The sequence below is a fragment of the Suncus etruscus genome, chromosome 9, assembly GCF_024139225.1.
Source record: "Suncus etruscus isolate mSunEtr1 chromosome 9, mSunEtr1.pri.cur, whole genome shotgun sequence".
In the NCBI taxonomy this organism is placed as follows: domain Eukaryota; kingdom Metazoa; phylum Chordata; class Mammalia; order Eulipotyphla; family Soricidae; genus Suncus; species Suncus etruscus.
Genome location: NC_064856.1, coordinates 26,471,236 through 26,613,830, shown reverse-complemented (window position 1 = coordinate 26,613,830; position 142,595 = coordinate 26,471,236). Strand labels below are relative to the sequence as shown.

General features: G+C 44.7%; 5 protein-coding genes and 2 non-coding genes across 11 annotated transcripts in view; 1 reads left to right on the top strand and 6 right to left on the bottom strand.

Moving 5' to 3' along the window:
• Positions 1 to 2,720, bottom strand: part of WFDC2 (WAP four-disulfide core domain 2) — a 4,956-nt gene extending 2,236 nt beyond the window's left edge. Inside the window, exons 1-2 of the mRNA XM_049779419.1 lie at positions 2,580 to 2,720; positions 1,788 to 1,931 (exon numbers count right to left, since the gene is read on the bottom strand). Coding sequence (XP_049635376.1) covers positions 1,788 to 1,931; positions 2,580 to 2,664 — 229 coding nt within the window. The 5' untranslated portion in view covers positions 2,665 to 2,720. The remainder of the gene's footprint in view (positions 1 to 1,787; positions 1,932 to 2,579) is intronic.
• A 54,871-nt stretch (positions 2,721 to 57,591) lies between these two features.
• LOC126019219 (U7 small nuclear RNA) lies at positions 57,592 to 57,656 on the bottom strand. The gene has a single exon (XR_007498961.1). It is a non-coding gene; the product is annotated as a U7 small nuclear RNA (small nuclear RNA).
• A 5-nt stretch (positions 57,657 to 57,661) lies between these two features.
• Positions 57,662 to 67,820, bottom strand: PIGT (phosphatidylinositol glycan anchor biosynthesis class T). The gene is made up of 12 exons (XM_049779212.1): positions 67,627 to 67,820; positions 66,909 to 67,086; positions 65,954 to 66,081; positions 65,622 to 65,722; positions 65,428 to 65,514; positions 64,950 to 65,037; positions 64,760 to 64,857; positions 64,507 to 64,672; positions 63,232 to 63,432; positions 58,899 to 59,064; positions 58,728 to 58,811; positions 57,662 to 58,137 (listed from the first exon to the last, which is right to left on the bottom strand). Exons 1-12 carry the CDS (start codon positions 67,808 to 67,810, stop codon positions 57,885 to 57,887), a joined length of 1,734 nt encoding a protein of 577 aa, XP_049635169.1. The 5' UTR covers positions 67,811 to 67,820; the 3' UTR covers positions 57,662 to 57,884.
• A 6,923-nt stretch (positions 67,821 to 74,743) lies between these two features.
• LOC126019815 (U6 spliceosomal RNA) lies at positions 74,744 to 74,850 on the bottom strand. Its single transcript, XR_007499436.1, has one exon. It is a non-coding gene; the product is annotated as a U6 spliceosomal RNA (small nuclear RNA).
• Positions 74,851 to 77,371: 2,521 nt separating this feature from the next.
• Positions 77,372 to 118,803, bottom strand: DBNDD2 (dysbindin domain containing 2). 3 transcript variants are annotated; one of them, XM_049779396.1, is made up of 5 exons: positions 118,740 to 118,803; positions 116,821 to 116,888; positions 81,539 to 81,685; positions 81,229 to 81,366; positions 77,372 to 78,267 (listed from the first exon to the last, which is right to left on the bottom strand). In XM_049779396.1, the coding sequence occupies exons 2-5, from the start codon at positions 116,831 to 116,833 to the stop codon at positions 78,071 to 78,073; spliced, it is 495 nt and encodes a 164-aa protein (XP_049635353.1). In that variant the 5' UTR covers positions 116,834 to 116,888; positions 118,740 to 118,803; the 3' UTR covers positions 77,372 to 78,070. The 3 variants fall into 3 exon arrangements, with proteins under 3 accessions (XP_049635353.1, XP_049635352.1, XP_049635351.1); XM_049779395.1 differs by lacking the exons at positions 116,821 to 116,888; positions 118,740 to 118,803 and adding an exon at positions 82,282 to 82,412; XM_049779394.1 differs by lacking the exons at positions 116,821 to 116,888; positions 118,740 to 118,803 and having other exon boundaries at positions 81,539 to 82,172.
• On the bottom strand, positions 81,555 to 118,901 carry SYS1 (SYS1 golgi trafficking protein). Of its 3 annotated transcripts, none has more exons than XM_049779409.1 (3): positions 118,740 to 118,901; positions 116,821 to 116,888; positions 81,555 to 81,685 (listed from the first exon to the last, which is right to left on the bottom strand). In XM_049779409.1, exons 1-3 carry the CDS (start codon positions 118,899 to 118,901, stop codon positions 81,679 to 81,681), a joined length of 237 nt encoding a protein of 78 aa, XP_049635366.1. In that variant the 3' UTR covers positions 81,555 to 81,678. The 3 variants fall into 3 exon arrangements, with proteins under 3 accessions (XP_049635366.1, XP_049635364.1, XP_049635365.1); XM_049779407.1 differs by lacking the exon at positions 81,555 to 81,685 and adding an exon at positions 114,949 to 115,365; XM_049779408.1 differs by lacking the exon at positions 81,555 to 81,685 and adding an exon at positions 114,949 to 115,266.
• On the top strand, positions 105,154 to 109,659 carry TP53TG5 (TP53 target 5). The gene is made up of 5 exons (XM_049779475.1): positions 105,154 to 105,276; positions 105,686 to 105,760; positions 105,934 to 106,064; positions 108,188 to 108,707; positions 109,552 to 109,659. The coding sequence occupies exons 1-5, from the start codon at positions 105,154 to 105,156 to the stop codon at positions 109,657 to 109,659; spliced, it is 957 nt and encodes a 318-aa protein (XP_049635432.1).
• Positions 118,902 to 142,595: the final 23,694 nt, after the last annotated feature.

Genomic DNA, 142,595 nt, shown 5'->3' with positions numbered 1-142,595 from the left:
CAATGGATTTTGATGAAATCTACAACCTCTTTAATCCTTATACCACATTACTTCGCTGTGAGGAAACTTTCTAGATTGTTCCTATGACAAGTGAAGAAAAGACCACAAAGAGATGAAGGGCACCACCCAACAAACACTGTAGGGCAGGGAAGTAAACCTGGGCCCAGCTTTCCAAGATGTGAATCTTGGGTCCAGGTACATACACACACACACACACACACACACAACATGTATGCACACACATATACATCCATGTCCTGGGTAAAAAAGAAAGACATTAAACTCACTTCCTGGAGCCCCTGGGCCATTCCAGTCCAATGTATGATAGGCACAGACAGGAGGCTAAGTTTTAGAGCACAAGGTGGCTGAGCAAGTCAATGCTTTCTTAGCACAGAAGACATATCCCATGAAAACGCCAGGGTCGTTCTCCACACATCCAGAACAGTTAGTGACAAACAAGCTCATGTGAGCTCATTATTTGCTCTCTCCAGAGGCATTATCTCATTTAGCCTCATTCAATCGTACCAAATATAAAACTATCATTCCCATGTTTGAAAAGGAAGCAGAGACTCAAAGGCTATGACATAATCAGGATTCCACAGAGGGGATCCTATCCCTCTCCCTGCCTCAGTTTACCCATCTGAGTTGAGGGAACAGCAATGACTCTACCAATCGGGATGTTCTTCCCCTCCCCTCCCCTTCTCTCCTGTCTACCTTGTGCCTCACCCCTCTGCTAACCCTTCCTGACAGTCTTCTCTCACCCCTATAATCAAGGCCAAAGACCCAGAAGCTGCCTCTGACAGGCAGCCCTCTCTGCTCTCAGCGTCTGATTAATAGCTGTAAACCCTCCCTGCCACATTGGCATCTTGGAGAAATGAAGAGAGAGACCACAGACAGTCTATGAGTGGCCATTAAAAACCCAAGTATCCACATGGCATTCCTGTCTCTGGTCCTCACTTTCGCTCCTGAGAAAGAAACATTTGTTTTCTGTGATCTCCGGCCCCTGACCAGACCCAGAAGCGAAGCCCCGCTCTCTGCAGCTAGTCCCTCCAGGGAGCACTCCTCTTTTGGTCCTGAGGGTCCTCACAACTTCTTTCTCTCTCCGGGTCCTGGGGGTCCTCAGACCTTTCTCTCTCCGGGTCTTGAGAGTGGAGAGGCTTCCCGGAAGAGAGAAGGCAGGTGGGAGGGGGCACAGAAAGGAGCCTGACTTTCTGCCAACTACCCAAGCACACGTGGAAGCCCCTTGCTGGCAGCCACCACGGAGGTGAAGTTTTACCCCTGGATTTGCCCTTCTTTTCAGCAGATCTGGGAATTAAACTGGCAGGCCCTAAATCTCTTTCATCCCTGCAGAGCAGAGTGCTAGGAGAGGTCAGAGGAGGTGCAGCAGATCTTTGTAGGGAGGGGGCACCCCGTGGGAAGGACCCTGCTAGAGATGCACCCCAGTTCTTAAACCCCAGATTTCTCTCTAGCTCCGGGGCTTCTTCCCCGCAGCTCCAGCCTGCAGGGAGGAAACTGCAAGCACCACCTTTGCGGAACAACATCCAAGCGGTGCCTGCGGAAGCTCAGGGGTAGGGTAGAGGGGAGGGAGGAGTAGCTCCGTGCACTTCAGAGGAGTCTTTGTTTTCAGGCACTGAGCAAGGCAGAGCAGCGCCGGATCTCTCCCACCAGGCCTCCATTTGGCCGCAGGTCTCCTGGGTGCGCCTGTCTTCTCCAAGTCGGGTGCTCCTGCCTCCCACCCCCAGCCAGTGCGGCCGCGCCCCGCCCCAGGCGGGCGGCCCCAGGGTTACCATTGGGCAGGTGGCACACGTTGGCACAGCCAGCTGGGCAGCACTTGAGGTTGTCTGCGCAGTCTCCATCCGAGTGGCACTTCTGCGTGCAGTTGGAGTTCTCCTCCAGCGGGGGGCACACACCTTGTTTCTCCATTCCTTCCCCTGAGAAGGGATCAGGGGTGTGTGTGAGGTGTGTGTGTGTGTGTGTGTGTGTGTGTGTGTGTGTGTGTGTGTTTTGGGGGGGGGTGTTGGTTGGTGCGCCCATCCTCAAAGAGGCCCACCTCCCTCCCATGTTTGGGCCCCAATTGCAAACTGGAAGAAATTCATCGTTTTTTCTGGTGATCAGGACCCCCTTCTGAACCCCAACCCGTGTAGCCTTCAAGAAGACCTCACCTCCAGGAGAGGGGTCCCCAAACCTAGGGGTACCGAGGCTCCCTAACCCTGGGCCTCAGCCCTCGGACACACCCCATCTGTGCTTCTTAGAGGTGCTGATGTCCAGGCAATGGTCTCCTAGCAGGCCACCCATCTTCACTTTAGGCACAGATTTTCTCCCCCCTCCACCACCAAAATTCCACTCTTCGGTGGTCTCCCCCGTTCTTGAACTTTGAGTCCCACACCCCAAAAGGCTCCAAGGGTTTCTTCTGCTGGGATCTCCCCCACTTCCGCCCCCCCGAATCTGCTCTCCTGGCCCCAGGGCTGCTACACGCCCCTGCCTGTCCCGCAGGGCTCAGATCTGCACCCCGCTTCTGTACCCCTCCACACACCCAGGCTCCAGACTCTGGCCTGCGGACCCTGGCTCTCGGCACTCACCCGTGGCCTCGGGGACGCCCAGCAGCAAGAGGCCGAGGCCGAGGAGGAGGACGCCAGCGAGCGGGCAAAGGCGGCGGGCGGGCATGGCGCTGCGCGGGCCGGGGCAGGTGTGCGACGAACCCAGAGCCAAGAGGGGATTTAACCCGGCGGCGGACGCGCGCGCGCGCGGGGGGCGTGGGGCAGGGCGGGGCCCGAGCCTGAGCCCGAGAGGGCTCTGCGGGCACCACCGGCAGGCTGCCACCTCATGCCATTTCACAATCCACCGGCATCAGGTGTCACTCTTGACCCGGGTGGGAACCAGGAACCAACCGAAGCAGCTTCCAGGCCGAGCGCTGCTCGGACCAGCTGCAGCCGGACCCTCGTCTACGCCTCCCTCCCTCCCTCCCTCCCTCCCTCCTGGAGACTCAGGGCAGAGCCCGAGGACTAGAGGACACACTGTTCAGTGCTCCGGGGTTCCCTTTCCAAGATTCTGGAGTCTTCTTGTCATGATCAGGGCTTGGGGAAGAAAGGTCAGGAGGGCCCATGGAGTTTAAGTGGCTGGGTTTGGGGGCCTCAGGTCGCTCAATTTGCAGGTCCCCTTTTTAATGCTGGAATAGATGTGGTTATGCAGAGCACAAGGACAAGTTATGGGGACATGCTGTGGGCTTTTATAAATGATCCCTGGCCAGAGCAATCGTACAGCTGTGGTACAATAGTACAGGGTAGGACACTTGCCTTGCATGAGTTCAACCCAGATTCAATCTCTGGCATCCCATATAGTCCTCCAAGGATCTCCAGGAGTGATTCCTGGGTGCAGAGGTAGGAGTAACCCCTGAGCATCCCAGGCTTTGGCCCCAAAACAGCAACAACAAATCCAAATGATCTCATAGAAGTGAAATGCTTAGTGAATATCTGAACAGGGGATGGAGGGGATAGTGGGTTTCTCTTCTGTGCCACACCACAACGCTATCAGGACAGATTCTGCTTACAGTTCTGTGTTCCCTGAATCTTGCCATCTCCTGGATCTTTCCAGCCAACCCTTGCGTAGAGAACCGGGATTAACTTCTGTCTATTGCGCCCCAAATCATGGCAAAACTTAAAACCCTGACCCCAAGTTCCCATGCAAAGCTGTTGAGACATTGTTTTGTGACCTAAATATTCCCTCTGAGTTCTCCAGCATCAATATTTGCTAGGTACTGAGGTGAGACACCCCACCCCATACACAAGCGCGCGCGCGCGCACACACACACACACACACACACACACACACACACACACACATGTTGTTCGGAATAAGTCTCCTAAGATACTTGCTATGTGTTCAAGTGCATTATTCTAGACAAGATGATCAAGCCCCCAGGAAATGTTCCTTCTTCTTTTAAACTGCCCTAGAAAAAGAAAACTTGGGGTTCTCATGGAGAATTCGACTTATTACCAAAAAATCAGAGAGCTGAGTAAACTCTGAAAGACACGTTATTTAGATCTCATTACGGAGCAACCACTCTGTGAGTTCCTCTCCTCTTTCCTTAAAATCCCACTTCTCCCATTTCTTAGCTCTGAAAAGATAGAATTTGCACCCTTGACTTTAGCAAGTCCATATCTATATAGATGGCTTCTACCTATGTATTTATATACTATGTTTTCTTCCTAATAATGTGCAGGGTGTTAATTTGATTATCTTATCTACACCCAGCAGTGTGTGGGGAAATTTACCCCTCTGCCCTACAGTTTGACAATCCCAATGGGACTACATTAGTTGGACATACTTATTAAAAACAGCTAATACAATACAAAAAGAGATTCTGGAATGTCTGATTAAATAGCCAAAGGATAGGAATTTTGAATATATCCACCTCCCAGACCTCCATGTACAGTCCCCTGGGAAGTGAGAGCAGGGAGACATCTGGCTATTCTCTAAAAGTAAAATTAAGTAAGATTAAAGTAAGAAAGGGGATAGAGCAATATAGCACAGTGGGTAGGGCATTTGCCTTGCATGCGGCTGACCTGGGTTCGATCCATGTCATCCCATATGGTCCCCTGAGTCTGCTAGTAATGATTTCTGAGTGCAGAGCCAAGAGTAACTTCTGAGTGTGGTCCAAGCCCTCCCCCCAAAAAAAAGATTAACTGAAGAAAAGAGAAGTGAAATTGGTTCTTTGATTTCTCAGTTGTTGGTTATTGATTTTTTTCCCTCCCAGAGCTGCCTTTACTGTCACTGTCCTTGTCTCTGTCTTTCTATTATGTTTAAAAGGATGAAAAACATGTATCTCTATGTGCTTAGAGACAGCTGTTAGGGACAGGTAAACCGGGAATAAATTCTCTTGGATCTGTTGAGGGCGGTGGCATCTTTTCCTTTCCTTGCAGGTCTTCTTAACGCCATAAAAAAAAAAAAAAAGACTTCTTGGATTGGGGTTGTTAGTGGAATAGGTGTACTAAAGAAAATGCACTGCCAATGGCCAGGCACCAGGGCTTTTGAATTGGAAAGACTTCTCTATATTGTATGAGGAATCACTCTGATTGTGCAGTGCTTGGAGCCACCAAGGTCATGCATGTCAGGGATGGAACTGAGTATTCTACTGCTATACTTATCATTTCACCCTCTATTTGAAAGGCTTTTAATAGCACTTTCATCATAAACATCTATCAACATAGTGCCTGTAGGAAGATCAAATTGAAAACTGAACACAAAGAAGTATCTCATAACCCCAGGGCATCTCTTACTATGAGGAAAGAACAGAATTCAGAATTATCTTGACCATCTGCAGAACCTTGCTGATTCATTTTAAAATGTCTTCAGGTATTACAAAATTCTGGGCTTGGTAAACAACTCACAGCCTTTCTTAAAGATTTGGGATTCTTTCCTCTTCCAGAACACTTTTTTCTTCAGTTGTTGGGGGTGCTAGTGTGGGGGTTGGGAAGAGAATATCTTGACCTTCACACTGGGCCTTGGAATTTACACAAATACAGCAGGACATGTGGGCTTTCTCTCCACTTGAGTCATATCCTATGCCCTCCAGGAACTCTTGCTCCAAGCCATCCAACTGAAATATAAACTTCAGGAAGATAAGAAAAAGGAAATGGAAGGAAAGGAAACTCTTAAATCTGAATAGCCAAATGAAAGCTCTCACCCTAAATCTAAATGAAAGCTCTCACCCTAAATCTAACCCACGAGTTTCTCTGCCTGACTCATGACAAATTTTTCAAATGAAAACTATAAGGTTTCTGCAACTGGATGCTGTGCATGTGTCTGATTTTAACTATATTTAAGTTTTATTGAATATATAAGCACTTATATAAATCCCTTCTTAAAACCCAGAGAGAGAATAAAAACTAACCACAAAACTTTTCAAGTTAACGTAGCATAGGATTAATGAAAGCAAGGTAAAGTATGTGGATTTAATTAAAACCAGCATGCTTTGGAGCTACCAGCTTTAAGCATTCTCTTTTTATTCCATGTGCATTTATTAATTAAATAAGTTGATGTAATAAGAAATAGGTTAAAATTATGTCTGATTTTGTTTACTATTTCATGTTTTACAGATAATTTAAATATAACCAATATAAGTAATTTTTTTCAATAACTTTAAGTGGAATGAGGACTTCTAGTGATTTTTTTAGCAAAGTTTTTTCTAAAATCTCTCAAATAACTTTGATCACATGAAACTACGTTTTACTAAGTTGAATTAAATTATAGAAATACATTCTATATCTAGTTACTTCTAAACAAAATAAAATGCAGAAACATTAATCACAAAAGTTAGATTATTTATTTCCAGTTTCAGGGGCCGAAGTAATATTACAGTAGGGAGTAACCCTGAGAGATGCCAGGTGTGATCAAAAATAAAAAACCCCAAAGAAACAAAACAAAAGAAATCTTGGGGTCAAAGCAATAGTACAGCAGGCAAGGTATACTAATAGGGGAGAATGTGGCTGATCCAGGTTTGGTACCCCATTTAGTCTCCAGAGAGAGCACAAAACCAGAAATAAGCTCTTATCAGGTCTGCCCCAAAAGCTAAAATAAATTGATTTTTAAAAAATTCTTAGGTCTATAATAAACATTTATATCACATAGAAACTTATACTGCAGAAGCCCAAGGTTGCCAGGGGCCCGTAGGGCTAAGAGCCCAACCAGGAACACCAATTTGGGACTGAGTTGAGAGAAGAAACTAAGTAACTAAGTATACTTTTTATTCCTCTTGGTGTCTGAGATCTACCAAGGCTGGCTACCCGGGGTTTTCAGAGAGAAAGTTAGATGGAAATTATTGGGCCAGAGGTAGCCAGGGAAGCTCTAGTACAGGGGGGGGAAATAAAAAGAAAAGGGAGTAGATGCAAAGCAGGCAGCATCTCTCTGATGCTGGCCCCCTGCGAACCAGCAGACCTGCTCTGGTCACTATTCTGTCCCCCCAGTCCAAGTTTTTTCTTTTATACTCAGCATGACATGGGGGCGTATTCAGGGAGCATATCCAGGGGCGTGTCAAGAAAGCAAGCAAGAAAGCAAGAAAGAAAGCAAGCAAGAAAGCAAGCAAGAAAGCAAGAAAGCAAGAAAGCAAGAAAGCAAGAAAGCAAGAAAGCAAGAAAGCAAGAAAGAAAGAAAGAAAGAAAGAAAGAAAGAAAGAAAGAAAGAAAGAAAGAAAGAAAGAAAGAAAGAAAGAAAGAAAGAAAGAAAGAAAGAAAGAAAGAAAGAAAGAAAGAAAGAAAGAAAGAAAGAAAGAAAGAAAGAAAGAAAGAAAGAAAGAAAGAAAGAAAATGAATGGAAATAATAAGAGAAAATATTTATATAAAGAAACTAAAAGTTATAAAGAAATTATTTAGGGGCCGGAGAGATAGCATGGAGGTAAGGCGTTAGCCTTTTATGCAGAAGGACGGTGGTTCGAATCCTGGCATCCCATGGCCCCCATGCCTGCCAGGGGCGATTTTCTGAGCATAGAACCAGGAGTAACCCCTGAGCACTGCTGGGTGTGACCCAAAAACAAAAAAAAAGAAAAAAGAAATTATTTAATAAAAAGAGTAATTGGCATAAAAATAACTAGAAATTATGTTTTCACCTAAGAGATGAAGATGTATTTGTGGAAGAAAAACAGTCGGTTAATCTTCAAGTGAGTTTGTTAGTTCAGACTGGAAAAGAGAAAAATATAAGACATGATCTTAAGGCACAGGAAAATTGTAGCAGGTATGTGGAAAAGAAATGTAGGAAAAGAAATTTTATGTGTATCAAGCTGAATAAGATCAAATTATAATATCTGTACCTTAAAATAGTTTAAAGGTCAACAGCATACCAACAGTACAGCAAACTTTATTGGCATAAAGCTTAACTTTTTCTTTCATCTACTATTAGGACAAGGTTTTCTTGGACTATTGATCTGCTCTTGATAAGGAATTGTGAAATAGAAAACTCTTTCATTTACCTAGGAAGCAAAGATTTCGTGCTGTGTGTTATCTTGATAATCAGGGTTTAGTAAGTGAATGTTGTCTCCACAATATTGAGTTAAACTTTTCTTAGAACTATATAGTTTTTATTATTATGCTTTTGAATGTTTTAGAAGTCACTTTGGTCTAAAAGATAAGTAATCTGTTTCAGAATGAGCCACATTCTTGTTTAGTCAAGTTTTTTAAAAATCCTTTTTATACTTGTGATAAGCTTCCCAAAATCAAATTCTGAATGCAGTCATTGGACCAGGAACATTGCTGGGGCACGTGCTTTGTATGCAGAGGCCTGCCTAGGTCCGATTCTCACCACCACATGATTCCTTAAGCACCATGCTAGAAGTCCCTAAGCACCACCCAGGTGTGGCCTCCAAACTAACAAATTAAATAAATACTCTTTTTAACTGATTTACTATGAGTTTTTTGTCTTCCCCAGATCATCTTTGGTAAAACAGCTAAGGTTTGTTCTCTCTACTTGCAAAAAGAGATGTTAAACTAAATTAAGCTTATTTGGTACCAGATAAAAACTATTAAATCAGAAGTACACTAACCCTACTAAGTGTATATTTATCTGGATATATTATTTTATAAATGCTCTGTGGTTAAACAAAATTCCTAATGTAATGTCCTAGATTCATCCTTGTCAATTGTACTAATAATGAAATCTTTTTTTTTGGTTTTTGGGTCACACCCGGCAGTGCTCAGGGGTTATTCCTGGCTCCAGGCTCAGAAATTGCTCCTGGCAGGCACGGGGGACTATATGGGATGCAGGGATTCAAACCGATAACCTCCTGCATGAAAGGCAAACACCTTGCCTCCATGCTATCTCTCCAGCCCCTAATAATGAAATCTTATCTGACTTTGAATTATCATTTTAAAGTCTTCTATCACAGAAGTTATTTGCTCTGATGCTTTTACCAAAATGTTTCATGTTCAGAGAGAATCACAGAAAAAAGAATAAATATTGTAGACACGGTCTTTCTCAACCTTTCTTTTCTTTTCTTTTCTTTTCTTTCTTTCTTTCTTTCTTTCTTTCTTCTTTCTTTCTTTCTTTCTTCTTTCTTTCTTCTTTCTTTCTTTCTTTTTCTTCTTTCTTTCTTTCTTTCTTTCTTTCTTCTTTCTTTCTTTCTTTCTTCTTTTTTTCTTTCTTTCTTTCTTTCTTTCTTTCTTTCTTTCTTCTTTCTTTCTTTCTTTCTTTCTTTCTTTCTTTCTTTCTTCTTTCTTCTTTCTTTCTTTCTTTCTTTTTTTTTTTTTTTGCTTTTGTTTTTATTTTGGAGCCATACCTGGTGGTGCTCAGGACTTACTCCTGGCTCTTTGGTCAGGAATGACCTTCTGGAAATGTTCAGAGGACTATAATGAATGCAGGAATTGAACCTGGATCAGTCACATACTCAGCAAGCATCCTACCCATTATGCTATCATTCCGGCCTCTCTTCTCCACCTTTCTTGGACTATGATCCCTTCCAACCTTGTCTCTTTCCTGTAGCATTTGTTTACCCTTTGGCTCTCTTGCTATGGTCCCAAATTAACACTATTTTCACCTTTAGATATGACCCCTTTGGAATATCCTGGGGAACTTCATATGACCCAGTTGAAAATTATTGCACTAGAATCCAAACGGTTAGAGATGGGATGAAGGAGCTGGGAGGAGCCAAACCCAGCTGTACTCAGGACTTACTTATAGTTCTGTGCTCAGGAATCACTTCTGATAATTCCAAAGGGACTATATGTGGTGCCTAGAATTCAAAATGGGTTCCCTCACATGGGAACATGTACCTTTCCCCCTGTGCTAGATCGCCAGCCCCCAAAATACAGGTTTTCGATAATTTAGAAATCATAAAACTAAAATGAATAAGAAATTCCAGAAAAACTGAAGTTTAAAACTACAAATAACAAGATTTAAATACATGGAAGCAGATGAACTAATCAGGATAAATATAACTTTTAAAGTTATTTAGTTTTTTAAAGTTATTTAAATTTTAAAAATAAAAATATATACCCAAAACAATTACAATAATTGAGGAATCAGTAGGTTAAATGTTTTTCAATATTTGTTGCTAAAGAAAAACTGTAAACTAGCAACAATAACTTTAAATAACTTTATTTAAATATTTGTTGGAAATATTATTGGTCTGTTGATATTTTACTTTTTACAAATTTGATAAAAATAAAAAACTTTCTTTTAAAGACAATGATGATGACCGGCAGTAATTTGGTACTTTTTTTTTTTTTTTTTTTTTTTGCTTTTTGGGCCACACCCAATGACACTCAGAGATTACTCCTGGCTATTCACTCAGAAATCGCTCCTGGCTTGGGGGACCATATGGGACACCAGGGGATCAAACCACAGTCCATCCTAGGACCAAATGCCCTGCTGCTTGTGTCACCACTCTGGCCCTACTTTGATACATTTTTGTAAAACAAATTGGGATTTGTAAACTTTATAAATATTTTTATTTTAATAAAATATGATGGTTTATGGCTCCATGTTCTCTTCGCTTGTCCAATCACAAACCAAAGTGGTATCTCTGAAACACCCTCCTCCCTCTTGACTATTTCTAAAACATAAAAGGGTCACGTGTATTTCCTTTGTATATCTCAGATGTATTCCCTTAACATCTATAACTCTTGTCGAATATCTTCATATAGTGACAATTTTGCCCACTGGATTTGTTATTTGAGTGTTTGATTTTCCCCCTTTGAGATCTGTTTTATAAGAAATACTGGTAGAAGAGTATCGCTGTATGGATTTCACGTTTGAACAAGTTATGGGAAATTTTGGACTTTATTCTTAGGCTCCCAGATGCACCAACAATATCTTGTGGCATTGCTTCTCTTTTGCATAGGCACATTAAAATGGGAAAATAATACATATGCAAACAAGTTCTTATCTAATAGAGATGAGAACACAAATTTGGTAATTTTACCTTTTACCTTTTACCCTGAACATTAGCATAATGATTTGGCTCAGGCCTCAGAAGAATGGGCATCGCCCACACACACCTGAACAATGGATACCATCTATGGAAACAACCACAATTGTCTTTAACATTACCAGGATCCAAGCCTCTACCAGGGAAGACCTACCACTGCTTTGGCATTGACTTACTCCAAAGAGTGCTCCCAACACCAAGACAACTCAGCAACAGTCTGCATGCAGGGCAAATCGCTCCGCATTTAATGGTATGCTGAAACTAGAGGATGTTCCACATCAGCCAGACATCGATGAAAGAAATGCACAGAATCCAGAGTCTTTAAATATAAGAATCTGATACCAACAATAGCTAAAGTGTGAAAAAGTTTCACCGGGACCTTGAGAATGACTGGAGTTGGACAAACTGGTATGCCTGGAACCCAGAGTCTGTCTTATGCCAATAAACTTAGGGTGAGGCCTTTTTGTAATCAGGTCAAGGAGTTTTTCTCCATTTTCCCATTTTTCTGGACCTATGCAAACAATGGCGATTCCCATTATCACACCTTTACTATATTTTTTTTACTCTTATCCTTTAAGAAAAAATAATACAGGGCCCGGAGAGATAGCACAGCGTTGTTTGCAAGCAGCCGATCCAGGACCTAAGGTGGTTGGTTCGAATCCTGGTGTCCCATATGGTACCCCGTGCCTGCCAGGAGCTATTTCTGAGCAGACAGCCAGGAGTAACCCCTGAGCATCGCTGGGTGTGGCCCAAAAAAAAAAAAAAAAAGAAAAAAATACAACTTACTGAACTTAAAAACAAATAACTGTAGTAGAATGCCTGTCTCAAGTACAGGCAGGGGATGGGAAGGGGGAGGGTGTAATGTTACACTGGTGAAGGGGGGGTGTTCTAGTTATGACTGTAACCCAGCTATGATCATGTTACTTAAATAAAAATATATTTAAAAAATAAAATATAATGGTTTGCATAAATATATGAAGGATCAGTTCTCTTAATAGTGGGACATTTGAAATCTCAGTTGTATGATCAAAGCTTTGATTGAAATATCCTGCTTGACAGTCATGTACATGAACTCAGACATGTTTCAGAAACATGAAATTGTCTTTACCGAGTCAGTTCAAAACATCATCATGACAAATTGTTTGTAGGATTCCAGAATGCTAACAAGGTGGATAAGGAAGGTCACCTCTTGATTGAAAAAAACAGTACATTTGGGGGATCTTGACGAGTGGAATTAACCCAAATGTAGAGGTCTTGAAGATGAACTATGATGACAAGACTGTTAGGCATCTTTTTATAGTTCAGTCTGGGAAGCTGGATAGGACAGTGGGTTGGATGTTTCCCTTGCACATAGCTGACCCAAATTAAAACTATGACACCATTTATGGTTCAATCTAATCCCACCAGGAGTGATACCTGAGCATAGAGCCACAGTCGTAAGCTCTGAGCAGAGGTACCATATATATTCAAGTATAAGCTGACCTGAGTACAAGCCGACCCCCTAATTTTACCCTAAAAACTGGGAAGACTTAGTGACTTGAGCATAAGCTGAGGTGGAAAATGCAACAGCCATTGGTAAATTTCAAAAATAAAAATATAAACCCAAAACAATTACAATAATTTAGAAATCAGTAGGTTAAATGTTTTTCAATATTTATTGCTAAAGAAAAACAAAACTAGCAATAATAACTTTAAAACTTTAAAGTGTAGAAAACCTGTAACTTAACAGGTAATCAAGCTAAATCACAAAGGTTAAAATCCTTCAAACCTGGATTCCTCATTATTATCATCATCTGTATGTCCAGAGCTTCAGCTGTATCTGATGTGAGGGTATCAGCACAGACATTGTCGTTATCACTGAGTTCACAGATATCAGCATCACTGCTGTCGGTCTCATACAAAGAGCAGAATATTGTGGGTTAAATAGTTCAACAGCATCCAATTCAGTTCAGCCGCCTACCACTTCAGCTCAGCCAGGACTTGTGGACTGAGCTGAAGCACCAACCCCTCCAGCAGACTGCAGAAAACTCGGCTTATACTCAAGTATATACTGTAAGTGTGGTCCAAAAAAAAAAACAAGACAAAAACATAAAGTTCAAGAGCCGGAGAGATAGCATGAAGGTAAGGTATTTGCCTTGCATGCAGCAAGTCGGTGGTTCGAATCCCGGCATCCCATATGGTTCCCCCGAGCCTGCCAGGAGCGATTTCTGAGCATAGAGTCAGGAGTAACCCCTGAGCGCTGCCGGGTGTGACTCAAAAACAACAACAACAACAAAAAACAAAAACATAAAGTTCAATTTAAGAGCTAGAGAGATCAACAATCTGATTGCTAGCTTTACATACTGGAGGCAGCTGGGGATTGAACCCTAGAACCACAGAGTCTCCTGAGCACTGCTGAAAAGGACCCCAAACATAGCCAGGGGTAACCCAAAAACAAAAGATTCCGGGAAGGTGGCGCTAGAGATAAGGTGTCTGCCTTGTAAGCGCTACCAAGGAACAGACCGCGCGGTTCGATCCCCCGGCGTCCCATATGGTCCCCCCAAGCCAGGGGCGATTTCTGAGCACATAGCCAGGAGTAACCCCTGAGCGTCAAACGGGTGTGGCCCAAAAAACCAAAAAAAAAAAAAAAAAAAAAAGATTCCTTGTGAAAAATTCCAGCAAGACTTGCATGCTTAACTACTATCCTTACATAAATAATGACCAGATATATCAAAACTAAGCATTGGTAAATAAAATTAATTTAAAATTAATTTCCAAAAATAAATTTTAATGGGATTAAGGTGATCAAGGGAAGATGAAATAGAAATAAAAATTCCATTTCACCTTTGTGGCTGCTTATCCTCCATCAATCAGCTTTCCAGTCATGTTAGCTACCGCAAAAATGGACCAGAACTTTTGTTCTAGCATCCTCAACTTCTGCTTTATGAGTCTTCTAACTAACATTTCTCAATCATTTTTCCATTCTTCCCATCCTCTGAATTGGAGTTCTTGAGATCTGAAACTGTACTTTTTATGAGGCTATGCAAGGTATTTAGGGGTTTTGATGGATATGTTAGTGGAATCACTGCACAGATTCATATCTGTGCACCTTGCTCAATAAGTCTCTCAGATAATCAGAGCTATTCGACCTACACCTCAGGGAAAATTGGTCAGATTGCCACTGCCTGCCTTCCTCTGAAGATGGTTTCAGTGTGACAGCTAGAAACCTCCACTGTTCTCAGAAATTAGCAACTGAATCCTCATCGATATGTTATTAACCACTGTTTTCCTTTTGTTTTTTCCTTTTCCTACACCGGTTGTGGCTTGCACTGTGCATGGAATGCCTCTAGACATGAAATACAACTAACTGGACAGATCTAATCTCAGGGCACACAGATTGGCATGATGGGAGAAACTGGTCTGCCAGCCCAACTTATGAAATATGAGTCGACTAGGAAGTAGCCAAGGAGGAAAGTGAAGGGCAAAGATGCACTGCTCTGATATGTGGATTGCTTTGAGCTGAAGTCAATCTAGACCCTGAAAATCCATAGAAACTTTTCCTTTAAATTAGGGTTACTCTCGTGGTACTTGAAGAGCCTGGGGACTGTACCAGTGATGAGTGGGCAGACAGTGCAGACCTGAAATTCAGATTCTGGGTGCTGAAGTATACAGGAACTACCAAGTGCTCAGAACTAACCCTATTGGTTAGAATGAGGTGCCAGGGGTAAAACTCAACCATGTGCTCTACCACATGAGCAAGTTTCCCAGACCTTCACAAGAAACTTGGATCACTTCCAGAAACGATAAAGGTAGCAAAATGAAAATGGAAGTCTTGTCCCAAATTTAGTTTCTTAACAGAAATACTTTTTTTTGTTTGTTTGTTTTTTGTTTTTGGGCCACATCTGGTGGTGCTCAGGGACTCTCTGCTCAGAAATTGCTCCTGGCAGGCATGGGGGACCATATGGGATGCCAGAATTCAAACCACCATTGGTCCTGGGTCGGCTGCTTGCATGACAAGTGCCCTACCGCTGTGCTATCTCTCCAGCCCCAATATTCTTTTTATTTCTTTTTAATCTTGTGGCAAGGCAGACATTACATGGCAGAGCACCTGCTTTCCATTTTGTGAGTTTGTCTCCTCTCTCCTTGAAACCCAGGCCCCTATCACACAAAAAACATGCCCCTACTTGCAACACAGTCTTTGAAATCCTCAGGTATACATCAAATGTAAGTAATTAGGTATGTAAGTTATTGCATTCAACTCCCCCTTCTGCACTGTGTGATGTTAGTTTGATTATTCAAAAATAATCTAGAGGGGTAGGGGGAATTTCTCTCCACCCCCAACAGCTGCTCAGTGACACATGACAAGTGGGGGAGCTTGATTCAGAGAAAGTTGACAAAGGATCTCCCAGCTCTGCTTGGCTCTTAGCTTAATTCTACCACCACTTTCCACTCTCCTCTGAAAGGGAGCTTTCAGAGAATGACTTCTGAGCCCTTGAAAATGGCTGCCAAGAAATTAAGAGCTGAATTCAAAATATACTAACAAACTTTTGGGCAAGACAGTTGCCCTTACTTTGTCCTTGACCTCCCAAAATCTGAAATAAAGAAGGTTGCATCCTTACTCAGAAACTTTTGTTTAGTGTAGCCCAAGGCCCCTGCCCAGGAAAGAATTTACTCATTATTTCCTGGCCCCTAATCTGCAATAGCAACTTCCTAAAAGTGTGCTTGCCTGTTCTCTTTTTAAATATATTGATGTCAATATTTTTTGTTTTGATTTGTTTTTCGGTCCACACCCGGAAGTTCTCAGGGCTTACTTTTGGCTCTGCACTCAGGGATTATTCCCGGCAGTGCTCAGGTGCCATAGGGATGTTGAGGATCAAACCTGAGTCAGACACGTACAAGGTAAGTGCCTTATCTGCTGAACTATCTTTCCAGACCCTTGGAGCTGCATTTTTGTCATTGTCACAGATGAGCACAATAAGACAATTCAGAGAACAAGAATTTAATACTCTTGCCATGGGAAGGCTACACTATTGACAGAAATCCCCAGTACTGCACATGATGTGCAACAGATAGTGTTTGTACTTACTAAGGAGGAGCCTTGTACATGTACCAAACTTTAGAATGCAGGTTAGTGAAAGCTAAACCAGTCACCTGTGGAGTTAGACAAGAAGTGCTTCCAAATATTGCTCTAGCCTCTCCTGTCTAAGGTTCTGCAATCCTGGGAGTTATTTGGGGCTGCTAAAGCATTGGGGAGGACAGATGGATCCAGCCACTGTCCCCAAAGACAGGTCCTAGACAAAGAGGAGGGGACAGTCTCTCCAGTTTCCCCTGGCCAGCTGAGGACTTGAGACATGCCGTTGCAGGGAGGGGCATAGACTGTTGACTCTGAACTCAGAGAACAGTCAACAGCAGCAAACGCAGGTGGAGACACAGAACTGGGCGGGCTCTGAAACTCAGTGGAGGGCACACAGAGGACACAGATTGCCAGTTTTAGCCTGTAGATACAACTACTGGGCATTCAGCCTTGGACTTGCTGAACACAGCTTTCTTCCAGCACCTACCCCAGTCCAGAAAACTGCCCTTTCTCAACCTTCCCAAGAACTCCGGAGCTCCGTGCTAATTAGTTCTCTCTTACTGGAATGTGAATTAATCTGAGGTCAGGGAATAGGGTGTGGCAGAAAGATGGAGAAGGAAGCTTCATCTGTTCTGACCCAACCAGCAAGATATTGGTTATCCTGAGCCAGAGATCTACTACAGCAGAGAGGCTCTATAGTCTTGCACATGGCTGACCTGGATTTGATCCTTAACAGTCTACCTATAAGGTAACCCAAACCCTGCCAGGAGTCAACTTAAATTTAAAGCCAGGAGTCAGTCCGAATCACTGCCATGTGTGATCCCAGCACTACCTCAAAAGTAACAATTAAAAAGATAGCCTAGGGGCCGGAGAGGTGGCACTAGAGGTAAGGTGTCTGCCTTGCAAGCACTAGCCAAGGAAAGACCGCGGTTCGCTCCCCCTGGTGTCCCATATGGTCCCCCCAAGCCAGGGGCAATTTCTGAGTGCTTAGCCAGGAGTAACCCCTGAGCATCAAACGGGTGTGGCCTGAAAAACAAAACAAAACAAAAAAGAGATAACCTAAGTGATCCTAGGCTCAGTGCTAGGTACATTTAATCATGTTCTCTGCTGCATGGCACATTAAAGGGGCAGAAGCTTCAGAAGCAAATACTCTTAGGTTCAAATAAAATTTGCTGCTCTAATTGTATGACTTGGAACAGCACTTCACTTTTTGTACCTATGTCTCCTCCCATAAAAAAAAGACTTCATTAGGGGCCAAAGAGATAGCACAGTGAGTAGGGTGCTTGCCTTGCTTGAGAACAATCAGTATTCGATCTCCAACACTCCATATGGTCCTCTGAACATTACCAGGAGTGATTTCTGAGTACAAAGGCATTCTATACTACTCCTGAGCCTAGCAGGAAATGGCCCCAAAATAAAGCAAGGGGGAGCATTATGATAATTTGCTATTTCATTTGTCTTGTGGGAATATTAATACTGATGATGATTTGGGGGATGGAACTCAAGGTTTTATACATGGCATTCTACTGCTAAGCAACATTTCTGGTCCCTGTTTAATTGAATTACTATTTTTTTATTTTTTGTAGGGGCCATACCAAGAAGTGACTGGGAAAGAAATGAGGTACAAGAGATAGAATCCAGGTCTCTGTCATTTTGAGTCATATTCTCTGTTCCACCAACCTCTTCCCATTTTAAAGATTAAAATGTCAAATTATAAACTAGATTCACAAATCTGTTTAGAACAGTTCACTCACATGCATCTTTCTTAACTTTAATGATCTGCCAAGATATAAAATTAGGGAAGTTCCTGTATAACTAAGATTTTAGTTTTTCTTGGAAGTCAAAGATCTGTAAACACAGTCCTAAGCAACATAAACTAGAGTAGTGGGTAAGCACCGGAGTATGTATTTGTATCACATAAAGGGTAGTTAAGGCAGATTCTATGATTTTTATGATCAGACTTTTGATTTAGAAGTTTTGGGGGAACCTGAAAATCTGAATTCTAGGAGACTCCCAGGGGAGGCTGACAATGTGAGCCAGAAGACTTCATCCAATCATCATGAACCTGAGCTGAGTGACAGTACAGTAGATGAAGTGTTTGCCTTACACAGGGCCAATTCCATCCTCAATATTATACATCATCCCCTAAACACTGCCAGGAGTGATTCTTGAGTTGTGCTGGCAGTAAAGCCTGACACACATAGCAACACTGCTATGTGGTCCCTCTCCCTCCCCTCCCCAGACACCCCCAAAATAAATTAAAAAAGAAAAATCTTCCAACTTAAAAATCATGAACTAGAGCTAAGTGGTGTTGCTCTGCATGGGCAGAGCTAATCGTTTCCTTTTCAACATTCCACTGCTCTTTGCCTTATCTGTCCTCTTCTCCCCCCTCCCCAATTACTTTCTTTCACATCACTTGCCTTGAGGATATTTAAAGTAATTATCGCTGAAGTTCTGTGGAGGAGAGAATTTACATTTGTTTAACAATCTTTTGGATTGGTTATGACTAGACCCATTTTACAGGTGAAGACATTGAAAATTTTAGTTAGAGAAGGGCATTACTGGAGTGATAACACAGCCATAGTGCTGCCAACCTGGGACAGGCCTGGGTTCAATCCTTGGTATCCCACATGATCCCCCTGAAACTGCCAGGAATAACACAGGAGTAATACCTGAGTGCTGCCAGGTGTGACCCAAAAACAAAAACAAATAAACAAAAAACCAGAAATAATTTGGAACTGGAGTGATAGCACAGTGGTAAGGCGTTTGCCTTGCATGCTACCAACCTGGCAGGAACCCGGGTACGATCTCCAGCATTCCATATGCCCCCCCACCCCCTGAGCAGAGCCAGGAGTAACTCTGGAGTGCTGCAGCTGGTGTGCCCCAAAAACAGAGAGGGGGGGAAGGAATGAAGGAAGGAAGGAAGGAAGGAAGGAAGGAAGGAAGGAAGGAAGGAAGGAAGGAAGGAAGGAAGGAAGGAAGGGAAGGAAGGAAGGAAGGAAGGAAGGAAGGAAGGAAGGAAGGAAGGAAGGAAGGAAGGAAGGAAGGAAGGAAGGAAGGAAGGGAAGGAAGGAAGGAAGGAAGAAGAAAAGAGAAAAGGACATTACCAGAGGAAGCACAGTCAAATCAGTTCTCTCCCTCTCTTCCTCTCTCTCCCTCTCTCCCCACCCCTCTCTCTCTCCCCACCCCTCTCTCTCTCTCTCACACACACACACACACACACACACACACACACACACACACACACACACACACACACACAAATCTATCTGTGGTTATAGTAGATGATGCATCAAAAAATTTGGACCTGACTTCATGAAAATAAAATAATATTTATCAAGGAAGGACTAGAACCAGAAAAGAATGGCAAGGAAGAAAGGTTTATAATGGAGGGGTGTGGTCAGCTGTGGACAGGCCCCTCTAAGACAGCTGTCAACAGATCAACGTGGAAGCTGTACCTTTAATCACACAATGAGACCTTGTCTCTTGGCCTCACACTCTTGGACTCATTTAAACATCTTTCACTGCATGGAAACCACACTTCTGGAAAGTATTGACTAATCTGCTATTGGAAGGGACTCCAAAGCAATGCACGGGAAGTGTGGGGTTCCCCTCCAGCAATTCTCAGCAAACTGGACCAGCAGTAAATTCAGGGTCCTAAGGAGTGATAACACAGCAGGAAGGCATTTTGCCTATGCACACGGCCAACACAGGACAGACCCCTATAAGGTCTCCTGAGTATACGAGGAACAACTTCTGAGCACAGAGCCAGGAGTAACCCCTGAGAACAACTGGGTGTGACTCAAAAACAAAAACAAAAAATTCAGGGCCATGAAAATGCAGTATCACTCCAGCAATGTGGTACTGGATATTATTACCCTGGTAGAGCTCAGGGGCTTACCAGTCAGTGTTTAAGTAGCCTTCAAGGCTGTACTCAGAGATACTTGGGGGACCATTTAGTACCCAGAAATTGAATTGAAATGGTGTCAACCACAAGCAAGACAAGTGCTATACTGACTTTCTGGCCCTGATCTGATTTTTTTTAATCTACTTGTGCCTTTTCTAACAATAGTACCTGATTTAAGTTTGGGGTCCAAGACCTTCTTTCTCTAGGATAAGTAGAACAAGAAGGCCTGTCAATCAAAGTCAAGACCTGATCCCCAAAGAAGATTACCAGATGTTTTACCTGGAATTTTAAATTTGGGAATAAATAACAAAAGGCCTGTGAGCCTGGGGCCAGAACAATAGCATAGCAGTAGGGAGTTTGCCTTGCACGCCAACACAGGACAAACCCCAGTTCGAATCCAGGCATCCTATATGGTCCCTTGAGCCTGCCAGGAGCAACTTCTGAGGACAGAGCTAGGAGTAACCCCTGAATGCCGCTGGGTGTGACCCCCCCCAAAAAAAATAAGATCAACTTTAAAAAAAAAAAAAAAAAAAAAAAGGCCTGTGAGTCTGGAGGTGCCAAGCTGAGTTCTTTGAGCTTTTCCTAGTAACTCTATGAGCAACTGAAGTCAGTTAGTGCTGTTGGCTGTAAGCAGAAAAATCCAGCAAAGACTAACCTAAACAGACTATTAGGAAGAGAGAATAAAAGCCCAGGATATCCCAGCACCATTCTCCCAAATTCTTGACAATAGCCAGAATTTCTTTCTATTGAGAATCACCTGTGAAATAGAACTGCCTGGCTCAGTCTCCAAAACCAGGACCTAGAGAGACACAGGTCTGGAAAAAAAAATTGCTGATACAGTAAATAATTCACAGAGTGAAAGGGAAAGTGGGTAAGAATGGGTTCAGGAATTCCAACTTACAAGCCAGAAATTCCAATACACAAGCCTTCCACTCCTACGAAGGAAGGCAGTTTAGTGGAGGAAGACCAGAAAATGAATGACCTGTTTTTCTGAGACTCAGGCTTTTTATTAGCAAGAATCAGACCATACCCTAGGGTGGAGAATGAATATTAAGTAGTGAGGGGCCCAGTAATCCAACACTAGATCACACCCGGGGTGGAGAACAAATACTGAGAAATCCAACAAGCATCTTCATTTCTAATCACCTGGCCTTTCCTAGTCTAACTTCTAATGCATAGTTAAGGTCCTCATGGCATAAAAGCAAGTGTTTATGCCAAATTCTTACACACACATACATACACAATGTATCCAAGGAGTGTTGAGCATTCCTAGATGAGGTACCATAGTTCTTCCTGTGAATCACTGGGGTCTTTGAAGTCACAAACTCTTTCTATAGACTAGAGACTAGATCCAGCCCAGCTGGATCAACTGATCTTCCTGTTTTGGTGAATTTTGTACTGAGTTAATAAAGGACAGTCTAGTTTTTTCATGCCCAGTGATACCATGAGAGAGAAGCCACTGACTCCATGACTCTCCTGACTGGTGTGATTTATTAATCCTTTATGGTGGGTTTGATCCCTGGCATCCCATATGGTCCCCTGAGCCAGCAGCGATTTCTGAGCACAAAGCCAGGAAGCCAGGAGTAACCCCCTAGTGATTCCAAGTGTGGCCCAAACAAGCAAACAAACAAGTTTAGCTAGAGAGCTGATAGTCCAAAGGGAGATGCAGATAAAGATCTGAGGGCTCTTACTGTAAATTACCTGAATGCAGGAGGCTGCAGGGAACCAGGCAGGAGTCCTGTATAAAGTCTTATCTGTTGCCCTTCCAAGAGGAAGACAATATTCAGAAATTTTACCTTATTTTTCTCTTTCCTCACATCCCCTTATGAAATGTAACCCCTACTCCTTAAGCTTAGTTAGCATTAGTTAGAAATTTGTTATTTGTCCTTCTTCTTATGACTGATTATTCCTGAATAATAAATGTCCTATATGGAGGACAGTCAAGGCTCTGAATCCATGAAGCAGTGAACCCCTAGCCCCATGCTTTTCTCTGTCTTGTTTTTTATTTTAATTAAGTTATTTTTGGTTTTTTGTTTGTTTGTTTGTTTGTTTTTGGTTTTGGTTTTGGTTTTTGGGCCATACCCAGTGACACTCAGGGTTCACTCATGACTATGTGCTCAAAATTGCTCCTGGCTTGGGGAACCCTATGGGACACCAGGGATAGAACCGCAGTCTGTCCTGGTCAGCTGTATGCAAGGCAAATGCCCTACTGCTGTGCCACCTCTCCTACCCCTTAATTTATTTAGTTAGTTCTTTGGGGCCAATGGCAGCTCTGAGAGGTTACTCCTGGCTCAGAAAAATCGTCTCTGGCATGCCTGGCATTCCCTGGCATATGAGATGCTGGGAACTGAACCCACTGTGCTATCTCTCCTACCTATATCTGTCTTGTTTTCTTTATCCTAACAGTGCCCATGCTTCAGGCCCATTCACCCAGGGATCTGGTAGATGTCAGCACCAGTGTTTCCATAACATCAGAATAACACTGAGCTCAGACTGGTCTCAAATCAAACCATCTCAGTAATTTTATTTGGTCTAGAGGTAATGCACAAGATGAGGCTGAACCTAAAAATTATTAAATGTGATAAGCTAGAGTTAAAAATTGGCACCTTCGGGCGGTGGCGCTGGAGGTAAGGTGCCTGCCTTGCCTGCGCTAACCTAGGACGGACCGCGGTTCGATCCCCCGGCGTCCCATATGGTCCCCCAAGAAGCCAGGAGCAACTTCTGAGCGCATAGCCAGGAGTCACCCCTGAGCCTCACAGGGTGTGGCCCAAAAACCAAAAAAAAAAAAAAAAAATTGGCACCTTACAACTCTATATGGCTGCAAAAGCCATTCATTTATGGGTGCAAGATCTGTTACAACAATGGAGAGCATTTTCAAACATCCCAGGCACATCTCAGTCAAAGCCTGCTGAAAAAAATAAGTAACACTTAAGGCAAGATCCTAACTTCTAAAATCTTTAACCTCAGTCAAAACCTGCTGAAGAAAATAAATGACCCATAAGACATAATTTTAAGGCGGGCACTGACTGTTGCTATGTACATATATCCCATACACTTGGTATGGAAATCCACTCTTGCCATCTGGGTGGGACAGTGACCCTTGAATTAAAAAAGATTGAGTGAGATAAAAGATCTTATAAAAGAAGGACCTGAGAGATAGCATAGCAGTAGGGCATTTGCCTTGAACACAGCCAACCTGGGACACACCCAGGTTCAATTCCTGGCATCCCATATGGTCCCCTGAGCCTGACAGGAGCAATTTCTGAGTGCAGAGCCAGGTGTAACCCTGAGTGTTACTGGGTATGGCCAAAACAACAACAACAAAAATTAGGCTAAAGGCTATTTTACAAATAGAGTATAACTTCAGCAACATGGGGACCTTTGTACAAAATCAACATTTAATCCAAGGATTTTGAGTTATTATATAAAGTTTGATAGCTTAAATGTTTGTTTCACTGCTATCTAAAATTTTAGTAAGAACTAAAAAATTCTGTGTTTAAACGTAGGCATTTATTAGCTTATGCATAAAATTATTAGAATATTGGACTCCAAAATATTTAAAACTGTAATTAATATAATAAACTAAGATGTTAAATATCTACAGATATTTGATCTCTAAGGTTTTTGGCAATTTAGATTTTTAATGGTTCTAGGTGGACTGGATTAAATTGTATTCCAGATAGACTAGTCACCTGTTTTGGTGGGGGGAAAAAAGCAACTGCTACTTTGAAGGACTTCCTATCTTATGCTAATGAACTTTCCCCTACACAGAATAAAAAACAGGTAGGGGAAAGGAAAAATGTCAGTTTGATACACAAACTGCTAGGAAACCTTCAAATTACTTGAATTTTAATTTATTTCCAAAATAAAATATTGGGTTTTAGTTGAAAAAAAATACTATTAGTAACTTGTTTTCAAATTTCTTGAAATATCAAGTTATAGTAAATTTAATAGGATAAAGGGTTAATCTATGAAGTGTGATTATATAAAGGCTACAGAACTGAATTTCAAGTAAGGCAGGTAAGGAGTGGAGATGTTTAAATGTAAAGAAATGTATAGAACAGTATGTATAGAGCACTATATTTGAAAAGAATATCATGATCAGACTAAATTCTTATAAGGAGATCTTTAAATTGTATCTGCAGAATTATCTTAGTACTCATGTTTTGAAAAAATTTGTGAAAGTGGGTCTTAGTCTAGAATATAGACTTATGGAACTAAGAACAAAATTGTAGCACTCAGAAAAATGGTCAGTTAATGATAAGAAATCAAGGTTTTCCACAGATAACTAAAAGAATCAAACAGTAATAATATAGTTTAAAGTATATTATGACCTCCATAGATGTTAACATGCTTTCTTTTATTATTAGTTAAATCATAAAGGGCCTACATCCAGGTGGCTATAGCTCAAGAAACAGCCACATTTGTCAATCTTTCGTTGGCCTGGCCTTTGCTCAGATAGATAAGGCACCAGTTCCCTCAGGCTTACCGTATTTTCCGGCCTATAAGACGGCGTTTGAAACAAAAAAAAATCAACCCAAAATTGGGGGTCGTCTTATAAGTCGAGTATATCCCGAAAAATGTTTCAATATGCCGCTAAACGAAAATTGTCTGAATATTGCCACAAAACGAATTTTCCAACTCGATCCTGCACCAACCACTGCAAGGCTGCTCGGACTGCCTCTCTGACTCAGCCAATCCAAGCAGGCTTTTTATGCATGCAAATTAGACAATGTTCTGGACCCGAATCTACAGCAAATATAGGCCTAAACCTATGTTTTAACTGCAAAATTATGGAGTCGTCTTATACTCTCGGTCGTCTTATACGCCGGCAAATACAGTATATGTAGGTGATCTTCAAGACTGATCAGCTTCAAGCTGTTCTTCCAATGTTAAAAGAACAAGTAACTCAAACAGGACATAGCATAACTCCTGATAAAATTCATAAGGAACATTCAATTCAATACCGTACATGCAGCCAATTTAGGACAGATGGTGATTTGAATCCCGGCATCCCATATGGTCCCTGAGCCTGCCAGGAGTGATTTCTGAGCTCAGAGCCAGGAGTAACCCCTGAGCGTTACCAGGTGTGACCCAACCCCCCCAATCTCTCATTTATGATCATTTTAATAGTTTTTCTTTTTATCTTAATCATTCTATCTTCACTATTCTGCATAGTCTGGAGGAGCCACCACAGAGCCTGAGCTGACAGCAAGATAGATGTCAACTTAAAACTACTCACCCAGAAAGAAGATTAAAAAAGGGGGGGGGATATGTTGTATATGAAGACATTCAAGAAATAAACAAGTTTAGCTAGAGGACTAATAGTCTGAGGGAAAGTACAGATAAAAATCTGAGGGCTCTTAATGTAAATTAAGCCTGAGCTTTAGGAAATTCCTGATGGGAGTCCTGCACAGTCTTATCTGTTCACCCCTCCTGGAGGAAGACAATCTTCAGAGATTTTTACCTTAGCTTCCTCTTTCCTCACATTCCCTAACAAAATGGAAAACTCCCCTTAGGCTTAGTTAGCATTAATTAGGAATTTGTTATCCTCCCTTCTCCCTATAATTCATTATTCCTGAACAATAAATGTTCTATGTGGAAGACAGTCAGGGCTCTCAGTCTAAGAGGCCATGAGACCCCTGGCTCCATGCTTTTCTCTCTTGTTTGTCTTGCTCTCTTAATCCTCACAGTGCCCTTGCTTCAGGTCTGTTTACATGGGTCTGGATTCCCACACATATTCATAACCACGTTTTCCAGAGGCTGTTACTATCTGCTCTGAGAAGGCCAAGAAGACAGTTTTAGAGAGACCACATGCCTTATCCCCCAGTCACAGGCCTGCAAGTATGAAGCTAGGACCAAGACATGAAACTGGCTCTGTGTTTCTCCAAATGTACAAAGACATCATTCAGTCTCAAACTAAGTCATTTCCCCAAAATAGCAATCTTTCCATGTGTCTCCTCTGACTATTAACACTACTGGCTTTCCACTGCCTTCAGGGTAAAAGCTGAGCTTCTAGCTTGTCTTTCAGACTAAACCCAACTTTCATTTCCAAGTTAATTCTCATCTGTGCTGCACAAATCTTCCCAGTGGTATATGTTTGTTTGTTGTTTTTTTTTTTTTGGAGGGGGGGACCATACCCAGTAGTGTTCCAGGGTTACTCCTGGATCTGTGCTCAGGGTTAATTCCTGCCAAGACTCAGGGATGTCAAGGTTCAATTCCCAGGTCCACTGCACAGAAGGCAAGCACCTTATCACTATACTTTCTCCAGTCCTTTCTCCAATCTAACACCCTTTGATCAAGTTTACCTTGGTATCTTCTTTCCTGGTAGTCCCCATTAGATGCATACAATCAAGTAGCTCTGAATATATAGGAAATCTCTGTCTGGGTGCAGAATCTCTGCAAGAAATAAGTTCTAGTTTTATTGAATTAAAAGAAGGTAAGACAAAAACACCTCCCCTTACTGGAAATTTTCCTTGCAGAAGATTCCCTCTCATTAAAGTTATTCAGAAAGCAAGCAAGCATTACTGTCTTCAATGCATCTATACTATTGAGGGTTGGTGGTACAGTGCCACAGGCTATACTTTTCTAAAGATAGTGGGGATAGGATGTCCCAGCCCACAAACTCCCCTATAGTGTTCCCTGCTCAATTCTTCAGCAAGACCTGAAGCTCATCTCTCTACTAGTTTGACCCTGGACAAGTCTACTTGCTGCTTTGATAAATAGAACATCGCAGAAGGAACATGAAACTAGTTTTCAGGGGGATGCAAGTCACATGTAGAAACAGCTTCCAGCCACAGTCTGCACTGAGGCCAATCTTGTGAAAGAGTCTTATATCTATATAAACCCACCAAGCATTTAAAAGACAGTAACCTCCCACCATCATCTGTCTTTTACCTCAGAGAGAAGTCCTACCTGATCCAACTCAACCCACAGAACTCTTGAGAGATGACAAGAAATTGTTTTAAACAATTATATTTCAAGATGGTTCACTGTGCAGCCCAGCGAATTGAACATCACAGTTAATCAGATGAAAAATGTATCTATCTGCCTTCATAAAGGATACTTGTAAGTGAAGAAAATAAGGAAATAGATTAGAACAGAGATGTGTTTCTTGTCATTTTAGACTCAGGTACCTGCTTGGTCACATTTAGGTGAGAACCTTCTTCAGAGATGGAGGTTGCTGCTTAATTACATCCCTATAGTATCAAGAGAGAGAGTTTATTAGCTCTATGGATTCCAATAAAGGCATTCTTCCCCTTTATGAGAGCTCTACTCTCAAAACCTAGAACCTCCCAAGGGTTTCTGTGTCCAATTGCCAGAATTCTGGGACCCAAGTTTAACAAAGGACCTTGGAAATGAAACAAATATTAAGTCCATTTTACTATTTCAAACCCTTCCTGGAATAGGAATGATAGGAACAAATATAAGTTCCATGAAAAGTACATTCATTTCAAAAGGAAGCATGTTGGGGACTCATGATATTTTCTATCCTAGAACCAAGAATAATGTGACAATTTTGAAACATGACTACTCATTGGGGACACCAGGACTACACCCAGTGGTATTCAAGGATCATGGAATACCAGATATTTATTTTGTCAAAGTGTCTGTTCATTTCTTCTCCCCATTTTTTATGGGGTTAGATTATTTTTCTTGTAAAATTCTATCAATGCCTTGTATATTTTGGAGATTAGCCCCTTATCTGATGGGTATTGGGTGAATAGTTTCTCCCACTCAGTGGATGGCTCTTATATTTCCTTCGAGGTGCAGAAGCTTCTCAGCTTAATATAGTCCCATCTGTTTATTTCTGCTTCCACTTGTTTGGAGAGTGCTGTTTCCTCCTTAAAGATGCCTTTAGTCTCAATGTTATGGAGTGTTTTACCTATGTGTTGTTCTATATACTTTATAATTTCAGGTCTGATATCTAGGTCGTTAATCCATTTGGATTTTACCTTCATATATGGTGTTAGCTGGGGTCTAAGTTTGCTTTTTTGCAGTAGCTAACCAGTTGTGCCAACAGCATGTATTGAAGAGGCTTTCCTTGTTCCACTTAGAATTGCTTGCTCCTTTATCAAAAATTAGGTGACAGTATGTCTGGGGAAAATTCTCCGAGTACTCAAGCCTATTTCACTGATCTGAGGGGTCTTTCTTTATTCCAATACCATGCTGTTTTGATAACTATTGATTTGTAATACAGTTTAAAGTTGGGAAAGTAATGCCTCTCATATTCCTTTTCCCAAGGATTGCTTTAGCTATTCCTGGGTGTTTATTGTTCCAAATGAATTTCAGAAGTGTTTGATCCACTTCTTTGAAGAATGGCATGGGTATCTTTAAAGGGATTGCATTAAATCTATACAATGCTTTGGGGAGTATTAACATTTCAATGATGTTAATCCTGCTAATGCAAGGAATACCAGATATTAACTCAGGGCCTCACACATGGTAGGCACATGCTCTACCATTTGATCCACTCACCAATAAATGACTGAAAAGTTGTTTGACTCTCTTACTATGAAGCATCTATGCATTGAATCTGGACAGGTTTGTGATTGTGTCAACAAATCAAAGAATAATAATAGTGATGCTCTAGATTTTGAGATAAGGTTAGAAAAGTTCATTTAGAGTCTCTTTTTCACAAGAACACTAGCTCTTTGAACCTTGAGCAATCATGGGAAAAGCCTGACTAGTCCCAGGATAGTTGTTGGAAGGAAGCCCAAGGCACCAGACAGAACAAATGTGAGAACACTGGTTCCAGCCTAGATGTGTGAGTGAAGAAGACACTAGTTCAGGGGTCTCAAACTCAATTTACCTGGGGACTGCAGGAGGCAAAGTCGGGGTGAGGCAGGGCTGCATAAGGGATTTTGCTTACCAAATATTCGCAATAAAAAATCGCATTAGTAAAAAAAAAAAAAACTGCGAAAAATTGTATTAAACATTTGCATACCCTGAATGGAATTGCTCGGGGTATGCGAATGTTTAATGCGATTTTTTTCTTACTAATGCAATTTTTATTGTGATTATTCGGTAAGCGAATAATCATGAATACTGCGATATTTGAAGGCTGGCCGCGGGCCACAAAATGTTGTATGGAGGGCCGCAAACGGCCCACGGGCCGCGAGTTTGAGACCCCTGCACTAGTTGATTCCAGACCCAGCCATTTAGTTACCCCAGCACTTTGAATTTTCCAAGCTGTGGCAGGCAGCATTGTAGAGACTCCATGAGCATAATAAAAAGGTTCCTGCATTACATCTGCCTTAGGATAGTTTGTTGTGGAGCAACAGGTCATTGGAACAGGTGGAAAATGTTGACAGGGTTTATAATATATATATATATATATATATATATTACTCTATTAAGTTGTATAAACCTATTTATATAACCCTGTGTTTTTATATAACCCATTTGGGTCAAGGTGAGCAGACTGTAAAGAATTAGAAAACTGAATTACTTTGAATTACTGTAGTTACTCCACTGAAATGGTCCTGCGAAAGGAGTGAAGGCCATCATTTACTAAATTGCCCCTATTTCATGCACTACATGAAGAGTTAAGACTGAGTTTGAATCCCAAAGCTGCCATTTCCTGGTTCATGGCCTTGGACAACTATTTAAGTTCCCTCAATCTTCATTCCTTCATTGATCATAGACAGATAACACTGTGGGGAGGAAAGGGGGAAAGCTGTAACTGAGCAAGTGAGAGAAATTCCATCTTGTTCTCTATAGAACTTTTCGATCTTTTCCTTGGCCCTTGCTTCTGCCTCTTCCCTAGGAAACATGCCTATAAATTATATATTTACTATTAAATCAGGAGCTGACCATAAATAAAAAGCTTATGCTTCACCATGTTTAATCCTCACAGGATTCTGGCAAGTTCTATAAAAAGCAAGCCAGCACAAACCAGTAGTTGTCCATCATCAGGATGCTTTAGGAATTTCCTTTCATCGGCCCATCATCCTTTTCTGAGCTGTTCACTGTCTCCACTACCCTTTTGTAAAGCCCAAGGTCCAGCATGAATTAGATGGCTTGAGAGAGTGGAGGGTGGGGACAACACATTGACCATCTTCTCAACTGCTACCTTGTGAGTAATAAGCCTATTTTTCTCACATTAACTGTAATCTCTTCTCAATTAGGCAGTGAGCTCAGACCTTGGATACCTAAGGTCAATTTAGGTGGCAAGATCATTCCATTTTTGCATAGCAATCAAGACAATGCCAGCACTCAATTCATAACTATTGTCAAAATGCCCTGTGGATGCCCTGGTAGTGTCTCAGAAGATGTCAACAATTCATCTACCATCATGTTCAGACAGCCTCAAGTTCTGGACCAAAGATTGACAGAGCACACACTCCCCACAAACCCATGTTATCTAACAAATTTGCCTTGGTCTTGTAATGTTGGATATTGTGGTACTTCTGCCTGATCTCTACAAGGAAAGGACATAAAAGACAGTTTCATATAGTTACCCAATAGCATTTCCCACTCATCTTTACTCAAGTAGATAGTTTTGTGCATGGTGACATACTCTCCTAAAAAGACCAATTTAACATAGATATGAAAAATATTTTAGCATAAGTTTTTTAATTTTTTTTATTTTTTATTTGTTTTGGTTTTGGGGCCACACCCAGCATTGCTCAGGGGTTACTCCTGGCTGTCTGCTCAGAAATAGCTCCTGGCAGGCACGGGGGACCATATGGGACACTGGGATTCGAACCAACCACCTTTGGTCCTGGATCGGCTGCTTGCAAGGCAAATGCCGCTGTGCTATCTCTCCGGGCCCTGAGCATAAGGTTTTTTAAATGCTCTTGGAATAGTGATCAGTAATAATTATTTCACATTTTAATTTATTAAATTAAGACTCAGAAGCCGGAGCAGTGGAACAGGGTGTAAGGCTCACGCTAGCCTAGAACGGATTGTGGTTTGGTCCCCGGCGTCCCATATGGTCCCCCACACCAAGAGCAATTTCTGAGTGCATAGTCAGGAGTAATCCCTGAGCATCACCAGGTGTGGATGAAAAACAAAAAAATTAAAAATTAAAAATAAATAAATACATAAAACTAAGACTCAAACATGAAAGTCTAGAAAACTAGCAATTGATTGCAGAAGAAATTGGAGAAAGATTAAAAAACCAAAAAGTAAAATTACAGAGTAAATGAAAAATAAATCTTGATAATTTCATGATGTGAAGGAGTTTAAAAGATAAAAGAAAGATAGGCCAAAGAGACAGTAAAGAGGGTAAGACATTTGCCTTGCATGTGGCTGACCCAGATATGACCCCAACATCCCATTTAATCCCTGAGCACCATCAACAATAATCCTTGAGCTCAGAGTTGGGAATAAGGCCAGAGCATGTCCAGGTATGACCTGAAAATTAAAAAAAAAAAAAAAAAGGAAGGAATAAAACAACCCTTCTTCCACAGTATTCTAATTTCATCCTAAAAAGTAGACAAGCAAATTTAATCATAACCACTTTATAGAAAAAATATCTAAGGCTTTTTTGTATCCCAATGAAACCAGATCCTATGGTGCCAGACTGCACATACAACAAATATGCCAAGTATTCATGGAGAATGCTTCACAGTCCAAACAGCACATGTGTAGGCCCAGGAGAATGTCTTGCAAGGATATGATCATGTGTTCAATCCCCAGTGCCATCACATGCACCAAACAATATCCTGGCATCTAGAACCTAAGTCTACTACAGTTAGTAGGGTGTTTGCTTTTCACAAAACCAACCTGGGTTTAATTTTAACATTCTATATAGACCCAGAGCCCACCAGAAATGATCCCTGAATGCAGAGCCAGGTGGAAACCCTGAACACCATTGGGTGTAGTCTAATGGGTGCCAGAGTGAGAATGCAGCCATAGGGTGGTTTTCTTGTACATGGTCAGCCCAGGTTAATGGCTGTTGGAAAAAGGAGTAATTCCTAAGCACAGAGCCAAGGGTAACCTCTGAACACTACCAGGTGTGGCCCAAAAACATATAAAACAAAACCAAACCAAAAATTCCTCACAGCTCTGCTGTATGCAATCCTTGGCACCATAAGCAATTTCCCGTCACATCACAATCTGGTGTGTGTAAACACCACAACAGAGTGAAGCAACATTCAGAAAGCACTACAACTAAAAGATGGGGAACCCCCACAACCAGAAAGTACAACCCCTGCCTAACTACATGTGTGAGCACTGCAAAGAACACCACAACTAGAACATATATCTTCATAAAGAATGTGAATTTGTGAGCATAGTATTACTAAAAGGGACCACAAAGACCCAAGAAACAGTACAATGGGCAGGACCTGCGTGCAGTGACTTGATTCAACCCCCAGCACCACATAGTCTCTCCATCACCGCCAGAAGTGATCTCTGAGCATAGAGCCAGGAGTAAGCCCTGAGCACTGTTGCTCCCCCCTTCCCAGAAAAAAAATTTTTTTTGTTTTTTTTTCGGCCACACCTGGTGACGCTCAGGGGATACTCCTGGCTATGCATTCAAAAAAATCGCTCCTGGCTTGGGGGACCATATGGGACACCGGGGGGTAGAACTGCAGTCTGTCCTAGGCTAGTGTGTGCAAGGCAACAGACGCCTTACTGCTAGCGCTACTGCTCTGGCCCCAAGAAAATAAATTTTTTTTTTGGTTTTTGGGTTATACCCAGCAGCGCTCAGGGGCTACTCCTGGCTCTATGTTCAGAAACCGCCCCCAGCAGACTTTGGGGACCATATGGGATGCCGGAATTTGAACCACTGTCCTTCTGCCTGCAAGGCAAATGCCCTACCGCTGTACTATCTCTCCAGCCAAGAAAATAATTTTAATTAAAAAAATATGTATATATATATGTGTGTGTGTGTGTGTGTGTGTGTGTGAATATATATATATATCTCAGGGGCTGGAAAGATAGTCCAACTGGCTGGAGCACATGCTTTGTGTAATTGCAGGCCTAAATTCAATATCCAGTACTACATGGTTCCCCAAGCACTGCCAAGCATTGAACCAAGAGTAGCCTCTGAAAGAGAGTGAAGTAAAATGCTTACTCCTGAGGCAGGCAGGGAAGGTTGGTGGGAGAGAAGAAGGCATCCAGGAGGGTGAGAGAAAAACTGATCACATTGATCGTAGGAAATGTGTGCTGGTGAAGATTGTTGAACATTGTATGCCTGTAACTCAATCGTGAACAACTTTATCTGTAGATAAAAATTTATTATGAATAACCTTGTAACCACAATGTTTAAATTTTTTTAAATGTAAAAAATGTAGCCTCTGAGCACCACCAGGTGTGATCTCCAAATCAAATAAATAAATAAGTTAATTAATTAGATCCTGGTATTTCCATACTCCAGCTCCTTCTGTGGTTTTTCACCTTCCTGCCACCTCCCATGTTCTCCTTCCCCATCTCTCCCACCTACCATGCAGGGTCAGTTTTTATTTTTTTAAAGTACACTCGAGTGGCTTTAGCACAGAGGCCTTTGTATTCTCTCCTTTCACTGCTCCAGACACTCACAATGCTCCGTCCCTTGTGCATTCACAACCACCCTCCCTGACTCTCTTCACCAGGGTCCTGGTGTGATTTTCTTCCCAGCAGTTATGACTCTCTGGATTTTCCATACTAATGACCTGTACTAAAATCATTGGCTAGAATGCTGAGGATCCCAGAGACTTTGTGTGCTATTCCTTGCTAGGACTGACTCATTGATGACATTGTGACTGAGTCCTCCCTGGGTGCTGACACTTATCTGAAGACTTTGGATAAAGACAGGGGAGATAGTTTGAGAGGTAAAATGCTTACTTTGCATGCAGCCAATTTGGGTTCAACCCTCAGCAGCCCAAATTCTGTCAGGAGTAAATTCTTGAGTACAGAGCAGGAGTAAGCGCTAAGCACTACTGGGTATAACACCAAAACTAAATTAAATAAATAAAGGCTTTATATGGATCCTCACTAACTGTCCTCACTAACAACTAGACGTTGCAGTTGCCATTTGCATCCCATTTTGTGAAGACTCATGTAGTGACAAAGAGGTGAAGTAGGGCCCAGAGAGATAGCACAGTGGCGTTTGCCTTGCAAGCAGCCGATCCAGGACCAAAGGTGGTTGGTTCGAATTCCGGTGTCCCATATGGTCCCCCGTGCCTGCCAGGAGCTATTTCTGAGCAGACAGCCAGGAGTAACCCCTGAGCAACGCCGGGTGTGGCCCAAAAACCAAAAACCAAAAAAAAAAAAAAAAAAAAAAAAAGAATACTTCCCCAATTTCTTCTCAATAGCTCTTGCTATTTAGTTGCAAGTTTCAACTGAAAACTTACTTCCTCCTTACCATCCACCCAATGCCAGTCCCCCTTTCCTAGTCTACCTTCACTTCCCTTTCACTCAACATCATCACATTCATGATTCAGGGTCACATGTTTAAAGTCTCACCAAATATCCTGCCAGAAAATGAACTCCTGGAGTCAAGATTAAGACTGCCTTGGAGACTAACCAATCTTTAACACTTATATCTTGAATTAATTTTATTTATTCTTTCTTTGGTAATTTTCTTCATGCCTCCTTGCCAAAAAAAGAAAGTTTATGAAAATAGAAATTAAAATGTCCAGCTTCTTTGAATGGGATGGGATGGCATGGCATGGCATGGCATGGCATGGCATGGCATGGGATGGGATGGGATGGAGAGTTGGTAGATTCAGGAAGATGCTACAATCCCTCCTACTGCCGCTAGGGGCAGGAAAAGCCTCCCGTGAAGAGGAACCAAGGCCTGCTCTAAAGTAAAATGTGGCTGCGGTAGAATCTGCCTCAGTCCTGTCTCCTGCCCACACTTTCCAGGAGATCTGAGATCTGAGATCACAACATGGCAGGGAATTCCTCTTGGAGGAAGTCTAGCCATGTTACCTGTAAGCTGCTTGCTTACAGCCAACAGGGGACAAAGGAGGGAAGTATGGGATGCATGTTGGGAACAGGGGAGGAGGGAGAACACTAGTGGCCCTAATTCATTATCACTATGTACCTAAATATAACTGTGAAAGACTTGTATTTACATTAGTCACACTAAAGAAAAAGACATATTGTAATAATGCCGAGAGACAATAGAGATGAAGGCTGGAGGGACTGGCTCACGATATGAAGCTCACCACAAAGAATTCTAAGTTCAAACAACAACGACCTGCTTACTGAACAGGGCTTTCTGCAATGCCCTTTAATTCTGAGTTGAAATTAGACGCCGCTCCACACCATCCTGACTTCAATGTAGAATATACAGATTCCAGGACCTTCAATACAGAAACAGGATACCAACAACAGAGACTGTGAAAAATATAACTGTATGGGCACTACAGACAATGACCAGGATTGGACAAACTAGTTTGCCTGGAGCCTAGAAATGGTCTTATTTCAGGAAACTTCAGGGGTAAGGTCTCTGTACTTAGGCCAAAAGTTTTTCCTTTCCATGACCCCCATACTTTGGTGGGCCCATGCAAACAATAATTGCCACTCTAACATTGTTTATACAGTGCTCCTTTCACTCAAAATCTTTTTTTTTCTTTTTTTTTTTTTTGTTTTTTTGGTGTTTTTTTGGTTTGGGGGCCACACCGGTGGTGTTCATGGGTTACTCCTGGCTATCTGCTCAGAAATAGCTCCTGGCAGGCACTAGGGGCCATATGAGACGACGGGATTCGAACCAACCACCTTAGGTCCTGAATAGGCTGCTTGCAAGGCAAAAGCTGCTGTGCTCTCTCTCCAGCCCTGACTCTAAATCTTTAAGAAACCACTAGTAAAAATATCTGCAAAAAAAAAAATGGTTTACATTAGTGTTAACATATATGCTTTTAGTTAAACTAGCATTCTGGGGATAAAGGAAGAAAAAAGAGATATATGCTTGGGAACAGGGATGAAGGGAGGACAACACTGGGGGTGATGGATATTCCCCTGATTCAATGTTAATATGTACCTAAAATACTAGTGTGAAAGATATGTAAGTCATTATGATAAAAAAATTGTATTTTATTTAGAAATGTTCTTTGACTTAATGTATTATTATATTAATTATATGTTATGTTATGTAATGTTACTATATTATGTTATGTCAGTTTACCTCAATATGTTAATTAATTTTGTCTCTTGAATAAATTCTTACAATAAAAATAAAAAAATAAAGAATTCTAAGTTCAGTTAGAGAAATAACTACACTAACAACTCTCATGACAATAAGTGAGAGAAGTAGAATGCGTTTCAAATACAGGTAGGGGGTGGGGGAGGAGGGAAATGGGGGATATTGGTGGTGGGAATGTTGCACTGGTGAAGGAGAGTGTTCTTTTTATTATTGAAACCCAAATACAATCATGTTTATATCATGGTGCTTAAATAAAGATATTATTTATCGGGGCCAGAGAGTTAGCATGGAGGTAAGGAGTTTGCCTTGCATGCAGAAGGATGGTGGTTCAAATCCTGACATCCCATATGGTCCCCTGAGCACTGCCGGTGTGACCCAAAAACAAAACAAAACAAAAAAGGTATTATTTATCCAAATGTCACAGTGCTGAAAAAAAACTTTGTTTTCAGAGCAGAATTCTTTTTTAAAAGGGCAATTATTATTATTATTATTATTATTATTATTACTTGGTTCACACCACATGACACTCGGGTTCCTCATGGCTCTGCGCTCAGAAATTGCTCCTGGCTTAGGGGAATTATATGGGACGCCGGGGTGGGGGATTGAACCACTGTCTATCCTAGGCTAGAGCGCACAATGCAGATGCCTTACTGCTTGTGCCACCATCCCGGCCCCATCAGAGCAGAATTCTCCTATCTTTGTTATACAATGGAAATCAGGCAGGGCCTGAGCAGCTGATCCAGGACCAAAGGTGGTTGATTCGAATCCCAGTGTCCCATATGGTCCCCCATGCCTGCCAGGAGCTATTTCTGAGCAGACAGCCAGGAGCAACCCCTGAGCACTGCCGGGTGTGGCCCAAAAACCAAAAAAAGAAAAAAGAAAAAAAAAAGAAATCAGGCAAATGGTGGCTGTTAATTGACTTTTGAAATATTAATTCTACTATGGTTTCCATGGTCTTCCCTCTCGTTCAGCAATTTCTAAAGACTGGCCACTAGTGGTATAGACATAAAAGACTGTTTCTATAACATACCTATCCACCTAGCAACCAAAACACTTTGCATTTTCCATTTCCTCTTTCAATAATAAAGCACCTTTATGATTTTATGGCTTTATCGTGCAAGGTTTTCCCATGCTTATATTATTCACTATATGAATGATATCTTGCTTTCATGTTCAATGAGAAAGTGTTTCACAGGTTATATGAAGATGTGATGACATGCTTGCCAGCAGCTTGTTTACAGGTGACCACAGAGAAAATTCAGATGCTGCCCCCATATGAATACTTAGGTTATGTTAGGTTATGTTCTTGAGCACACTAAAAACCACATCAACAAAATATTGACACATGGTAGGTAAGTTGGTAAGATAACTAAGACTGGCCTGCAGTCATAGTTATGACCACCCTGCTTTAAATCTATCTAGGTTAAAAGTTTTTAATCCCAGCTTTTATTGTCCCTATGCAAAATAACAGTCACTTTTGTCACTTTGCTTTAAGCTCGGATCTGGGGTTCCCACCTCTTTTGGAGACTAATAGAACACAATTTATCTCGTCCCTCTCAAATTTTTTGTGGTTAGTAAACAGAAAAGAAGTTGTGGGATTACATCCTGCTTTATCCAAAACAAAGACTTTCCTACAGCCCCTTCATTCTTTTCACCCAATCTTTTTTTACATGTGAAAGGTTCGGCAATCCAGAAACTGCTTCGATGAGGAGAAATTAAAAGACGGTTACTCAGGCAAAAGCTCAAGTGGGGTCTTTAAACTGGCCAGCCAGGGTGCCTTGCGTATTCTAAACCGAACAGAGGCAAAGGACCTCGTGGCTTTCTACATCCCTCCTTATATACTATAGGGAGGAGGGGTAGTGACGACTTCCTTAGGGCGGGACATTGCCAAGGTAATACGAGGTATTGGTGGGGCCGAGGTACTGACGACTTCCTTAAGGGCGGGACATCCGCCAAGGTTGACTTACCTTTTCACATGTAAAAGGCCCACCTAGATGGATTAATTGGAGATTTGTACCTTGTTTGTCACTGGACACCCCTCCCCCTGTGGACTGAGCTGGCCAATAGAGAGGTCAGTTTGGTGGACTCCGGGCCACCAGGTTCTGGTCCACAGAAGCTCTCTGATTACATGTTTTTCACCCTTAGCCTTGTTTTGGTTTATTAATTCTCATAGTGACCTTGCTCCAGACCCATTCTCTCAAGGTTGGATTTTGGCAAGTAGAACCTTACACTAGAGAACCATCAGGGATCATCCCTGAGTTAAAAGCCAAGAGCACCTCTGGTTGTAGTAATCACATAACTGCCCTATTCAGTCCAAAATGACCCCACTTCAAATCACCTATCACAAGTTCACATCCTGGAAGTCATCTCCAACTCCTTTTTAATGAGAAGCCTTTGCTGCAACAAGTATGAACCCAGCTCATTGCACCAGAAACAGGAGTATTGCTAGTTATCTGTGGCTGGATAGGGCACTAGCACTAACCTGATTTTATAAATGAGAAAAGTGAAACCCAGAGATATTGAAAGATTTTCCCAGACTATAAAGGAGTATAGATAGCTTATTTCAAGCTATATTTCCACTGCTGACCCATTTCTGCTATTTGAAAATGCTGTGTTTCGATTTCCTCCTCAGCCATCCTCCCCATGTAGACTGATCACCTCATCCCAGAGATGGGGATGGACAAGTGAAATCAAAGGGAATCCAACTGAGAGAGTTATAGTGTTCCATTTGACTGGAGACTGTCTAAACAAGTTCTCCCACAATGCCTTGCAGCTGGCAAGTCTAATAAGGAACTGGAAGAGTGATGCATCCTGGAAAATGTCTGCTGGTACCTCAGAGCCCTGTCCACCACCTACTCTTTTCTTCTTTGAGTAGTTAATGACTTTGCATCATCTTGTCACTTCTGCTTTTGTCCAGTTAAGGGAGGCAAGAACAGGGGAATTTGGGAAGTGTTAAGCCACTGACAATCCTCCTCTGAGTCTGCGTAGGGGGCACTTCGTGAGAGTGGCTGCCATTCTAGCAACTTAACTTCTGCATCTATTGTGGGAGCCAAACAAAACAAATTCCCCTAGCTCTGAGTCCTAGATTGAAACCTGGAGGATAGAGAAGTGGGTAAAATGTACTCCAAGAACAAGCTATAAAGTGGAGACCAGTTGGGAGTGCCCCTCATTCGTTGTCACTATGTACCATAAATAATGCTGTGAAAAATAAAAATAAAATAAAAAAATGTACTCCAAGAATATCAGAGACACTTTGGAGTAGTTGAGTGCTTGTCCTTGCTTGTGTTACCCTAGTCTGAGGACAAAAAGAGCACACCTGGCCTATGGGTTTCTTGGGAGTGAAACCAGGACCAGTACAGGACCTTTGTTTGGATCATATGAACAAGTAAGATGAAATAAATTTGCTATGTGCCTGTCAAGATCAGATTAAGTGGTAGACAAGAACCTGGAAACTTTGGTGGTGAGAGAGGGCCACAGGTGGTAGGATTAATGTTGGAACATTATATACCTAAAACAACTTTATTATGAACAAAACAACAAAAATTTTTACTCTGATGAGTGTAATTGATCAAATAAGTTTGATCTTGGTTTAAGGGCCACAAGCAGCAGCTCAAAGGCTACTCCTAGCAGTGCTCAGGAAATCATATTTGGTGCCAAGAATTGAACCTAGGTCAGCATCTTGCAAGGCAAGTAGCCTCTATGCTTTACTATCTCTCCTACCCTGTGATCAAATAGGTCCCTGGGACCTGTTGCAACTCAGGAAATTGATACCAGAGTGAGTGAGCAATGTTTCCTGGGTTTAGTGTGTTCAAATGATTGTTTCCTATTAGCTAATGAATTAGCTAAGTTGACTCCCAATTCTTCTTCATAACATCTACTTTTACCATTCATATTTGTTTATTTGCTTGGTTTTTTGGGGGGATACATGCCCCAGTGCTTAGGGGTTACCCCTGGCTCTGTAGTTAAGAATCACTCCTGGAGGGTTTGGCTGGCCATATGGGATGCCAGGAATCAAACCCAGTTCAGTGACATGCAAAGCTATACCTCCCCACTGTACTGGCCCCAGAATTCACAGTTCTAAGCTGAGTCTTTTATTCTTCTGTAGGAGTCAATATAATTCATGGGTGGGAAACAGAATCCCAGGGCCTCCTTGCACACTACCACTGAGCTACATCCTCAACTGAAGACAGTATACTGTAGCACATTTGTGTCTATTGCAGAAGTATTTGCACGTGTCCAGAGCATGTAAATCATAAATGGCCTATCTCACCCTTCACTACAACTGAGGTCCAGCTGACAATTTCTACAGCTCAGTGGGCACAGAAATCTTCAACAAATGAATGATGGAGGGTTGTTGTCTAAAGATCCCAGATCCCTTGGGATAGATAATTGCAAGACACAATGCATGTTTTACTCTATCTTCCCCACCACCCACATGGGATTAAATGCCAGTCACAACAGGTCTGATAGCTCAGGGTTTACTGCCCACATTTCCTTCCCCTTTTCACCCATGCCATTTCACCCAGTATGACATCTGCTTCCACTTATTTTGAGACCATGAAGAGACTCAGACTTTGGGCCTTGGTAGCCTGACTGGAGAGTAAAAGGTTTCTGTTTTGTTTTGTTTTGGAGCTACTCATAGTTGTGCTCAGAGCTTACTCCTGGCTCTTGCTCAAGGATCAGTCGAGGTAGTCTTGAGGGATCATATAAGTTGCTGTAGATCAAACTCAGTTGAGCCACATGTAAGCCAAGTTTCTCATGCACTGTACTATCTCTCTGGCCCTAAGAGTCAAAGATTTTAAGGTCCACACTCATTGTCATTCATAAGAAAGGTTTGGGGGCTGACCAAATAAATAGATTGGGGTTCTGTCACTTCTCTGCTGTTACTTATTGTAAATGCATAAGCATGAAACATTCCATCTTGTTCTTCCTGTATGTTCTTCTTGGAACCTGTCTTATATTTTTTGACCTTTGCCCTGTCTCACAAACCTAACAGATGTTGTCAGTAATATCTAATGCTAAACCAGCTCAAGTTATGGATAAGGGAGAAAGAGCAAACAGAAGGCCCTGTGGAAAGATTCCTGAAGGCTGTCACATCTGCCCAGAGGTGGTGGTTGTTTAACTATACACTCTCAGAATTTCCAGGAGCAGGCTACAATCTACTGAAGAGTTGTTAAATAAAATGCAGGGACCTGTGAGATTTCACCCTCTCTCTCCTAACTCACTAACCCTAGGGTCATGGGGGGCTTTTCCAATGGTTTACTCCTGAGTGTGCTTGGGGGAACCGTATGTAGTGCCAGGGATTTGAACCAGGATAAGCTGCATGCAAAGCAGGTGCTCTAACCCCTATAAAACTTCTCTACCCTTCACTGCCCCCGCCCTTTTTTAGCCACACCTGGAGATGCTAAGGGGTTATGCCTGGCTTTGCTCAGAAATTACTTCTAGCAGGCTTGGGGGACCATATGGAATGCTAGAGATTGAACCTGGGTCAGTTGAATACAAAGCAAACACTACCCACTGTGCTATAGCTCCAGCCTCCACTACCCATTTTTATTCTTTTTATTTTTTGGTTTTTGGGCCACATCCAGTGATGCTCTTGGCTATGCGCTCAGAAATCGCTCCTGGCTTGGGGGACCATATGGGATGCTGGGGGATTAAACTGTCCTAGGTTAGCGTATGCAAGGCAAACACCCTATCGCTGCACCACCGCTCTGCCCCCCCCCATTTTTATTCTAACTTATTTTCCAACCAGTTAGATAATGATTATGGTGCTGCAACATTTTACACCTATTGATAAGCACCTGTGCTGCATACTGGCAGTAGGGCAAGACAGTAGTGTTCAACATTACAATACCTGAAGACTGGCAGTGGTCTGTGAACCAGACTAATAAATCACATGCCCTAACATAGGAATGTAGTGTTTAAAGGAACTATATGTCCACTGTCTTCTAAGCTTCCAAGCAATAAATAAATACATCTTTGGTTTTATACTGACTCTTGCTTTTCAAGTAACTGGCTTTCAAATGGCAAGAAGCCAAATTTGAGTTCAATGGGACTATGTCCACTCTTCAAAAAAAAAATGTATTCCTAACTCCCTCAGAATGTGACCTTATAAGTAGAATCTATTGAGCCAGAGTGATAGTTCAGTGGGTAGAGTGCTTGCCTTGCACACAGCCAACCCAGGCTCAATCTCCAGCATACTATATGGTTCCCTGAGGACCACCAGGAGTAATTCCAGGGTAAAGAGCTAGGTGTATCTTACACTGAGCATTGCTGTGTAGCCCAAAATCAAAAGAAAAAATAAGAAAAGAAAAGAGGGGCTGGAGTAATAGCACTGTGGTAGGTTATTTGCCTTGCGTGCTGCTGACCCATTATAGACCGGGGTTTGATTCCTGGTATCCCATAATGTCCCCTGATCCTGCCAGGAGTGACTTCTGAGTTCAGAGCCAGGAGTAACCCCTGAGTGCCACTGGGTGTGGCCCAAAAACCAAAAACTAAAATAAAAAGAGAAGAAAAGAAATAGGATCTTTTGAAAGATAATCCAAGTTATGATGAGGTCATTAGGGTAGACCTCACGCAATCAACTGGTGATCTTATTCAAAGAGGAAATTAGTCACACAGCATACAGTTGGCAAAGGACTAATACTCAAGATATATAAAGCACTTGGAAAACTCAGTAGCAAAATAAATCCCAGCAAAAAAATGAGAAAAATTGGGGCCAGAGTGATAGCACAGCGGTAGGGTATTAGCCTTGCACAAAGCCAACCTAGGACTGACCCAGGTTTGATCCACAGCATCCCATATGGTCCCCTGAGCCTGCCAGGGGCGATTTCTGAGCACAGAGACAGGAGTAATCCATGAGGGCTGCGGGTGTGGCCCCTTAAAAAAAGGGGAAGTAGAATTGATGAGCAGACACTTTTCCAAATAAGATATACAGAAAGTCAACTGATACCTTTAAAAAAAAGTTCCCAGAGCCTCTTATCACAGAAAATGCAAATCAAAAAAATCTGAGGGGGCCTGGAGAGATAGCATAGTGGTAGGGCATTTGCCTTGTATGCAGCCAATCCAGAATGAATGGTAATTCGAATTCCGGCATCCTATAAGGTCCCCAGGGCCTGCCAGGAGAGATTTTTGAGCCCAAAGCCAAAAGTAATGCCTGAATATCTCCAGAAGTGACCCAAAAACCAAAACCAAAACAAAACAAAAACAAAAAAACAAACCTTCTGAAAAATATCACTATGCACCTGTAAGAATGTACATATCAGAAAATCTGAAAACAACCAGAGTTGACAGGGAATGTGTTGAAAAGGGATCTCTCATCCATGGTTGGTGGCAATATAAGCTGGTTCAGACACTATGAAAAAAATATTTGTAGACCTCTCCAAAAATTAAAATTAAGGGTTGGGGGCCCAGGGAGATACTTTAAAGGGCTGAAGCACATACCTTGAATGTCTGAGACCTCAAGCTCAATCCTTTTCAGGTATAATAGCCAATGGCCCCAAAGCATTGCTGGGGTGATCCCCCAGAAAAGAATGGGATATTGAGGGAGAGTGTGATATTACCACTTACAGGAAATATATGTTTTGTCCCCATCCTGCTCCTGACACACTTTAGAAACACCTTCAGAGTCTCCTAAACAAGGAGAGCAGAGCAGGCATCTGCATTATCAGGGACTTAGACAAAGCACCTCAGGAGAGGGGTTGATTACCAGGAAACCAGTCCTGTGACTGGAGGGTTGGAATCTTCCTCCCAACCCCAGCAGGTGGAGAAAGAAGCCAGTTCAGCCCTGCTTGGTTTCTGCCTTCAAGCCTCAGAAAGTGGAAATCTGGCCTCGGTGGAAATCCAGGTGGGAGAGAGAATACGTGCAAATTATTCAAAGATTTTAAGGGATAACAGGAGTGCTCCTCACTCTTTCCCCCCATTGAAAGCTCTCAAGGGGGGCCTGCATTGAATAATCTCATTACCAATCAAAAACACTATAAATTCCGGGGATTTTTCTGGAACCTGAGAAAGGAGAGGAACCTGAGCAAACATCAAATATTGATCCTTGCAGTACTTGCCAGTGAGGCGCAGAGAAGAGGCAGCTACCAGGAAGAGAGTGACAGAGATGGGGACAGGGTCACGTACAGAGGTCTTATTAATAAACTGAAAGTTCTTATAAATTTATATGAGGGGCCTGAGCAATAGCACAGTGGTAGGGCATTTGCCTTGCATGCAGCTGACCCAGGACGGACCTGGGTTTGATCCCTGGCATTCCATATGGTCTTCCGAGCCAGGAGCGATTTCTGAGCACAGAGCCAGGAGTAACCCCTGAGCGTCACTGGGTGTGGCCCAAAATCCAAAACATAAAAAAGTTCATATATAAAAATTTTTTGTGATCAGGGGCTTACCTCAAACTTAAAACTTCCTAAATTCCAGCAGAGGGAGAACCTAGCTCCCCACAGTCCCCTCACTGCTCCCTCAGACTTTTTCCATAGACCCATTCTCATTTTCTACCACAGTCCACAGTATAGGGGAGCCTCAAGTAATTAAGGTTGGGTCCTAGTTTCAGAAAAACAAGAAGTGCTGCTAAGAGGCAGGACCAAGCTTTCAAGGGACAGCAGAGAGGCATGGGGAGTGGGACTTGGAGGAGGGGCTGCAGAAAATGTGGAGGAGGGGCTCCTCAGGAACTTGGGGTCTGATGTTTCAAGATATCGATTTCTGTGGAAGCTGCGGTGATAAGGGGACCAAAAGACACAACCATAGAATTTCTCCAACTTTGAACACTTTGAGAATATTAGCCAGGAACTTACTAAAGTGATGACTTAAACCATCTTTAGTTTTGGGACTACAGCCAGTGATGTTCAGGGCTTACACCTGGCTCTGTCCAGGGGTCACTCTTGGCAGTGCTCAGGGGACCATATGGATTGCCTGGGATCAAACCAGGATTGGCTGCATCCAAGGCAAACTCCCTAGTCCTGTACTATTGCTTTAGGACCCATAAATCTGTTTAGAGTTTATGCAAAGGAAGATAATAGTGGTTCCAGAAAAAAAAAAAAAAAAACAGTGAAGAATGTAGACGTAATGACTGAATACTGGTACAGACTTCCTTTCCTATGAGTTCAGTGAGGTTTTTGGCATTTTCATCTGAGCTCTTGGCAGGCTGCATTACAAGGACTAATCAAAGCTTCCATCAGGAGGTAGGAAGTAGAGGTGAGGCATTACGTGTGCATTGCTAGTCCTTCTTTTCTTTTTTTCCTTTTCTCAGTATCAAGGATTGAACCAGGGCCTCACACATATGAGTCATCTGTCTTCCCTGGGTCTGCAGGCTTGGTTTTTCTTTTTTTTTTTTTTTGGTTTTTGGGCCACACCCATTTGAGGCTCAGGCGTTACTCCTGGCTATGCGCTCAGAAGTCGCTCCTGGCTTGGGGGACCATATGGGACGCCGGGGGATCGAACCGCGGTCCATCCTAGGCTAGCGCAGGCAAGGCAGGCACCTTACCTCCAGTGCCACCGCCCGGCCCCAGGCTTGGTTTTTCTTAAGATTTGATTTGAACAGCTTCTTTTGTAGTTTATAAATGGAAGGGTCCTTTTGGCAGGGGAAGGGTACAAGGGAGAAGGAAGAAATACTGGGAGTTACTCCTAACTCTGTACATGGAGGGATCAAGATCCATGGTACCCAGAATAAAATGCAGACCTCTTGTGTATAGAGCACATGGTTGGTCCCTTAAGTTGTTGTCTCTTCAGCTCGTGGGTGATAAAGTCTTAATGCTTAGAGGGGTGTCAGAGAGATAGTACAGTTGGTAGAGCACTTGTTTTGGGAGTAAGGCTCTTCCAACTGGGTTCTATCCCAGGCATACCATATGGTCCTCCCAAGCACTACCAGGAGTAATAGAGCATTGAGCCAGGAGTAAGCCCTGAGTGCCACTGGGTGTGACCTAAAATGAAAATATTGCTGTTAGAGAGATAGCAAAGTGGATAAAGCACTTGCCTTGCATGAGGCTGACCTGGGTTTGATCCTGGCACTCCATATGATCAAGCCTCATCAAAAGTGATCATTGAATGCAGAGCCAAAAGTAAACCCTGAGTACAGCCAGTGTGGCCCAAAAACCAACATAAAATAAAGTAAAATGCTTATGAGGTCATTGACTTTATGTAGCAATAGTGCTGGCTGGCTTAAGCACCAGAGGCTTTAATCACAGGATAGCAATGAGTCCAAAGTGAATCTAAAAGGAAGCCAGCCGGGACAGAGTAGGAGTAGGAGAAGCAGCCGGGACAGAGAGCCTGTGACCACATCTCTCCACCATGTTCCTTGATGTTCCTGATGTTCCCTGTTATTCCTGAAGTTCCTGATGTTACTGACACAGGGGAGTTACACCCACTCATACACATTCTCATGGCCCCCAAGTTCTGCCAGCCTGACCCTGCTGTACCTGAGACCTGAAACTGGCCCTAACCACCTGAATTTTCAGGGAGCTATGAGTCTGGATGGGATTGAAGTACCAGAGTCTCAAAAAACTGAGATTTACAGGAGACTAGAATTTGTTGCTTGTTTAAGGGGCCATGGTGGAGGGGAATGGAAGATTTGGGGTTGAGCACAGAGTTTAGGCAACTCCAATGCCTGGACAAAAACCCTGGGCTGTGTCTATGCCTCTGGTCTACACTGGGCTCTCCTGTGACATCGGGCACTGGATCAGGGCCTGCCCAGTGTCACAAGGGCAATTTGGCCAGAATGGGGTGTCTACATTCCTGTGACCCCTTGAAGGTCATAGAGTGAACAAGTTGTTTAATACTATGCAGGGACAGGGCTAGGAAGTTTCTCTAGCTTTGCTGGGGAATGTGTCATCAAAAAGCCTGATCTGTTTGTCTTGCCTTCAGGGAAGAGGTTTTATTTTGAAATGAGTTCTCTGAGGAAGGGGTGTGGGTCATGGCCAGTCCACATTCTCTCTCAGCCGGACCAGGTGACTAAGTAGGCCAGAGAAAAGGAAACTCTCGAAGTGCCTCTCCTCTGCTCCCTAACGGTCAGCCTGCAGAATGCATTAACCGGAGGACCGGGGTTAGTTGCAAGATTTATGGTTTTTGGACAAGGGCGCCCTCACCTGTAGATGCAAAGGGATTTACACAAAGATAAAGAGGCCCGGCCTTGCACCCCAGTGCTCATTGTTCAATTCATGGATGAAGAGAATTCATTAGCCAGCAAATTCTACCAGCTGTGTCCTTCAACAACCCAGGGAAAACTGAAATGAAAAGTAATGAAAATGTTGCCAAATTCTGGCACATGTCGGGGCAATCACACCTTACTATGAACCTGGCTCGTTCTGAATGGGCTCCTGGGAAAATAGGCAGCACTACCAGAGACTGGCTTTGTGCCTGCTGACAGCATACCAGCACATCAGCGGTCATAGCCGTAGGCAGCTTGACATCAAGCTGTGGCAGGGCAGGGAGTGCAAAATATGGCAGTACAGAATATGGGTTGTATTCCGTTTGCATCCAGGCTTCTAGTACCGGCAGCTGTCAGGAGTATAGAATAAGGAAGACCTACTTTCTTTAACAGTCTTGGAAATTGGGGGACAAAGGGATAACATAGTGGTAGGGTGTTTGGCTTGCACACTGCCAACCTGGGACGGACCCGAGTTCTTTCCCCCAGCATCCTATATAGTCCCCGAGCTTGCCGGGAGCGATTTCGGAGTGCAGAGCCAGGAGTAACCCCTGAGCACCGTCGGGTGTGGCCCAAAAACCAAAAACTAAAAAAAAAAAAAAAAAAAAATTAAAATGCCGTGAGAGGTTAAAAAGTTGGTAGGGGCTGGAGAGATAGCATGGAGGTAAAGTGTTTGCCTTTCATGCAGGAGGTCATCGGTTCGAATCCCGGCGTCCCATATGGTCCCCCGTGCCTGCCAGGAGCAATTTCTGAGCCTGGAGCCAGGAATAACCCCTGAGCACTGCCGGGTGTGACCTAAAAACCACAAAAGTTGTTGGTAATTGAGTATCAGTCATACAGTGTTCCAATACCCATCCCTTCACCATTGTTCATTTCTCACTACCAATTTTCCTAGTTTCCCTCCCACCCCCACTCCATTCTGCATTTAACAGATCTCTCTCTCTCTCTCTCTCTCTCTCTCTCTCTCTCTCTCTCTCTTTCTGTTCTCTTCCTCTTCCTCCTTCTTCCCTTGCAGGCACTATGATTTGCAATACTGTTACTGAAAGGCATATTATGCATATCACTTTACTTCCTTTTTGCTTTCAGTTTTTGTCCAGAGTGATCATTTCCAACTATTATTGTCATAGTGCTCCTCTCTCTGTCCTAACTGCACAACCCTCATCATTTCTATTGTCTTTGGGTATTATGCTTCTCTTACTATGAAATAGAAAATCTTTTGTGAAGGAGTAAGAAGATGATTACATGGTGGAAGCAGCTTCCTTGCAAGTGTGAGGCTGAGAGCACCATCCCAGGACCCTCTCTGTGTATCAAGTGGCACGATAACTACTCCAAATAAAGGGTGTGACACCTCCCACAACAAGTGCCACAATGAAAAAGGTATGTGATAATGGCAGCCAGAAATATGTCCCGCTGTATATGCTTGTACGAGCACCACAATTAAATGTATACACCTCACAACTATGTATAAGTAAGGATAGATACAAGCCCTTCATTGCAACAGCAGCAGATAGGGGTGAAGGAATCAGGGGGAAAAAATCCTTTCATCAGGGATTGGTAGTTGGGTGCACCACTGTATTGTCCTCTATGTTCAGAGGTCAGTGGTGCTTGGGGACCACATGTGGTGCTGGGCATCAAATTGGAGTTGGCCAACTGCAAGACAAATGCCTTAACCCCTGTACTCTCTGGCCCCACAATTATTTTCGGCTGATAACCTCACCCATCACATTCTAGCCACTTGCTGAGACTAGAGACTACTTCAGAGAAATAGGTCAAACCATGATGAGACTGGGCCTAAGATCTATGATGCATCATTACCATTTGTTTTGCATTTTCTCATACCTAAAATGTTTCTGTAAAAGATCTCAAATTCAGATGCAGGGCAAGAAAAAGAGCCCAGAGGTCTCAAATGTATACTTTGGATGCAGTTGGCCCATGATTCCATCCCCAGCATTGTCAGGAGTGAACTTCCCCCCAATAATGCATCAGGAATAGCTCTGAACACCACTGGCCCAAAACGCATTATTGTTGCATTTAGGGACCCAGTATATTGGGAATTGCCTCCAACCCTCAAAAGACAAAATCTTTGTCTCTTTCTAAGTCTGACTTCAAATGTAACGTAGCTTGAGAAAGACCCTCTGGTCAAATCAGTGTGAAAGCAAATTGACACTGAGGAGTTTGGGAAGCTTCTAGATATCCTATGAGCTTCTTCTGGCCTCCAAAAAGCAAACCTTAAGTTGGTCTGGTTTTGCTTTTCAGAGCTCCAAAGTGTTCTTCTAGTTTGGGATGGGGATCAGAGAGAAGGGGGAGTGGAGTGGTTACACAAAGTTTTATTTAGAGAAATATGAAGTTTTATTTAATAAATATGAAGAGTTCCATGTTCAAGAAAGAACAAGTAACATTTCTATAAGCAAGAGAACTGAGGGTGAGATTTGCAAAAAAGCAAAAGAGAAGAATTCTATTCTCAAGCTGAAATGTAGGTAATTCCCCTGTACACCCAAGTGGGGACTGTGCCAAAATGAGTTTAATATAAAAAGTGCTGCAATTATATTTATTTTTAGATAAAAAATGCTTCATTATATTTTTACTATGTAACATACTATAAAATATAGCAAATTGAATTTTCTCAAATGGCAAATGAAATAGAGAATAACATTTTGATTATGAATAACTTTGAATTCTAAGAAACTCAAACTCTTCTGTCTTTTGGAGGATCTAATTTCTTCCAACTTCTATGATACTAACAATCATGCTTAGTAGTAAAGAACATTTCGCTAATTTGTGTTCTTATGGGTCCTTGCTTAAAATATTCACTTTTTCTTGTAATCTGGTTATTAAAATGTGATCACGTGTTTCTTGATCATGTGTACAGGATCTGGTTGAGGGATAGATTTAGTGTGTCATATGGAATGTCCAGAGAAGGGTGTTAGCATACTATCACTCTCCCACCAAATGTTAAAGCAAGCTCAGCTTGGTAATTATAATCATTTGTAAGGGAAGAGTATGTAGGTTTATGATGACAACCAATAGAAACCTCTGCTTTGACTTGGAAGTAAACATTTCAAAATAGTTCTGCCTGAACCGTTACCATGCCCACAAATGCAGTCATATGTTTAAACTGAGTCAGCTCCACACTCATTCTTTTCTCAAATGAGATGTAAACCAAGTCGTGAAAGATCTTGGGTATACAGGCCACATAGCAGAAATCTGGCCATCTTGGAAGGAGAGAGAAGGCCAAGCCCTGAAGAGGCCAGGCCTGCTGCCTCTATCACCCAGAATCACCATTTTCCCGATGGCCCTGCCTCATCACCTCTCAATGATTCCCTTCTGGGGCACCAATCTGACCACACTTCAGATATGCTGGTCTTTGGTGTTTTGTTGTTGTTGCTTGTTGGTTGGTTGGTTGGTTGGTTGGTTGGTTTTGAGGCCACACCCAGCAGCAGTGATCAGGGGTTACTCCTGGCTCTGAGCCAGAGATTGCTCCTGAGAGGCTTGGGGGGCCATAGGCAATGCCAGGGATAGAATCCAGGTCCATCTGAATCTTCTGCGTGCAATGCAAATGCCCAACCGCTGTGCTATTGCTCCGTCCCAGATATGCTGGTCTTTGGACTGATATCACCAAGGCTTTAGGAGTGTGCCCCCTCCCCCATCTTCCTTCTTCCAGGCCTGGCAGCTGAGCAGATGCCCCTCAAAGCCACAGTATCAGTAAGTGTTTTGAATTTCTTAACAACTTCATTTGTTTGATGCTGTCATCCCTATAGAAACATACCAACTTAACAAAATGACCAGCTAACACAATAGCTGGTTAAATTTTTTTCCATTTTTTTAATGACTTTATTAGAGCTACAATAATTTTCACAAATGTGCTTACTACAGTTCATTTTCTTTGTAAAAAAAAAAACAAAACTTTCTTTTTGGGGCCAGAGAGATAGCACAGTGGTAGGGTCTTGCCTTGCACACAGCCAATTCAGGACGGGCCTGGTTTGAATCCCAGCATGCCGGGTGGTCCCCCGAGCCTGCCAGGAGCAACTTGTGAGCTCAGAACCAAGAGTAACCCCTGAGCGCTGCCAGGTGTGACCCAAAATCAAAAACAAACATAAAAAAAAAACTTTATGTCTCTTCCTTTTGCTTTTTTTTTTCTTCTATTTTTTTCAATAGCTTTGCTTTCACTTATCTGGAAACAAATGGTCAACTATGTCAACTATATGATGCAAGTAAAAAAATAAACCAATAATTCTGCTTGATGTTCCTTCCCATCTTACTGATGCTAGCTAGTACCATGGAAAATCCAAGAACAATTTTCATTTCCTGACAACTGTGCATAGAAAACCCATCATCTTGCTTCAATCGTATGTTGCTATTTTTTGTTTTTGTTTTTGGGCCACATCTGGCAGTGCTCAGGGGTCACTCCTGGCTGTCTGCTCAGAAATAGCTCCTGCCTGGCAGTCACGGGGGACCATATGGGACACCGGGATTCGAACCAACCACCTTTGGTCCTGGATGGGCTGCTTGCAAGGCAAACGCCGCTGTGCTATCTCTCCGGGCCCCGTATGGTGCTATTTTAGAATTTTTTGTTTTGTTTTTAGTTTGGGGCCACACTTAACAATGATCCTAGTTCTGTGATCACTGACCATTTATGGTGCTGGGGAATAAACACAGGCCTCCTTCATGCAAAATCTGCTCTCAACCTGGGGTGTTATCTCTTTGAACCTAGAATTTCCTTTTCTCTCCATTAAAAGACAAAAATTTCAGGGAAAGGGTACTTGCTTTGCATGCAGCCAACCAAAGTTTGATCCCGGGAATCCTATATGGACCCCTAAGCCCACCAGGGGTGACTCCTACTGCAAAGCCAAGAGTAAATCCTGAGCACTAAATCCTGAGCACCACCGGGTATGGATCTCCCAAAATGAAGACAAAACTTTTTTAGATTATTGGTTTACACAAAAGAATTTTTTACAAAATAACTTGCCCAGAAATAAAAGTTTTTTATATTGTACCCAAAATAATCTACTGTTTCACATTGTTTTTATTAGGTCTTCAATTACTTATGAAAACCCATTTTAAAATTGGCCTTGCATGTAATAGATGCTCCTTGGTTCAAATCTCTGAAATCACAGAAAATCTCTGGAGCATCACCAGGGGGCACTATTGATCAGACTCAGGGATAATAACCCCCACTTACTTCAGTACCTCCAGGTGTGGCCCAACCCCACCAACAGAAAACCCAATCTCCTCAAAATTTAAAAGGTTAAAGTTGCTTTTTTTTTTTTTTGATAACTCTGTACATTTCAATATTTGCCTTCAAAATCATTGTCACTTGGGTTAAAAAGACTTTTTTTTTTTTTTTGGTTTTCTGGGCCACACCTGATGATGTTCAGAATTACTCCTGGATCTGCACTGAAATTGCTCCTGGCTTGGGGAACCATATGGGATGCTGGAGGATTAAACTACAGTTCGCCTTAGGTCAGCATGTGCAAGGCAAATGCCTTACCGCTTGCTCCACTGCTCTGGCCCCCAAAAGTGACTTTGTTGTTGTTGTTGTTGTTGCTTGGGTCACACCCAGTAACACTCAGGGGTTACTCCTGGCTATGTGCTTAGAAATTGCTCCTGGCTTGGGGGACCATATGGGATGCCGGGGGATGGAACCGCAGCCAGTCCTAGGTCAGCTCATGAAAGGCAACTACCCTACTGCTTGCACCACTGCTTCGGCCCAAAAGTGTCTATTTTTAAAATCAAGTTCTTCTAAACCAAATTCTAAATTAGATTCTTTCTTCATACGTGTGTGTGTGTGTGTGTGTGTGTGTGTGTGTGTGTGTGTGTGTATGTGTGTATCTTTCACTCACTCACTCACTCATTCACTCACTCACTTTTCTGCCACACCACAACTGTGCTCATGTGCTCAGGGCCTATTCTTTTTTTGGGGGGGGAGGAGGGGTTTGGGCCACACCCAGTGATGCTATGGGATAGATATTGCTCCTGGTATGGGGGACTATATGGCCATATGGGATGCCGGGGATCGAACCAAGGTCTGTCCTGGGTCAGCCGTGTGTAAGGCAAATGCCCTACAGTTGCACTATCGCTCCAGCCCCAGGGTTATTCTTGGATCCTATGCTCAGGGGTCACTTCTGGCTGTGCCCAAGGGACTATATGGGATGCTGAGAATTAAACCCAGTTTGGAAATGTGCAATTTGCTCTCTGCACTATCCAGTTCTAACTTACATCTTTTTTAACCTCAAAAATTTTGAGATTCTCCAAAGAGGCCCTGGGAAAACTCAAAAGATACATTTAGACTTTGAGTATTTAGAGAAAGTTCCTCAGATATACAATCAATTAATCTTTGATAAAGGGGCAAGAAACATAAAATGGAGCAAGGAAAACCTCTTCAACAAGTTAGGACAACTGGTCAGCCACATGCAAAAAGCGAAGTTGGACCTCCATCTAACACCATGCACAAAGGTCAAATCTAAATGAATTAAAGGCCTTGATATCAGACCTGGAACCATAAGATATATAGAACACGTAGATGAAAAACTCCATGACATTGAGACTAAAGGCATCTTCAAGGAGAAAATACCACTGCCCAAACAAGTGGACACAAAAATAAATGAGACTATATTAAACTGAGAAGCTTCTGTACCTCAAAGAAAATAGTAAGATACAAAGGTACAAAGCCCCCCCCCCCACAGAATGGGAGAAACTATTCACTTAATACCCATCAGATAAGGGGCTAATATTACTAAAATACACAAGGTACTGACAGAATGACGGTGGCTCGAATCCCAGCATCTGGGATGGTCCCCCCGTGCCTGCCAGGAGCGATTTCTGAGCTGGAGGCAGGAGTGACCCGAGTGCTGCCGGGTGTGACCCAAAAACCCAAAAAAAAAAAAGAAGAAAGGAAGGAAGGAAGGAAGGAAGGAAGGAAGGAAGGAAGGAAGGAAGGAAGGAAGGAAGGAAGGAAGGAAGGAAGGAAGGAAGGAAGAAGGAAGGGACGGACTAAATATTCAAGCCAGAGTCAACATCAATGAAATCATGAGACCCAAACTTTAATAACCAACAATTAAAAATGGTCCTGTTATACTAGCAGGCTGGGCAGGTTTGGAAATGGCATGGAATGCATTCTGGGAACACTGGTGGGAGGTTGACACTGATGGTGAGACTGGCTCTGAAATATTGTATGTGTAAAGCCCAACTATGAATGACTTTGTAAATCACAATTTATTTTTTAAAAATTTTTAAAGAAAAAGATGATATTACCGAAATAGCCCAATTTCCTTGATTCCTTCAGAATAAACACTCATTCGATCTTTCTCATGAACACTGCTCATTCCATCCTGTCATCTCGCTCCGACAGTATTCTGATGCTTCTTAGAAAGTAAGCTTTCTAAGGACACTATAAATAACTTGGCCCCTGATCCCACAGACTTCCTATCTCATAAGCCACAAGCTCTCCACCTAACTCAATGTAGGGGGAGGAGGCCCAAGGCCAGACTGAGTAGAAGTAACTAGTATCAAAAAGCAGAAAAAGCATCCTGGGCTGGAGATAGCATGGAGTTAAGGCATTTGCCTTGCATGCAGAAGGACGGTGGTTCGAATCCTGGCATCCCATATGGTCCTCCGAGCCTGCCAGGGACAATTTCTGAGTGTAGAGCCAGGAGTAACCCCTGAGCGCTGCTGGGTGTGACCCAAAAACCAAAAAAAAAAAAAGAAAGAAAAAGCATCCAAAAGCAATAAGCATCTTCCCAAGATGATAGGTCAATGTTTTTGTTTTGTTTTGTTTCCTTTCCTTTCCTCACCACTCTGACCCTCCAAAGCTAATTCTAATTCCCATGGGGCAGGGGTGGGGATGGGTTTTGCTTCTTTTGTTCACTCTTCTCCCAGTGCTGGAAACAGAACACCATTGCTCACATTCCACAGGAAATACACCCTGATGCCCTGGGGTCTCTCTTAAGAGTTAGCCAAGATTTTCTGGATGATTGGAATGAGGATTGGAACCAGCAACATCTGGCAGAGCGTGAGCAGCTCCCAGGCTTTCCCTTTTGAGTGAGGTCACAGGCTTCAAGGGAAGAAATGCTCAATGTCCTAAGTAAACAGTCGGTTGAACAGCACAATATGATTTCAGTTTCTGGTTTTTTTCAGACCAGGTTTTGAAGAGCTGAGCCTCCTCCATCACTCTAACTCTGAGACAAGTTTTCTTTTCTTTTTTTTTTTTTTGGTTTTTGAGTCACACCCGGTGAAAATCAGGGGTTACTCCTGGCTATGCACTCAGGAATCTTTCCTGGCTTGGGGGACCATATGGGACGCCAGGGAATTGAACCGCAGTTCGTCCTAGGTTGGCACATGCAAGGCAGACATCCTACTGCTTGTGCCACCCCTCTGGCTCCCAGAGGCAAGTTTTCTACACCTAACAGGAGGCTTAGCATCAGGCTGGGAACCCTGAAAGTGCCTCTGGTGAGCAGCAGAGAGGATTACTCTTCAGCACTTGAGCACAGAATAGATAACAATCTGTCAGATCCTGGTTGGTCCATGCAAGACTCTTAGTACTTCTAAGTCCACAGGAGAGAAGAACCAGTTAAAATTTCAGGCATTATTTAGGTACAGCAATTTCTCCCCCAGGTTCATCTTTCTGGAGTTTTAGTCAAGTCTGATACACAAAGAAGTCAAATAACTTATTTCAGTCTACTGTTGTCATTGCTCTATTTTATTACTTACCCATGCAATGACTTTAGCTCATCACAGAGGCATGGCCCATTGGCTGGGAAGAGCCCGTGGTTTCAGTCAGCCACCAAGGGCCTTGGCACATAATTCTCTTAAGCTGTCAGGAGACTGTCAGATCTTCAAATTGTTTTTGGTCTTGGTCTAGACCGGCTCACTGCATCCCTTCCTACACACATTCCCTTCTTAAAATTTCCCCTTGATGTGCTAGGGGCTCTTGGAAGCCATAAGCAAACTACCCTAGGTGGGTCATGCAGATATCACAGGTGCTGCTGTCAAGCCTTCTGAGCAAACACCAGAAATCTCCTCCTATCCATGCCATCCTGGAACCTCCACTCCCCACAAGAGCCCCCCCCCCCCCCCCGCCTTTCACTGAGCACTTGCTTGTCCTGAGTCAGATGACAGACAGCCCCTGTGCCTCCAAAAAGCTCAGTCTAATGGATGGTAAAGGGTAATGACAGTCATGGGGATAAGGAACATGTAAAGAGAGCTGTAGGGCCAGAAGACAGGATTACCCACAACATTGGGAGACAGGGAAGACTTCCTGGAAAGAGCAGTGTCTCATCTAGTTTTGCAGAGTGAACTAGGCAGTGGTGAGGGGTGTGCTTAGTAAAAAAGGGCGTTCCAAGCCAAACCACTGTGATGGTAGAGCTGGGGGTGAGGGAAGCAGAATGCAACTCATTTTTAGAGCCAAAATATGCCAGAGAATGAGAGCATGAGGGCTGGGGGTGGTGGCAGGAAGCATCTGCTTAAGAGCTAACCTTACAGGAATCCTGGGTGATGACCAGGTGATAGATCAAGCCTGAGCCAGTGGGTGGTCCTTAGACCACCCACAACACACTCTCCCATGGAGCCTGATTAAAAAACTCAGAACAGGCTACACCCAGACCGACAGAACCCCGTGTCTGGACCTGGGGGTGGATATTGTTTCATCAAAGTCCAACTGCTTCTCCATACACTCTGCCTAGGAAAACAGCCCAGAGATGCCACCCCTTGTGCTCGACCTGTGGGAGGTGGGGACTGATTCTCAGGGCCCCCAAGAGGCACAGGGTGATTCATTCTCAGTCCTGAAGAGAGTGTTTGCATAAACACTCTCTGCCAGAGACAATTCTGGGAATATCAGGTGGGAATGGGAGGTGGAAAATAGGAGACAGAGAAGATTTTTTGGCTGGGGTCAGAGAAGGTAGAGGGGTCTATTTTGTTTTGTGGAGAAAGCATATTGGGGATCTGATTTATGCACTCAGCAAATGGGTTCTGGACCCCACTCTTCCCAAAAGTCAAGGACTTGAGAAAGACACTGAGGCAGGGGCCAATTTTTATTCCTCGAGCAACAAGTTCCCTCAATGATGTCATCTAGGCCAGTGAGCCCAAAAGAACTTTCTGCAGCATTATTCAGCATTTCTGCTGGAAATTGGTTTTCTGCACTGTCCAATACAGAGACCACCAACCTCCTCTGGCTGCAGAATACCTGAAATATGGCACATCCAGGCCAGGAAGGGTCTGAGCAATAAAGCACTTGCCTTGCTTTATTCCTGGAGCCTTGCAAGGTTCCAGCCCAGCACCACCCCCTCCAAGAGATTCCCCCCCAAAAAATGGAAAGGAGAAATATATCCAGTACAGGTAAAGAAATTAATTTTTTGTGATTTGGTTTTTTAGTTCCTGGGCATTTGGACTATCTCAGTGTTCACGTGGTGCTGAGGTTCACAACCTGAACCTCCCATGTACAAAGCATGAGTTGTCAGTCCTCTCTCCCTGCCTGGAAATGAATTCTTTTTTTTTGGGGGGGGGGGGGAGGGGCGGGCTTTCGGTGGAGACCAGAAGGCCTGCTGGACAAATTCTAAAAGAGCTGTAACACTCTGGAAGTGAATTCGAAAGTGAAATTGTTTTGAGGTCAGCCACCACACCTGGTGGGGTGGCTTCAGCACTATGCAAGCCTACTCCCATACCAGTAGCAGTTTTTGCGTCAACAACTAACCCAGGAGTGGCTTTCTGCAAGTGGCAAAAAGTGATGACTGTGTGGTCACCAGAGACAAAGACAAGACGAAGAGAGATAAACATAAGTCAGGTTGTGAAAAAGTGGGGTCCTCAGAGCGGGGGCACACCCCGGGCCCGCCGGATGAGGTTAGCCAGGCGCTTGGCCAAGCCCCCGCTTTTGGGCTCCTCAATGTGGAAGGTGCGGGTGAGCAGGTTGTAGAAGGAGCCGTAGCACACGGCCACCACAGTGCAGGTGAGGCAGATGACGTTGTAGGGCATGCTGAAGTCCGGCGTGGGCAGGTTCACCAGCAATGGCTCAGTGTAGAGTCTGACGAAGAAGCTGGAGCCATCAGACACTGGGAGCCTGGGGTCAGCAGGGTGTGTGGGTTTGTGAGCTGAACCTGCTGCTCCTCCCTGGCCCTCACTGCCCAACTCTCAGGCATGCTGGACCAGCACCCAGGTCAGCTGTCTAGGCTTTCCCAGCAGTGACCAGCTATACCAGTTCCCTCCAAGGCAGGGAAGGTCAGTCTTCTGCTCTGTCTTCCCTGGCTGCGACCTTAGCTGCCCACTCTCTGGTTCTCAGTCTAAAGATGGCACTCTCCCCAGCCCATACCCTGCCTGATCCTGGCTTGCCCCACCAGAGCCCTTCACTTCTAGAAAAGACCCTCACCCAGAGCAGTGCGGGACACATCTTGTTTATTTCCAAGGATCACCCTGGGCTCTTAAAACTGCCTGCCATATTCTTAGTGCTAAGTAAATATTTTTTATGAGAACTGGAGTAAATGTTTATAAAGCACCGCCCTTCTCACTGATTCCTTCTAGAAGTACTTCCAAAGCCCTTTCTAAAGTCTTTGCCAGAAGTCACTGGAATCTTTACAGGGACTGCAGCAAACTTTGATAGAGGACACCCAGAGCCCCAGTCTACCCCAGGGCCAGCAGAGAGGGCTCACTTACAGGGAACGGAAGAGTGGGCTCTCCTCCCAGTCTACTGCTCGGGATGCCACCGGGCTGGGCACAAGTGCACTGAGGACTGAAGGGCTGCAGAGAAGGAGAGGTGCTTACTATGCCTCTCTCACCACTAAAGGGTGGGAGAGAAGGGGCCAAGAGGGGGGCTCAGGGACCCACCTGATGTAGAAGCCATGATTGGGGTCTGGTGTGTACTCCGTCCACTTGAGTAGTGCCCGCTCAAACTGAATGGAGACTTTGGTGACTGAGTTGGCAGGCAGTTGAACCAGCATCTCCAGGAGGTGGGGCTGCAGTCGATCCTGAGCAGGCTGGTAGTGAATGTAACCTGGAGAGAGACCAGGATCAGCCAGAACCACATCCCTAGGGGATGGGCAGACACCCTACATCTCTTCCCCCTGAAACTGAGGTTTGGGGCCCAAGCCTGGGTGTTAAGCTTCACAGCAGATAAGGAGTCTCAGGAAGGGACAAGTTTATTTCAGTGCACACACCTCTGAAAAACAGAAGCAATCTTCCCATAGCTTACTAATGGGGCACCTGACATCAGGCTGCTGGGAGCAACAGACCCACCTGGCAAAAGTGCTTGCCCAAAAGCCCCGATACCAATCAAGGTTCTCAATATAACCAACAGCGGAGAAAGGCTGGGGATGGAGGAGCATCTTAAATACCAGCACAAGGACAAATCTAGAATGCAAAACAGGCTCCACAACACATGACCCACTTCTGCCAAATAGATTTTTTTAATGGAAACTGTTATAGATTAAATGAGACTCTTCGAGTACCTCATTAATGCAAGATGTTAATAAGAGAAACTGGGGCAGGGGGCGGGGGAGAGGTGGAGAATAGGAGAACTCTGTACTTTCTGCTCAATTTCTATGTAATCCAAAAAGGTCATCAAAGAAGATCAAGTATTAGAGCAGGAGAGAGAAATGGAAAAGAATAGCAAGTAAATTCAAAGCAGGAACTAAGGTCTGGGTTTAGATCCCAATTCAAACAAACTAATTATAAAAAGTTGCAATGCTAGATGTTAGATGTTTTTTGAAGTCCTTTATCTCTTAGAGACAGGAAATAAAGTATGTAAAAGTGAAAGGCTATATCTAGGGTGTATTTTTAAGACATTCCAGGAGGAAAAAATAATCCCTCCTAAAATCCAATAAGGGGAACTAGAGATGAAACAGACATACTGGGGGAAACAATCAATAAGGGGTGAGTGACTCAGAGGAGACTATATGGGATTGTACAATCCCCTCTGAGAACGTGCTGTGGTTTTCCAGACCCTAAGATTCTCAAAGCAAAGCAGAGAGACCTACAAAATACATAGGTAGAACATGGAAACAAGCCATGTTCCCACCAAATTAAACTGACTTCAAGATCTAGGTCTATGGACCAATCTATCTAGAGATGTGGATAAGCATCTAGATATGGATATCTCTATGCCAAGTGGCTGAAAATGAACCCAGTGGAAGGTTTTCCTGAGTCATTTCATCAGGAGAAGGCCCTTTGCAGAAGGATTTCTTCAGGAGGCACTGGAGAAAGGAAGAGCAGAGTGATAGCACAGCAGGTAAGGAGTTTGCCTTGCACACGGCTGACCCAGGATCCAATCTGGGTTGACAGCTCATGGGGTCCATCTAGCCTTCCAGGAGGGATTTCTGAGCACAGATTTCAGGAAGAGGCCTAAGAGTCGCTGGGGGTGACACCTCCCAACCTCACCCATCACTCCCCCTCAACACAGATACACAGGAACACCGGAAAACACACGAATGACTGAAGACAACAAAACCTGAGAAGGAACCGACAGAAATCCTAGTGAGCCTCACTGACGTGAGCTGATTAACTCCATGTAGTTTTGATTCTAATTCCCATGATAATAAATGATGGTGAGCTTCTTTTCTTGGCAAGGTGCTGTTGGCAATCTGTGTGTCTTCTGTAATGAGGGATCTGCTCCTAACTTTCCCCACAAATGACAAGACCGATTCACTGTGGTAGCAAGGCTTTTGAGGGGCTTTCTACATCTTAGAGTCCTAGTTTTCTGTTAGAAAGGCCACTGATTCCTGCCCAATTGTTGAGGAAATACGATCTCCCAATCTGTGAAGCATCATTTTGTTGGAATACTTATTTCCTTTAGGCTCCAGAGACATCTTGAATTGAGGTTCTTTGGTGTCTATCCAAACATATAGATTTCCATACTAATTTGTTTCTATGATGTTGATCTGAATATGCTTTCCTTGGCTTCCATTTGTCCCCCACTCTCCCAAAAATTGATGAAGAAAAATCAATCATGCTCCCTCCATAAAGAGTCTGTGTCACAAAAATGTCACTGAAGACATGGGTCTTTCAGGAAGGGTTGGTTTAACCAAACTTCCTGGTGTCTAAGTGCGTCTGGCCCCAAACTCTGAAGTTCTTCCAGAGACCTCAATGCTGCTTGGTAGATGAGCAGGTCTTAGATGGACGTGGAGGTGATGGAAGGGTGACTGTATGCCAGGCAAGGGCTTCACCTCCTCTCCTATTTCTCCACTCCCCACACAAATCCTGCCTTTGTAACTCCAGCACACAGAGGCCACGGCAGGCAAGTCGAAACTGATGTGGCACTGGAAGGCAGTGGAAACTTAGGGGCATTTCAGCACTATACCATTCTGGGCAGCACCTAATCCCCACTAAGGAACTAGCTGAAAGACAGCCTTTGTCCAACAGTTCCCTTCACTTGTGGCTAAGATGCTCCAGAATGGGACTGAAATTACCCCTTTCCTTTCTATCTCCCTGTGGGATTGTGCCTTTCACTGCACATGTTGTTGGTATGTTTTGGGGAGGGCACACCCTTTGGTGCCGGGGTTCCTCCTCAGAGTGACTCTGCACTCAGCAATCACTCCTGGAATGTTTGGGAACCTGATGGGATGGAGGGGATCGAATCCAACTAGGCCACATGCAATGCTAATAAATGCCCTACTGCTGGGCTATCGCTCCGGCCGAACAATGCACATCTTAAAATTCTCTAGAAACCTGAGTAGTACAGTGTGTAGGATACTTCCTTGGCATGAAGATGACCAGGAATGACCCTTGGCACCCCAGATGGTTGCCTGAGCCCCTCAGACATGATCCCTGAGCACTGAGCAAAGAGTTAGCCCGACAGGACCCTGAGTATGGCCCAGAACCCCCAAACAAACCAAACAACCCTCCCTTGAATGCCAAACAGCAAAGGGAAAAAAAAAACATAAGTAGGATTACTTGAAGTTGAGATTTTGAAGGATTTTCTTTTTCTGGTGGCAGCAGATTGAAATTAAGATCTCTCACAAGCAACACATGTGCTCTGCCACTGAACCACTCCAGCAGCCCCAGGGGCTGAGATGTGGGAGGTAGGACAAGGAGTGGCACTAAGTGACACACCACGAAGATTGGAGGTCTGACTTCTGGGAAGTGCTATCAGCTCTTCCTCAAGAATTTTCTTTCTTTATTACACCAGGCTCCCTCCACCCTGAGAAAACAAGGGCTTAGTGCTTTGTCTTACACCAAAAAAGGAGAGGAGGCACTCAAAACTATTGATTTCTCTTCAGAAACAAGAAAACAGAAAGTGAGTATTTGGCTAATGACAGAACTCAGTGGTATAGCAGAAGTCTTAAAAACATGAAAACCTGAGGACCAATTCAGATATACACAAAGAAAGAGAAGACAGAGAGAGATTGAAAAGACTTTGCGGGCCCGGAGAGATAGCACAGCGGAGTTTGCCTTGCAAAGAGCCAATCCAGGACCAAAGGTGGTTGGTTCGAAACCCGGTGGTTGGTGTCGAATCCCGTGCCTGCCAGGAGCTATTTCTGAGCAGACAGCCAGGAGTCACCCCTGAGCATAGCCGGGTGTGGCCCAAAAACCAAAAAGACTTTGCTCCTACTACGCAAAACTAGCTTCTTCAAGTCTGCCATCTACTTTGTTTCCAATGCTTTTGTTTTGCTTGATAATCCTTTCTCTACCTTGAAAGAGTCCTTTGAATAATCACAAAAGGTTGTGCTCCGTAACACCAGGAAGAAAGGCAAAGTAGGTGAGAAAGATAAGGAAACCACCACGATCATAAAATCCTAGGAAGAATGGGCCCAGAGAGATAGCACAGTGGCATTTGCCTTGCAAGCAGCTGATCCAGGACCAAAGGTGGTTAGTTCAAATCCCAGTATCCCATATGGTCCCCCATGCCTGCCAGGAGCTATTTCTGAGCAGACAGCCAGGAGTAACTCCTGAGCATAGCTGGGTGTGGGCCAAAAACAAAAACAAAAAAAAAAAAAAAAAAAAATTCTAGGAAGACAAGCCAGCTCAATATTTTCACTGTTTTCACTTCACTAATTTCTTCTAGATCTGAAGTGGGATTCCTTCTAGATCTGCCTTGGGGAGGCCACTCTTCCCATCTGTCCAACTGTGGCTTTCTGCCTAAGCAGTGTCCTGGGGACACTTCAGGAGCTACCCTGAGAATGGGGTGTTGAGGTGGGGGCATGGTGGTTGGGGACTCAGTTCTCACTTGGCTTGTTCTCCTTGCCCTTGGAGGTGATGGTGAGGGTGTGCACGTACAGTCGTAGGTACCAGGGCACGGTGTCCAGCAGCAGCACGGGGAAGGCACGGTTGGGGTGTGTATTATACAGCAGCGTGCTCAGCTCCCCACTCTGCAGTCCGTAGCCGCTCACATACCGCTGAGCATGCAGGAAGGGCACCGGGGGAGTCTCTGTTCAGAAAAGTCAACAGTTACTAGTTCACTCAGGAAAGAGGCACCCTACCTACTGTCATATGCAGTCTCCAAGGCAGAGACTGAGAAGGGAAAGCTTTGCGCAGAAATGGGAAGCCTGGACTAGAATCCAACCCTCTCACCCCACCCTGGTGACACTAATGCTGCAATCCCCAACATGTGCGAGCTCTGCCCCTGCTAAGCCACTCCAGGTGTTCTCCTGGTATTGTGCCACATGCTCTGCCTGGGCAGAGTGCAGGCCCCATCAATAGTCTGAAGCAGCCTCAACTAGCAGGCATGTGGTTTCCTGAATCCAGGGTTCTTAAAAAAAAAAAAATAAAGGCCCAGAGAGATAGCACAGCGGTGTTTGCCTTGCAAGCAGCCGATCTAGGACCCAAGGTGGCTGGTTCTAATTCCGGTGTCCCATATGGTCTCTCGTGCCTGCCAGGAGCTATTTCTGAGCAGACAGCCAGGAGTAACCCCTGAGCACTGCCAGGTGTTGCCCAAAAACCAAAAAAAAAAAAAAAAAAAAAAAAAAAAAATGGGGCCGGAGAGATAACATGGAGGTAAGGCATTTGCCTTTCATGCAGAAGGACAGCAGTTCGAAACCCGGCATCCCATATGGTCCCCGAGCATGTGAGGAGCGATTTCTGAGCGTAGAGCCAGGAGTAACCCCTGAGCACTGCTGGGTGTGACCCAAAAACCAAAAAATAAAAATAAATAAAAGAATGTATTAACAGTTAAACTCTGAGTTTTCCCACATTAGTTCAGAGGTGTCACTGGCCCCTTTCCAGATGGGGCAGCAAAAGTTAGGCAACTGCCCACAAGCCCAGAGCTTACAAATGGAACCAGACCCAGGACCTCTGATGAGATCTGGACCTAAATAAAACCCTATTATCTCAGGGAGAAGAGGAAGCAATGGAAGACTAAAAGAGATGATCAGAGTTGGATCCTGAAACCAGATGGTCCCCTGAGCACCACTGGGAGCAACTCCTGAGCACTGAGCCAGGAGTGACCCATAAACCTTAAAAAATATTTATCATGTAACGGCCAACTCTAGGAGGCCCCACGCACCACTCTCTGAGGGTCTCTTCCACTTGAGCTGCAGATTGAGATTGCGGGAGCCGTTGATGGTGGCTGCATCAAACAAATCGTACACAGCATAGGTCTTCTGGGAGCCCAAGATGACATCCTGGTATGTAGAGGTGGGGGGTGGGCTCACTTCCAGAGTTTCATTGTCCTAGGGACACACATGCAGGCTGAGAAGTGGGGCAGAAGAGGCAGTCAGGGCATGGGGAGGAGCAATGTATGGCTGGAAGCTAAGTACCTGGTTGTAGTTGGTGATGTCCACGTAGACACGGCTCTCTGAAGCCAGAGGACAGGGCTCTGTGAGGGTTCGGGAGAACATCCGGAAGAGGGACCAATCTGGGAAGCAGAGAGCAGGGTCAAGCTGGGGCTAGAGCTAGGCCTGGGCATCTAAGATTTGGGGAGAGGTGGGGGCTGCCAAGGCAGCTTACCTTTCTTCCCCTTCCCAGTGATGAATGCATCAAAGACCACGGTGAGAGTCTGCCGCAACTCCCAAGAGATGCTGGTGCAGCGAGCATTCTATCGCGGGCAGACAGGTCAGTGAGGCCTGTCTCTCCAGCCACAGGTCATCCCAAACGGTCCAGGTATCCCTGGCCTACCCATCCCAATAATCCTGAGCTAACAGCATGATTCTCCTTCACGGAGGAGGAAAATCAGGCTGGGGGAGACAAACTGATTCGTTCAAGGAATTGCCAGCTGGCTGGCAAGAGACTGAGCTGGCAGTTGTCCTGGCAGCTGCCCTTGCCCAGTTCTCAGGCACATGAGCCATGACAGACAGAACCACAGCCAGGCACCACTGTTTTCTAGGGGAATAGAAAGTGATCATCGCCTCAACCACTGCCTGCTGCCTCCATCCTCGAGGCACCTGCTGTGTTGGTACCTTCTCTCCAAGCCCCTGGGGGTACTTACTCTGCAAACAGGGCGGATATGCACAGCCTGCGAGTGATAGCTAGTGTGAAACAGGTGATCAGCCTTTAGCAGCACTGACAGGCCTGCCTGGAGGAGTTAGCAAGAGAGATACTGTCAGTGCCCTGCAGAGAAGACCTGTCAACCTGTTGGGCAACAAAGGAGTGACTTCTTACTCTGTGCCCCCTGAGCCTCACCTTGGAACTACAGGGCAAGAGCTTCTTCCATGGGGTGAGGTTCTCAGTACAGACGACTTCCCGGGGCAGGACAGCGTAGCGCAGGAAGGAGGGATCAGTGTCTGAGGGAAATAGGGTCTGTCTGGGGTGAATCCACAAACAAGAGATGGGGGGGACACCCCCCCTTACCCCACTTACAACTACTTAGCCCCACTGGCTTAACAGCAACACAGCACTGTTTGGGGAAGTCTTCTGTTGCCTGTACCCCTCTCTGGCCCAGCTAAGAAAGAAGGTTGAGGGAAAAGAGAGAAGGGATAGGAAATAGGAAGGAGGACAGGGCACAAAGTACTTACTACTGGCCAGACCCAGTGGTTTGAAGGAGGCTGTGGGAGTGACTGTGTTGGTGGAGTCGATGAAGTTGAGAGAGGCGCAGAAGATTCCCGAGAGGACATTACTGAGCTCTGTCCAAGATTCATCCACGCTGCAAGGAGATACAGATCTACTCACTGTCCCCAGAGACACTGGCTCAAGGCCTGCACTTGCTGTCAACAGAACATAACATAGTCCCCCAAGCACTGCCTAAAACAAACCCCAAGCAGAGTCAGAAATCACCTCTGTGCACTACCAGGCCTGACATCACTTCTACTTCTATTCCTCAGAAAGAAAAAAATGAGTATCTGATGGCAGCAGCCTTTCTTTCATATATGTCTTTTCATTAGGTCATTTTTTTATATAGGAAAATGGCAGCATTCCACAGGGGCTGACTAGAACTGTCCCGATGTTATCAAGCCTGTGACCATCTCCCCTACCACTATTAGTGCCCCAAAACTGTTAAAAAAAAATCAAAAAATCACACATAGTGATTACAAAGATTATGGCTCCACATTAGTATCTAGATCTACTCCTCTTTGGAAAAAATGCAATTCCTCCACTCCAGAGACCTGAAATTTCAAGGGCCAATTCAAGGTTATGGATGTTTTAGTTCTCATAATGCTTTTTTATGAAGGAATGTCTTTAAAGTGTTATCCAGTGGGTCAGTTTTCTACTGCTTTACAGTCAAGTAAGCTGCAACATTCTGCTATCTGCCCTTTCAGAGAAGCAGGTACTACCTCAGGCCTGAAGTATTAAGGGAAGTAAATATATTCAGTCAAGCAAAGAATATCACCCAGAGGCAGTATTTCTTACTCCCAATACCAGCTATTATCTTCATGGAATTGCTTCTGTTAAATGGCTGTCCCTAAAGGCAGTGGGAGTCCCCCAGCTACTTGCCCTCCATGGCCTGTAACATGCTGCAAGGTGGGCACTCACTCAGTGACAGTGTCTTGGAACCAGGCCCAAAGTTCTGCACCTGATGGGGCCTGCAGAAGGGGTGGACCCCAGTATCTGGTCCTCCAGAAGCCTTGCGTGAATGATAGGTGCAGTTCTCGCAGCGAATACTTGGAGATCAACTGTCCCAGAGCTTTGGGGAAAAGCCTATAATGAGACACTGGGTTGGGGGGGTGGAGGAGACATGTATTAGTGAAGATCCTGGAGGGAAGGCTTTCAGCTACCCCGAAAATAAAACAGCAGGCTCTGAACTCGGGGATCTTAGACGAGATTCCAGATTTCTGGATCAAAGAAATCTGGATTCTGTCCTTTGCCAGGCCACGTGATAAGGCAGGTGGCTTATGCCTCTACCAGTTTTCAAGACCTCTAGCATCTTCCCTGTAATCGTTCAAAGAACTTCGTGCTGTGCCTAGCACAAGGGGGGTACGTGGTAACCCTAAGAACATCATCAGTAGAGTAGCCCTAGGCCTCAGGTTGCAGGTGGAGCTGCAGAAAGCACCAGGATGCACAAGGTCAGAGATCCCCCTCTGGATCTCAATTTCACCGTCAGAGCCAATATAGACATCTTCGGTTGCACCTCCTTCCCGAGTTCAAGGGACAGAACCCCACCCCTGGATAGGCCCAGCCCCCCGCGGCTGGCTCCTCCCGACTCCTCGCCGGCAGGAGCCCAGGAGCTGTTTAAGCTCCATTCTCATCTCACCGTCTCCCTGCTGCAGGTCCGAGTCCCAGCGCGTGCGGAACTGAAACGTGGCGGCTACATCTCCAGAGGGCAGCGGGGTAATGACCAGCTCCTCCCGCAGGCTGTCGCGTGGGGGCTCTGCTTGGCTCCAGCCGGGCCCCAGAACAAGCAGTACGGGGAGCGCTAGCCGCACGGCGGCCGCCATGCCTGCGACCGCTTCCGCTTCCGCTTCCCTGCTTGGCCCGCCCCCACAGGCAGCTGACTACCAATCGGAAGAGCTCGTGAGTAGGGACTTCCGGTGCCATCCCAAGTCTGGGTAAAGTTACCAGGGCAACTGGCCTGGCCTTAGGGCGGGTGAGAGAGAACCTACCTGATGGAGTGTGGGGTATTTTGTGGGACTGGGACCAGATAGAGGACGTCGTCTCCCCTTGAAGTATTCTCACCCGGGAGAAAATGCTTAAATACTGAGCTTCTTTATCACCATTGTGTCTGGTCGTTGAGGAAGCAGACTAAAATGGTTAACTGCTCTTGCGAGGTCCCATGGCTAAGCTCTTGTTTCCACCAGATCAGAGGCCTCTGTCTTCTTATGCTGGGTCCCAAGCCTTGCTCTTTCTGCTGCAGATCTTTGCTCAAATTCACCCCACACTCACCTTTGTTCCTTATCTCTTATTATGAACATATTCAAACATACAAAAAAAAAGTGCAAAAAATGAGCACCTGTTAGAGCAAACATGTTTCTCCATCACCAAGATGCCACCATTAACATTTTGACTACAGTTGTTTTTCATATATCTGTGTACAACCCCCTGGACTTGGACTGGAAAGGTAACTGAAAGGACTGAGCACATGCATGGGAGGACTTGGTACTATTTCTGAACACCAGAAAGGACCCCAATCATAGACCCCAGGGGATCAGTCCTTTATAAAGCCCATTGTGTCCCTACTCTCTTCCTCATAAAGAATGAAGGATATTGGGGCCGGGCGGTGGCGCTAAAGGTAAGGTACCTGCCTTGCCTTCGCTAGCCTTGGACGGACCGCGGTTCGATCCCCCGGTGTCCCATATGGTCCCCCAAGCCAGGAGCAACTTCTGAGCGCATAGCCAGGAGTAACCCCTGAGCGTTACCGGGTGTGGCCCAAAAACCAAAAACCAAAAAAAAAAAAGAATGAAGGATATTTGTTTTAATACCTGGATTCATTTCAAAGTAAATTACAAATATGAGCTCATTTTCTCCCTAGAAATTACAGCATACATATAAGTTATTAGAATTTAGTATTTGCTTCCTTTTTTATTTTCTGGTGTAAAATTTACATTCAATAGTATTCATAAATATAAAGCGCACATTCAGTCATCTGAGAATGCATGATTTGTATAAAACCAACTATTGTCACTAAATAGAACATTTCTTTTTTTTTTTGTGTGTGGTTTTTGGGTCACACCCGGCAGTGCTCAGGGGTTATTCCTGGCTCCAGGCTCAGAAATTGCTCCTGGCAGGCACGGGAGGACCATATATGGGACGCCGGGATTCGAACCGATGACCTCCTGCATGAGAGGCAAACGCCTTACCTCCATGCTATCTCTCCGGCCCCTAAATAGAACATTTCTAAAAGCCTAGAAAGTTAACTACTGCTGCCTTCCCAGGCCTTCCATGACAATTTTCAGGAGCAAATATAGTTCTGATTTTTGGTACAAAATAATTTTATAGCTTCGTATTAAACAAACTAGCATATAGTTTGTATACTTTGGGGCTAAGTTTCTTTTCTGAGAAGAATGCTCTGAGAATACATGTTTTTGCATGTATTCTTTTTTTTTTTATTACTACCTACTGTTACCATATATAAATAGACTGTTATCCACGTGCCTGTTTTTAATTCTAGCTATATGGGGGTGTGTTGTATTGATTTTTGTGGTTTTCACTTGAACGTTTCTGGTGTCTAATGATGTTTTGAAACTTTTCATAAAAACTGAAAAAAAATCTATTCATGTGTTTATTGGCTTCAGATTTTCTTTCTAAAGATAATTTAAAATTTTGCACACTTTATTTTTACTGGGCTTAATACCTTTTTATTAGTGAGTTATATAGCTCAGATGCTATATTTCTGTTTGGGCTCTTCACCTGTCCAATGGGGATCATACTGAATAAGGATTTCTGTGCAGTTTCTTGGAAAGAATCATTTTGGGGGGGAGGGTAACGGGAGGCTTGGGCCACACCTGGCAATGCTCACGGGTTACTCCTGGCTCTGCACTCAGAAATTGCTCCTGGTGGGGCTGGAGAGATAGCACAGCGGTGTTTGCCTTGCAAGCAGCCTATCCAGGACCCAAGGTGGTTGGTTCGAATCCCGGCATCCCATATGGTCCCCTGTGCCTGCCAGGAGCTATTTTTTTGGGGGGGGGGTTGGGCCACACCCTGCAGTGCTCAGGGGTTACTCCTGGCTGTCTGCTCAGAAATAGCTCCTGGCAGGCACGGGGAACCATATGGAACACCGGGATTCGAACCAACCACCTTTGGTCCTGGATCGGCTGCTTGCAAGGCAAACGCCCCTGTGTTATCTCTCTGAGCCCTTCTTTTATTTTTTTTTATTTGAAAATTTTTTCTTTATTTAAACATCTTGATTACATATATGATTGTGATTAGGTTTCAGTCATTTAAAGAACACCCCTTCACCAGTGCAACATTTCCACTACCAATGTCTCAAATATCCCTCCATCCCACCCCACCCCCACCTGTACTCTAGACAGGCTTTCCAGTTCTCTCATTCATTCACATGATTATGGTAGTTCTCTGTGTAGTTATTTCTATAACTGCACTCACCACTCTTTGTGGTGAACTTCATGAAGTGAGCTGGAAGTTCCAGCCCTCCCAGGAGCTATTACTGAGCAGATAGCCAGGAGTAACCCCTGAGCACCACTGGGTGTGGCCCAAAAACCAAAAAAAAAAAAAAAAAAAAAGAAAGCAAGAAAGCAAGAAGCAGGCCTGGAGAGATAGCACAGCCCAGAAAGGATGTTTTAAAATTATGTCTATCTTATGATGTCTTCATTCTTCTTACACCCGTTTGTTGTTCCTGCCTCACTAGACATGGAATAGAAAAACCATAAGTTGTCAGAGAGATATGGTTCAGACTCCAAAGCTTTAATTCTTATGCACCTGAACAGCTCTACTGTCACATGTTCGCCTCTGTAAATGGATAAACCAACTTCCAGTATTGAAAGGATTTATGTACATGTAGGATCTGGAATGCAGTAAGTGCTTCATAACATTACTTTTACTCAATTTTTTTCGGATGATTATCTCCATTTAACAGGTACAAAACTGTGGTATAAAATCTGTCTTACATCATAAATGATGGAGTCAGGAGTAGAGTTTATACAATTGACTAAACTTTCTTTTAAGAGGTGACTATCAATGTAAAATTATTTTATGTTTGCAACGGGCAGGCTTGAGTGGGAAACTGGGGACAGTTGGTGGGAAAATCACACTGGTCGTGAGATTGGTATTATAAAATTGGATGCCTGAAACAGCTATTACAATCTTGTAAACCACGATGTTTACACAATGTTAGAAAAAAATTTAATTACATCTAAAACATAAATTGGTTGTCAGGACCAGATATATAGTACCACAAATAGGGTATCTGCCTTCCATGCAGCCTATCCAAAGTTCAATTCCTGACACCACAAATGGCCCCAAGTCTCACTAGAGTGATCCCTGAACACAGAGCCAGAAGGCCTGAGCACCACCACATATCATACCCAAAAAGATAATAAAAGGTAGATGCCATAGAAGGCAGGAATGATAGCATAGTGGTAAGGTGTTTGCATTGTATGTGGCTAATCCAGAACAGACCTAGGTTCAATCCCCAGCATCCTGTATGGTCCCCAAGCCTGCCAGCAGTAACCCCTAAGCACTGCCGGGTATGGGCTCTTCAAAAAAAAAGGTGGATGCCATAATTATTAATATGACTGGTTTTTGTTTATATTGAGGTTGCCACACCCAGTGGTGCTCAGGGGTTACTACTCGCTTTATGCTTAGAAAACACTCCTGGCAGGCTTAGGGATACTGGGTATCAAAGAAGGGTCAGCTGCATGCAAAGCAAATGCTCTATTCACTGTGCTATCACTCCAGTCTATTTGTGTTGTTTTGCTGGGGCCACCTCTGGCAGTCCTAAGGGCTTACTCCTAATTCTATACTCAGGGTTTATTCCTTACTCTGCATTTAGGGTTTACTCCTGGAAGGGCTCAGGGGACCAACGATCAAACATGGGTCTGCTGCATGCAACCTGCTGTACTGTATCTCTCGCCCCTGCTTTTTTTTTATTTCACTACTTTTGTTTCCTTAACACTAACCTTGGAAAATATCCTCTCCCTATTTATCAGGTCACCTGCAATGAAAACATCTCTTCTCCTCTGTCAGGTTCTACAAACCTCCTTACACTCATATTTCTTCTTGTTTGTTTTTTTTTTCCTTGGGCAGGTTACACCCAGCAGCGCTCAGGGGTTACTCCTGGCTTAGAAATCACTCCTGGGGCTGGAGAGATAGCACAGCGGTGTTTGCCTTGCAAGCAGCCAATCCAGGACCTAACATGGTTGGTTCGAATCCCGGTGTCCCATATGGTCCCCTGTGCCTGCCAGGAGCTATTTCTGAGCAGATAGCTAGGAGTAACCCCTAAGCATCATCGGGTGTGGCCCAAAAACCAAAAAGAAAAAAAAATAATAATAATAGAAGAAGAAAAAGGAGGAGAAGAAGGAAGAAGGAGGAGGAGGAGGAGGAGGAGCCAGGAAGGTGGCGCTAGAGGTAAGGTGTCTGCCTTGCAAGCACCAGCCAAGGAAAGATCTTGACTGAGGTTCGATCCCCCAGCATCCCATATGGTCCCCCCAAGCCAGGGGCGATTTCTGAGCACTTAGCCAGGAGTAGCCCCTGAGCATCAAACAGGTGTGGCCTAAAAAACAAACAAAAAAAAGGAAATCGCTCCTGGCAGGCTCGGGGGTGGGGGTGTGGGGGGGTACCATATGGGATGCCGGGATTTGAATCACCATCCTCCTGCTTGTAAGGCAAACACACTACCTCCGGGGCCGGCGAGGTGGCGCTAGAGGTAAGGTGTCTGCCTTGCAAGTGCTAGCCAAGGAAGGACCGAGGTCCGATCCCCCGGTGTCCCATATGGTTCCCCCCGGTGTCCCATATGGTTCCCCCAAGCCAGGGGCAATTTCTGAGGCCTTAGCCAGGAGTAACCCCTGAGCATCAAATGGGTGTGGCCCCAAAAAAAAACAAAACAACCACACACTACCTCCATGCTATCTCTCCAGCCCATACACTCATATTTCTTCTGCATTCCATTTTCCATTTTATGAGGCCATTCTTCTCCTCAAAGAGCTCTAGTTCACCTAAGCATTTTTATGCCCCTGGGAGGAAGAAAGTGGATAGCAGGCACCGAATGACAAAACCCAACTTCAGTTCCCAAGCTGTCACTCTCACAATCTTCCCACCTATTTTCTCCACAGCTAGACTTCTATAGGATAAGTTTTTCTTCTTCCTTCCCATCTTGTAGGACTCTCTAAAATAGGCTTGTGAAGAATATATCTGGAAGTCCACCCCATGACAAATCTGCAACAGAAAGATGCCACACTGTGGTTTGGAAGCTGAAAGCTGGGCTCCTTGCCTCAGAGTTGGCTCCAAACCATTCTCCCATCTCTAAGGGTATTTTGTGGCTTGGGAAAAAACCAATAACAGTCAGCTGGAGATGCTGGCCTTAAAGGCCAGCCAAGTCCCTATGGCTTGAGAAAAGAAGCCATTGTCCAATCAGGAAGTGGTCCTGGAGTCTCAGCTACTCTTAGATAGCTGAGCTTATGGCAACTAACATGAAGGCTTCCCAAGACTCAGAAGGAGTTCTACCTTCCTCTCCTCAGGTACATATTCTGTCCCTCACTGCACAAATATTAGCCTCAAATGCACATGATAGCATCCAGGCTGGTCTAGCTCCCTATAAATCATTCACTTTGGAGGGAAGAGGAAAGGTCCCAGGAGCTGAGAAGCTCTGTGCAGTAGTCCATCAGAACCATGTGTTGCAGGCCAGGAAAAGGAAGGGAAGGGCGAAGGAGATGATAGAAAAGCTAGAGCCTGTCTAGCATGCAGAGGCTAGGAGTTTGTTCCCTGTCACCACATGTTCCCACACAAATACTGCACCCCCAGCACTGCTGGACACAAGTTTCTAGACAAAAAGAACACAAAACTCCCACAAGTTTTTCACTAGTGGAAGAACTTGAAAACTGTCATTTACAGTGGTCTCCTGCAGGGTTGAAGGCAGGATGGGATGACAGGAAGACTGGAGCCCTGCCACTCAGCCACCCTGGTACAAAGAGCTTTGGGGGTTGAAAACATTGGAAATTTTCCCCTTATATGAGAAATGAATTTTATATTTCTTAAAATCAGGTTCAATAACTTCCCCCCTTCATCTAACCCTTCCTCCCTGGGTAAGTTCATTTCCATCCATAATTTCACTTCCCGCCTACACACTGAGAAGTCATATATTTATTTTTCCAGCCACAGTCTCTTGTTTAAATCCCACTCTCAGATCTATGTGCCTAACCACTAGGCCCTCGTAGATATTCCCAAAGCACCTCGAACTCAACATGCCCCAAAGCAAATCTATGACCTTTTTGAACTGGTTCTCTACTAAAGTCTAACAGATGGAAAAACTCTGGGTCTGTGCCGGAGAGACAGCATGGAGGTAAGGCATTTGCTTTTCATGCAGAAGGTCATTGGTTCGAATCCCGGTATCCCATATGGTCCCCTGAGCCTGCCAGGAGCGATTTCTGAGCCTAGAGCTAGGAGTAACCCGAGCGCTGCCGGGTGTGACCCAAAATCCAAAAAAAAAAAAAAAAAAAAGAAAAAGAAAAATTCTGGGTCATCACCATTCACGAAGTCAAGACTAGGTGACATCCTAGTCTTTGTTTATTTTTTTGGTTTTTCTTTTGTTTTGTTTTGTTTTGGGGGGTCACACCCGGTAGCGCTCAGGGGTTACTCCTGGCTCTATGCTCAGAAGTCGCTCCTTGCAGGCTCAGGGGACCATATGAGATGCCGGGATTCTAACCACAGTCCTTATGCATGCAAGGCAAACCCCTTACCTCCATGCTATCTTTTTTTTTTTTAATATGGAACGCTTCACGAATTTGCGTGTCATCCTTGCGCAAGGGCCGTGCTAATCTTCTCTGTATCATTCCAATTTTAGTATATGTGCTGCCATAGTGAACACTACTTTCCTACATCTTCTAATCCTTACCATTACCTCCTTACCCTAGCTCATTAACGCTTTGTGTCTCTGTGGCTTAATCATCTCCTGGCTTCCAGGCCTCCACCTGGCCCCTTCAAGTCCGGAGTCTACAAAGAATCCTCCAGTCATCTTTCCTGCTTTACTCCTACTTATCCTTCAGATCTCAGCTCAAATTTACCTCTTCCTCAAGGGAATCACCTGCACATCTATGATGAAGCAATTAACTCCTTCCTACCACTAGTCATAATTGCAATTTTACATGTTTACCCCTCCCAAGGCTTTAGAGTAGGTGGATTTTCTTGCCACACCCCCACAGCTATGCTTGGTGTGTTATGTGTGGTGCATATCACAATATTTCTTGTTTTATAGAAAGTACAAGGTGTAAGGCACTTACCTTACCCATGACAGAACCTGGTTCGATCGCTGGCACTGAATATGTTTCCACCCAAGCACCAGTAGGAGTAAACTCTGAGTATCATTATGTGTAAGCCCAACTCCCTTGCCGGTTTATTTATTGAATAAATGTAATTTGGTTGTTTATAGCTGACGTTGACCAGTTCAGCCCATCATTACCACTCTTCTCCGAGGAACCATTTTCTTGAGTGGGTTTTTCTGTTTGTACTTTTGTTTGGTCTTGAAGCTGGCTTCTGCCAGCATATTCTCTGAAATGCAGCCAGAATGATCTTTTTCAACAAGCAAATGTGGAGGTGATGTAATCACTTGTAACCCTTCCTTATGGCCAGCCAATAAAGCCCAAATTAGTTAACATGGCCTCTTAGTTAACAATACTCTTGTTCTTGTATTATTCCTCAGTAGCATAACCCTGATTTTATCCATACACTATATACCCCACACAAGAACAATCTCAGTCTTCACAGTGACCAGGGAACTTCTCAGACATTTAAAAGATAGTCAGGGGGCTGGAGCGATAGCACAACGGTAAGTTGTTTGCCTTAGATACAGAAGGACGGTGGTTTGAATCCCGGCATCCCATATGGTTCCCGGAGCCTGCCAGGAGCGATTTCTGAGCATAGAGTCAGGAGTAACCCCTGAGCACTGCCGAGTGTGACCCCAAAACCAAAAAATAAATAAAATAAAGATAGAAAATCAGAGGCAGAATTCAGTGACTTGAAAGAACAAGGGCCATAGTGAGAAGACAGTAAGTAAAGCATTTGCCTTGCTTTCAGCTGACCCAGGGTCAATCCCTGGCATCCCATATGGTCCCCAGAGCCTGCCAGGAGTGATTCTGGCTCAGGAGTATAGAGCTAGAAGTAACTCCTGAGCAATCCTAGATGTGGCCCAAAAACCAACCCCCCCCCCCCAAAAAAAAAACTATTGTCTTTCTAAAGACTAAAATTGTTGTGTTCCTTTGTTGGTAAAAACATAACAAAGACATTTCATCTGTAAAGGAAACATTTCTTGTTTCAAGTTCTGGTTAAGGAAATCAAACTAAATGCTACTTGGAGCATTAAAAATAAAACTCCTTAAAGTGAGAGTAAGCAGCTGGCTGATCTTTTCTGGCCTGTCCCCAATCCTATTCCTTTTTTGTGCTAGTTCCTAGGCCACGATGACCTGGGCAGCAAAGACATTCTTCAGACTTGACTCACCAGAGAATTTAGGCCATGTGCCTTGGATGGTTGAGCTAAAAGGACCCCAAAGAGCCCAAGTCATCCCATACTATGGAGAAGTCATGTTGCCCTGTAATTTGAAATTCTTAAATATGAGGAAATAAGTTATACTAGTCTTTCCCAAAAAAGGATGACACTGGTCTCCAGAGTGGAAAAATCCAGAGGGGTATGGTGTGAGAGAGTTAATACAGGAGTTTAAAACACCTACCTTTGACTTGGTCCTCCCTAGTCCAGTTTCTGTTTTGTTCATTTCTGCTCTACATTTTATTATTTCCTTTCTTCTGCTTGCTTTGGGTTCTTCCTGTTGGCTTTTTGTCTAGCTGCTTAAGCTGAGTAGTTGGGCTATTTTTGTGGGGTCTTGTCCTTACTTTAATCCCCAGCACTGCATTTGGTCCTGAGTATTGCCAGGAATGATACTGCCTTGAGCAAAACCAGGAAGAAGTCTCTGAGCACAGCCAGTGAGGCCCAAAGACCAGAGGAAAAAAAAGAAAAACTAGAAAATCCAGGGGATGATAGCAATTTGGGTGAATTTTCTCTTTATTTGCTTAAATATATAATTTTTCTGGAGGTAGGGGTTGACCACAACAACAGTGCTCAAAGAGGATCATACTAGGTGGCTCACCTGCAGACTGCAACCAAATTCAGACTTCAAGCATGTCGGGACTTGACATGTCACAGTCCAATATTACCTGTCACTTCAACTAAGCTGGATGGTTTTCAGTTCCTCTGTGCTATGTTCTCTTTATTACAAGTCTTTCCAAGTTGCTTTTTCTGCTCAGATTACAGCCCCACCTGGCTAACTCCTACTCAGCCTTCAGTTCTTAGCTTCAAAACCAGATCCACAGAGACTGTACAAGCAAGGAAAAGTATGGCTATTTTCTGAAACTGGAGTAGTTCTTTATTATGCTATTTATTACACAGTGTGCTGTGGTATTTACCCAAATGCCCTGCCCCCACCCTGACACATTTAAACTCCACAAAGACAGGGCTACTGGCCACCATGTTCAAATGTATATTCCAAAGGTCCAGCACAAATGGGGTGAGTGAGTGAGAGGGGGATGGTGTTGCTTAGAACACCAAAGAAACACAGTAGATGCAACAAATATGGTGGTACTGTGAAAAATAGAGTGGAGTGGTGGGTGTACTGTTGTTTATTACTGATACCATGTCCTGTTCAAAAAGGATGAAGGAAGCAGGATGGCTAGAATACCTCTCCCTGGAATGCCACAGAGCTCGTGTCCATGGAGACACCCTGGTTTAGGAGGCTCTGAGATGGCAGGGAGTCTAGGGGAGTAGGGGTGCTAAGAAAAGCAGTGGCATCCTGTTCCACCTCATCTTCCATCTCCACTTGCAACTCTACTCTGGGAATTAAACCCAAAATGGCAGGAGGGTTGCAGCAGGACCAGGTTAGCAGGAAAGGAGTAGGTTAATTCCTAGAGAAATCTGCAAGCCCACTTTCCTCCAGGGGACCCACTGCAAAGGAACAAGACTGATCTTCTCCACTGTGCTCCGCTGGGCCTACGGTCTCAAGCGGAGAAGAACCAGCTCAGTCCATCTGTGGGTGGGGGCCACTGCTAGCTGCAGGTTCCAGGCTCTGCCCCTCCATCATTCCCATCCTCTTCGTCAGACTGTGCCAAGGGTGTGTCTGCACCATCGTCGCTGGGGTTTGGGCTGTGCAAGTTGGTGGAGGAGTCAGAGGATGAAGAGGAGGTGCGGGACATGGTCCTGTCTGGTGTGGGCAAGCTGAGCTCTTCTGCAAGATCATTCACACCTGTCCAGAGAGAAGAGCTTGTTAGGGTCACAAGCATGCTCTGGAAGAGTCTTAGAGAGGAACAAACCAGGAAAGATTCCCATATAGGAGCAAGTGAGAGTCCAGAGTCTCTTGGCCAGTCCAGCAAAAAAACAAAACAGGGTTTTCCAACTACCAGCTCTTTTCACTTGATCACACCATATCTAGCTTTGCAATCAAGTCAACCTATCCAAGAGCATAAGTCCTACTTTTGGGGGGAAGAAGAGGAACACGCCTAAAAATGCTCAGGGCTTACTCTTGGCTCTGCACTTAAGAATCACCCCTGGGGCCGGAGAGATAGCATGGAGGTAGTGTGCATTTGCCTTGCAAGCAAAAGGACGGTGGTTCGAATCCCAGCATCCTATATGGTCCCCGAGCCTGCCAGGAGTGATTTCTGAGCATAGAGCCGAGTAACCCCTGAGCGCTGCCCAAAAACAAAACAAAACAAAACAAACAAAAAAAGAATAACTCCTGGCAGGGACTGGAAGACCATGTGGGTGCTGGAAATCAAACCCAAATCAAATGTATGCAAAGCAAGCATCTTACCAGCTGCACTGTCTTCCATCCCACTCAAATCTTACTCATGCCACCTAATTGCTCCCAGGAGCTTTAAGCAAGTCACTTTCCCTCTCAGGGACCCCACTGCTTCTCTATAAGAAAGGAGACCCACAGGAGATGGCTTAGAAGGCTGGAGTACATGTTGAAGTATGTGAGACCTGGATATTGATTGAGCTAGAGGTATCCTCTGAGCACTTACTGGTACGGCCCCAAAATGAAAAAACAAATGCTAATTTTTCACTATTATAAGCAGCTTTACTCATCTACAGACTATAAACATTTCTTGGATACAGGAAGGGAATCCCAAGCCATGCTTAGGAGGCTCACAGGGCCCCACCAGCAATTCTCAAACAACTGGGCCAGTTCACAGTTCAATGCAAAGGAATGAAGCAAACGAGGAAGCTTCTCAGGCCTTGTGGATTTGGGGATTATAGGATCACCTCTGGAGGTGCTGGGGGTCCTCCAAGGTTGTTTCTGGCAATGCATGGGGGACCAAGAGGTGCTGAATTTAATTCAAGTCAATCTGGGCCAGGCGCATTCCTAATATGTCCTATTAACATTTTGGGGAAAGACTTGATTAGGTTTTCAAACAGTGCTAATGCACTGGACATAAATTAAGACTTAATCGTGTTCTTTTAGGACTGGGAATGGAACTCCATTTTACAAGAAGGAAATCAGACTCAGAGAAGCTGTCAGAGTCAGAGAGTAGAAAAGCTGAGTTTTTAGCCAAAAGTTTTCCAAACCAGCTCATTCCAAAACCTCTGTGATGACTTCCAGCTTTGAAGTCTCTTACTTAAAACAGCTACAATTGGAACCTGGAGCAAGAGCATAGCAGGTATGGTGTTTGCCGTGCATTTGCTGTGCATATAACTGACCCAGGTTTGATCTCTAGCAACCCATATAGTCCCCTGAGCCTGCCAGGAGTGATTCCTCAGTGCAGAGCCAAGAGTTACCCCAGAGCACTGCTGAGTGTGTCACCAAAACCGAAAACTGCTACAGTTTAGGGTCGACAGCGGGTAGAACATTTGGCTATACACAGCCAACCTGAGTTCAAACCTCAGCATCCCATACAGTTCACTGAGTACTCCAGGAGTAACTCTTTGTTTTGCTCAAAGTAAAACCCCCAAATTGCTAGTGTTGTATATGTAAATATTTTTGGGATTATTATGTTACTGAGCCCACCCTGATCCGTGATTGTGCCCTACCCTAGTGTGTGACCTGGCATTCTACTCCCACCCTAGGGTGGTACCTGATTCTGCTTCCACCATTGGGTGGTACCTGATTCTGGGGGATAAAAACATAAAAACAAGGGTCTGTGGAAGGCGGAGGGGGGGGGCTTTTTGCTGGAACTGAGGCTGAGTCTTTGGACTTCAGGACTTCAGTCTTGTCCACCGAATAAAGCTAATATTTCCACAAGCCTGACTGTCTGCGAGCTGTTTACCTGCTGTTTCACCTCAGAACCATCAGCTGGACAGGGTGGCAGACGAATGCTCCGAGATGGAGGGGAAAGACCTCATCCTCCATCCCTCCATCAGTCAACCTCTTCAGGGGCTGACTTAAAACAGCTAGTTTATGGGCAAGCACTTTATAAGCATCTATAGATTTTTATTCTTAAAATCTTTCAGAGTTTCTCTGTCTCTTTCTCTCTCCCCCTTAGCATCTATAGATTTTTACAAAACCCTTCTGACTTTCTCATTCTAATTTCTCTCTCAGCATCCAGAGATTTTTAGCCTCAAAACTCATTTGAATCTCAGTCTCTCTCTGTCTGAATCTCTCTGCCCCCCCTCCCATACTTCTGCCTTGATGCTTAGAGGCTTTACCCAGAAACTATGGGAACACCTGGTGCTAAAGACTGAACCTGCGGGGCCAGAGAGATAGCATGGAGTAAGGCGTTTGCCTTTCATGCAGAAGGATGGTGGTTCGAAACCCGGCATCCCATATGGTCCCCCGAATCTGCCAGGAGTGATCTCTAAGTATAGAGCCACGAGTGACCCCTGAGTGCTGCCGGGTGTGATCCAAAAACAAAAACAAAAAAAAGACTGAACCTGCATTTCCCACAGGCAAAGCATGTGCTCAGGCCCAATCCTAGGGGGAAAAAAACCCAACCTATATTTGCATGTGATTTTAATTATAGTAATTTCACCATGTAAAAGGAAAGCAAGGATTGTAAGTTAAGTGTGCTACAACTTAGGGCTAGAACTATGTAGCCCAGTTCCCCCACTGATTCAACTTCCCAAAAATCCACAGAGAGCTATTCACTGGTTGAAACGCCCATTTCCAGCCCTCTGAATACGCACTTCCCTTGCCCCAGACTTGCAGCCTCTCTCAGACTCTGACTTCCGGCTCTGGCTAGTAGGTGCCCCAGTCCCAAGGAGAGGGACATACCAGATGTCTGTGGGGTCGGTGGAGGATCTTCGCAAGGCAAGAACACATCTGCTCCATCCTGATCCCCGAGGTCAATGAATTCCACTTGCTCCAAAGTGTCCACATTCACTTCCATGGATGAGATACTACCGATAGGGGCTGCAGATTTGAGAAAAGCCAAGTCAGGAGGGCCAGAAGACAGGAGAAGAGAGGCCCCCAAGATTCAAGACCTATGAGATTTCTCCCCTACCCCTGGTCCATGAACACAAAAGAATCCCTCCTTATCCCCTGCACCCCTCCCCACCTCCACCCCTCAGGACTCAGAACTTACGTCTGTGTGACTCGAGATGCAGGTGGGACAGAGGAAAGACAAATTCTGCATCTGGCTGTAAAATATCCTCAAAGAATTTCTGCCGTTCCCGAAGGCGAAGCTGCTGGCGCTCCAGGGCTGCCCGAGGATTTGGATCCATGTCAGCTCCTGGAGAGGGAAGAACAGGGTAGCTCTCAAGTAGGGAGGGGACACAGGGAGAGAGAACCTTCACTGCACTCAGCATCTCAATTGTGGGTCCTCTGGATCAACCAGGACCTCTGGGCGTATGCCTTGCCTGGAACCAAGTCCATGACCACCCAGTCCCAGAGTCCGGGGTGGGGGTGGGGGGAGGCTGGCTTCAGCACCACAAAGGGGACACAAGTTCCAGGCACAGGGAAAAAGGATCCTCTGTGCTGTGGGAGCCCAGCCAACATCAAGGCTCAGTATTATGCTCTGCCTGCGGCAGGGCTTGGAGTGACTGGTCCAGCCCTGGGGGGCGGGGGGAGGACAGTAACATATTTTCCATTTATTGGGTGTGAATCCCAGCCCCACCAGGAAAGAGAGAGCACAGTGATCAGGAGTGAAAAGTCTTTTTCTTCTTCCTGTCTACCCTTCAAACCCCAAACTTCCTCCCCCCCCAAAATGCCCCCATCCCATCCCTGCTACGACCTCCAACATCCGGAGATCCCGGGGCTAACCCTAAGAAAGTCTTCCTTCAGCCTCAGTCTCCCCATCTGAGAGCCTGGATGGCTTCAGCGTCCTACCTGGCGCGGTCCAGGCCCGCTGGCGGGGCTGCTCGGTCAAACCGAGACGCTGACACATGGGCTATTTAGAGGCCCGCTCGCTCCCTTCTCTCAACTCCCACCGCTCCGGGCGATCGTGCGGTCTCCTCCACAGTCTCCTCTCCCGGTCTGTCTCCCCACTAATCAGAGAGCCGGCCCTGGGAGGGCGGGACCTGAGTCCGAGTCAGACCCGGCCTCCTGACCTAGCCGGGTGGCCAGAGCTTTCCAGAACGCCGGCGCTCCTGCCAGCCCAACCCCTCGGCGGCACGCAGCGACTTGACTGCCCAGCGCCCAGTTTCCTTCCTCCCGCCGCGCTCAGGAGCCCATCCCCGTGCCAGGCAGGGGGAGTCTCCGACCTGGGCACCGTCTCCATCTCCATCTCCATCCTCCGCCCGCTGCCTCTCACCGGCCTCTCCCAGACCTTGGTCAGCTCCACCAGCGCGGAGACCCCAACCCGCCCGGGCTCAGGGGCCCAGGAAGTGTAGGGGGAGCCTGGCTGGCGGTGGAGGAGGGAAGCGCTGACGCCGTTGCTTCGGGCCGCCCAGGTCACAACTCTAAAAATACGCCGGGCCCCTGGGGCCGAATGCTCCGGCAGCGGGCGGAGGGTGGGGGGAAGAGCAGGGACGCGGGGAGCTGCGGGCCCCGCGCTCTGGGTTGCCCCCTGTCTTCTCTCCCTTCCTTCCGAACCTCGTCCCAAAAGATGGACTTGCGGGGTTTGGGGGAGAAGGAGCCTGGCACTGAATGCTGGAGAGAGGGAGTTGTTTATACCCCCCATAGGTGCTGGGGCGAGGGGTGAGGAGATTGTGCGAATTAGAGACATCCTCTAGGTCTGTGCCCACACCGCCCTGAAGTCAGTTGGGAGCTCAAGAATTCCCTAAAAATGGACACGGCGCGCGGTGCGGGAGGGAAGGCAGGCGGAGGCGGAGCGCGCGCGCGCGCACACACACGCACACGCACACCCTTGCGCCCCGCGGGGGCCCCAACTCCCCAGTCCAGCCCAGCCCAGCCCGCCCGCCCGCAGCACCTGCGCCCCGGCCCGCCGAGCCCTACCTGCAGCGCGCGGCCCGGGCGGCTGAGTCAGTCGCGTCCGCGCGGCGGGGAGCGGCTTGGCGCGGCTGGGCGGGGGCGTGGGAGCGGGCGCGCCGGCCGGGTGGGGCTGCGCCGCCGGCTCCCCCGGGAACCCACGGAGCCCTGGGAGCCGGGAACGAGGAAGAGGCGGGAGGCGGAAGTGGGGGAGGCGCGCCCGCGGGCACTAGCGCTGGCCTCCTGTCCAGCCGGGCTCTCGGGGCAGGGCCCCCTGGGGCACTCCCGCGGCTGCTACCGCGGAGGGCCAAAAAGTTGCCGAGTCCCGCAACCTTCGCCCGCGTGCCTGGGTCCACTTGCTGCGGGAGCCCGGCCGGCTTCTCTCTCGGGCACCCGGCTGGCGAGCCCGCACCCGCCCAGACTCCCGGGCAGCCGAGCCCGCAAGCACAGCTCTCCAAAAGGCTCCAAAAGAAGCAGGGAGAGAAGCTGAAGTCGGGCGGGTGGGTGGTGGGGGGGGGGGGGGAGGCTATCCATCATGACACTGTGCGGGCCCGGCCAGGTCAGGTGCACTGCAGCACCGACCCTCGGACCCTGGGACTCTCCAGCGGCCCCAGTTTCTGGCGCAGATTCAGGACGGAGCTACCGCCTAGTCTCTCCATGTCCTGGGCGGGACAGGGCCAGAGGGCTGGGCCCCCGGACGCCGGCAAGGAGCCAGCTGCGTGCGGGGGCTGAGAGGCGCGCTGCGCTGCACCTCGGGGCCAAGACACAGAGGGCCAAGTAGCCAAACGGTGGCCCCTATCGCTGGGGTCTGGGCAGTGTCGTGGGTGCTGACCTAGCAGCTCCTCCTGCCCGCCTTTGCTTCTCCTTTACTGCCATCTCTGTGCCTCTAACTCCAGAAGCCACGTAGGTTGCGGGAAGGTAGCTGTCTCAGAGCTCCTGTCCGACCTGGCGTCACTCCATCACTCCATCAACAAACACCTGTGAGCCCGCTGGGAACTCGGAGCCATACTGGGCACCCTCCTGAAGTCACGTGCAAACACACCTGTTTCCTGTGATTCTCTTTCCTAAATTTCTTCCCCATCACTCTCCCTCCGAAGCCTACTCAATGGTTTTCTCAGCGTGGCCCTCCAGCACCTTCATTCCCACCCCCACCCCACCCCACCCCCCCGCCACCAGCCAACACCATCTCAAATCCCAAGTGTGAGCGTGGCGCTCCCCAAATCCCACCATCGCCATAATAGACTACAGGCTCACAGATTTGGGCTGAGTCTGAAGAGATGTGCCCCACAAAGCCAAGAGGATTTTGTGTAAAGGATTGGAGAGTAAGTAGTCAGGACACGTTCAGAGATCAGAATTCTGCACACAGACCAAATATCTCGCCTACTGTTCTGGCATGGAAAAAAAAAACACCTTGTGCGGTACTCCGCAGGCTTCTCTCAAGAGGAGCATAAGTGGAAGGCAGCCAGCCATGCAGTGGTTAGATCCCAGTCAGATCCCCTGGGCCATAAACAACCTAGGCATCTTGCTCGCTGGAATGTAAACATCAACTTCTCTGATCCACGAATTCCTTGCTTATTAAACAGGAATAATGAACACCTATCTCTTCATCTCTTATGAGATAATTCATATATAATGCTGAGGGCAGCATGTGGGCGCCTTAGAGATGCTCAATAAACATTGCTGTTTTGCTTGAACAGGGTTCAAAGAGGAAAGTGCTTTCCGCCTTGAATTTCTGCAGCTGGTAGAAAGTACAGCCTAATGGTTAATAAGATTGCAATAGCTCCTTGGGCAAGTATCTGGTGCATATTAACTCTTTAAGTCCTAGGAATAATTCTGTGAAGGAAGTGCTGTTCGTGTTCCTATTTTACAGATAGAGAAATGGAAACACAGAGGTAAACTCTGGCCCACGGCTGCACAGCTAGTCAGTGATGCAGCTGGAATTCAAGTACAGGTGAGAGGCCACCAGAGCCTGCTTCTGACTATTACCTCCCTGCCTTTCCCCTTTTCCCCTATGGCATTTTTATTCTTCCAGGAAATGGTTCAGTCAATTTGATTCTTAGTCTTCATAGCATAGAGAAAAGAGGCCAAATCAGGAATAGACTGGTTCTCTCCTTTTCTTTGTTTTTGTTTATGTTTGGTGGCCACACAGCTGTGTGTTTAGGGCTTACTCCTGTGCTCAGGGATCACCTCCTGGCAGTTTTCAAGGGACCATATTGGGTGCTGGGAATCAAGCTGGGTTCAGCTATGTGCAAGGCAAATATCCTACCTGCTGTACTATCTCTCTGATCCCCCACTCCTTTTTCTTCCAAGTCCTAGGTACAGGATTTTCTGGCTTATTTCGAGCTATCTCTAAAATGCTAATGTATCAGGAAACTGAGCATCTCTTCTCTTTCCCTAATATTTGCAATATAAAGGTGTAGGGAAGGAAAAATCATCCTGACTAGATATAATTCAGTGAGATAAGTAAAATTTAGTATGAGACTAAAAAAGCAAAACAAAACAAAATCTAGACAGCAGGCCCTGCAGCCTAAGGGAGGAGGGAAATGGTTTGGCTTAGACTTCTGACTTTCTCCTAGGATGCAGAAAGCTAGGAGAAATATCATTACCACATGAATTAGAATTCTGGAAAACTGTTAGGTAATATAAAAGATGACAATTTTTTCAAACCCAACAGAATGCTTAGGTTGCAGAGCAACCAATTAACCTGAATTCCAAAACATAGCCCCACAAAGAAAAAATAAGATGTAGACAGGGCCACACTTGAGAAGTGGCAGACGATGACGCCTCCATGCAGTCAGGCAGAAAGCATGCAGCCACATTTTTAATGAATTGCTTAAGGTCCAGTGTGGCTAGCTTGAAAGTAGACATTTTGAGAGAGTTCCAGAAAGATAAAATCAACAAAAGCCAAACCCCGTTCAACTCCAGAATCAATATACTCAATCAATTCAATTGATTCTGTCCTCCACACTAACAAAATGAGATATGACAACTACCAGGCATAAATAATTTGACCTTGTCTCTACTGGGCCACATAATTTGTCAGGAAATCAATCAAAAGTTAAACATTCATACAGAAAACTAAGAAAAAGGAAAAAAAATAAAACATCGATGAAGAAGCAAAATAATCAACAGAATCAGATTTACGACACAGATAACTCTGAAATTTTCTGACAGAAAAAGGCAAGAACAATTACGGTTATGATGTGAAAGACTTTGCTGGAAAACGTGAAAAAAATGCAGAAACAGAAGGGGAAGTGGAACAGAGATGATAGGAATTATAACATAGTAGAATAGAAAAAAAACTCATTGAAAAATGCTAAAAATTTCAAAGCAGATGAATAATGTGTTTAACAGGCTTGTCAGTTAAAAAAATAACAGCTGAGAAAAACATCAATGACTTGAAAATAGATCAATAGGACTGGAGAGATAGTAAAGTGCTTGCTTTACATGCAGCCAACCAAGATTTGATCCCTGCACCCCATATGATCCCTTAGGTCCTACCATGAGTAATTCCTGAGCACAAAGCTAGGAGTAAACACTAGCAATTCTGGTGTGCTCCCAAACCAGGAAAAAAGGAAAAAAATAAAATAAAAAAGGACTAGGTCAACAGACCTACTCACATGGAAACAAAAAGAGGAAAAGGCATGAAACACAATCATGAAAAAACAACACACAAAAGGTAACATGCATGTAACTATAATCTCAGGAGATGGAATAGAAATTGAAACACTCAAAGAAAGGACACATAACTCTGTAGAAGTAATTGTTACTAGATTCCCCAAAATAAAAGAACCACACAACCAAAATGCACAGAAACAACAACAAAAACTGCACATATACAAAAAGTCAGGTAGACAGTGCCTTGCCTTGCATGTGGCTGACCCAAGAAATCCATCAGCACTACATATCATCTCCTGAGCACTGCCAGGTGTGAACCTTGAGTGCAGAAGTAGTAAGCCCTGAGCACAGCAAGAGGTGGCTCCAAAATTACAACAGCAAAAATACACATACACATTGACACATGAGTAAGCACAGACACAAATAAGATCTTTTTATCCAAACTGTTGGAAATAAAGATAAAATCTTATCATACAGAGAGAAAAGATAATACTACCTACAGAGGGAACAAAGGTAGTAACAGCTAACTTCTCATCAGAAAAGTTAAATATGAGAAGTTATATGAGCAGAGGCAATAGGTTGATTTTTTTTGGGGGGGGGGGTTGGGCCACACCTGGCGGTGCTCAGGGGTTACTCCTGGCTGTCTGCTCAGAAATAGCTCCTGGCAGGCACGGGGGACCATATGGGACACCGGGATTCGAACCAACCACCTTTGGTTCTGGATCGGCTGCTTGCAAGGCAAACGCCACTGTGCTATCTCTCTGGGCCCCAATAGGTTGATATTTTAAAAATATAATTAAAATAAAATAAAATGCTAAAAGAACTTTCAACCTAGAACTTTACACCCAGCAAAAATATCTTTCAAACTTGAAGCCAATACATGTTTGTTCCCCTCATGAGCAGCAGATCAGCATTACAAGAAATTGCTAAGGAGATTTTGGTTTCCAGAAAGTGATATCAAAAAAGAAACTAGAATCTCCATAACAAAAAGAATTAACTCGAGCTAGGGAGGTGACACAAATGAATGAAGCATGTACACTAGATGCAGAAGGCCCAAGTTCAATCCCTGTGCCACATAGTTACCCAAAACCACCCCAAAGGACCCCTCAAGCACCAAGTTGGAAGTAAGTCTTCCACTGGCCTAAAACAAACAAACAAACAGAAAAAAAAAAGTAAGTTCTCTGGAAATGGATAGAAAAAGGTAAATATGGGGCCGGAGAGATAGCATGGAGGTAAGACATTTGCCTTGCATACAGAAGGACGGTGGTTTGAATCCTGGCATCCCATATGGTCCCAAGCCTGCCAGGAGCGATTTCTGAGCATAGAGCCAGGAGTAACCCCTGAGCACTGCCAGGTGTGACCCAAAAAACAAAAAACAAAACAAACAAACAAAAAAAAGAGGTAAATATGAGACACTTCCCTCTTTTTAAGCACATTAAAATAACACAATGTCTAAATCAAAAGAATAGCAATATAGTGTGGGTATACACCCATCTCTTTTATCTGGGCCCTTGCTCAGAATTGTTAAAACAGCCTGCAAGTGCCTTTCTCAAATAAATAGCCTTGTTTACTACTTATTATAAAAGGGCAAGGGTATTTCCTCAGCTAAACACACTTTCCTAATATGTGTATGATGCATCACTGTGTCACTTATTGTCACTTACTGGTCTGAGGGAGCCAAAGGAATCAACACACAATCTTGCCAATGCTTGTGCTGTTCAATGTGCTATGAGTAAGAAGTTGTTCAAATAGCATACAATGGGTCTTACATTCTATTCACGAGGTTGAAATTTTCTTTGACAAAACATAAATCAATTAAATCAAAGTAAGGAAGAAAAGAGAGGGAAACAGAAAAAAGTAGAAATTAAATGGAAAGTTGGAATATTTATTAAACCAACTATATTAATAAAAATCAATCAATTTGGTGGTGGGAAATGAACACTGATGAAGGTTGTTGTAGATTGTATGACTGTAACTATTATAAACAACTTGATCTGTGGGGAAAAAAACTATTATGAACAACCTTGTAACCGTAGAGTTAAACAGTTTTTTTTGTTTTGGGTTTTTTTTTTGGGGGGGGGGCACACCCAGTGACACTCAGGGGTTACTCCTGGCTATTCACTCAGAAATTGCTCCTGGCTTGGGGGACCACATGGGATGCCGGGGAATCGAACCACAGTTTGTCTTAGGTTGGTGCATGCAAGGCAGATGCCCTACCGCTTGTGCCACTGCTCTGGCCCAGAGTTAAACATTTAAATAAAAAAAATTTAAAGTCAACAATTAAAAAGTATACTGAGGGGGCCGGAGAGATAGCATGGAGGTAAGGCATTTGCCTTTCATGCAGAAGGTCATCGGTTCGAATCCCTGCGTCCCACATGGTCCCCCGTGCCTGCCAGGAGCAATTTCTGAGCATGGAGCCAGGAGTAACCCCTGAGCACTGCTGGGTGTGACCCAAAAAAAAAAAAAAGTATACTGAGATTAAAAATCAAGAAACAATAGTATTTCTTTATAAGAAACCAGTTCAACTATAAAGAAATATATGGGTTAAAAACAAGTGTAGGGTGGGCCGGAGAGATAGCACAGAGGTAGGGCGTTTGCCTTGCAAGTGGCTGACCCAGGACTGGTGTTGGTTCGAATGCCAGCATCCCATATGGTCTCCCATACCTGCCAGGAGTGATTTCTGAGCACAGAACCAGGAGTAACTCCTGAGCAGCACGGTGTGGCCCAAAGACCAAAAAATAAAATAAAATAAATAAATGCAGGGGCTGGAGAGATAGTATAGTATGTACAGTGCTTGTATTGCATAAAACTGACCAGCACCCATAGGCTTCCTCAGGCTCCATCAGGAGTAAACCCTGAGTGCAGTCAGGATTAAGCCTGAGCACTGTCAATTGTGGCCCAAAATAATACAACAACAAAATCTGTAACAGTAATATTTAAATTGGCAAATTTTCACATTGAAATACAAATCTAGGTAGACTGGAGTGACAGCATAGCAGTAGGGCACTTGCCTTGCACAGACCCAACCTAGGACAGACCAGGATTCGATCCCTGGCATCCCATATGGTCCCCCGAGCCTTCCAGGAGCGATTTCTGAGCGCAGAGCCAGGAGTAACTCCTAAGCGCCGCTGGGTGTGACCCAAAAACCAAAAAAGAAAAGAAAAGTTAGGGGCTGGAGAGACAGTAAGATAGTAAGGGGGTTAGATACCTGCTTTGAGTGCAGCTAATCCCGGCTTCAATCCCAGACCATGCTGGGGTCCCTCAAACATTCCCAGGGGTGTTCCTTGAGCACAAAGCTAGGAGTAAGCCTTGAATTTTGCTGGGCATGTCCCCCAAGCAAAATAAAGTCAATGTGAGATTCACCATACAGACACTAATCAGATCAAACTTATATTAATATCAATTTTAGACAGAGTGCAAAAGAAGGACTGCTGAGACTATAGAGAGTACAGAATTAAGGCACTTGCCAATGCCATTAACTCCAAATGGTCCCCTGAGTACCACCAGGAGTGACCTTCCCTGCCTCTTAGAGCTGGGAGTGGTCCCTGAACAATGCCAAGTGTGACCCAAACTCCACCCCCCAAAAGAAAAAGAGATGAAGACAGACATTACATAATGATGTCAATTCACCAAGAAGATTTAATGCTCATTCACATATATGTAGTCACTAATTACAGAGCTTCAAAAGCACATGAAGGGTGAGAGAGATAGTTACAGTAGATAGAGGGCATTTGCTTTGCATGCAGCCAACCTTGGTTCAATCCCCAGCACCTATATGGTCCTCCAAGTTACAGTCAGGAGTGAGCTCTAAACGTAAAGCAAAGAAGCAGCCCTGAGAACCACCAGATGTGGGGGAAAAAAAACTCCAAAAACTCAAGTACATGAAGTTGACACCTACTGACTAAATCCAGAAAGAGAATTCTTTCTATTGCACTAACTGAAATTCAGCAAATCTCTCTTAGTAACCAATTTTTAAAAAGAGGCTATAGAAGACTGGAAATTGTTAACTAACTCTGATTGGCATTTGTATAAGACTTTATATAAAACAGTTCAGTAAATAAACTTTCCAATGATACATAAGACACCCACCAAGATATTCTGGGCCAGAGAACAAGCCTCGACATATTTTTTTTTTTTTTTTTTTTTTTTTTTTTGGTTTTTGGGCCACACCCGGTAACGCTCAGGGGTTACTCCTGGCTATGCGCTCAGAAGTTGCTCCTGGCTTGGGGGACCATATGGGACACCGGGGGATCGAACCGCGTTCCGTCCAAGGCTAGCGAAGGCAAGGCAGGCACCTTACCTTTAGCGCCACCGCCCGGCCCCAAGCCTCGACATATTTAAAATAATTTAAACCATACAAGTGTCTTTTAAGACTGTAACAGAATTAAAATATAAATTATAACAGAAAGCTATCTGGAAGACACCCCAATACTTGGAAATAAAGCAAGACTCCAAAATAACCTATGAGTCAGAGATGAAGTCCCAAAGGAAATTGGAACAATATCGTTATGTAGCAGCCAGCCACTGAAATAGATCCCACTGTACCTTGCCTGCTGTTTATTCACGCCTGTTAGCTTTACACAGTCCTCTCCTGCCCTGTATCGAGGTTACTCTGTGTGACCAGTAAAGAGAGTATTTCATTCCAAAATGAGGGAGAAACCCACAGCTTCCATCACTCTCTATGATTTAGATCTGACAATTTGGGGCAAGCAATTATGGTATCTATGCTGTCAAAAGCCCACCAGGTAGGCAGGCCCAAGTAACAAGGAACTAAAGTTCGAAGCCAGCACAAACTCAAATTTGCTTCCACCACCACCTTGGACCCCTGAGGGACACTTGCAGCACCAAATAGAATTTTTGTTTTGTTTTGTTTTTTGGGTCACACCGGCAGCCCTCAGGGGTTACTCCTGGCTCTACACTCAGAAATCGCTGCTGGCAGCACAGGGGACCATATGGGATGCTGGGATTAGAACCACTGTCCTTCAGCATCTAAGGCAAACACCCTACCCCTGTGCTATCTCACCGGGACCCCCAAATAGAATTTGACTACAAATTTTATTGAGAATTTAAGAATCTATTCTCAAATTCTGTGACAAACTAAGGGAGAGTCATTCAGCTACAGCATTCCTGGATTCCAGAGGCTCACAAGTTTTGAAATTGTCTTCCTTTCTTCCTTCCTCCCACCCTCCCTCCCTTCCTTCTTCCTTCCTCCTTTCCTTTGTCCTCCCTTCCCTTCCCATTCCTTTCTTTTTTTATTTTCGGTTTTTGGTTTTTGGGTCACACCCGGCAGCACTCAGAGGTTACTCCTGGCTCTGTGCTCAGAAATCGCTCCTTTGCAGGCTCAGGGGACCATATGGGATGCCGGAATTCAAAACATTGACCTCCTGCATGCAAGGCAAACGCCTTACCTCCATGCTATCTCTCCGCCCCCCCCTTTTTTTTTGTTTGTTTGTTTTTGGGCCACACCCGGCTTGCTCAGGGGTTACTTCTGGCTGTCTGCTCAGAAATAGCTCCTGACAGGCATGGGGGACCATATAGGACACCAGGATTCGAACCAACCACCTTTGGTCCTGGATTGGCTGCTTAAAAGGCAAACACCGCTGTGCTATCTCTCCGGGCCCCCTTTCTTTTTCTTTCTTCCTTATTCCTTCATCTTTTCTTCCCACCTCCTTTTCTTTCCTTTTTATTTCCTTCCCTCTTCTTTTCCTTCCTTCCTCTTTCTTTCTTCCTTCTTTCCATCATTTCTTTTTTTTCTGTTCCTTCTTTCTTCCTTTTCTTTTTCTTTCTTAATCCTTTCCTTCTTCCTTCCTTTGTCCTTCCCTCTTTTTTCTTTCCTTCTTTCCATTCTTTCTTCCTTTCTGCTCCTTTATTGTTTTCTCCCTTCTCGGGGACCTATGGGATGCCGGGATTTGAACCAGCGACCTTCCGCATGTAAGGCAAATGCCTTACCGCTGTGCTATCTCTCCGGCCCCTCTTCTTCATTTTTCCTTTCTCCTTTCCTTCCTTTCTTTTTTCTTTCTCCTTCCCCTTTTTCCCTTCCTTTCTCTCTTCCTTCCTTTTCCTCTTTCTTCCCTTTTTTCTTTCTTCTTTTCTTTTCCTTTTTTCTTGTTTTCTTTTTTTTGCCATACCTAGTAGGGATCCAGGCTCAATCCTGGCTCTACACATAGGATCACTTCTAGAGAGAACTTAGGGTACAGGAGAGAAACTGGGTCATCTGAATTCCATACAAGCTTCTTGCCTCTCTGAACTCTCTCTCCAGCCTAGTATTTGTGTTCAAATAGCAGATTTGGGTATAGCATGCCCTTCAATGGTTGATAACAACTAGTGTTGGTTCTGGGCCAAAGTGTGGCAGGCTATTCCAGTTCTCTGCAATGCACAACAGACTTGGAGAAGAGTGGGTGAAAGCTCTTCAGACCTTGAAAAATAGTGGTACTAGAAGTCTTGGCCTTTGATAAGACTGCTGCAAAGCATCCAGGAAAGAGAGGAAAAGAACAGAAATGGGAAGCAGAACTTTTGCTATATGGTGGTCCAGAATTTAGCAACCTAGTTTCTGGCAGCAGGAAGATGAAAGCAGGAAAAAACACCTATTAAACTGGGTGATCTCACCAAGGAAGTTTCCAAGTAAGCTGTTAATGGCACCACCTGGGTTCTTCTGGCTGCTGCTGGTGAAATAAATGTAGGAAAAGAGAAGGAAAGCTGCAGCTCTCAAGTGAAACTTGGGGTTTTCTCCTAGGGATGTGTGAAAATGTCTGGAGATATTTTTGATTATCAAAACCAAAAAGGTTGATACCAACTGCAGTGAATAGCAGGAATGAATGCTGCTGCTAAACATATTACAAGGCCCTGGCCAAGCCCTCCTTTTATATTGCTTTCTCTTCACCCAACCCACCACCACCACAAAAAATGATCCTGCTGCCCCATCTGTGAACACTTGAGACTAAGAAACCAGAAACTGAAAGGAAGGGCTGTTTGATATGAAGAGGCCTGGATTTCATGGTAGAAAATTCTTTGCCTTTCTAAATGGCAAATGATATGATTAAGACATGGCTTCCGAGAAAAGCTCAAATTTATGGCACTGCCAGCAAAACAAGAGAATATGAAGCTAGTAAAGTGAATCAAAGAGAAAAGAATACACACTAGTAATTTTACTCATATATGGAATGTAAAGAAACATAGGGAATAAACAGTGATCAATAGTAAGTCTGCCTATAGAACTGAGTTGTTCTTTATTTTCTTCTAAAGGAAGGCAGAATGCCACGTGCAGTGCCTCATTTGGATGTGTCTGGAGTCTTGGAAGCTTGATACCCTACGTTCTCCGACAAATGGGCCTTGAGAGCTTGTTTGGAGGTTCTCACAGGGGAGCGCAGCTACTCATATACCACGCCTGAAGAATAGTCCATCTCTAATCGACTGAGCCCACAGCTTTGGAAGGGCCACACATAGAGCGGTGAGGGAGGAAGGGAACACCCGCCGACCCAGGCAGATCAGTTAAATCAACCCTGGCAATCAATGGGGTGACACCTGGCAGCACTCAGGGGTTACTCTTGGCTCTACATTCAGAAATCGCTACTGGCAGGCTCAGGGAACCATATGGGATGCCGGGATTCGAACCACTGACCTTCTGCATGCAAGGCAAACACTTTACCTCCATCCTATCTCTCCGGCCCCTAGAACTGAGTTTTCTAAGTGAGTTTGGAAAAGTGGGTTCTAGAGATGAAGGGTAAAGGAATGCTGACACTCTGGTGATAGGTATGGTATAAGAAAATTTACTAGTATCATTATTTTAAATCACTGTATATAAATTTTAAAGAATAAAAATATTAAAAAAAAAAGACAGGGCCAGAGCAATAGCATAGGTGTTTGCCTTGCACAAGACAGACCCAGGATGGACCAGGTATGATCTCCTGCATCCCATATGGTCCTCCAAGCCTGCCAGGAGTGAAATCTGAGCACTGAGCCAGGAGTAACCCCTGAACACCTCCGGGTATGGCCCAAAACCCCACCAAAAGGGAAAAAAAACCACCAGTAAATGCTAATACTTGGATTATACCAGTGTCAAAATTACCTAATAAAGATTTTAAAGGCCCTTAACAAAATAAATGCTTCAGGGATAGAGTGATAGTACTGTAGGTAGGGTGTTTGCCTTGCTGACCTGGGTATTGACCCTTGACATTCCATATGGTCCCTCAAGCACGCCCAGGAGTGGTTCCTGAGTACAGAGCCAGGATATTCCTGAGTTTAACAGGTTATGACCGAAAACCAACAAAAATTTTCAGTGAACAATTGTAAACATTCTTAAGAGAAAAAATAGGGGCCGAGTGGTGGCACTAGAGGTAAGGTGCCTGTCTTGCCTGCGCTAGCCTAGGATGGACCGCGGTTCAATCCCCCGGAATCCCATATGGTCCCCCAAGCCAGGAGCGACTTCTGAGCGCATAGCCAGGAGTAACCCCTGAGTGTCACCGGGTGTGGCCCAAAAACCAAAAAAAAAAAAAAAAAGAGAGAAAAAATAGAAAATTTGGGGCTGGAGAGATAGAATAACTGTAGGGCGTTTGCCTTGCAAACAGCTGATCCAGAATGGACGGTGGTTCAAATCCCGGCATCCCATATGGTCCCCCATGCCTGCCAGGAATGATTTCTGAGTGCAGAGCCAGGAGTAACCCTGAGCGCCACTGGGTGTGACCCCAAAGCAAAACAAAAAACAAACAAAAAAATTGGAAAATTTCGTGGGGGGGGGGGGTCATTAAAAAAAAAGAACCAGGAGCCAGAGAGATATTCTAGGAGGGAATACACTCACCTTGAATGCAGCAGGTTTGAATTCTGTCATAACATATCCCCCCACCCCCAACCCCCGCCATCTCCATTGACCACCAGGAGTGATACCTGAGAATGGAGCCAGAGCTAGCCCTAAATATTACTACGTATGGCAAAAGAAGACATACTTACAGGAAAGAAATACTAGAGAATTTGCTGTCAGGACAATTACACTAAAAATATGACTAAAGAAAGTTCTTCAGGGTCACAGCCACATCCCATATCCACCACCACGAATACTGACCAGCTTCACAAATGATCTCAAAAGGGGTGCTAAGCCAAGCAGATGCAACTCACGAATATACGGCTCTTCAGGTTGAAAACTCTGGGGCTGTCCTTAGGAAGGGGGAGCAGGCTGAATCCCCACCCTGGCAAAGCCCTGGCAACCACACCCAGAACTCACAGCAGCTGCCATACAAATGGCCCAGCTTGACTACATCACGATTAATGTCTGCAGATGCCAAACACAAATCCTGGAGCTTCTGGAATGGATGGCTGCGTATGTGGCCATGCAACACCTCCAAATTCCATAATACTGACAGCACAGTAGGAGCACAGAAAATTAGGTAGGAAAGTAGCATAGAAGATAATTAAGCTTACTAAACTAAAGTAACAGCACAGAAAAATAAAATAAAATGTAGAAATAAATTAATTTAACTTTTGTTTAAAAAATAATAACATGGGGCCAGAGAGATAGCATGGAGGTAGAGCGTTTGCCTTGCATGTAGAAGGACAGTGGTTCGAATCCTGGCATCCCATATGGTCCCCCGAGCCTGCCAGGAGTGATTTCTGAGCCTAGAGCCAGGAGTGATCCCTGATCTAGTAACAAATAACTCAGTAACCTCAATACCTCAGTATTAAGTGACTTCACTTAATACCATTGTGGAATATAACAATTTTCACAAATTTTCTCTTACTAAAGTAATTTTTGTTAACTCCATCTACTACTTTGTTTTAATAATATAAAATAAATTTTTATTATCCCAAAGGAAGCAGGCTCTGAAGGGTAAGGAAAGGTCACACTGGTGGTGGGGTTGGTGTTGGAACACTGAATACCCAAAACAACTGTATTATGAACAAGTTTGTAAATCAGGGTCTTCAATCATAAAGGACATAATAAAATAAGAAAACTTGAAATAGGGTGGCTAGAGAAATAGTATAGTGTGTAGGGCATTTTCCTTGCCTGCAGCTGACCTAGTGTTTGAATTCCAGCAACCCAAGTAGTTCTTTGAACCCAAAAAGAGTTATCCCTGAATGCAGAGCCCAAAGGAAAAAAGAAAAAAATTGAAACACCAAGGAATAAAAATGAAATTAATGCAAATATGGATAAATCAACTATGGTTGAAGCATAAAGATCTAATCTAATATGGTTCTTAGTGTACTAATTATACTCAGAGCAAATGTTTAAGACAATCACATTATAAAATGGAAAAGTAAAGGAATTTAAATAAGAGATAAGGCTTCTACACTTCATGTGAGGTGGCAAAATGTAATAGAAAGGTATTATTGTGTGTGTGTGTGTGTATATATATATATATATATATATATATAATATTATACCTAGATCCATCACTAAAGTCTATATAGAGATAACACTCTCAAATATCATAAGTAAAATAGAACTCTAAAAAAAATGTTCAAATAGGGGCCGGAGAGATAGCATGGAGGTAAGGCGTTTTGCCTTTCATGCAGGAGGTCATCGGTTCGAATCCCGGCGCCCCATATGGTCCCCTGTGCCTACCAGGAGCAATTTCTGAGCCTGGAGCCAGGAATAACCCCTGAGCACTGCCAGGTGTGACCCAAAAACCAAAAAAAAAAAAAAAAAAATGTTCAAATCATATACATAAACAGTAGATTAACAGTATTGTAAATCATGGTGACTCAATAAAAACTGGGGAAAAACAATTATTTTTAATGTGTAAGTAACATAGGAAGTATGATAAAATAAAACCGGGAAGGAACAGGATCAGAGAGACAGACACTAAGCACTGCCAGATGTGTCCTGCCTTTAAAAAAAAAAAAAAAAAAAGACAGAAAGAAAGTTTGAAGACTGGCTGTCTGTGAAAAATTAACTTCAAATATAGATATAGGTAGGTCTAAAGTAAAGGACTAGAGAAAGATATACCATACACACATCCAAATAAAGCAGCATACATAATATCTGAGAAAGTAGACAGAATAAAGAAAATACCAGGGAGAAGAGGAATATTCCATAATGATTATAATGTCAAACAAACCATAAAGAAAGAAAAAGAGGCAATCCTAAGTGAGTATGCAATAACTGATAGAAGTGAAAGGGGAAATGGACAAATACAAAATAAGAGATGAAGACTTCAAACACCTCTCAGCAGTTGATAAAGATAATACAGCACATTGGGTGCTTTCCTTGCATGCAGCCAATCTGAATTCAATCCCCAGCACCCCTAAATATTGTCCTCTGAGCCTGCTAGGAGTGATTTGAGTACAGTGCCAGAAGTAAAGCCTGAACACAGCTAGAAGTAGCCCCAAAACCAAACTAGTTGATGGAAATACTAGGCAAATGGGGAGAACTAAGATTCTTCTCAAAAGAAGGCATACAAATAAACAACAGGCGGGGCTGGAGGGAAAGCTTAGCAGGTAGGGTAGGGTGTTTGTCTTGTAAGAGGCTGACCCGGGTTTGATCCCTGGCATCCCATATGGTCCTGAGCATATACCCTTGAGCAAAGAGCCAGGAAGTAACCCCCAGCACCGCCAGGTGTAGCCCAAGAATAAAACAAAACAAAAAAAGTCAACAGGCACAAGAAAATGCAAATCAAACCACAATGAGGTATGACCTCACAGCTGTGAGAACAGCTTAGATCTCCAGGGCCAGAAATAAGTGCTAAAGAGGATATAAGGGAATGAAAACTGGTTTACTTCTATGGAAGACAGTCTGAAGATATCTCGATTAAAAATAGAACTCCTGGGCCAGAGTAATAGCACAGTGGTAGGGCATTTGCCTTGCACGTGACTGACCCAGGACAGACCTGGGTTCAATCCCCAACATCCCATATGGTCCCCTGAACCAGGAGCAATTTCTGAGTGCCTAGCCAGTAGTAACCTTTGAGCATTGCTGGGTGTGGCCCCCTCCAAAAAAAAGAACTCCCATATGATGTATTTGCCAGTTCCATTCCTAGTTTATATCCAAAGAACACCAAGAACACAAATTCAACAGGATGCATTTATATCTATCTTCATTTCAGCATTACTGACACTAGCCAAGATCTAGAAACAATTCACATGCCCAACAGCAAAAATGGATAAAGACATTATTATAATTTAATCATGTTCATATTATTAGTGTAATATATAATAATTCAATAATAAATTGTATTATTCCACACAATGGAATATTCAGGAAGAAAAGATGAAATCTTACCTTTAGCTATAATAGGGCTGGAACTAGATGGGTTGAACCTAAGCAAAACAAGTCTAAAGGAGAAAAGACATACCAAATGAGCTCGCTCATGTGTTATGTATTAAAAAAATAGTGGAAGAGACAATATCCAACGAAAGCAAACAAACCCTTAGACTCTGACTATAGAATTGAGGCTATGGAGAGTAGGAAATTCAGCAAAATGGTCCAGTGGACTCTGATGGAGGGATATTGACACTTTAGTGGTGCATATGGTATGGTAACATTGTATCTCTAAAATATTTAAACATTTGTACTTTTGTAAACAACGATACCTCAATAAATATTAAATTAAAATGAATACTAAGGGCCAGAGTGATAGTGCAAAGGGCAGTATTTGCCTTACACATGGCTGGCCCAGGTTTAATCCTCAGCATCCAATATAGTCCCCCAAGCAATGCCAGTAATATTTCCTAAGTGCAGAGAGATAAATAACTCCTGAGCATGTTGGTGTGTGGCCCAAATCACCACAACCCTCCCACAAAAAATACTAGGTAGAAAAGCAGCAAGGAAATATAATAATTTAACAAAACCCATTAACTCAAAGCATTTCACCGAATTAATGAATATTCCACCCAACAACAGCAAGACATACATTCTTTACCAGTGAATATGGACTATTCACCAAGACAGACAATATCCTAGGTCATAAGAGAAAAAAAAAAACAAAACAAAACAAAAAAAAACACTAAAATCCTTAAAAGAATCAAAAACATGTGTTCCCTGACCACAATAGAATCAAACCAGAAATCAATAACAGAAAGCTAACAGGAAAGTCTCCAAACACAAATGGCACAACATACTTCTAAATAATCCATGATCACAGTGAAAATCTCAAGGGAAATTAAAAATATTTAACCAGGGCCAAAGAAAAGTCAAATTTTGTACTCAGAAAAGAATAGATTCAGTCTGTGGCACCAAACAATTCCCACCCCATTCCCCCATGCAGTGACCCCTGACTAGCACCAAGAAGCTCCTAAGAGACATCAAGTATGGCCCATTCAAAAATAAAAAAAAAAGGTTTATACATATGTACATATACATATGTAAATTACTTTATTTAAAGACCATGTATTACATAGTTGATCATAATACATTTGTTTCTAAGTAAGAGGGAGCAAAATAATAAAAAATAAATAAATAAAGAGGGGCAGGAGAGATAGACAGAGGGTAGGGAGCTTGCCTTGCAAACAGCTGGCCCAGGTTCGATCCCTGACATCCCATATGGTCCTCCAATGACCTCCAGGAGTAATTAAGAGTAAACAAGACTAAACCCGTATCACCACTGTGTGGCAGTGATAAGTAAAAAGTAAAAAAGTAAAAAGTAGGGCCCGGAGAGATAGCACAGCAGCGTTTGCCTTGCAATCAGCCGATCCAGGACCTAAGGTGGTTGGTTCGAATCCCGGTGTCCCATATGGTCCCCTGTGCCTGCCAGGAGCTATTTCTGAGCAGACAGCCAGGAGTAACCCCTGAGCACCGCCGGGTGTGGCCCCCCCCCCAAAAAAAAAAGTAAAAAGTAAAACAGTAAAAAGAAAGAAAATAAAGAAGAAAAAAAAGAGTATAGCAAGGAGAAAATTTGTGATCTCACAATGTGGTCATTAAGTCATTGTCATAAAGTTACTCTTAGCAGCTCTTGCTGCTAGTTGATCTTTCTGATACTTTTGTTTCTGGACATTAAGTGGTTTCAAATACACATTTCAAATATAGGTGTAAATTGGTGTGTTCCTACTGGGATGACAGTATTAAAAAAATTGGAGCTGTCCAGGAATTCCAAGCACTGTGGCTTTTGTGGGGTGTCTTTTCAGTTGCCAGGCCTTCCTGCAAGCAGGAAGAGGGTGCCTGCACTCACTGCAAAAAGGTCCTAGTAATCTCAGGCCAAATACCACCAATACCAGGAGTTTTGGTCAGTTTGGTGTCTCTGCAGAGAGCCATAGTTGTGTGGTGAAGGAGGGCCATTAGCAAAGCAGCCACAAAATGTTTTAACCAACTGAAAACACTGCATAAAATTTGTAGAACATCGTAATGCAATGTTGAAAGAAAAACCACTAATATCTCAAACTCAAATCAGGGCCGGAGCAATAGCATGAGGCCAACACAGGATGGACGGACACACACCCCCAACCTTCGGTTCTAATCCATGCATCCCATATGACCCCCGAGCTTGCCAGGAGCAACTTCTGAGCACAGAGCCAGGAGTAACTCCTGAGTGCCGCTGGGTGTGACCAAAAAACCAAAAACCAAAATCAAAAACAAAAAACTCAAATCAGGAAAGCTAAACAAACCCCTATATAGTATGCATCAATATAACTTCAAACTATAAGTTTAAGGAGGTGGGAGCAATAGCACAGGAGTAGGGCATTTGCCTTGCATGCTTCCAACCCCGAGGGACCTCGGTTCAATTCCCGGCAAACCATATGGTCCCCCGAGCCTGCCAGGAGTAACCCCTGAGCACCACTGAGTGTGACACCCCCCCCCAAAAAAACCCCAAATGCTAAGTTTTAGATTTAAATCTTTTTTTTTTTTTTTTTTTTTTTTTGGTTTTTGGGCCACACCCGGCTTTGCTCAGGGGTTACTCCTGGCTGTCTGCTCAGAAATAGCTCCTGGCAGGCACGGGGGACCATATGGGACACCGGGATTCGAACCAGCCACCTTTGGTCCTGGATTGGCTGCTTGCAAGGTAAACACCGCTGTGCTATCTCTCCGGGCCCCCCTTTTTTTTTTTTTTTTTTTTTTTTGGTTTTTGGGTCACACCTGGCAGCACACAGGGGTGTGACCTGAATGCTGGGATTCGAACCACTGTCCTTCTGCATGCAAGGCAAACACCTTACCTCCATGCTATCTCTCCAGCCCCTAAATTTAAATCTTAAATTTAAAAATGTAAGAATAAGGCCTGGAGTGGTAACACAGTAGTAGGGCATTTGCCTTACACACAGCTGATCAGGATGTTTACAGGATTGATCCCATATGGTTCCCCGAACCAGGAGCAATTTTTGAGTGCAGAGCCAGGAGTTGCCCCTGAGCGCTGCCCAGTGTGCACCCCCCCAAATTTAAGAATAGAGAAAAGCAACAAGCTGGAGCCATAGCAATAGTACAACGGGTACTTGCATGTTGCCAACCCATGTTTGATCCCTGGCATCCTATATGGTCCCCTAAGCATTGCCAGGAGTGATTCCTGAGTGCAGAGCCATGAGTTACCCTTGAGTGTTACTGGGTATGGCCTAAAAATCAAAACTAAACTAATGCACTGTTGGGGGGTGGGCCTAAAAATCAAAACTAAACTAATGCACTATTGGGGGGTGGATTATAAAATGGTAAACAGTAGTACTTTAACATGTTAAAAATTGAAATTTTTCAATTGAAAATTTAAAAGTAAGGGCTGGGGAGATGGCTCAAAGGACTTGAGCACATGCTTTGCCTATGGAGGCCTGGCTTAATCCCTGGAACCACATGGTTTTCCCAAGCATTGCTGTGAATGGCACCAATCCAGGAGTAGACTATGTACTATGCACCTTCCCCCCACACACAGACACCCCACATATTCAAATCAGTTTAAAGCAGAATCTTGGTACTTTATCCCAGTCACTCCCAGCGCAACTCAAGCATGAGTTTCTCCTCTTTGACATTATGAAACTCTTTCTCTCTCCTCTCCCAATTTCCTAACAAACAAACAACACCCAATAACTATTTACTATTTCATCTACTCATCTTCTCCATAAATTCTTCTCTGCTGCAAAAAGACAAAGAGCTTGAGCCCAATGAGGCCTGGAACTCTTGCCATTGAGGTGCAGAATTCTTACTTGTAAGTCTGAGAACCACGTTTCGAAGTGCCATACAGCTCAAGCAGGACACAGCAATACAACTGCTGCAGGGTGGGTTTCGGGGCCTGGGTCTATGCCATGCATGCATGAGTTTGTACATTTTTACCAGCCCTAAGCTGGTAAAAAAAAAAAAGTGTGCAAAAATGCGGACCATACCCTGTGTTCATGATATGGGTGGACCCAAGAAATGTTCAAATAAACTCTTAAGGTTTGAAAAGAAAAAGGACATTATTTCTGCTCTGCATTTCCCTACAAATCTGCATTCAATGACATCACATTAACAGCTTAAAACTGATCGTGGCAGTGGTATTTATACTGCAGAAATAGGTAAATTCTGGGTCACTGAAGTTTGTCAACTCTTAATAGAAACAATGGATGTCAGAGAGATAATACAGGGACTAAGGTGCTCTCCTTGCTGTGGCTGGCACCAATTTCAATCCCAGTACCACTATGGTCTCCAAGTACCACCAGGAGTGATCTCTGAGCATAGAGTAGGAATAAACCCTGATCACTACTGGGTATGGCCTTAGCTACTCTCTACTCCCCTAAAAGATAAATGGAGGAAGTGTTAATAATGCTGATTTAATGTAAACACATAGCCTGTCTTTAGCTCTTATAAATAGCAACACATATACTCAATTGAGAAAATATATATTCAGTACAGTAAATCAGTCAATCTTTTTCAATCACTGGTGAAAAAGTAGAATTTCCAAGTATTTGTCTTTCACATATTCGCTCTGTTCTTCCTCTTTACTATAAATGCGAACATCAAAATTCACTTGCTGGGGCCCGAGAGATAGCATGGAGGTAAGGTGTTTGCCTTTCATGCAGGAGGTCATTGGTTCGAATCCCCCGTGCCTGCCAGGAGCAATTTCTGAGCCTGGAGCCAGGAATAACCCCTGAGCACTGCCGGCTGTGACCCAAAAACCACAAAAAAAAAAAAAAAAAAAAAAAAAATTCACTTGCTACTACATTTGTTTGTTCATCACCACGATCTAATTCTAGATGCAAAATTTAAAATTCCAAAAATGAATAAACTGACTATAGAAAATTTACAGTGAAGAACATTATAGAATTCCCTTAGAATTCTTTTAGATTCTATAAGTAAATTTTACTTTATTCTATTTTTTGGCATGGCAGGGATGGAACTTAGGGCTTCATGCATACAAGGCAAGTACTCTACAACTGAGCTACATCCCTAGTCACTACTGGAAATTCTTGTTTGTTTGTTTGTTTGGATACAGCAGTCTGACTCTGTTCTCAGGAGTCACTCCTTCAGGACTTGGGGGGACCATATGGGATGCCAGGGATCAAACCTAGCTTGGTTGCATGGAAGCCAAATTCCCAACCCACAGTACTATCTCCTCAGCCCTTCTACTAATAATTTTAAAATAAACACATACATACACAGAAACATACAGAAATTAAATTCTTTGTTTCAAATAGTCAATGGATAAACTTTTATAAGCACATATACAGAGTTCAGTCCCTGTCCAGTGAAACAGAAGCTCACTGAGAGTATTTCCTGTGAGACTTAGTGCAGTACCTGAGAAGGTGGTAGGTCCATGGTCAACCCGAGACATCAATGCATGGAAGAAAATGGGATGGAAACCCCTAGTAATGACGTTAACATCAGATCTTTGGTTTCTAGCCTCCTCCCCTATTCAACATCTAGTTGTATGACCCTCAGTGAATTATTTATTTCCTTGCGTCATGCCTTCCTCATTCACAAAGACAAGGTATTCCTTTTTTTTTTTTTTTTTTTTTTCTGGTTTTTGGGCCACACCCTGTGACGCTCAGGGGTTACTCCTGGCTATGCGCTCAGAAGTTGCTCCTGGCTTCTTGGGGGACCATATGGGACGCCGGGGGATCGAACCACGGTCCGTCCTAGGCTAGCGCAGGCAAGGCAGGCACCTTACCTCCAGCGCCACCGCCCGGCCCCCTTTTTTTTTTTTTTAAGGTATTCCTTTTAACTCACAGAGAGGTGTGAGAAGATAACATTGCTCCACAGAGGGGTATTTCCTCTTTACTTCCCCCAATAACCCTGACATTATTTCTCCATGGAAACCAGGCCTGCTCTGTCACAGTGATGTCACAGCTCTCCTCTGGAGGTGTCAGCACAACCTGATATCCAGCCTGACTGCTGGCTGAATGGACAGTGGCAGGACGCAGGCAGTAGCTGGTCCAGGCCTCACTCCACCTGTTTTGAGACCCCACGCCCACAACATGAATCACCCTGTAAAGAAGAAATTCAAGCATGGTGTGGCTGCCATGGTGAGGCTTGGGCCTGGACCTAGAAAGGGGACTTAACAAAGGGCCCCGACTACACCTGAGACAGGGGTCTTCCAGTCTGGCCCAGGAGAGACAGGTGAAGGGTGAGGGAGGTCAAAAGAGTTTAGACTTTTTATTTTAGTTGAGAACTTTTGGTTTAGTCTGCCCCCAAAATAAGATGACAAAATACTCCTCTAAGGATGGCCAACCAGCCAAGTGGAGACAGATCTCTCTCTCTCTCTCTCTCTCTCTCTCTCTCTCTCTCTCTCTCTCTCTCTCTCTCTCTCCTCTCTCTCTCTCTCTCTCTCCCTCCCTCCCTCCCTCCCTCCCTCCCTCCTTCTCACCCCTCCTCCTTCCCTCCTTCCCTCCCCACTCCCATCTTTCTTCCATTCCTCCTCCTCCACCTTCTCAGATGCAAAACAAGGGATCACAGAGCAAGATACAGCAGCCTATCAGCAAAACATTCAAGCAAGACCGTCTTAAAGTGGTGAGACCCCCGTTTTGGTAGCAGCACTGTGCCTCACCATGGGACTGAGTGACCTGAGGAGACACCAGGCTCAACTCTGTGCTGAGTTGAGTGGGGGGAGGGGGTGAAAGTGGGAGGGTGAGCCTCAAAAAAGCTGATCCTTCTGTGTTTTCCTGATTTCTCATCTCTGACAGGTGTTAAGAAATTTAGCACTCTTGAAGCTACTCAAGAACCCAAACCACCGGATCCAAGAACTGTATAAGCTGGCTAAAGCATGTTGGAATTCACTGCTCAGATCTCCAAGGGTCTTCAAGATGTCCTCTCAGTGAGTTCAGTCTACCCCCTAGCCCCAAACATGTGTCTAATAGTTAGAAGTATCAGGATCAGGCCCTGCCAAGGCATGTAAACGATGTGTTTTAGGCTTTCTCAGAGCCTTTGGGAAATGTAACTCTCAGCCCTATTACCAAGGAAGGGTTCAGGGTAAAGTGGCATGGCCCTTATTGCTGAGCTGGTAAGTGGCAAGCTGGGATTTGAAACCATTCCTGCCTGATAACTGAGCAATGGCTTTAATCACCAGGTGATGGGACCACCATGCTCAAGGATACTAGAGACTCTATCCTCCTCCCCCTGCTCCTCATAGTCAAAAGAACCCTGCCTGAGATTCCTTGCAGACTTGTCATCCTGCTGAAATCTCCCCAGAGATTCCATAGGAATAGCAGGAATGTTCAGTTTGGTGGGCACATGCTAAGTATTTAACAAGCCTGTCCCTACGTTACTGGTTCTTCACACCAAGTCAGTCCTGTAGACTGAAAATGATGACAAGTTTTGGGTTCACACCCAGCTGTGCTCAGGGATCACTCTTTTCCTTATTTTTCTTTATTTTTGTGTTTGGGTCACACCCGGCGGCGCTCGAGTTAATCCTGGCTCTGTGCTCAGAAATCGCCACTGGCAGGCTCGGGGGACCATATGGAATGCCGGAATTTGAACCACCACCCATCCTGAATGGGCTGCGTGTAAGGCAAACACCTTACTGCTGAGCTATCTCTTCGGTCCTTAGTGTTCACTCTTAACTCTGAGTTCCACACCTGGCTATGCTGGGAGGGTGGGGAATGAGGAGGCAGGGTGATATTCAATGCCGGGGATCAATCTAGGATGGTTGCATGAAAGGTAAGAATAAATTATCCCTATTTTATTTGAGGAAACTAAGGCTCAAAGAGGTCACATTGCTCAGTTCCCATCAGACATATGGTGTGGGCAGCATTTGAATCCACATGGTTTCTCTGGAAAGTTTGTGCACTCCACAGCATCTCCTTTGCAGGACTATTGTGAAGGTGAGGGGACCTGATGACACTAGAGCCAGTGGCTTTCACTATTACCTTATACACTCAGCTGCAGCCACGCTTTGGGGGAAGAGGAGTTATCCATCACACACACCCTTTGGGGTCCTAAGCTGGCTGCCTCCATGCAGGCAGACAAGGATCATCAAGTCAACTGGCTCAAGATCATTGTAGTGCATCAAACCTCTCCAGCAAGATGACTGGGGAAATAATACAGAGGGTAGGGTGTTTGCCTTGCATGATGTTGGCTGGGTTTGCTCTCCAGCATCCCATTTGGTCCCCTAGCCCACAAGGAGTGATTCCTGAATGCTGAGGCAGATGTAAACTTGGAGCATTGTCAGGTGTGGCCCCCAAACAAAAACAAAACCTCTTGCTTTTGAGGAGGACCTCTCTACAAATAAAGTCCCTCCCCTCCCCCCACACTGACCTAAGCATGATATAGTCTAGAGGCATGAAGAATCCTAGAGTTTCTTAGGATGTTATCTGAGGACAAGAGACTAGTTCACCCTGGCACTGAAATCCAGAGACACAGAAACCTAATGTAGTGACCAGTGTGGCATCTGCTGGGATGTTTCCAACACTCCTGCCAACGCCTGTCATAGTCCCTTCCTCTCTGACCAGACACTACTGGGTAGTAGAGGCACTGATTTTTAGAATCCCAAGCTGGCTGCCCAGAAACTTGTCAGGGTTAGGCTAGAGCAGAACTTTCGAACATTTTTTGGCCAAGAAATGCAAGCACTGTCAGAAATACCTCAATTCATGATGTCCATTCCAAATTGATATGTGCAAGAATCTTTTACTATTACCTAATTATATGTGGGCTCCTCCATATTCAGATATAACTTCCAGTTTAAGAACATAGGTACTATGGGACAGAGATATAGTACAGTGGATAGATAACTAGCCTTGCACATGGCTGACTAGGATTTGATCCCCAGAATTGTCTCCATATTGTCTCCAGAGCACCACCAGGAGTGACCCCTGAGCACAGAGCCAGTAGTAAGCCCTGGGCACCACTAGGAGTGGTTCTAGAACCCCACAAAAGAAAAGAGCAGGGGGAGGGGGTCCTAGGTTACTGTCCAATACTAATGGCCCTTTCTCTCCCTGCCAGACACACTGACGTCTTCAAGATGGTAAGATGCAACGACGACAAAGAGTCTCAGGAGGCTGGGAACTCCCAGAGTAGGCAGAAGTTGGAGGCAGATAAATCTGCAAGGAAGCCTGAAGAGAGGGAGAGGTCAACGCTCGGGTTGAGGCTGAGGGAGAGGACCAAGACAAAGTGGCTATTTGCTGCCAAGCCTCGAGAAAAACAGGCAGAGCTAGTAGAGACAAATGCCACCGAGGCCCTGCCAGGCCAGAACCTGACCACCTGCCCTAGCAGAGCCGGGCAGAATCGACCTCCCACCAGGGATCCCACAGTTGTCTTCTTGAAGACCAGCCAACACAGAACATCCATTGGGGACATGAAGAAGCAGAATGCAGAGAGCCAGTGGCTGTGGTTTGCGGGGCTGCCCACGCGAATACACCTCCCAGGGCCGCGGGTGATGTGCAGGTCTTCCAGGTGGCGCTGGATCAACCGATGCTGCACTCGATCCTGCTCCATTGAGCTGCCTATGTACCATCCATGCAGGGTAGGGAAAGGCTATGTCCGGCCAGAGTCAGAGGGCAGGGCTGGGCATCCGGAGCCTAGGCGGGGGTGGGGTGGGACACCTCACATAAGCACAAAAGTCATTCCGAGGTGGCAAGCACTGAGCACAGCTATTGCTGGGATCTGGTGGGCAGGGGTTTGAGTAAGCAAATTGAGGGGCTTCCAAAAGGCATGGGTTGAACATCCCAGCCGCTCTCAGATCCTTGTTTCTAGTAAGATTTATTCTGAACAGGGATCAGAGAGAACATATAGCGGGTAGGGCAACTGCCTTGCATGTGGTAAACTCAGGGTCGATCCTCGGCATCCTATGTGATCCCCCATGCCCACCAGGAGTAATTCCTGAATCAGAGTCAGAAGTAATTAACCCTTTAGCATCGGCGTGTGGTCCAAAAGACAAATTTTTTTTATTTTGAGCAAATGTGAGAAGGGAAGAGGGTGGCGCAGGAAGGAAAGGAAACATATTCCAGCCCATCCTAGAGGACACTGAGGTCCCAAGGAAGGAAGCGGTGACGCGCCTGCGGGTCCCCCGGAAAGGGAAGGGTTTCCCCCTCGGACAAAATCAGCCAGCCACCCAGACAGCAGCGCCGCGCCGGGATGCAGCGCCCCCTGGCGGTGGTACAGCTGCAGCGCAACCCCGCGGTGTCTGCTCGCAGGTGGTGGTGTGACCCAGGGCCCGAGTCCCCAAGGGAGCAGCGGCGATGGCGAGGATTCTCGGATTCGGCGACCGGCAGAACGGGAGGGATGGGAGGGCACATGCCTAGAGGACAAATGAATAAATGTCCCATATGGCACTGGAGACGTGACGGCTGCCTTGCCTGTTTTTTCAGCGGGGAATCAGCCTGGAGGCTGCTGCATCAGGACACCCTGATGTTTGGCATGTCATGCCCAGAGCCAATGAGCTGCACCCCTCCACCACCTTCGCCAGTGCTCTATGAGGTCACTGGAAGTCAGGTGCAGAGCTACTAGAGTGGGTAGCCAGGCCTAGCCATACCCATCCAGTCTGTAGCTGCCTAGGAAGCCCCCACCTCCAGAAGCCAGGAAGTAGAAAGCAGATTTCTTTCTAGAGGCAGGTCCTTCTGGTGGGAGTCAGGGCAGGGCTGGGGAGTTTCAGACTGGGGAAGAGAGCTAAGGTGGAAAGCCCCCCCCACCCCAGCTCAGGTACAGTATAGCTTTTAAAAAAAATAACAAAACCAAAATAAATTATTTAATTGAATCATTGTTAGATAGTTGAAGTTATTCATGATTGAGTTTCAGTCATACAATATACAACACCCTTCACCAGAGCACATTTCCTACTACCAATGTCCCCAGTTTACCTCCCACCATCCATAACCTTGCTTGCCATTGTGCCAGTCTCTCAATCCCTCTTATTCCCTCCTCTCCCTTCCCTTCCCCTTCCCTCCTCTTATAGTGTGGTCTGCAATACTGTTACTGAAGGGGTGTCATGCCTATTACTTTACCTCCTTTCAGCACCCAGTTCTTGTACAGAGTGACCAAGTCCAACTATCATTGTTAAAGTGGTCCCTTCTGTACTCTAACTGCACTCTCCTGCTTTTTGTGGCAAGCTTCCTGCTGGCCCTTGTTTCTATTGTCTGGGAACTATACTATCTTGTTTTTATATTCTCACAAATGAGTGCGAATGTGCAAAATGAGTGCACAAATGATTGTATATGATAGATATGATAGCTACCATACAGATGATAACTGTATCTCCCTACAGCTATCCCCCTAAAGCTTTAGGACAGGGCATTTGCCTTACAAGTAGCTGATCTGGATTTGATTTTAGCATTCTATAAGGTTCCAAATCTGCCAGGAGTGATCCCTGAGTGCAGAGCCAAGAACAAGATATGAGCACCACCTGGTATGATTAAAAAAAAAAATCCCTTCCCCTGAATTCATACCCTGCACCCTCCTCCTCAGTAGTGACCTGCATAAGGGGATAAAGGTCCCTGCACTTTTCCCTACCTACACTCCCATCTTTCCTACCTCCCACACTCTACCAGGGTCTATGCTCCTCCACCATCCACTTTCCTAGCACGGTCTGCCATATTTCAAGCTGTTTACCCAACCCCAGTAGTCTTGGTTTCCTGTCTCCTTGGACTCTTGGCCTGAAGCCACTTCCACCTCTGGGGTAGGCCAGTGTGCATGGGCTATGGGTACAGGGAAGTGTGGCATGCCTGAGCACTAACCATCAGACTCACAGAAGGAAGCTTTCTGGATGGGGGAGTGACTGACTTGTTTATACCATGAGTTCAGGAAGCCTGAGGTATCAGAGGCCTCCAGGGCTATGGAGCTTCCCCTCTGGCCTGTCAGCAAATGCCATCCCAGCCTAATGGGCCCAGATCAGAACAGTTACCTACAAACAGGTGAAAAGCACTCTTGGGATAAGCATCCCTTCCCATGCGCCTCCCTTGCTTCCTTGTGTAATTATTCAGGGCACCAACTCTGCATTCTTCTCTCTCCATATAGCGATGGACGAGGTAGGGAATGGCATGAATCAAGGTTCAGACTTTAGAACCCAGCTCAGTGATGGGTGAAGAGTCAATCACTTTCCTTTATCCTGATCTACCAGCTCAGTGATGGGTGAAGAGTCAATCACTTTCCTTTATCCTCTACTACTGCACTGCAGATCAATCTTTCTCTCAGAAAAAAAAAAAGTGGTGCCTAGTGACTGGAGCAATATAGCATGTGAACCTGGGTTCAATTTCTGGCATCACATAAGGTGCCAGGAGTGATCACGGAGTGCAGAGACAATAGTAAGCACTGAGCACCACCACCAGCTGTGACTCCAAAAAAAAACAAACAAAGCTAGTGGTGTATGGCATTAGAAGTCCTTAGTATTGGGTGTTACTCCCAAGCAGTAACACTGATAATTCTTGGCCAAACCACTAGTGGTTTGATGCAAGGAACCAAGGATGTAGTGCACCAGACCCTGAGAGACCAGAGATCACCCAAGCTACTCTGGCCACATCTACTTAGCGCGCAAGGCTTACTGCTGGGCTTACTTATTTACCCAGTGATTGGAGAAGTACATTGTGATATGAAGGATCCAACCTTACTAGTTAAGGCCCTTAGATAGGTTAAGAAAAGTATGATGAGGCCGGAGAGATAGCATGGAGGTAAGGCATTTGCATTGCAAGCAGCTGATCCAGGACCAAAGGTGGTTGGTTTGAATCCCGGTGTCCCATATGGTCCTCCATGCCTGCCAGGAGCTATTTCTGAGCAGACAGCCAGGAGTAACCCCTGAGCACTGCCGGGTGTGGCCCAAAAACAAAAAAAAAAAGCTGGTATCACTGCCAGAACGTAAGTCCTGGCTCTACCAGTGCCTGTCTTATAACCCTAAATATATTCTTTACATTTCTCACCTGTAAGATACAGATATAGCATTTCCTGCTTCAGAGGGTTTCTTTTGCAGAGCAGAGAGAGTTAAAACAGGGCCTTGCATATGCAAGAAAGTGCTCTAGCACTGGGCTGAGCCTGATCCTCAGAAGTATATGTGAGGATAAAGAGCAACAAATAAGCACAGATAAGGCAAGGCCCTAAGCTGCCTGCTGCTATCTTCTAATGCTCAATAAATGCTATTTATTACCAGTATCACATGTCACTGCCATTACCCAAGGCTCTCTGCAGCCTGCCTCTGGACATTGTTTTTACTGTTCCTCTACAGATTATAAAAATCACAATGGGGTGGGGGTGGGGCAGCATGGTGGCGCTAGAGGTAAGGTATCTACCTTGTAAGCACTAGCCAGGACAAACCTCAGTTCAATCCCCTAGCGTCCCATATGGTCCCCCTAAAGCCAGGGGTAACCCTGAGTGTCAATGGGTGTGCCCCCCCCAAAAAAAAACCCAAAAAATCAGAGTGGACCCTATATTCTTTTATCCTCCCCCGCAAAAAAAAAACTCAGCATAATAAAAAATATGGCTCCCTTTTAGGCTGCTTCACCCAAATTCAAAAAGTTCTAAAGAGGCAGGGCACTGGAGCTTCCCCTCTGGCCTGTCTGGAAATGCCATCCCAGTCGAATGGGCCCAGATCAGAACAGTTACCTAGAAACAGGTGAGAAGCACCTCCCTAGATGACAACACAACAGGTGCACACCAAGAAGTCTATATAACTAGAACTGTCCCACAGGGCACATATGCCAGGGGTGAGTATGTGTGTGAGTGTGTGTGTGTGTGTGTGTGTGTGTGTGTGTGTGTGTGTGTGTGAGAGAGACAGAGAGAGACAGAGAGACAGAGAGAGAGACAGAGAGACAGAGGAGAGAGAGAGACAGAGAGTGGAGAGAGAGATAGAGAGAAACCAGACCCAAGTGTGCTAGCACAGCTGGGGCCCTTTTTTTTTTAAATCAAGACTCATGTCCAAGGTCCAGGGAGATAGTACACAGTGGGTAAGGTGCTTGCCTTGAATATGGCAGTTCCTGATATGATCCCCAGCATCCCATATAGTGCCTTATGCACTGTCAGAAGTAAATCCTGCCGGCGAGGTGGCACTAGGGGTAAGGTGTCTGCCTTACAAGCGCTAGCCAAGGAAGGACCTCGGTTCGATCCCCCAGCGTCCCATATGGTCGGCCCAAGCCAGGGGCAATTTCTGAGCACTTAGCCAGGAGTGACCCCTGAGCATCAAACAGGTGTGGCCCGAAAAACCAAAAAAAAAAAAACAAAACAAAACAAAAAAATCCTGGGGCCTGAGAGATAGCAATGGAGGTAAGGTGTTTGCCTTTCATGCAGGTCATCAGTTCGAATCCCAGCATTCCATATGGTCCCCCGTGTCTGCCAGGAGCAATTTCTGAGCATGAAGCCAGGAATAACCCCTGAGCACTGCCGGGTGTGACCCAAAAATAACAACAACAACAACAACAACAAAAAGTAAATCCTAAGCCAGGAATAACTGTGAACACCACTGGGTATAACCCAAAAACAAAACGAATAAAAAGATGTGTCTATGTCAACAGTTGCTTTTTGCAGGCAGGTTCTGAGCACCCTATGTTCCTAAGGTCTCTCACCTTGGTACATCCCCATCTCGGCCTGGGCATGCTCATTCTTCAGTCACATCCCATCAGCAAGGGCCCATTCCTATCACTAAAGTTTCCTACAGAGTCCCTAAAACCTCTCTCTTATCTGTGTTGCCCTCACACTGAAAGCTAGGCAGGCAGGCTCCCGAAGAACCAAAGAGGACGGCAGATGGTTTCTATGCCTGCTTTTATCCAGGCAGTGTTCTCTGCAGGGCCCATGCAGAGCCCGCTGCCTAGTGGGACAGGAACCAGGACCAGCATCCTGCCAAGACTCACAGTGCAGATAGAGGGATGAGCCACAGGAGTCTTTTAACCAGGGAATAACTTGGGGTCTCTGAAAAGAAAAGGTGGTCTAATAATTCAGCTTTACCACTCTGCACACACTCCACAGAGACTGGCTGTGTCTTCATTCAAAGACTCGATCGCATATCACAAAGTAAGGACAGGCCGCAATGTGGAAAATACTGTATTTATGTACAAAGGATGGGCAGCTGCAAGCCCCTCACAGAGGATACGCTGTCCCAAGGACAAATATTAGCAGCATATTCCTAGCTCCCTGGGGAAACAACAACCAGAACCGGGAAGACAGGCAATTCTTCCCAGTGCAGGGTCCCAGGTAAGGCAGGAAAAAGGAACCAGGGCCCTGAGGTGTCCAGCAGGAGCAGGGTGCCAAGTGGTTCCTGGAAAAACAGGCAGTGACTCGATGACCAGGAAGGGGAAAGCAGCGCTGGGATCCTTCTGGTGTGTGTGTTTGGGTGGGGGTGGGGGGGTCCTCTGGCTTGCTAAGTTGAACACTGGCAGCAGGGTGGGGACCAGGCAGAAGTCAGGCCTGAGCTTAAGGATGTGTGCACAGCGCAGCGGCACTCAGAAGGTGCGCTTCTTTGTGTGGGTGCCTCCATCTGCTGCCCACTCCCCGACAGTGGCTTTGCACCTATATCTCCTTCTGTGGCTACAGATCCAGACACCAAGTGCTTCTCCAGACAGAGCAGCTGTGCTTCGGCAACACGGCCAAGGGAACAGCTGTCCCAGGAAGATAAGACAGATGGCTGGATGAGTGGTTTGCTCCAATCAGATATCCTTGATTAATTTTTTTTTTCGTTTCTTAGAATAACAGGCTGGTGACAGGTATGGTGGCTCAAAAGCACCATGGTTGCAGTACTGCTACTCTCCAGAAAGAGGTCCCCTTGCTGATCTCACAGAAAAGATTCCAGCAGGCAGGCTTTCCTTGCAGCTGCAATCCTGCCAACTACCTACCTTCTTCACAGACTTTCACAGCATCTCCCACACCCAAGGCTTCACTCACACCTGGGTTGGACCTTAGATGGAGAGTCTGAGCAGCCCAACATGTTGTGCGGGGCCAAATCGCAGCAGAGCATCCACAGAACCCGGTTCTAGACATTGGACTTGGGGGCTGAATTGAGAGGGATCTCCTTGAGCTCCGTCCGCATGCACAGGTACTCCCCGATGACAGCCATGAGTGCAATGCAAACGACCTGGACCAGCCACCAGGTCAGTGCTGAGGGGAAGCGGGAGCTGTAGAACCAGCAGCCCAGGAGGTGAAAGAAATGGACAGTGACAGTGAAATCCAGGCACTGCTTCCCTCGCCGGATGAAGTACAGCAAGCCCAGGGCACTGTGGGGAGAGGACAGCAGTGAGTTGTCACTGGGTTGTCCTGATCTTAGACTGATTTTTTTGGGGTGTAGAAGCAGGAACTATTTAAGATGGCAGAACAGTGATCAGAAATAAGAAAAATATTAAGCAAAAATTATAAAAATCAGATACATAGAGGACTCTGGCAAGAGGAACAAAGCACAAACTTGGCGACATATGGAAAGTGTTGGGGTTTAGAGGAGGATTGTGATACCCTGAAGCACACACGGTCTATTATCTACATCTGGGCAAACCATTAGGGTAGAACATGGTCTAAAACCAACTGATCTTCCCATCCATTTTCAAAAGACAGAGGCCTATTATTTAATATTAGATACTTTAATTTTCAGTAAAGTAAAAACTATTTTAAATACCATTCATGACCTGACATTTATCTGTGGGAGTCAATTTAGGTCAGTCAGTCTCTCCATTTTCTTTCTTTCTTTTTTTTTTTTTGGTTTTTGGACCACACCCAGCGGCGCTCAGGGGTTATTCCTGACTATCTGCTCAGAAATAGCACCTGGCAGGCACACAGGGCCATATGGGACGCCGGGATGCGAACCAACCACCTTAGGTCCTGGATCGGCTGCTTGCAAGGCAAACGCCACTGTGCTATCTCTTCGGCCCCAGTCTCTCCATTTTCAGTCTCAACTGTCCAGGGCAGGAATGAAGCTATTCTAGGTATAGCCTGTGAGTTAAATCCCTTGACAGTCATCCCTGAGAGGTAGATAATACTATTAGCCTCATTTTACTGATGAGGAAATGGGCTTAGACTTAACAACTACGGTGGCTAGACAACTGGTAAAGTTGAAATTCAAAAGCAAGTGTATCGATCGGCCTCTAGAAACAGAAAGAGTTCCCACTCACTGTGCTAAACTGCCTCTCTAAGATCAAGCATGGTTGAGTGAGCTTTTTTTTTTTTTTTTTTTTTTTTTGTTTTTGTTTTTGGGCCACACCCGGTAACGCTCAGGGGTTACTCCTGGCTATGCGCTCAGAAGTTGCTCCTGGCTGGGGGGACCATATGGGACACCGGGGGATCGAACCGCGGTCCGTCCAAGGCTAGCGCAGGCAAGGCAGGCGCACCTTACCTTTAGCGCCACCGCCCGGCCCCAGGTTGAGTGAGCTTTAATGTGACCAAAACTCGAAGAATTTGGCTAATGGAAACGTGGACTAAGAATACAACCAGTTCTCCTGACTTCTGATCCCATTCAGGGAAGTGATCTAAGAAAGAAAGGCTGCATACAGAGGGATATAGAATTTTCCAACTAAGTAAAACAGTGATAGAAGGAGCCCCCTGATGGAACCCATCCCAGAATTAGCCTCTGCCACCCACAATGCTTCAGAGCAAGTGCTAAAGCCTGTCTCAAGTCCAAGTTTAAGAAGTTAGCGTCAGGGAAAAGTTCCCCAGAACTGGTGAGCAAAACCGGTGATACTCACCAGGTAAGGGCATTGAGAACGAAGGACATCATGGAGAGCCGGCCTGGGGGGGTGGAAAAGCCCAGGATCTGCAGGGAGGGGAAAATCACAAATGGAAATGTACTGGACAAGTGATTTGGCAAGGCCCAGATTCCAGGACCCTCAGGGTCTTTTCAAAAACAAACCATCTTTCCAGAGCACACACAACAATTACTCCCTTTCATGTGCATGACAGTGATTTCATGTGCATTGCATGTCCTCTGAGGCTGCCTCTTAGAAAGGAGGAATAAGAAGTTAAGGCACTTGCCCAGGGGCCTGAGTGATTGTACAGCACAAAGGGCATTTGCCTTGTATTTGGCTGACCCAGGTTTGATCCCTGGCAACCCATATGGTGCCCTGAGCCTACCAGGAGTAATTAGTGAGTGCACAGTTAGGAGTAACCTTGGAGCACAGTCAGCTGTGGTCCAAAACCCAAACCCCTGCCAAAGGCACTTCCCTAAGTGAAATAATAAAGAAACAGAAAGAAGAATGTGAGAGGCCTGAGAGAGATAACACAGCCATAGAGTGTTTGCCTTGCATGCAGCCGACCCAGGACAGACTGGAGTTTGATTCCCAGCATCCCACCCCGAGTCTGCCGGGACTGATTTCTGAGTGCAGAGGCAGGAAGAACCCCTGACCACTGCTGGGTGTGGCCCAAAAACCAAAAAGAAGAAAAAGAAAGAAAGAAGAATGTGAAAAGCAGGGCTCTAAAAATTCTAACTCACAGGCCAGGTACCAATTCTAAGTTTGGGATTCACTGGAACACAGCCAACTCCATTCCCTAAGTACTGCTAAGTGCTGCCTTTATAATGCAGTGGCAGACATGCGCAAAATCTTTACTTTCTTTGCCTTTTGAGGATATAAAAACCTGCCAATGGCTGGTCTATAATTCAGTTCAGGTGCCTGAGATGGCTCTTTAAGCCCTTCCCAAAAAGTGAAAGGATCGTACAACCACACTCCTGGAAGGTACAATTCTGCCATGCTTGCCATAGAAACAGACTAACATCAAGCCCACCACCTATGGCTCACATAAGCCTATAATATCCACAATTCCTACAAGAATCTTACTACCAGACGGAAGTCAACACAAGGAATGCCTTTTCTTGAAAAGTAACTTGCCCAAGGGCTATAAAGAGAACAAACTCCCTACTACAGCCCAGGGCTGCCTCTCTGCAGCAAGCACCTTTTGGGTCTCCTTTTTTTTTTCTTTATGAAGTACCTTCAAACTCACAGGACCCTATGACCCTCGGCACATTTTGCTGAGCATTATTCTGCTCCATTCTGATAGAGGAAACGGGCCAACTACCCCAAACTCTACAGCTGTTGCTATATTGAAGCCCATGTCTGACACAAAGTCTCTCTGAATCCAAAGTTCAGGGGCACTGTGCGGCAGTCCACGCCTTCTTTGCCACTGTTCATTTTTTTTTGCAGGCTAGAAGAACTAAGGTTCAGAGGTGACAGCACCTCAAGTTACACAACTAATGAATGGGACTTTGACAAAGTTGGCTTGACTCCTGGGTCCACAACGTTTCCATGAATCCCCACTCCCCTAGCCCTTACACAAAAAGAGAACCCCCTTTCTAGGAGTACATCCTGGTCCTTTCCTTTGCATGACTCCTACACTGTGGCCAGTGCAGCGGGTGTGTCTGTGTGTGTGTGTGTGTGTGTGTGTGTGTGTGTGTGTGTGTGTGTTAGGGGTTTGCATGAGTCCTGTACTGTGGCCAGTGCAGCGTGTGTGTGTGTGTGTGTGTGTGTGTGTGTGTGTGTGTGTGTGTGTGTGTGTGTGTGTGTTAGGGGTGCTTTGAAAAGCGGCAGGACAGATCCCCACAAAGCAAGCAGGTGTGTGTCTGTGTGTGTTAGGGGTGCTCTGAAATGTGGCGGGATGAAGGAAGGGCCCCTACCTGATCGTCAAACATCTGGTCCAGCGAAGGGCTGCTCCGCACCAGCCCGTCCACCAGGGCCAGCCACAGGCCCAGCGAGCCGTAGTAGACGGTCTGCATGAGGACGATCTGGGACAGGATCAGCAGAGGGTCCCAGACGTAGCTGCGGAACTGGCCCGCCATGCCGGCCCGCGGGGTCCGGGTCAGAGCCGCCGCACCATGGGCCCCGCACCTGCCAGGACACAGGCCACAGGCCCCGCTCAGCCCCGCCGTCACCGTGCCAACGCCGGGAGGGGCCGGGGGCCGCGGGGGTCGACGGGCCCGGACGGACAGGCTCCCTCCCGGAGGAAGGGGACATCCTGCCCACCCCGACGACGCTCAGGCTCCCGGGGATCACTCACCGGAGACGGACTCGGGGGTCGCAGTGCCCGGAACACGCTGGCCTCACCGGCCGGCCCCCCAAAGCACGGCTGACAGGCAAGAACGAAGGAGAAGAGGGCCCTGCCGGCCTAGAGAGGCCGAGCTCCAGCGACGGCGGCGGCGGCGGCGTAGGAGGAAGCGTTTCCGGGGACGGCGGTGGAGAGGCGGGGCTAAAATTTGCGCAGGCGCAGTCGGGTCGAACCGCGGCCGAACCACCCATCGCCTCTCGGTAAAGCCTTCCGGAAGCCGAGAGTGCGCGTGCGCAGAACGAAGCCCGCCGGCGAACGGAAGTGAGGCAATGAAAGCAGTGGAGTTCGCGTGCCCTCTAGAGGAGGATCCCGAAAAGGGCGGGAGATGGAAACCGGGCCAAGGGTGATGGGGGAAAAACACAGCATTAACACAATTAACATTAAACACATTAAACACAACACAAAACATTTTGGACACAACATTATCTCCATGTTCAGCCCAGATTTTCAATGGTTTTTCTTTGCATTTATTTATTTTTTTTATTTAACAAAAATTTTTTTCTTTTAAAGTCTGCTACAACTTGAAACCAATGAGTCAATTCTTACACAATTTTCTGCTCTTAGCGGTGTGTGTGTGTGTGTGTGTGTGTGTGTGTGTGTGTGTGTGTGTGTGTTTAGTTTTTGGGTCACACTCTGCAGTGCTTAGGAGTTACTCCTGGCTCTGTGCTCAGAAATCGTTCCTGGCAGACTCGGGAACCATATGGGATGCCGGGATTCGAACCAATGTCCTTCTGCATGTAAGGCAAACGTCCTACCTCCATGCTATCTCTCCGGCCCTGCTCTTAGCGTTTTTCGATTAGGTGATTGAGAGGCAGAGAAGGAAAGCGACACTTTTTTTTTCTCCCTATGACAGTCAGGATTAGAAATCAGGAGGTATTTCCAATACTGTAGCACTGATGCTATGCCACCTGGGTGCCTGGAAGGTTTGGACACTTAATGAAAAATTCCCTGAGTTCAAACACAACCTAACTATTAGAAAGCCAGATTAGTTATTGGGATTTTACAACATGGAGTTATCCACTGGGGAAAGGCGCCAACTGTGAATCCATACCTGGGAGCAGATCCTGGCTGCCTTCTTCTACATGACAGTTTTCGTTCTGCCTTGTGAGTTCAAATAGTTGTGGACAGTCAGTAAATGTTTACTGAATGACTCAACAGAGAAAGGGCAGCAACAGATTCATGAATCATTTTTCCTGTCCCCACAAACCAAAACCCTTCGACTTTATTGATTTCTAAATCCCTCAAGCCTTTTTGGAATGGAAAGGAGGAAAGTAACTGGTTCCAGGAAAGGACTAGTTTTTAGAGCCATACTATTACCTGTGTGACTAGCAGGCTGCTTCCTTCTTTAAACCTCGGCTTCTAGATGATGAAATAAGGAATTAGTCAAGATGAATGTTTTCCAACATTTAATCTAATCCACAGTAATTATTTCCACATTTTAGAAAAATTGATCAAATATGCATTCAACTGCCAATCTGAACTTCAGAACAGAAAGTGATAACTGTGTTATCACCTAGAGTTGATACAATTCCAGACACAAGTAAAGAAACTTGAGACTTTATCAAGAGTATGTGATTTCCCTTATCATTTGGAAATTCTGTAAACAGCTCATTTGAACTCCTATTTGGAAGTCATTAAAGCCCAAACATTTCTGAGGTGCTTACCAGTTCTGGCTTCCTCAATTCAGTTCAATAAAAATATATCCAGGGTCCAGGAGATAGCTCAAAGGGCTGGAGTGCATGGTTTACATGTAGGAACGAATAGGGTTTAATTATCAACACTAGATGGTCCTCTTAAGTACTGCCACATGGGATCTCCATATAAACCAAAAATATACTTAAATCTCACCAGTCCACTGATTACTCAAAGGATAAAGTGGGGCCAGAGTGACAGCAGAGCGGTAGGGCGTTTGCCTTGCACGTGGCTAATCCAGGATGGACCTCAGTTCGACCCTGACATCCCATATGGTCCCCCAAGTCATGAGTGATTTCTGAGCTCATAGCTCAGAGTAACCCCTGAGTGTCACTGGGTGTGGCCCAAAAACCAAAAACCAAACAAAAAAAAAGATAAAATGTTTCTTAAAAAAAAAAAAAAAGGCACTTCTCTTCCCTCTTCCTTTATTTAGGATTTTTGGGTAACATCAGTCTGTGCCCAGGGCATATGCCTGCCTGCCTCTGTGCTGGGAAGCTGCTACCTCAGCCTGCCGAACCATTTCTCCAATCCTAAGTTGTTTCTATGTATTAAAGACTTGTGTTATCTTATTTCAACCTTCCAGTCTAAGAAGATAGATATCACCTCATTTTATTTTTCATTTGTGGGAGAGGCGGTTTGGGGCCATGTGCAGTGTAGTGCTCAGGGATTACTCCTGGAGGCCATGGGAGACCATATGTGGTACCAGAAATAAAACCCTGGTCAGTGTGTGTAAGTCACCCTAACCCTTGTATTATGTCTTCAGCCCTCTCCCTTTTAATTAATTTTTTAATTTACTTTTATTTGTGGGGAAGTTTCCCAAACAATGTTTAGAGGGCTACAAAGCCATTCTCAGCCAGGCCAAGACCCAGTGAAGCAGTGCTGCTCAGGTCCAAAAGTGGTATAGGTTGGGACCAGAGCAATAGCACAGTGGTAGAGCATTTGCCTTGCCCATGGCTGACCCAGATGACCCGGGGTTCAATCCCCGGCATCTCAGATGGTCTCCCAAGCCTGCCAAGAGCTATTTCTGAGCGCAGAGCCAGGAGTAACCCCTAAGCACTGCTGGGCGTGGCCCCAAAACAAACAAAAAAACTTACAAAAGTGATATTGAATACCAGTGCCATGCTGACAGTGCTTGGGGAGGCTGTGTGGTGCCAGAAATTGGCCTTGGGGCCTCAAACATACAGGGCATATACTACAGCCCTTTGAGTTATCTCCCTAGCCCAATATCCCCCTTTTTTATTTATTTGAGAGGTGACATGGTGGTGTGGGATGGGGTGGGGCCACATCTGAAGACTCAAATTGGGGTCACCACATGCAAGATAAGCACCTTAGCCCCTGTACTATCTCTCTGGCTGTGTTGAGGAGACCATACAGTACCAGGAATTGAGCTTAGGTCTACTACATGCAAAGCATGCACTTGGCCTCTTAAGACATCTCTAATATTTTAGCTCTCTTTTCATAAGTAAAGATATTGAGTCTCAGGAAATTACTGACAGTCAGACAAGGATAGACAGACAGAGAGAGATAGATAGAGAGGGACAGAGACAAAAACATAAATGTGAATCTACCTAGGCCAGAGAATTCAAAGGACGGTGAGCTACGAATCAATCAAGGAGATCTAGTTCCAAATAGCAAGATAGCATTCCAAGAGAAAAAGAAAAGAAAGAACTTAAAGAGAATCGGTAAAGTGGGAGAAGTGGAAACAAAAAATGATTCCTTTAAAGAGCTCTGAGTGAGGGATTAAGAAGAGGGGAGAAAAAAGCTCAGGAAGAGTGCTTGTGAGGTTAGATTTAATTCCACTAAGGCAGTTTTCTCTTCCTTCCAGGTGCTAGAATGCCTGGAGTCAGCTTTCTGGGCATTCCCCTCCTCCTCCCTCTGAAGTCAGGTCCTTCTTAGCTGGTCTCCTGAACCGGAAACCACAGTAGAATCAGATGGCTGGGCATCTGACATTATCCCTGAGCCATTGAAAAATCCTCACCAGGCCTATGCAACAGCATACTTCAGTTTTCATATTTCAGTTTCCTTTCCCTTTTTGGATCCCAGCTAAGGATCTCTACCATTTTGAAGCCCTAAAATGGCACTGCTTCTGTTTTAATTTGGGTCTAATACAGAAATCAAGAACTGGAGTAAAACTGCACATAGTCCCTTGGCCAGCCTCCTTGGCCCAGTTTGAGAAGTTGAATATAGGCAGCTTAGAGAATAAGAATGAGCTTTGGGCTCAGACCAGAAAGCCTGGGCCAAGGTCCCCACTCACTGACTTGCTACTGGGCCTTACCAGGTATTAGTGCTCAAAACTTGATCACAAAAAAGGGAATATTGGACTCCAGCCTCCCATGGCAGTCTATGGCCCTGTGCCATCTGAGTCACCTTAAGAACTGAGCTTATTTGCAATACAGAATTTGAATCTCTAGAGGCAAGTGTGCCGAAATGAGTGTTTTTGAAGAATTCCCTGAAGTGATTCAGATGCGCAGCCGTGTTTGGTAGCTACAAAACAAAATGATCTGTTGTTGACCTCAAACAGACTCGTCCTTGGCACAGAAAATTGCTCTGTGACCTTGCCATATCCATGGCTTTCTTTGGCCACAGAGGTTTTTTTCTTCCATCTGTAATATGAGGGGGTTGGACTAGACTAGCTGATCTCCAAGGGACCATCCCTCACTGCCAAGTTTGTTATTCCAAACTTATGAATGAAATTTTAAACTTTAGGTCAGAGGCAGAATGACGCGATCAGCCAGGGGCAGGGACAAACTGTACTCAGACCATAGAGGAGGGGTGTGTCTCCATCCCTGGGTCACTGACATCCCTCACGCCCAACGATCCAATAGTGAATCTATATTTCAACCATCCCCTTGGGAAATAGCTTCACGATCTAAGTCATGAGCCTGACTTGGTTTTGAATCCTGACTCTTAGACTGTTTGGCTGTGTGATCTTCATGAACTCTCTTTCTCTCAGTCTCTGAATCTCAATTTCCTCCTTTATACAAGTGGAGATTGGAATAGTCAAGGTCTGGGTCATTGTCTTCACCACAGTGATGTCCCCAGAGTCAAATATGAGCTTCCTAAACACACACTATCACACAATGTTAGTGATACTGAGGTTGGGTCCTTTTAACTCCTTTGCGGTGAGACCAATAATGTCTGATTTCAAAGATTTGTAAGGGTAAGCCTGCTGCCTCCTAGAGTGGAAGATGTTGTCACTCTGCAACTCCCTCCCTGTCTTCTTTTTCTGTAAGGCTCTCCTCCATCCTGGAGAGCCAAGCTCCATATCAGGATATGTTTGATCAAAAACACTTTGGGGGAGACACTATCTCAGGCCAGGTTATGTAACTCAGTGTGTCCACTTTTCGGAAACACCACTTGAAAGCCTAGCGTTGGGCTGGCTGCCTGCCTTCTGCCCGGGCAACTATCCTGGGCTCTGGCCAATGAGTGCCTGTCTAAGAAGGGAAATGGGAGAGGGGGAGGTCATCCCCTTTCTTTTCTCCTTGAAACTAAGAGTCCTTTGTTACCCTGGCTGTTTAAGGGTTGTGTGTGCCTCTGTGCGGCAAGAACAGCATTACATAGAGCTTTTGCCTAGCTGACCTTAGTGTCCCAATAGCTCTGGGAAGGAGATTCAGATATTTCTCCCATTTGACAGATGAAGAAACTGTGGATCCGCAGAAGGAAGTGACTAACCACTCCGAATATAGCTGAAATATTCAAAATAAAAAAATTTAGAGTTTTTGTTTTTACATGCAGACTCTCTCTCTCTCTCTCTCTCTCTCTCTCTCTCTCTCTCTCTCTCTCTCACACACACACACACACACACACACACACACTTCCTTTGTTTTGATTTTGGGGTAATATCCTGGAAGTATTCAGGGGAGTAGGTGCTACTGGGTTCAAACCTGGGACTTTATGCAAAACATGTACTTTAACCCTTTGGATTATCTCCCCAGCTTTAGTCTGCCCTTCTTTACCAAGATTGAGGGGATTAGGGACTTGGTTTTCCATGTTGTGGCCTCAGTAGTGGGCAGTTTTTACAACATATCTCTGTAAGGAGGGCAGCCAAAGTTAGCCATTTCTCTGCCTCTAAGTAGAAGTTGTGCTTTCTCTGGAATAAAGGACTTCTTTTTGGGACTGGAGAGATAACACAGTGGTAAGGCATTTGCCTTGCATGCAGAAGGATGGTGGTTCAAATCCCGGCGTCCCGCATGGTCCTCCAAGCCTGCCAGGGGTGATTTCTGAGCATAGAGCCAGAAGTAACTCCTGAGCACTGCCAGGTGTGACCCAAACAAACAAACAAACAAACAAAAAGACTTCTTTTCTAGGGAGAGGTGACTCAGGTCTAAGGCACTGAGGAAGGAATCCAAAGAATATTTTTGTCTGTTTGTTCTGGGGGCACAGCTGGTAATGCTCAGGGCTTACTCCTGGCTCTTCGGTCAGAAATCACTCCTGCTGGCACTTGGAGAACCGTAGGGGATGCCTCGAATAGAATCTGGGTCAATCATGTGCAAGGCAAGCACCCTATCTACTGTACTATCTTTCTGACCTGAAAGGTCAAGATTTTCTGAGATTTCCCCTTCAGGTTTTCTGAATCCATCCTCCCTAAAAAATTATTTTTGGGGTAGGACAATGACTCAAAGCATTATTTTGTTGTTGTCATTGTTGTTGTTTTGGGCCACACTCGGTGACACTCAGGGGTTACTCCTGGTTATGCACTTAGAAATCACTCCTGGCCTGGGAGATGCCAGGGGATCGAACTGCAGTCAGTCCTAGGCTAGTGCACACAAGGCAGGTGCCTTACTGCTTGTGCCACCACTTTGACCTCTAAAACATTCATGTTTTGCATGCAGAAGGCCTGAGTTATATCCTAGGGTCCCTTGAGTGACACCTGAGCACCTCAGGGTCCTTGGAGTGACACTTGAGCACCACCAGGCATGAATCATATAAGCAAAAAAAAAAAAAAGGAGAAAAAAGGAGGATGGAAGGAAGGAAAAAAGGATGGAAGAAAAAGTAAGGAAGCAAGAAGGGAAGAAAGGAAGAGGATTAGCAGGAAGGAAGGAAGGAAGGAAGGAAGGAAGGAAGGAAGGAAGGAAGGAAGGAAGGAAGGAAGGAAGGATGGGAAAGAGGGAGGGAGAGAGGGAGGGAGGGAAGGAGGGAGGGATATTGGAAAGAGAAAGAAACCCTACTTGGAAAAATTCAGAACTTTATTTTCAGAAGCAGAGCGCCTTCCTTTACCTTCCTTTTAGCATTCATTCAATCAATCACTTGATAAATATTTCTGGAGCATGCTATGTATCAGGAAATGGGCTGGGTGATACAGATTATAAGCAAATAAAGTAAATAAGGGGAAAGACTTTAACCTCCTAGAGTTTATTTTCTCATGGAGAGACTTTCCATAAACAAGCTGACTGGCTTGGGGGACCATATGGGATGCCGGGGATTGAATCGCGGTCTGTCCTAGGTAGCCACATGCAAGGCAAACACCCTACACTGCGCCACTGCTTCAGCCTCTAAAATGTACTTTTATAAATGGAAACCAGCAAAGTCCTCCCTGAGATGAGAACTTAAGCCACAATCAGAATAAAGAACAGAGCCAACTGGATAACTGGGAAGGACATTCCAGAGAAGAGGAACTCAAGTGTAACTCATAGAGGCAAGAATAAGGTTGATTGTGGATAGTGGGGCCCAGTATAGCAGGATCTGAATGAGAAAGAGGAGGGATAGAGACCATGCTATCAGCCCTTACCAAGAACCCAGGTTCATTATTATTTACAACACCTTTGGGATGTGTGCTGGGATAGGGGGGCTGACCTGATGGTGGGATTGGGGGAGATTGCAGATGCTTCCATTAATCATTCATTCATGCAACCAAAACTTCCTGAGTGCTGACTGTTGTGGGCACTAGTTTCTAGATGTCCATCTCTCCAGCCTCTAATCTGGATACATAATCAGCAAGAAAGCAAAGTAACCCAACATATAAATGGGAACTGTCACAGTACTCTGAAGAAAGTTATGTAATAGGGAGCGCAGGAGCACAACATGGCATTAGAGGCAGGTCTCTAAAGAAGTAGCATAATAGGGATAGACCTTAATGAATTGAATTATTTGGGGCTAGGGTGGGCCAGGCCAAGGAGACAAAGCATGTGCAACAGCCCGAGTGTGGCCACATGCTTGGTTTTATTTATTGGAGAGGAAAATTGATTTGAGACATGGGAAAGGAATCACCCATTATCAAGCAAACAGCCAAGCCCAGGTTTACCGTTGTCTGGGGGGTGGGGAGCATACCTAATGATGCTCAAGATTTACTCCTGGCTCTTCACTCAGGGTTTACTTCTGGCAGACTCAGGAACCATATAGGATGCCAAAGATAGAATCCAAATAGGCCATATACACGGTAAGCACCTTCCCCACTTGTTTTGTTTCAGAAGGGGCTACTGTGCAAAACAGATGAGACCCTAGGGCTAGTATTAAGGAAATATGGCCAATCAGGCCAGTAGTTTTAATGGTTCAAGACTCAAGTCTGGCAAGGCAGAGCTGCTCAGGTCCAGAAGTGCTGGAGGCTACTGGGTCATACCTGATTATGCTCAGGGGATTACGTGGGACTGGGATGGAATTTGTGGCCAGTCTCTGTCCCTCTACCCAAGGTTCTTCTCCTCAATGCCTTGATATCTTTCTGCTATCCCTACAGCTTTGGGTTCTTGCAAAGATTAACAAAGATGCTAATTTCTGTGGCATGGAAGAAAACAGTGGCTTTATCTCCACCTTGATCAGATATTGGAAAGATTGGACAAAAGGACCTGAGGGAGCAAGAGAGGTCGGGTAGAAAAGAGAAGTGGCTGCAAGACCCAGAAGAGATGATGGCCTAAGCTTCAATGACCAGCCCTGGGCAATAAATGAAAGCTTTAAGCCTAGGGCATGTAGGTAAGTGCTTAGACAATGGTCTATAAGGACTCAGAGTCAATGGGGCATTACAGAAAGAGCCCAGGGCTAGAAACAAAGGCTTCTGGAATGACATGAAGCTTTGTCATTGGAACAACTCATTTCTCTGATCTGAGTTTGAGTTTCATCAGCTCTAAACTGGTTGTGGAGGTCGGAGAGATAGTGCAGGGGATAAAGCACTTGCTTGCCTTACAAGTGGCAGACCATGGTTTGATCTCCAAGTACCACCAGGTATGACCCCTGACAGAGCTAGAGTTAGTTGATGAGCACTGCCAGGTGTGACTCATCCTCTCCCCCAGTTAAATTACAAACCCTAAACATTGACATGATGACCTGGCACAGGCCTCAGAGGTTTGGGCATTTTCCAGTCACCCCTGAACCAGGGAAGCCATCTATGAAATATTCAACGTTGTTTATTACATCACCTGGAAGCAATCCTCTACCAGGGAAGACCCTACTGCTGCTCTGACATAGATTTACTCAGAAGAGTCTTCCCTTAACACTGAGAAGATTTAAACAACAACAACAATGACTTGTGTACTGGACAGGGCTTTTTGCACTGCTTGTTAATTGTGAGATGAAATTAGACGCCGCTCCGCACCATCCTGACTTCAATGTGGGATGTACAGATTCCAGGACCTTTAATGCAGAGGCGTGAGATCAACAACAGAGACTGTGAAAGATATAACTGTATGGGCACTGCAGACAATGACCGGGATTGGACAAACTGGTTTTCCTGGAGCCTAGAAATGGTCTTCTGTCAGGAAACTTCAGGGGTACCGTCTCCTTGTAGTTAGGCCAAAGTTTTTCCTTTCCATGACCCCCATACTTTGGTGGTCCCATGCAAACGATAATTGCCACACTAACATTGTTTTTACATTGCTCCTTTGACTCCAAACCTTAAAAAAAAAGTTGATGGTCACTATCACTAACAGGGATAAATAGCACAAACCTGAAAACAATAATTCATGTTAATTTATAAGAATTGTGTTCTTGTGGTGTCTTATAAATAATGTACTGTATGCAGTACTGAATAGTTGCATCATGCTGATATATTTAATTTTGGGTGTATCCTGTAATTATGTTATAATGTTTTCAGAGAACTTACTGTAAAGAACAAGATATACCTTTGATGTACTATACTAAGCATTGAATGTGTTTGAGTTTAGAATGGTAATACTTCCTTATTAAAAAAAAACACTTGTTCTGGCTACCCCCTGAGACTTCTTAAGACATGTGCATATAATAACTAGCTAGCACTGTGCATATGGCTGGAATTAGTATTATCATTGATCTTATCTGAGCCTTTCCTGAGTTATCAGAGTGGGGAACAGTAGGAAAAAACTGAGTTTGAGACCCCGGACAAATCTCTCCTCTTTTCCTTCCTGCTCCTTGGGGACAGGACATTTCAGAAATTATTTCTGTGGGAAGAATAGGAACTAAGGCTGCAAACTCAGCGGGCCAGCATGATGAGAGAACCTGATTTGAAGTCTGTCTTGGTCAGCTTTTTCTCTGTTACAGCATGCCCCCATCTCCACTGCAAGCAGCAACAGCACATCTCTCTCCATCCTGGCCTCCTAAGTCATTTGGGAGCTTTGTCAATATCTTTCCTCAAATCTGTAAAATAGAACTCATTGTGACTGCCCATGGTCTGAGGAAAGAGGATGTCTGGCTCCTTTATAAGGAAATTCTCATCTGGCTGGGTCTGAACCTAGGTGATCACCCTCTGAGCCATCTAAGAAGGGTTCTGGCCTAAAGCTCTTACTCTTGAAGATAATGAAGGCCCTTGGCCAAACCAGTCAGACTAGCTGTCCCTCAGATTTAGATGGATGAGAGTCAGGTAAAAAAGAGAAAAGATCCTCTTAGGGGCCTGAGTAATAGTACAATGGGTAAGGTGCTTGACTTGCACATAGCCAACCCAGGTTCAATCGCCATATCTGATATGGTCCCCCAAGCCTGCCAGGAATGATTCTTGAGTGTAGAGCCAGTAGTAACCACTGCACACTGCTGGGTGTGGCCCCACATCCCCTCAAATGAAGAGGAGGAGGAGGAAGAAGAAGAAGAAGGAGGAGGAGGAGGAGGAGGAGAAGGAGAAGAAGAGGAGGAGAAGGAGAAGAAGGAGGAGGAGAAGGAGAAGAAGGAGGAGGAGAAGGAAAAGAAGGAGAAGGAGGAGGAGAAGAAGGAGAAGGAGAAGAAGAAGAAGAAGAAGAAGAAGGAGGAGGAGGAGGAGGAGGAGGAAGAGGAGGAGGAGGAGGAGGAAGAGGAGGAGGAGGAGGAAGTTTTTATTTTATTTAAAGTGGTCCTTAAAATTATTATTATTATTGTTATTGTTTTGTTTTATTTTTGTTTGGGGCTATACCTGGTTGGTGTTCAGGGATTACTCTTGGCTCTGCATTCAGGAATCACTCCTGGAGATGGTCAGAGGACAACATGAAATGCCAGAGATTGAACCTGAGTCAGCTGTGTGTAAAGCAAGTGCCTTACCTGCTGTACCTCTCTAGTCCCTATTTTTATTTTTTTATTTTTTTAAATTTTATTTTTTTAAACATGAGGTTACATCCAGTGATGCTCAGGAGTTATTCCTGGCTCTGTGCTCAATAAAGCCATCAGTGGTACAGGGATTTGACTAGAGCTGACAAGATCCTTAGTCTCTGTATTCTTCTGGGTCCATATTAAGATTTTTTAAATAATCATAATATGTACATTAGCATAAAGCCTGGCAAAGCTTGAGAGCCATTCCTGGTACTTTGTTCAGAAACCTATGCATGGCCAGGGATCAATGTACAGCAAAGTGTGCATTCCATGCTTCCAGCTAGTTTTACTCAGACCTTTTTTTTTTTTTCTTCTTCTGGTTTTTGGGTCACACCTGGCAGCACTCAGGGCTACTCCTGGCTCTACACTCAGAAATCATCCCGGCAGGCTCGGTGGACCATATGGGATGCCAGGATTCGAACCACTGTCCTTCTGCATGCAAGGCAAATGCCCTACCACTGTGGTCCTTTGGCCCCTACTCAGACCATTTTTTAAAATTTAATATTGCATATGCTTTTATTTATTTGCCCCTACTTTCTTTACTTCTGTTGCTAGTATTGTGATAGCCTAGGGCTGGATACATGTATGTTTTTAGGATTCTTTGATGCTTAATGACCAGTTATAGTTTCCCTCTCACAGTTATATTGCTGTACCCTCAAGTTGGGGTGTTTGCACATGTGCCCTGTGTTGGACGAGTCACATTCTTGGCTATGGGCTCTAATAATATGAGATTTTATTTTCTTACTCCAGGTGATATTTGGCCCAGTGGTACAGGTCTGACAATCATGGTGCTGGGGACCATGAAGGCCACCCTTAGTGGTGCTTGGAGACCCATGAAGTACTAGGCTTTCAACTCAGGAAGCTATATTCTCTACTGTACTCTTTTTTCTACTGTACTCTTAAGCACTATATTCTTTAGTGCTTAATCTATATTTCCCAGGCTCTTTCACCTAACTACAGTGCAATAGAAATTTGCTTGAAGCACCAGGGACCACAGACAGCAGAGCTACAAGGTATACATGACAGAGCTGACAGGATGAGAGTACACAGAGACACAGGGACTCTAACTCATGGCCTCACACTTTCAATGCAAGAGCTTCATGCAGTCATTGAACCAGCTCCTGGCCCCTTCATTTTATTTTATTTTATATTTTAGGTGCTTTATTTGGGAGGTTTTCACATCCAGCAGTGCTCAAGGTTCAATTCTATCAGGTTTGGGGGACCACATAGGATACTGGAGATTGAACCCCAGTCATTCTGTGCAAAGCAAGAATTATTCCCTACCTGCAGAACTATAGCTCCAGCTCAGCCCCTCCATTTAGTCTTTTTGTTGTATGGAGATATGTGTGAGTGGGATGATAGGCACACCTGTAGTGCTGGGGGGTGGGGCTACTTTTGGGTTAGTGCTCAGTATTTGCTCAGGAGACCATGTGGTGCCAGAGCTTAACCCCAGGTTTCTTACATGCAAAGCATACAGTCAGCCAGCTGGTTAAACTCTCCTTCCTGCTCTGTCTTTTTTAAAGAGTGCTGAGTGAGGCATGGTTCCTTTTCAATACACGGCGTTAACACCGAAAAGAATATATAAGGTTGCAAACTCAGAGGTTGGCAAAGAGCAGGTGCTTAGCCACTAGTGACTATTGTGTACTAATCGGGGATTGGCTTAAAAACAAGGTGGCTGACAGAGGGAAAGGGAAAGGAGGAGGAGCTGCCTACTGTAAAAACAAAGAAAAGAGTAAGGAGCTATTCAAAAGCTATTCAAAAGTCTTCTACTTAGATGTTCAACTGTTTCTTGGATAAATGAGCAAGTAAATGAGTTTTAGGTCTGAGTTTTTAATGAAAAACATCCATGAATTAATGGCTTCCATTCATGTATCCAATTTAGTAAATAGTTATTGAACACCAGATCTGGGGCAAGGTGCTAGAGTTTCAGTTACCATAAGGCAATGCTGCTGCTCCTCAGGAGCTTAACAGCTGGTGCGAAAGAGATGCTAAACAAGTTAAAGAAAAATACTTGTAACTAGATTGCTGGCTCAAAAGGGCTGCAACTTTGTAAGTGGGAGTCCTAGGTTCTAAAGTCCAGCACCACATGGTCTCCTGAGAACCTTGCCAGGAATAGCCCCAAACATCACTGGCTGAATATGCCCTCCATTCTGCCCCAAAACCCACAAAATAGAATAAATCTTCAATGTCCTGTGGCCCCTAATAGAAGATAAGAGAGAAAGAAGGAAAGAAAGAAAGAAGGAAAGAAAGAAAGAAAGAAAGAAAGAAAGAAAGAAAGAAAGAAAGAAAGAAAGAAAGAAAGAAAGAAAGAAAGAAAGAAAGAAAGAAAGAAAGAAAGAAGAAAGGGAGGGAAGAAAAAAGGAAGGAAGGAAGGAAGGAAGAAAGAAAGAAAAAGAAAGAAAGAAAGAAAGAAAGAAAGAAAGAAAGAAAGAAAGAAAGAAAGAAAGAAAGAAAGAAAGGAAGGAAGGAAGGAAGGAAGGAAGGAAGGAAGAAAGAAAGAAAGAAAGAAAGAAAGAAAGAAAGAAAGAAAGAAAGAAAGAAAGAAAGAAAGAAAGAAAGAAAGAAAAGAAAGAAGGAAGGGAGGGAAGAAAAAAGGAAGGAAGGAAGGAAGAAAGAAAGAAAGAAAGAAAGAAAGAAAGAAAGAAAGAAAGAGAGAGAGGAAGAAAGAGAGAGAGAAAGAAAGAAAGAGAGAAAGAGAGAAAGAGAGAAAGAGAAAGAAAGAGAGAAAAGAAAGAGGAAGAGAGAAAGAAAGAAAAAGAGAGAAAGAAGAAAGAAAGAAAGAAAGAAAGAAAGAAAGAAAGAAAGAAAGAAAGAAAGAAAGAAAGAAAGAAAGAAAGAAAGAAAGAAAGAGAAAGAAATTCCTGAGGGCTGCCAGGTGCCCCCCCCCCAAAAAAAAACAAAAAAAAGAGAGTGAAAGAAGAAATAAAAAGAAAAGGAAGTGAGTAAAAGTGGAAGAAGAGGGGGAGAGCAGAAAGGAAGAAAAGAAAAAGAGAAAAAGAAAAGGAGAAAAAAGGAAGGAGTGAAAGAAAAGAGAATAGGAAAATAAAACGGAGAAAGAATAGGCAACAGGGAGGGCTATTTCTTGAGTTCTTGAAAAGTCTGAAAGAGAAGGAGGCCACCCTAGGTATGGGCCTTCTGACAATGGGGCGCTGTTGGAGTGAGAGGACTGGGACTCCTGAGCTCAGTGCTGCCAGCTTCTGTGGTTATGCAAGGCAGCCACGGGACATTCCACAGCCCTTGGAAAATCCAGGCTGTCATTAACTGGAACAGGAGAAACATTTGCATAGAGCAAAGCTGGAGGGGGATGGTTCCATTCTGGGAGACTGAACCCTACAGCCCCCACTCTCCCACTGTTCTGAAAATAGTGACTGGATGACTCGCTGTTCACTATATGTGAACTGAGGCACTAATGAGCAGGGAGGTCGCTCTGGACTCACAGGGAGGCTGTGTGAGCATAAAGCTGAACACACGGGGATACAACTCAGGGGCAAAGCACATAGCTTTTATACTTGACACCTGGGTTTCATCCTCAGCACTGTCAAACCAACAAATATACTGTAACAGGTAGGTGAGCCTGTACAGTCTGTGCCATGCATCATACATTGCGCACTCAGAACAGCCAGGTGACAATGAGAAAACAGAAGCACAGAAAAGAAAAGTATCTTGCCCTGGGTCAGATAGTCAGGAGCCCACCCCACTTATTCTCACCCCATAGCCAGGTCACTTCATCTCCCATTGAACATGGCTGAGAAAGAATGGGTGCTGAGGAGAGGAAAACACAGTAAAGGTCTCAGAGGGGGTCCTAGAAAGTATCCAGGAGAAGGCATTTGAGGAGTTTTTTTCTTTTCTTTGAGGTATTTATTTATTTATTTATTTGGCCATACTCATAGCTTACTTTTTTTTTTTTTTTTTTTTTTGTATCACACCCAGCAGCGCTCAGGGGTTACTCCTGGCTCTACGATCAGAAATCCAGAAATCGCTCCTGGCAGGCTCAGGGCACCATATGGGATGCCGGGATTCGAACCACCGACCTTCTGCATGCAAGGCAAATGCCTTACCTCCATGCTATCTCTCCAGCCCCTCATAGCTTACTTTTGTCTCTGTACTCAGGGATCACTCCTGGCAAGATGCTTCTCGCCCTTGATATCTTGGGAATCGAACCTAGGTCAACTAGGTGCAAGGCAAGTGCCCTACCCACTGTATTGTCACTCTGATCCCTGGAGCTGGGCTTTTGAAGCGTGGTTGCAGCTTCTTGCCCTTGGTATCTTGGGACACTCCAGGTGAGAATTTAGTCTGATCACCACTAGCCTTGGAGGCCTGAAAGAAGGTCTGTGGGTTTGTTTTAGTTTTTGTTGTTGTTGTTGGTTTTTGGGGAGGTCACACCCAGCAGCACTCAGGGGTTACTCCTGGCTCTATGCTCAAAAATCGCTCCTGGCAGGCTCGGGGGACCATATGGGATGCCGGAATTCAAACCATTGCCCTTCTGCATGCAAGGCAAACGCCCTACCTCCATGCTATCACTCCAGACCCGGGTTTGTGGGTTTGTTTGTGTATTCACTTTGTGAAAATAGATCTTAGCACCTTTTTTGTTTGTTTGTTTGTTTGTTTGTTTGGGCCACACCCAGTGACGCTCAGGGGTTACTATTGGCTATGAACTCAAAAATCGCTCCTGGCTTGGGGACCACATGGGACGCCAGGGGATCAAACCGTGGTTCGTTCTGGGTCAGCTGCATGCAAGGCAAACGCCCTAAATCTGCTGTGCCACCACTACAGCCCCACCTTTTCTTTATTCTTTTTTTTTTTTTAAGTGGGAGACAATGCTCTGGGATGCTTGCAGGAACTTCTCTCAGTAAGCTCCTACACACACAGAGCACTTGTTCAACCATGAACCATCTCTCCTGTTCCTTATCTCCATTGTTGGTGGTGATGGGTAGGTGATGCTTAGCAATACTCAGCCCCCTGGACACTGGTTTAATACCAGGGCCCACCAGGATCAACTTGGTCATGTTGGGGTCCAGGGATATCAGAGAGAGAGAACTGGTGTGAATATATTCAAACCCTTGTGTCTCTCCTGAAGCCCTTAGCAACTTTGTGAACCACATGCTGCCTTGAGCCACAAGATACATGCCACAAGGTACATGTCTCCTTCTGGACACTTCTCTGCTTGAAAGGAAGGGGGTAGGAAGGGATTTGGGGATATTAAGTATGTGGCCTGTGACAGCCCCAGACTCTCCATCTCAGGGAAGAAAATAAGGAAGAGGGGAAAGGGTGTAGGAGTACAGGCTGCAAGTCAGCCCTCCATGCACCCCAGAGGTAGAGTATTAGTCCCTCCTTAGCAAGGAAATATGAGTCTCCCACCCCCTACTTAAGATCCCCCTACTGTTTTTTTGCTTTGAAATTAAAAAACATTATTTAAGATTTGAAATACATGGGCTGGAGCAGTGGCACAAGCGGTAGGGCATTTGCCTTGCTCACGCTAACCTAGAACATACGGTGGTTCGATCTCCTGGTGTCCCATATTGTCCCCCAATCCAGGAGCGATTTCTGAGTGCATAGCCAGGAGTAACCCCTGAGTGTCACCGGGTGTGACCCAAAAAGCAAAAAGCAGAAAAAAAATTGAAATACAATTCCTAAATTATCAATTTCTTCAGAAACCTGTGACTTCACAATAATACATTGCCTCTATCATGTTAGAATGTGCATTAAACTCAAATATATGGAGGCTGTACATGGAGGGGTCAGTGGGATGAGTCAAAAGGGGGCAAGTATGTGGATACTGCTCATCTACTTTAGCAACACTTTCCTGACCTCAGACCCATACAGTAAAGAAGAAATTTCTGTTCTGCCAATACTTCATTTCTGGGAGCAAAGAAGAACCCTTCAGACTTTTTCAAGGACCTCGGATCTGGTCAGATTATTATTCTTCCCCCTTTTTCCCTTTTATTATCTTTGTGGGGGAGGTAGATTCCTACTCTGCATCCCCAAACAAAGATACTCAGAGCTTAGTCTTGGTTCTGTATTAAGATATCACTCCCAGAGGGCTTACGACAAGCATTTTATAACTCTGGACTGACTCTCTCTCTCTCTCTCTCTCTCTCTCTCTCTCTCTCTCTCTCTCTCTCACTTTCTCTCTCTCTCTGTGTCTCTCTCTCTCTGTTTCTCCCCTCTCTATTTCTCTTTCATTTGTTATTTATTTATTTTGGCTTGGCTTGGCTTGTATTGGGGCCACACCTGGTGATGCTCAGGGCTTACTCCTGGCCCTGTGCTTTGGGATCACTCCTGGAAAGTTTGGGGGATCATATGAGATTAAATTATATGAAATTAAACCCAGGTTGATGGCATGCAAAGCAAACACTGTACCAACTGTGCTATTGCTTCAGCTCCTTTAGTCCTTACTCTTACGTATTTATTACACTTTATTCTTTGGGAGAGCTGCTCAAAGAGAACTTTCAGGGATGCTCAGGGGACCACGTGGTAAATTCCTGCATGCAAAGCATATGCTTTAGTTCTTTGGGTTATCACTTTGGTCAAAATTTTATTTTAATTCTTTTTGTTTTTGTTTTATTGGGGTGGGTCACTCCTGGCTCTGCATTCAGAATTGCTCCTGGAAGACTTAGGGGACTATATGAGATGCTGAGGATTGAACCTGGCCACATGCAAGACAAACGCTTGTGCTATCACTTGTACTATCACTCCGGCCCCAATTTTAACTCTTTGTTAAAAGATCAGTACTTCTTGTCAACCTAAAAATAGAATAGGCTCTTGCCTCAGGAACAGTAATATAAAGACACATACCTTATGGATTAGTGACCATCAATCTAGCCCTCCCTGTTCCCAAATCAAGGAATTTAGGTTAAAAGCCCACAAACTGACTATATTCAAACATATTGCATGCTTGGAAAGAAAGCCTCAGGATTTGAAAAAGAGGAAATTAATTCCTTTATTCTGAGTAGTTAGGATTGTTTATGGAGGTTTTGCTGCCATCTCAATTAGCAGTTGCCAAATTATATATATATTATTTTAAATAATTATTGAAAAATTATGTGCTTCCTACTACATATGATTTTTTTTTGTTTGTTTTGGGCCATATCTGGTGATGCTCAGGGATTACTCCTGGCTATGCGCTCAGAAATCACTCCTGGCTTGGGGGACCATATGGAACACTGGGGGATCAAACCGTGGTCCATCCTAGGTTAACATGTGCAAGGTAGGTGCCCTACTGCTTGCGCCACCACTCTGCCCCCTACATATGATTTTATTTTAGTTTCAGTTTTTGGGGAGACATCCAGGTGCTCAGGACTTACACCTAGCTCTCTGCTTAGAGATCATTCTGGAACAATAAGCAATTTATTTATTCCCTACTTTTTTATTATCTCTGTGAGCCCCTTACTCCTTTATTATCTCTCCAGCTCCCTTCACACATTTTTTAGTTTGAAAAATATTTTTAATCAATGTGTAAGTAGTTTCAAAGCTTGTAATTTCCAATATATTATAAATGCATGCCCTTAAGAATAAATAGTCACATCATTCAAGTATATTCGTTTAAGTTAAATGATCCAGTTGAATTAATTAACAAGCAACCTGATGATACCCAAAACTATCCATTTAAAAAATACATGAGCAGACTGTTCTCTGGATGAAATTTTACATTTCTTTTTCTATTCAAGCCGAAACTTCCACTCCATGCTCCACCACAAAATTTTACTATGACTCATTTTTTATTCTCATTATCAAGAACTCTGACATACATCTTTCTAAAAATATACATGTCAGGTATAGTGTTTACTTTTTAAAAAATTTTATTGAGACAATTGTGAATTACAAGTCCTTTACAGTTGTATTTCAGGCATATAGTGACAGTGCATTAGGGCCATTCCACCACCAATGTTGACTTTCCTCCACCAGAGTTCCCAGCGTGCATCCCACACTCCCACCCTTAGCCCCATTGTCTACCATTGTAACAGGTCCATTTTGTATTTAAATTGCTATAGTTTTGGTCTCTTGATTCTATTGTTGACTTTGGCTTGAGTATTTAGTTCTGACCATTTCCCTCCTCCCCCACCCCCATTGAATGCACCTGAGACCGCTTGGCCCCGGGGTCCCATCCACTTTTTTTTTTTTCTTTTCTCAATTTGTAGAAAGACATAGAAATATGAAGTGATTCATGTCCCAAGGTTCTATGAAAAAGTTGGGAGCCCCTATCTAGAAGATATAAATAGAATAGAATGTATAAACAAAAGGGGGAGCAGGTGGGGCAGGGTTTTTTTTTTTTTTTTTGCATAGGTGCAGCAAACATTGTTGTTGTTTACTTTTATGAATATAAACCAGGAATTGAAATTTTCCGTTTAGTTTGTGGTTTTTGGCCACATCCAGTGGGCTCAAGTGTTACTCCAGGTTCTATATTCAGGAATAACTCCCATCGGGATAAGGGACCATATGGGATATAGGAATGGAACCCAGGTTGTCTGAGTGCAAGCCAACTGCCTTACTCACTGTACTATCTCTATGACCTTGAGGTATTACATTTTTCTATCATTACAATGATAAGAATGCAGTTGAGGAGGCCACAGAGGTAGCTCAGTGGGTAAGGCACTTGCCTTATATGTTGCTGATCTGGGACCAATCTCTGGCATCTCATCCCACCAAGACCAGAAGTAAACCCAATTACAGAGACAGGAATAAGACCTGAACACTGCTGTATATGGCCTACAAAATAAAACAAAAAATTCAATTGAGGAGATTGGAGAGATAGTTAAATGAGCTGAACACATGCTTTGGATACAGGGGGCCCAAATTTGATTCTAGCATGAAGGGTCCTTGAAAATTGGCTGGAATGATCCTGAGCACAACAGATCTGTGAGTAGCCACCTGAACTGCAAGGTGTGGTCCTAAAGCAAACAAACAAGAAATGTAATTGAGGGACTGGAAGATAGCCTGGAAGATAGTGATAAAGCACATGCCTAAAACATGCACCAGGCCCTGCACCGCAAAAACAAAAACAAAAACAAAAACATCGAGGAGTGGAGTGCCAGAGAGATAATACAGCAAGTAGGGCACTTGCCTTGCATGCAGCCAACCCAGGTTCAATCCTAGGCATCACTTATGATCTTTTGAGTACCACTATGAGTAATTCCTAAGGACAGAATCAGAAGTAGTAACCCCTCAGTATCACCAGGTGTGGCCCCCAAACAGAAAACAACAAATTAACAAAAAACAAAAACAAAGAAAGGAGGGGTGCCAGAAAGATAGCACAGTGGGTAGGATACTGGCCTTCCACATGACAGACCTGAATTGGATTCCCAGCACCCCATATGGTTCTCCCAAGTACCACCAGGAGTAATTTCTGAGCACAGAGTGTGGCCCCAAAACAAAACAAAGCAAAACAAAAACAAAAGAATAAAATTGATGGAAAACAATGTAAATAACAATGTTGAAAAATCCTACAAGAATGCTAAACAGTTTTAAGGAGATATAATTGATATGAAACAAACTACAACTGACTACTAAATATCCTTTACTTTCCCCTAGCCCCATGTCATACCAGTTTTCACCCAGGAACTCAACTAATGGACATCAATATTTGGTTGACTACATGAACACAGAACTGGGGCAGGAAAAAAATTAGAATATAAACTTGGGTGGGATATCATACCCTGATGTCCTCAGGAACTACTCCTGAATTGGTACTTAGGAGACTGTACAGGTCTGGTGCCTCCTTCATGTAAGCATATGTTTAATCTTTTTTGTTTTGTTTTGTTTTTTTGGGGCCACACCTAGTGGCACTCAACAATTATCTCTGGCTCTTTGCTCAGAAATTACCCAGGCAGGCTCATGGGACCATATGGGATGCTGGGTATTGAATCCGGATTGGCCACATGCAAGGCACAGCTATCGCTCTAGTCCACATGTGTTTGATCTTAAACTATCTCTCTGCCTTCTGGTTCTTGTTCTTACATGTACTGATGTATGCATCTTTGTGACAGAAATATTCAATTTTTAAAAAATAATTTCTTTATTTAAGCACCATGGTTACAATAACCAAAGTGGGATGACAGAGATAGCTCTGTCTCTACAAAGGAATACACCCATGTTCTGAACCCATATACCCTACAAGGAACACCAGGTACTTTGGGGGCAAAACAAAAAAAGGCAAACAAAAGTTGGCAAGGGGTACAAATGAACAGTTCTCAAAGCCCCCAACTTAGCTTAAGCTCCAAGCAGATCACCACTCAGTGACATGAGAGCTTTGAGGGTTAAGAAACTCTCACTTAAAAAAAAAAAAGAAACTCTCACTTATGGAGCTGGTGGGGGAGGAACAATACTTGTTATAGCAGCATGATGACAGATCACTAAACTCACAGAGTGATCTATCATCAAAAGTTATTTTTAATGATCTACCTACTGACAATGAGATCAGACCCACCCTCAAGTGTGTGGAAAGCAATGACTGCACAAAAACATCTGCTTTGCAAAAGGATTTCTGACTCTGACATAAAATCAAGGCATTTTCTTAGTCTACTTCCAAATTCTCCAGAAGACTGATGAGGATTGCTGAAAATAAATGCTTACCTTTATATTCGCAGGTGAAACATGATCGTAATTTTTAAGCTTGCCTTGTCGTCAAGGATCACTATGCTTTAAAAGAGTTTTTATCCTTGATAATAATTCAGAGATGGAACACGAAAAGTCACTCCCAATCTTTACAAAGTGAATAGATTTGTTATTATTTTATTTATTTTTTGTTTTCAGGTCACACTCAGCAATGTTAAGAGCCCCTCCTGGCTCTGCATTCAGGAATCATTTCTCTCGATGCTTGGGAGACATAAGGTGTCCTGGGAATAGAACCTGAACCAGGTGCATGCAAGGCAAATGCTTTACCTGCTGTACTATTGCTCCGACCCTTGTGCATAGATTTGTAGTATGCCAACAGAGGTCAAAAGACCCTGGATGTGGGGGCCAGAGCAATAATTCAGTGGTTAGGGTGCTTGCCTTTCATGTGGTTGACCCAAGTTCGACCCAGGCATCCCATATGGTCCCCCAAGCATCACAAGGAGTGATTCCTGAGTGCAGAGCCAGGAGTAACTCCTGAGCACAGCTAGATCTGTCCCCTTTCCTCCCAAAAAAAGAAGACCCCGGTTGTATGGACTTATATTTGCATGTATATACATAGATAATCAGAGAAAAGCACTTGCTACTTGGGGCCCCAGAAATTTTATTCACTCTACACTGTTAGAGAAATATGGACAAGACAAGGCAGCTTTCTTTCTCCAGCAGCGATAATAATCACTGACCATCGAGATAAGTTTGTAGACTAGTTTCCCAAAATTTAAGAAGTTTAAAACTTTTAGGAAGTCTAAAATCTGGAAAACGAATTCTTTATTGGGGGGGGGGCACACCCGACGGCACTCAGGGGTTACTCCTGGCTCAGTGCTCAGAAATCACTCCTGGCAGGTACCCAGGACCCAAACCAACTTGGTCCTTGGTCAGCCGCTTGCAAGGCAAAAGCCCTGCCGCTGTGCTATCTCTCTGGCCTCCATGGAAAACGAATTCTTAAAGCCAGGCAACCCAAGGTAAACAACCTACCTTAGAATCCTAAATTTTCACTTTTGATTCAGTGTAGTGCTAAGATCGGCCCCCACTTTTTCAAATGGTTGGGGTGGAAATGAAAAGGCGCGCGCTCGTGTGTGTGTGTGTGTGTGTGTGTGTGTGTGTGTGCGCGTGCGTGTGTGCGTGAGTGTGTGCGTGCGTGTGTGTGTGTGGTTGTGTGTGTGTGTGGTTGTGTGTGTGTGGTTGTGTGTGTGTGGTTGTGTGTGGTTTTGTGTGTGTGTGTGTGTGTGTGTGTGTGTGTGTGTGTGTGTGTGTGTGTGTGTGTGTGTGTACAGGTCAGCGGCCATAGCTTTCGTGGGAAAACAGCCGTCTGGTTTCTGAAAACAAGAGAGGCTGCAATTGAGGCCTAGTAGTGTTTCAATAGTTGGGACCTGAGGTACCCCTCCACTCCCAGACCAAAATCCGAAGTCTTTTAGACCTTTATTTTCCAAGTTTGCTTATCCCCCTGAATCCCACTAGCCCCTCCAAAGGAAAGACCTACCCAGTGGCATAAAAGTGCTGATGGAGGGGCTGGAGAGATAGCATGGAGGTAAGGCGTTTGCCTTGCATGCAGAAGAATGGTGGTTCGAATCCCGGCATCCCATATGGTCCCTCGAGCCTGCCAGGAGTGATTTCTGAGTGTAGAGCCATGAGGAACCCCTGAGCGCTGCCGGGTGTGACCCAAAAACCAAAAAAA

Coding starts and splice junctions, on each gene's coding strand:
- PIGT (XM_049779212.1), bottom strand. CDS start 67,810: ATGGCGGCCGCCGTGCGGCTAGCGCTCCCCGTACTGCTTGTTCTGGGG. Junction 67,087..67,626: donor GGACCTGCAGCAGGGAGACG/GTGAGATGAGAA, acceptor CCCCCAACCCAG/TGTCTCATTATAGGCTTTTC. Junction 64,673..64,759: donor ACATCACCAACTACAACCAG/GTACTTAGCTTC, acceptor GTGTGTCCCTAG/GACAATGAAACTCTGGAAGT.
- DBNDD2 (XM_049779394.1), bottom strand. CDS start 81,761: ATGCTGAGTGCAGTGAAGGTTCTCTCTCCCTGTGTCCCCTCCCTACTT. Junction 81,367..81,538: donor GCATCTCGAGTCACACAGAC/GTAAGTTCTGAG, acceptor TCAAATCTGCAG/CCCCTATCGGTAGTATCTCA. Junction 78,268..81,228: donor ACCGACCCCACAGACATCTG/GTATGTCCCTCT, acceptor CTCTCTGGACAG/GTGTGAATGATCTTGCAGAA.
- TP53TG5 (XM_049779475.1), top strand. CDS start 105,154: ATGGACAGTGGCAGGACGCAGGCAGTAGCTGGTCCAGGCCTCACTCCA. Junction 105,761..105,933: donor AGCAAGACCGTCTTAAAGTG/GTGAGACCCCCG, acceptor CATCTCTGACAG/GTGTTAAGAAATTTAGCACT. Junction 108,708..109,551: donor CTATGTACCATCCATGCAGG/GTAGGGAAAGGC, acceptor CTGTTTTTTCAG/CGGGGAATCAGCCTGGAGGC.
- SYS1 (XM_049779407.1), bottom strand. CDS start 118,901: ATGGCGGGCCAGTTCCGCAGCTACGTCTGGGACCCTCTGCTGATCCTG. Junction 116,889..118,739: donor ACCAGATGTTTGACGATCAG/GTAGGGGCCCTT, acceptor CCCTCCCTGCAG/ATCCTGGGCTTTTCCACCCC. Junction 115,366..116,820: donor GTTCTCAATGCCCTTACCTG/GTGAGTATCACC, acceptor CTCTCCCCACAG/TGCCCTGGGCTTGCTGTACT.